At 43.6% G+C, this 144,179-nt stretch overlaps 3 protein-coding genes across 14 annotated transcripts in view; 2 read left to right on the top strand and 1 right to left on the bottom strand.

Annotated features, from left to right (window-relative positions):
* med23 (mediator complex subunit 23) overlaps positions 1-16,841 on the top strand; it is a 26,756-nt gene extending 9,915 nt beyond the window's left edge. The window contains exons 14-29 of the mRNA XM_063001801.1: positions 56-301; positions 1,435-1,577; positions 1,754-1,928; positions 2,104-2,267; positions 2,850-2,974; positions 4,976-5,181; positions 6,662-6,842; positions 7,722-7,892; positions 9,524-9,740; positions 10,342-10,578; positions 10,711-10,876; positions 11,119-11,191; positions 11,410-11,624; positions 13,086-13,206; positions 13,375-13,506; positions 14,041-16,841. Of these exons, the coding sequence (XP_062857871.1) occupies positions 56-301; positions 1,435-1,577; positions 1,754-1,928; positions 2,104-2,267; positions 2,850-2,974; positions 4,976-5,181; positions 6,662-6,842; positions 7,722-7,892; positions 9,524-9,740; positions 10,342-10,578; positions 10,711-10,876; positions 11,119-11,191; positions 11,410-11,624; positions 13,086-13,206; positions 13,375-13,506; positions 14,041-14,235 (2,767 nt within the window). The 3' untranslated portion in view covers positions 14,236-16,841. The remainder of the gene's footprint in view (positions 1-55; positions 302-1,434; positions 1,578-1,753; positions 1,929-2,103; positions 2,268-2,849; positions 2,975-4,975; positions 5,182-6,661; positions 6,843-7,721; positions 7,893-9,523; positions 9,741-10,341; positions 10,579-10,710; positions 10,877-11,118; positions 11,192-11,409; positions 11,625-13,085; positions 13,207-13,374; positions 13,507-14,040) is intronic.
* Positions 16,842-32,606: 15,765 nt separating this feature from the next.
* LOC134320418 (A-kinase anchor protein 7-like) lies at positions 32,607-71,641 on the bottom strand. 5 transcript variants are annotated; one of them, XM_063001800.1, is made up of 10 exons: positions 70,649-71,641; positions 70,111-70,179; positions 69,069-69,215; positions 68,482-68,630; positions 68,197-68,333; positions 67,161-67,321; positions 65,516-65,628; positions 61,180-61,327; positions 36,747-36,782; positions 33,737-35,410 (listed from the first exon to the last, which is right to left on the bottom strand). In XM_063001800.1, exons 2-10 carry the CDS (start codon positions 70,160-70,162, stop codon positions 35,244-35,246), a joined length of 1,110 nt encoding a protein of 369 aa, XP_062857870.1. In that variant the 5' UTR covers positions 70,163-70,179; positions 70,649-71,641; the 3' UTR covers positions 33,737-35,243. The 5 variants fall into 5 exon arrangements, with proteins under 5 accessions (XP_062857867.1, XP_062857870.1, XP_062857865.1 ...); XM_063001795.1 differs by having other exon boundaries at positions 70,950-71,641; XM_063001797.1 differs by lacking the exon at positions 36,747-36,782 and having other exon boundaries at positions 32,607-33,830; positions 70,950-71,638.
* A 1,152-nt stretch (positions 71,642-72,793) lies between these two features.
* epb41l2 (erythrocyte membrane protein band 4.1 like 2) lies at positions 72,794-134,206 on the top strand. 8 transcript variants are annotated; one of them, XM_063001788.1, is made up of 23 exons: positions 72,794-73,187; positions 89,645-89,790; positions 90,574-90,843; positions 93,883-94,053; positions 98,981-99,085; positions 100,222-100,264; positions 105,241-105,316; positions 107,052-107,270; positions 107,645-107,732; positions 107,950-108,102; positions 108,492-108,589; positions 111,449-111,621; positions 113,245-113,330; positions 118,434-118,508; positions 120,049-120,108; positions 122,510-122,668; positions 125,051-125,104; positions 125,363-125,947; positions 127,663-127,791; positions 128,703-128,801; positions 129,459-129,539; positions 130,325-130,441; positions 132,888-134,206. In XM_063001788.1, exons 2-22 carry the CDS (start codon positions 89,659-89,661, stop codon positions 130,427-130,429), a joined length of 2,961 nt encoding a protein of 986 aa, XP_062857858.1. In that variant the 5' UTR covers positions 72,794-73,187; positions 89,645-89,658; the 3' UTR covers positions 130,430-130,441; positions 132,888-134,206. The 8 variants fall into 8 exon arrangements, with proteins under 8 accessions (XP_062857858.1, XP_062857857.1, XP_062857859.1 ...); XM_063001787.1 differs by lacking the exon at positions 72,794-73,187 and adding an exon at positions 75,209-75,349; XM_063001789.1 differs by lacking the exons at positions 72,794-73,187; positions 120,049-120,108 and adding exons at positions 75,209-75,349; positions 118,631-118,666.
* Positions 134,207-144,179: the final 9,973 nt, after the last annotated feature.

Genomic DNA, 144,179 nt, shown 5'->3' with positions numbered 1-144,179 from the left:
TTTCAGACGACCGACCCCACAGTTGAGATGGTCATGACCAGTTTGTTTCTTTCAGGTTTCTGCAGCAGAGCTTGCGCAACAAGAGCCTGCAGATGACGGACTACAAGATCGCTCTGCTATGTAACGCCTACTCCACCAACTCCGAGTGTTTCACGCTGCCCATGGGCGTACTGGTGGAGACGATATACGGCAACGGCACTCAGCGCATCACGCTGCCCGGCACCAACTGCATGGCATCGTGCTCCACCACGCCGCTCCCCATGAACCTGCTCGACTCGCTCACCGTCCACGCCAAGATGAGGTGAGTGATACAAATGACAGTCTAATATGGCACACGCCCAAGCTGTGGAGATTCAAGTCAGGGCACTGCTGGCAGCCTGGTGGTTCGTGCCAGGCATGAACTCAAGGAGCAAGGCGTGTCGGAGAAGTCGTGTGCTAGGCCTGGGCTGGCGGGGTTGTTATGCATGTGGCGAATGGATAGAGGTGAAAATTCTGATGAAAATCTGATTAAATACACAATAGTCTGGAATTTTGGGTCCATATTCAATATTCCTTTTGTACACTTATGCTGACGACTATATCAATTGACCATATGGACAAAAGTATGTGGTCACTCAGTTTAATTATTGAGATTAGTTGTGTTAGTCACACCTATGTCTAAAATCAGTGAAATTAAAACAAACGATGTGCTTCTGATTTTGATTCAGCTGCCTAGAGCCTTAGCCTCAACACCATTGAACAGCCTGGGATGAATTGGGACCGCAGTCCAAACATGCCAGTGACTGATCTCAGAAATGCTCCTTGAACAGATTGCTCTGTTTTATGTAACACATCGGTGTGTGTTTATTTTCTTTGCTTGTTCGACTGACTCAGTGTGTGTGTGTGTGTGTAGCAGGTGTGTATCATGGTCTCAGCTGGGTCGTAAACAGTGACTAAGTGAAGAGAGAAATGACTAATGCATGATGCATTTCAATCAGTCGGCTTCGTGTCGCACTGGCTGCTTCATCCATAGAGACCGAAAATCCATTCGCATTTCAAACACTCCTGTGCCAGAAAAGGCCAAGCAGTCTTTTTTTTAATGGCCCTGAAAAGCAATTTCTTCAAGAATAAATTAAATAGATAAAGGAAATGATGAGTATGGAAGGCACAGGGAACGCAGAAGCACATGAGTGCCCTACTTTAACCTAATGCATCAAAATTCATCAAAACAAAACACATTTACGAAATGTACTTAATTAATAAACACGGTGGTAATCTGCTCCCACTGTGGCTTACAAGGTGTCACGTAAAGCTCATTTTTTAAAGTGTCTGTTAAAATTCGTTATTTTAATTACTATTATTTTTGGCTCGCGACCCTGACCTAATAAATACTTTAAAGCATGTGATGTTTGTTTGAAGCTTGTCTCTGTTCATCTGCTTCTCTTTCTGTTCTAGTCTCATCCACAGTATAGCCACACGGGTCATCAAGCTGGCACATACCAAGTCTAGTATCGCTCTGGCACCGGCACTGGTGGAGACCTACAGCCGCCTGCTGGTCTACATGGAGATCGAGTCGCTCGGCATCAAAGGCTTCATCAGTAAGTGAAGGTCTCGCTACGAAACCTAAAAAACCTACAAAAACAGACTGATTGTGTGTAAAAAATCAGACATTTTTATTTTATTTGCTTAATTTGTGTAGTTGTTCCAAACTCCGTCTGCATATCACACTGGAACTGAATGTAACGTACGTGTGTGTTCCCTTTGTCTCCTTCAGGTCAGCTCCTGCCTAACGTCTTTAAATCTCATGCATGGGGCATTCTGCACACGCTGCTGGAGATGTTTAGTTACCGGATGCATCACATCCAGCCCCATTATCGTCTTCAGCTCCTCTCACACCTTCACTCTCTCGCCGCGGTGTCCCAGACCAACCAGAACCAACTGCACCTCTGGTAAGAAAGCAAAAATCTTCATGTCGCTGTCTGTTCTGTAGCACTGGTGTGTTAAATCATACAGTAAACTGAACTCGGTGGAAGTTCTGAGTATTGCTAGTTTTATTTTTTTATCTTTGTGTATTATTGATTGAAATCCAGTGCAGGTGAGATGGTTCCTGTTTCTTTTTTTCAGTGTGGAGAGTACCGCTCTGAGGTTAATCACAGCGCTGGGAAGCTCTGAGGTGCAGCCACAGTTCACGAGGTTCCTTAGCGACCCGAAGACCGTCCTGTCCGCTGAGTCAGAGGAGCTCAACCGAGCGCTGATCCTCACCCTCGCTCGTGCCACACACATCACCGGTACCGTCACAGTCTCTAACATACACGTACATGGGTTCATATGTGAGGCAGGAGAGGCTGAATTGGGGTCAACAGCTTGCACAAACTTTAGATAAATACAGAGTCTCTGTCTGTGAGCCTGTGTGGCCATCCTAGTTTCATGCATGTGTCAGAGGTTGTGAGTGCAGTTGGGAATTGCCTTTATCTAAATGGGGCCGAAAGGGGAGAAAGTAATGCACACATGCAATTAAATGTACAGAGTGGCATTTAACTTTGTTAAGGAAAAAGAAGTAACTACCATGAGCGGTGGAGGCATACTTGCAGTGTAGAATTGTGTAGGAATCTACTGCTGGCTGGTGAAAATAAGAGCTAAATGGTTCCTCACATGGCATGTGCTAGTCTGTAGTCTTCTATGTAGAAACTATAAACATATGTTGTTGTAGCAAAGGTTTATAATCAACCAGGAGCCTAAATTGGATTGTTTGGTAGCAGTTAGCTTAGCTTGCCAACTCTGACTCAGGCTAGTCTAAACTTCAAATTATTAAAATAAATATTAAACTTTATGCACGTGTAGAACCTGTCTCGTATCGTATTTGGTTCCAGATTTCTTCACCGGTTCAGACTCTATACAGGGAACCTGGTGTAAGGACATTCTGCAGACCATCATGAACTTCACACCTCACAACTGGGCATCGCACACGCTGAGCTGCTTCCCTGCCCCTCTACAGGTAATCCGCCAGCCACAACTGGTCCGCCTTACGTAAAACTGTTTGATCTGCAGATGTGTAGAACCAAGCCTGGGTGAAGAATTGTAGAACCTGGAGTTGTTTAGAACCTGGAGAATTTGTAGAACTTCATCTGTGCAGGTCTGTAGCTCACCATCAGTGTGAGGAGCATCACCTGTGGGAGAAATGTGATCAGCAGTGAATTTCAGATATTGGATATCAGTGTAGAGCCTGTAGGGTCAAGTCAAATTAATTTGTATAGCGCTTTTTGCAATAGACATGGTCTCAAAGCAACTGTACAATCCAGGACGGGGAGTTTTAAAAGTCTATTTTATTCCTACGTAGATTCTGTGGATGAATTCTAGACTTCCACCTGAATAGGAATCTATAAGAGCAATATACAGGGGTTGGACAATGAAACTGAAACACCTGGTTTTAGACCACAATAATTTATTAGTATGGTGTAGGGCCTCCTTTTGCGGCCAATACAGCGTCAATTTGTCTTGGAAATGACATATACAAGTCCTGCACAGTGGTCAGAGGGATTTTAAGCCATTCTTCTTGCAGGATAGTGGCCAGGTCACTACGTGATGCTGGTGGAGGAAAACGTTTCCTGACTCGCTTCTCCAAAACACCCCAAAGTGGCTCAATAATATTTAGATCTGGTGACTGTGCAGGCCATGGGAGATGTTCAACTTCACTTTCATGTTCATCAAACCAATCTTTCACCAGTCTTGCTGTGTGTATTGGTGTATTGTCATCCTGATACACGGCACCGCCTTCAGGATACAATGTTTGAACCATTGGATGCACATGGTCCTCCAGAATGGTTCGGTAGTCCTTGGCAGTGACGCGCCCATCTAGCACAAGTATTGGGCCAAGGGAATGCCATGATATGGCAGCCCAAACCATCACTGATCCACCCCCATGCTTCACTCTGGGCATGCAACAGTCTGGGTGGTACGCTTCTTTGGGGCTACTCCACACCATAACTCTCCCGGATGTGGGGAAAACAGTAAAGGTGGACTCATCAGAGAACAATACATGTTTCACATTGTCCACAGCCCAAGATTTGCGCTCCTTGCACCATTGAAACCGACGTTTGGCATTGGCACGAGTGACCAAAGGTTTGGCTATAGCAGCCCGGCCGTGTATATTGACCCTGTGGAGCTCCCGACGGACAGTTCTGGTGGAAACAGGAGAGTTGAGGTGCACATTTAATTCTGCCGTGATTTGGGCAGCCGTGGTTTTATGTTTTTTGGATACAATCCGGGTTAGCACCCGAACATCCCTTTCGGACAGCTTCCTCTTGCGTCCACAGTTAATCCTGTTGGATGTGGTTTGTCCTTCTTGGTGGTATGCTGACATTACCCTGGATACCGTGGCTCTTGATACATCACAAAGACTTGCTGTCTTGGTCACAGATGCGCCAGCAATACGTGCACCAACAATTTGTCCTCTTTTGAACTCTGGTATGTCACCCATAATGTTGTGTGCATTGCAATATTTTGAGCAAAACTGTGCTCTTACCCTGCTAATTGAACCTTCACACTCTGCTCTTACTGGTGCAATGTGCAATTAATGAATATTGGCCACCAGACTGGTCCAATTTAGCCATGAAACCTCCCACACTAAAATGACAGGTGTTTCAGTTTCATTGTCCAACCCCTGTAGATTGCCATGAGTATAGAATCTGAGAGAAAAACTCGGCCTCAGTGTAGAACATGAACCAGAATTCTGGATCACAATCAGTTTAAAACCTGGAGAAGTCTATGTAGAACATAAGGGAGAGGAACCCAAGCTTGCAGATCATCGTAGAACTACTGCTCTTTAAAATTGGGTTCATAGGGTTTCTGTGAGACTTTCTTGAGATGATGGTATGAGTAAAAGTGTGGACGACCCGGCAGAAGATTTGCTGTTTCTCTAGTTCTTTATGTTTTGATTTCTGCTAGCAGTCGCCAATGTAATTTAATTTAATGTTTACTTTTCCCATCCATGTTACAGGCGTTCTTCAAGCAGAACAATGTTCCTCAGGAGAGCAGGTTCAACCTGAAGAAGAACGTGGAGGAGGAGTACAGGAAGTGGAAGTCCATGACAAATGAGAATGACATCATCACACACTTTTCCATGCAGGGTTCTCCACCTCTGTTTCTCTGCCTGCTCTGGAAGATGCTGCTGGAGACCGACCACATCAACCAGATCGGGTTTAGGTACCTGGTGATGTTCATTTATTTATTGGTCATGTTTTACACACTTTGGTTACATTCATGACAGGACCGGCAGTTACAGGTTACACGAGATTCATCAGTTTTTAATATCAAACACAGTCATGGACAATTTTGTATCTCCAATTTACCTCACTTGCATGTCTTTGGACTGTGGGAGGAAACCCACACAGACATGGGGAGAACATGCAAACTCCACACAGAAAGTACCCAGACATTTTATATTTACATTTTTGGCATTTAGCAGACGCTTTTATCCAAAGCGACTTACAGTTGTGACAATATACAGTCTAAGCAATTGAGGGTTAAGGGCCTTGCTCAAGGGCCCAACAGTGGCAGCCTGGCAGAGGTGGGGCTTGAACCAGCAACCTTCTGATTACTGGTCCAGTACCTTAACCACTTGGCTACACCTGCCCGGACCATACCATTTGGGAATCAAACCCAGGACCTTCTTGCTTTTAGACGACAGTGCAACCCAGCAAGCCACCATCATTGGCGACATTATGGTCAGTGAAGGACGATTGGTTGGGTGAGTTGGTGGCCAAACAGCAACGCTGGTCCTGCATTTTTGGTACATGGCGAAAGTAGATCGGAGGGAAGGAGAATGTGGCAGGAAACACCATGAAATTTAAAATACGGTGGTGGTAGCATCATATTACAAGGATTATTTTTAGCAGCAGACACTAATCTGGTCAGGATTCATAGAAATAATAAATGGTTCACATTACTGAGACACGTTGGATAAAACCCCCGCTCTCCTTCACCAGAAGCTCTGATTAGTTTTGGCTTTAGCGCTGCTCATGCAGGACTGGGCGTTCTCGCTCCCTCCCTCCAGGTGGTTTGGTATGAACACCAGCTTTTTTGTCACTGAGAACTCGTGATCTGGATCCCAAACATCACTCTGTCCTACACAACACCTCTCTGTATCTCCAACACCAGCTGTAGGAACCGGCAGTCTCGCACAGAAGCCTGTGTGTTCGATATCAAGGATCGATCCTCAGGGGGATTTATCCTGATCATGGTTGCCCTGGGTCCAGTACCAGCTGGAAACACTGCACACAAAAGCAGTTTTCTTCCTTAAATTATTTTAAATTCTCTAAATAGGTTATTCATGTACTCCAAAAAAAATGGTGGGCTAATAATAGACCACTGCACCCCCCCCCCCATGGGTAAATGTGTCAAGGTTGCCCGATGTAATCCAAGAACCACCACACAAACCAGGTCTGCCATGAATTAGAATAGGCTGGAACATGAGTAACACTGTTCACAGCCCAGCAAGCTTTACATTGGCATGGAACTCGGTTGCTGTCTTGTTATTTTTTTCTTTAAGATAAACAAGAAGGTTTAACTACTAGGTTGGACTAAGATATTTCCTGATTCAGTCACAGAAGTAGAACAGATGCTGAAATCATTGAGATTCCAAGACTCCCTTCACATACACGTCTGTCTGTGTTTGTTCCTGCAGGGTTCTGGAGCGAATCGGGGCGCGTGCACTTGTAGCACACGTACGGACGTTCGCTGATTTCCTGGTGTACGAGTTCTCCACATCTGCAGGAGGTCAGCAGCTCAACAAGTGCATCGAGATCCTGAACGACATGGTGTGGAAGTACAACATCGTTACTCTGGATCGCCTAATCCTCTGTCTGGTAAATAATCAACACACACACACACACACACTCACACTCGACCTGGTCAAAATGTTTTCCTGTTCAACTTTGCTGTGCAGAGAAAAGTATTTGCCCCTTTTAGTTCTGTTGATCTAAATGTAAAACAAAGACACATACAATCTTTAAGGACAATATCATCCAACACCATTTAGCCCTGTGTGGAAAATAAATTCCTCCTTAGCAAATTAATTAACCACAGTTAATAATAGACACAGTATGTGATTACTGCATTCTTGTTGATTCTAAACATCACTTAAATTGAACCTTTCCAGCTATTCTGAGGTAGCTAAAAGGCTCTGGGACTCCAGTGAACCTCACTAAGAGCCGTTATATCCAAGTGTTAAAAAAAATTGGAGGAGAAAATTCTAAATACTCATTGATGACGTGTTTAAGTCACTAAAGAACCCAGTTGTACATTTGAGGAATTGCAGGAATGCAGTAAGGCCAATGTTTATTAAGAAGACTAAACATGGCACTCATTACAAAACCACAACTGCTTGTCTTACAAGGCTTTTGGGATAAGAACACTTAGAAAAGAATTCGTTTTTTCCCCCACGAGTGCAGCCTGAGGGCTAGTGACTATTTTTGCAATATATTAATGTCTGTGTGTGGCCCTTAAGACCAGATTTTGGCAACTATTGTGATTCAGCAGATGAGGCAGTTAAGAACCATTGATTTATTGTAACAAAAAGTAGATGAAATCAAAAGGGGGCAAGTACTTTTTCATGGCTCTGTACATACTGGTACTGATAGATTGGACGATGTAACCTGTACTGTGATCTGTGTTCTGTGTTGTTAAATTGTTTGCATTCTGCTCTCTGACGTCACATCTCATCCTCCTGGTTTCGTATGGATCAGGCTATGAGAAGTCATGAGGGCAACGAGGCCCAGGTCTGCTACTTCATCATCCAGCTGCTTCTCCTTAAACCCAACGACTTCCGCAACCGCGTCAGCGACTTCGTCAAGGACAACGCTCCGGAGCACTGGCTGCAGAGCGACTGGCACACCAAACACATGTCCTACCACAAGGTAACCTTGTCTAAATGAGTATCTACTTATACTTATGTCCTATTACTAGGGCCCTACTAAATTCACTGGAAAATGTGCTTCATTTCAACGACCTTGTTTTTCCAAAAATCACAGGTTTCACGGATTTATAAAGAAAAGAGCCACATTTCACCACAGTCATTAATTTACTCTAATAAATTGAATGATGGAGTAACTGGAAGCTACAGTCACATCACAGCTACCTTATAGTTTAATGTAAACCTAGAACATCCAGCGACGGCTCTGTCTCAACTACAAACATTCTCGTCCGTGTTTTGAAACCCCCCCTTTGTTTACAGAATTGGTTGGTAGTTTTCCAAACTCAGTTACCCGAATCGTGTTTTTATCTGCTTTAGACTTTGACATCTTGGACATTTTGACTAAGCGTTTGTTTGCTAACTGAATTGCCGTAAGATTGCTAGGACGCCTCATAGTGCAAATTAACTAGTAAACGTAAGACACTTGAATGATCTGCAGATGAAAAATGTTAAATTGCTTCACACACACCTTAAAGTTTGAATTTAACAGCAAACAGCATATTATGTTTGTTTATTATTGTTATATTTTAACGTCAAGTTTCACACTTTAGTAACATTCATGACAGGAAAAGGTAGCAACTCATTACACAAGGTTCATCAGTCCACACAAGATTATATCGAACACGGTCGTCTCCAATTCACCTCACTTGCACGTCTTTGTACTGTGGGAGGAAACCGGAGCACCTGGAGTAAACCCACGCAGACACGGGGAGATCATATAAACTCCACACAGAACGAACCCAGGACCTTCTTGCTGTGAGGCGACAGTGCTACCCACTTAGCCACCGTGCCGCCCCAGATAGCATATTACAAACGGCTAATTTAACGGTCCGTGACACGATTTTCACTGCCGTGAATTAAGTAGGGCACAGGATGTTCTGAACATCTTGCGCAACACACTAGATGCAGGTCCATAACTAACTCACCTATCTGTGGACCTGTGGATGTTCGTCAGCTTACCAAACAAGTGTTTAATGCTTTTTGGCAAGCTTTAGTTTTTTGATCCAGGTTCCTTCCTTTCCCTCTTTGTTTAAGGAAATATTTCTCTGCTGTGTGCCAGCCATTGATGTGAATGATTTTTTTGTATGGAAAACAAGGTTGTATTTTTCTTCCAGATTGCATGACAAATATTGTGGTATGAGTGCTTACTGTAAGCATTATTTCTCGGAATTGGAGCAGTATGGAAACCACTGACATTCTCTCCTTCCCCGACTTTGCCATTTTGTGTCCGTGATCTAAGGCAGACGATGCTTTGTTTTTGTGCTGACATTTTAAGAATGGCAGCGTCTGCTCTCTGCAGCCTCTGTGTACCAGCTGGGAATGTTAAAGAGTAAACATCCACCGCCTGAACCCTCACCCTGTCCCCTGATGGTGACACATGGTCCATTATGGAAACTGGGCTTGTTTTTATGTGTAAACATACAGTATTTCTTCACATTGACATTTACTTCATAACACAGTAAAAGCTTTTCTCTCAGATGTCAAGAAATTGTAATAAGATTATCACGAGTATTTGCTCTTTTCCCGGCTGAATCTTTTTTTTTTAAATTATTTATTCCACTTTCCTGTGGGCAGAAATACCCAGAGAAACTATATTTCGAGGGCCTGGCAGAGCAGGTGAACCCCCCTATGCAACTCCAGCAGCAGTATCTGCCCATCTACTTCGGCAACGTGTGTCTACGCTTTCTGCCCGTCTTCGACATCGTCATTCATCGCTTCCTGGAACTGCTACCCGTCTCTAAGTCTTTAGAAACCCTGCTGGACCACCTAGGAGGACTCTACAAGTTCCACGGTAAGGAACAGCAAAGTGTCCATGTTGAACATATTTGTTTAAAATAGTCTGCAGTTGGCTAATGTACTAGCCTGTCGTTTTAATCTCAGATGTGCTACTGGCACTGACAGTGGAGAAATGCCACCTCTGCTGTCTGGATGAAGTGCCTGTAGAAGTGGTAGATGATTCACTGACTCTCTGTACGTGATACGGCTCTCTGTGTGAATCCACCACTGGCGGGTAAAAAGAAGCAGTGGAGCTTTGTATTCTCCAGCTCTTCTCAGCAGCACTGGGGTGGGCAGGCAGCAAGAGAATTGCAATTGGGGAATTGAAAACGACTAGATTGGGGTAAAAGTGCCACTTTGGCACTCAAATCAAGGCCTGTGGTGGTTCCAGTTATCATAATTCAGTGACTATTTGCTTGGATTTTCATAGCGAGGTGTCGATCAGATACTAAAATGCTGAATTTGTATCAGATCTGATTTGACGGATGCTTTCCATTCTGTTTTATTGCTGTTCTTATTTTTTGTGTCTTTGTTCATCTTGCTCTGTTACATTTGCTCAATGATCAGATTTGAACCATGACATGTGGTGGCACCGCTGATTCTGTGCTCTTCTGCAGATCGGCCCGTGACGTACCTCTACAACACCCTGCACTACTACGAGAGGCACCTACGCGACCGCACCAATCTGAAGCGCAAGCTCGTACACGCCATCATGAGCTCTTTGAAGGACAACCGCACGCCCGGCTGGTGCTTGAGTGAGACCTACCTCAAGTTTGGCATGAACCCGCGTGAGGACAATGTCTGGATCCCTGATGACACCTACTACTGCAAACTCATCGGCCGCCTAGTCGATAATATCCTTTATTTTGCTTCTGGTTCTGGGAGTGAGGGAAATACAGAAATAGACGGAGAGACAGACCTGCAGATAGACACTAGTCACTAAAATAGTAAAAATTTAAACTCCATGTTTCCTTAACATGTGTCACCGATGGCGGGGAAATCTCCGGGTCCGTTCCCAAACTGCGACTGGCGCTTTAACGAGTTCCCAAATCCAGCAGCTCACGCCCTTCATGTCACCTGTGTGGAACTGATGGCCCTGGCTGTGCCGGGGAAGGATGTAGGAAACGCGTTGCTCAACGTAGTCCTCAAGAGGTGAGGAAGGTTATAAAATGGGGACACTGGCTGAAAAAGGTTCGGACGCCCTCGTTTAAAGTCGTGCTCTTGAGCTGTGGCTGCTGCTGCTCGAAGCTTGTGTGGATAAAAGCTAAGAGTAAAGCTGAACTGGCGTCAGCTTCTCTCATTGTGCTGACTCTGTGTGAGTGTGTGTGCGTGCGTGAGGGAACGCGTTTGTGTTTGAGGTTTTTGATGGAGTGTGTCCTCTCTGTCCCCTGCAGTCAGCCGCTGGTCCCTCGGGAGAACGTGACAGCCTGGATGAACGCCATCGGCCTGGTTATCACTGCTCTGCCCGTACGTATCGCTCTCTTTCTTTCCTTCTGTAAATGTTTGAGTTGGGCGGCATGGTGGCTTGGTGGGTAGCACTGTTGCCTGGGTTCGATTCCCAGGAGGAGCGATCCAGGTCCTTTCCGTTTGGAGCATGTCGTGGGTTTCCTCCGTGAGCTCCGGTTTCCTCCCACAGTCCAAAGACGTGCAATTTCCATTTCATTTCTTTTTATTTTGGGGTGTAGGAACCTTACTGGATCGTCCTGCACGACCGTATCGTGAACGTGATCAGCAGTCCTGCGCTAACGTCCGAGACCGAGTGGGTGGGGTATCCCTTCCAGCTTCTGGACTTCACGGCGTGCCACCAGTCCTATTCAGAGATGTACTGCAGCTATGTGCTGGCACTGGCACACGCCGTGTGGCATCACTCCAGCATCGGGCAGCTTTCCCTCATACCCAAGTAAGTATAGTTTGTATGATTATATAGTAATAATAAGAATGTAATGAATACAAAAACTAAGGAGTAAATTTGAGCATAAATACTATATTTATGTTTTAATTTAAAAAAGAGAATTAAAGAATTTTAAAGGTATCTAGTCATGTATATATATACATATTAGGGCTGTCAAACGATTAAAATTTTTAATCGCGATTAATCTCAGAATGTCATATAGTTAATCGCGATTAATCGCATAAAAAAAAATCTGTGTAAATGTTATAGAAAACAAGGATTTTTAAGTGAAATGTTACAATTAAAATGGTGAACACATTTTATGCTAAATGTACTGATGTTAAAAACTGCTGGGACAAGAGAAAACTGTAAGGGAGTTTTATTCACTCACATACTAGGCAGTAATACTATCCAATGGTTTAATGGACGTTTCTACACGAAGTGAGTGTGTTTTGACCCTTTGGGGTTTCCATAGTTCATGGACAACGTGCTTGACTCAGCTGTCCGGTATTCTTTACCGTAACAGAATAAGTTAATAAAGTGTTCTGCTCCCGACAACTTGTGAATATAGCGTGTATTTATTTCTTTATTATGCAAGTGCAGATGCTACGACGCTCTTTTACATTTTGTTAACAAACCGCAAATGAAAAACGGTGACATGTCCGACATTAAAACGTTTGTTCTACCAGTCAAGTCTCAACATGAACTAGAATTTGCGTTAATGGCACTATTTATCTTAATCGCGTTAAATTGAGATTGCGTTAATGCGTTATTATCGCGTTAACTTCGACAGCCCTAATACATATATATATATATACTGTATATATTAGGGCTGTCGTTAATCGCGTTAATTAACCAATTTATTGGTAAACACGTTCTTGCAATAACAATGTGCATAACTGTTCAAATTTTGCTTAATTATTAGTTTGCGATTAATTGAGATGAATACATATATATTAGGGCTGTCACACGATTAAAAAAATTTCTGTTTCTGATGCTCCCAGTCTGTTCTGGGGCTTCTGGAACCACCGCAACCCAGACTTGAGTGAAGCGGTTATTAAGAAGAGATGTATGACTTGCACATTGAGGCTTGAATGAACATTAGTGTAGTGCTGGCTAGATGCTAAATAAGAATAGAATAAAACAGAATAGAATAGACATGATGTTATTGTACATAGTACAATGAAATACTGTGTGGTACATCTCAACATGAATGAGTCATATAAAAGAAGACAATACACAGACAGACACAAACCATGCACTCAATATAGCAGCAAAAGATATGAGGTACAAAGATGTGTGAGCTATTAAGGGCTGGGATGGGGGTGTGCAGAGAAGGTGATAGAGGTCACAGCTCTGGGGAAGAAGCTGTTCATCAGCCTGCTGGTTCGTGTTAATTGTTCTGTCTCCGTCCTATTAATAAGGGTTTATTGTAAATAATTGTACATCTTGATGTTTGTGATGATGCAGGTTCCTGTCTGAGGTCCTCAAGCCCCTGGTGAAAACCGAATTCCAGCTGCTGTACATCTACCACCTGGTTGGGCCTTTTCTACAGCGCTTCCAGCAGGAGAGAACACGCTGCATGCTCGAGGTGAACTCATGGTCCGGACATGCTCTGTAGACCTGGTCAACCTACACACATCAAACATCAGCCGTGAAACATCATCAGACACACACACACACACACACACACACACACACAAACCAAGACCAGTGTGTTTGAACTGGCTGCTCACTGTACATCTCCTCTCGCTCTCAGATCGGCGTGGCTTTCTACGAGATGCTGCAGGCCGTGGACCACCACAGTCAGCACATGGCGTATATGGACCCCATCTGTGACTTTCTCTACCACATTAAGTACATGTTCACCGGAGACAGCGTCAAAGACCAGGTAAACCCACAGCTCTGGTGTTCTCAGTAACAGGGGTGTTAGAGGAACTGCAGGGTGAGGAGAATTCTGGGTGGCTTCTGCTTTACACTACACGGCCATACAGATTATTGAGACGCAGCGATTGCATCATCGGCTGTAACCCCGCCCACCGCCACAGTTTTGGCTTACTAAGGTTTACTAAAACCAGGGCGGCACGGTGGCTCGGTGGGTAGCAATGTCACCTCACAGCAAGAAGTTCCTGGGTTGGATTCTCAGGTGGAGTGGTCCGGGTCCTTTCTGTGTGGAGTTTGCATGTTCTCCCCATGTCTGTGTGGGTTTCCTCCCACAGTTCATAGACATGCAGGTTAAGTGAACTGGAGATACAAAATAGCCCATGACTGTGTTTGACATTACAGACTAAAATTGATGAATCTTGTGTAACCGGTGACTATCTGTCCTGTCATGAATGTAACCAATAATGTAACCAACTAATAAATAATTAAATAAACACCCAAAGTTCTCATCATTCTTAATATCCCTGTGTTTCCTTCTCAGGTGGAGAAGATCATCTGCACGCTGAGGACGCCCATGAAGCTCCGACTCCGTTTCATCACTCACATCAGCAAGATGGAGCCCGCCGCAGCTGCCGCCGCCACCGCGACGTCTGCCTCCCAGCCCACCACAGTCTCATCTCCTGCTCCACAAACTGTAGCTGGACCTTCCAGCATCCCACTTTCAGTTCCTCAGTGACCCTCTACCATCACTGTACTTGTACTACCTTCTCAACCCAATAATCTGTCTCTAGTTCCCATTGACATCAAACCTTCCATCTCTGTTCCTCAGTGACCACTACATTTCGCCCTGGGTTCCATCCTCTGTGTTCTCCAGAGCCCAGCTACCAATGATTTTATCAATCCATACATGTTCCTCAGAGGTCTTCTTCCACCATACATTTCTCCCCATGCTTCCCAATGAACTGCAACCATCCCCTCCCAGATGAAACCATTATTTTTCTAACCAAATATGTCAATGATCCCAGCATCCCAATGTTCCAAAATTACATTTACATTCTCAGCATTTAGCAGATGCTTTTATCCAAAGTGACTTACAGTATGGTTGACAGTATATTGTCCAAGCAATTGAGGGTTAAGGGCCTTGCTCAAAGGCCCAACAGTGGCAACCTAGCAGTGGTTGGGCTTGAACCAGCAACCTTTTGATTACTAGTCCAGTACCTTAACTACTAGGCGACAACTGCCCAAAATTACCTCCCACAATTCCTCTATCCAGCCCCAAGTTCCCCAATGATCATTTCATACCTGATCTGTAATGATCACCTTCTACCAAACCTTATTCAGTTTTCCAGTGATCTCTCTGTCCTATTCTGCCCTCCCTTTATCTGCTCCATGATGACCCACCAACCTTCTGTTTCCATTCTCCTCCAAACATTATTATTCATTCTCCACCCACTTTCCTGCCAAGTCTCCCTTCTTGCACTGAAGATGTTGATTCTGTCCTAATCACCAAGTGACAGTATTATGCTTGCACTCTACTCGGGAACTAAATAAGAAGAAAATGAACAGAATGATGAAGATTTGCTGAAAATAGTTGAAGGACAAAATGACAAAGCGACCGAATCTGTGACTCATTTCTCAGCTTCAGTTTTAGAAACTGAAGAAACCAGGGCTTTGGAACTGCTGCCACGAATGCCAGATTGAGCCCAAGATGCCAGGCTGAATATCATTTTTAACTTCTGTAAACACATGGTGGAAGAATGTGTGAGGGTGGTCGGATTTTCTTTAAACCATTTCCTCATGGCTGTTAGCTTGGTTGTGAGATATGAGAGATGTTTCTTCACACCATGATGAGGTATAAATAAATCAAGTCTTCACCTCGTGTCTGATACTCAAATCATGTGGTGTTTCCACCTGGAAATGTTCTTCATGAACAATGCTGATCTTTTTTATTGATTTTTTTTGTGTGTTTTACTGAAAGCATTTGAAGGTGTTGAGCAGAATGATGAAGTGTGTGTTTTTCTGGCTTGGTAAAATCCAGCTGGTTCCATCATGACCTTACTGATGGAAAATGTGAAGCGTTTGTAAAAGAGTCGACTGCAGGTCTTCTCCAAAAGTATGTGGACGCTCATCCTAATTATTCAGGGCTTCAAATACTTGTATAAAACAGTTGTATAAAAGAAGTTTCATGTCTTTGTCACTTTGTGACAACAGTTTGGGGAAGGCTGTTTCTGGTTTCAGCATGATTGTGCTCCGTGAACAAAGCGAGGTCCAAGGATTTGACGTAAAGAACCATCAGTGCTGTGTAACCCCATTCAGCATAAATGGAAAGCCAGACCTTCTTGTCCAAAATCAGCGCTTGACCTTAAAAATACACTTTGGACTTAACAGACCTGAATTCCCATAGATGCTTTCCAAAATTTTGGATGTATTTATATACTGAAGAAGCCAAAACGCTTGTTAAAGGTCTGTAATTAGGGTCCATAATAATGAATTCCAACAGTCTGAGTTGCCTGTGGCATTTTTCCACTTTGCATTTTGCTGATGAGCATCCAACCAGGACTCAAACTTGTGTCCACGTGGTCGTGGGCTGGCATATTAGTCTGCTGCCACCCCAATGCCCCACATAGGTTCTGGCATCATGGGCTGATATAATGACTGACCTCAGTTCTAAGCAGCTATCATTTCTCTGGTGGATGTAAACAAACAGCCACCCGAGAGACGAGGCTCATTTAGTTTATGATGCCAGACCCCGTCTGTGTACATAACGTCAGTTTTCAGGGTGCATTACCGAGTGTGTTTAGTAAATTGACTGACTCCGCACGCTCATACACACCGAGCAAATCAACAACACAAGCAGGCACAGCTCCGTAAACGCAGCATGCCGCTAATAGCCAGACCGGCTACATTTCTATTACATAATGTTTCCTGCTACTGACGTTCATATTGGTCATATCCTCCTCACTGCAGGTTTTAAATGAGCTGTGATTTACCTCATGTGGCTTTAACAGGTCCTCCAGAGTCTGAACGTTACTCGCTCACACACTCACTCTTCAGCAGGTGAGAGAATTCCAGCGGGACGCTTCTGAAAGAGGCGCCGGCTCAACAGACTCGGACATTATTACGATTACTAAGTTATAAAAAGAACCAAGCCTATAGCTACAATGTGTGGTCAAACATATGTGGAAACATGAGCTGGTTCTCTTTTGGGAAGCCCTTCCACAAGATTTAGGAGTGTGTCTGTGGGAATTTATACTCATTTGGTTAAAAAAATTTTTTATATTGTGGTTAATAAAAATGCAAGGTGTTTTTGTCTTTCATACAGTAAATGTATATTTTACTAGGCTGAGAGGGTGTTGTGTTCCTTATCAGAAAAACTAATTTTCTAACTCCAAACCCATTGGTTACCCCTTGCTATGCCCAAATACGGTTACCATGGTAACTCCTCTGACCACCAGGCCAATGGATAAAGGATGGGATTTATTCAGTCTACACTCAATAAATCCCTGTGTGTGTGTGTGTGTGTGTGTTGGGTAAGACAATAAATGAGTAAGAGTGTGAGTGTGTCAGTGCCAGTCTGTCAGTTATGATGTCCTGCAGTAGGTGTGTTGGATGAGTCTGTGCAGTAATTGCACAGTTTGCTGCGTCTTCAGCTTTTTATCAGAAGCAGGAAAGATTACGGAGCTTTTTATTTTGGATCAGATCACATGGTGCAGATTTAGCCATCGTCAGTTCACCGCTGTTACTGTCAAATCATCGCAAAAGGGCGACCAACACAATCATATGACATGGTCATAATGTTATGCCTGATCGGTGTACATCAGAGAGTCTGCTCGTCTCAGCATTGAAACCATGCTTTTACTCACATTATTGTGAGTGATGCAGGTCTCGGCGATGGTGGGTTAGCGCAATAGACTGCTGTACCACTCGAGTGCCACGTACTAATCTAGTGTGTACTAATTTCATCTAGTTTAATACTGACTGACACGTTTTGAACACAATGATGATTCCCGTTAATCTTCACATTGATTCCTTTAATTATTTGTAAAACCCGTCTTGAATTCCGACATTCTCTTCTCGTTCTCTTCAGCTCTCGGCTCAGTTTTTTTTATCTTTTCTCCCCTTCAGTTTTTCCCCCTCTATTTCTATATAATTGTCCATCCTGTTCTTTTTCCAGGTTGTGACACGACGTCATTTCTCTTGTTGCTCTTGTTATCTGAGCGATGTCCAGATGAAATGAAGCGATCCCTCAGTGCCAGACTCTCTGACCTCCGTGGGCAGCGCTTCATCACACTCACTCTGCTGCTTTATTACTGATTATATCACTGATATCTGAGGAGGAACCGCTGTCCTTACAGCCAGTCTCACTCAGATTCTGTCTGTCTGAAGGTTCTGGCTGCTGTTCGTGTTATAAAAGCCTGACTGATCAAAGTGAAGGAATAGCTCACATTGGTGCAGAAAAGTGGAAATAAAGATATATTAATCATTTATTAAAACATGATTGGCACCCAGCGCTAGCCTGATAGACTGCTTACACTAGGCCAGCACTCAAACGGTTGGTACAGAACTGGCAAAATTACAACTGGCACAAGATGGCAAATGAGTCTATTGCTGCCTGATGGGCCTGTAATTAAATGGCTTGATTTGGACCAAGAGAATTGCTTACCTCAAACCAGCAGAGCAAAGGGAATTTAGGGTGGCACTCTAAATAGAGTGACGAACATGGACAAAATAACAATGGCACACGTTGGCAAACTGGATTTACAGGTGGCTGGAAGTCTGATGACCCTGTAATAAAATGCTAAGCACCAAACGTTGATTCAAAAATCAACACTGGCACTCAATATGGACTTACTGGTATTGCTGACATTGGCCAAGTTTGCCAAATTAGATTTACAGCTGACTGGAAACATGATAGCCATATAATCAGATGTTAACACAAAGAAATGCTAATGTTGGCCTAATTTGTCACAACATTGTCAAAGTGGAATTAAAGTTGACTGGAAGATCCTGAGCACCTAAGTTGGCTTTTACCTTCATGACTACCTGTAAGGACTTCTTCATGTTCTGTCTGTGTTTGTCATGGTTTTTGGGTGGCTCTACTGCGACCCTGATTAAAATGGAGAGGAGTTAGTGAATAGAAGTGAATGAATTAATGTAGGTCTGATCATCTGGTAATCTGCTGGTTCTTTAGACATATGTAAAGAACTAAATGAGATGAGGTCAACCTTGACAAACCTTAACCTTGGAAAAGAGCATTTAAAGGGACTGGAAGACTGGTGGCCCTGCAATTAAATAGTTTTTACTACCAGACAAAATAATGTTGGGTCATCTTTGGTCCAAAAGAGCTGCTAATATTCGTCCAGTGTTTGTCTCACAGCACCCATGCTAACCAAGAGAAGAAAGCACTGGTTCTTTTATACCAAAGAATATATGGTGAATTGTCAAAATGGGGTCAATGCTGCAGAACCACTGAAGTAATCACCTCACTATAATGTGATGCTGAGCAGGTCTGAGGTTTGTGTTAACACCCAACCCTCCTGCTCTGATAGATGAGCCTCGTTGGTCTGTGTCCACTCCTGCTGTTAAACCAATTCATCATTGTCTGATCAGTCTCTGAGGTGTTATGGTGCTCCACAGTCAGCTCAGCATGAGACACAAAGCTGATCTCTCCATAACCTTCCACGTCCTACTGTCCTACTGTAGCTACTCTCCATTCTGGATGAGCTGGATCAAGTCGTTTTTAAAACCTGTATGGAATTGACCTGTTTTCTGCCAAACCAGACACCACTATTCTAGAGGGTTTTCACTGGATTTGAACACGACTGACAGATCATTAGTATGATCAGGCTCTGATGTTGTGCGATAAGCCCTACAGTGGCGTACAGCTGGTGTTCCAACATGTCAGATAAAGTTCAGGTCTTGGCTCTGTGATGGCCATTACATTTCTTTAAACCAGACTAATTCTGTGGTGCCCATTGGGCAATCCCCAAACTCTTAGCACATATCTAGAAGCACACATCTCTTTTCTTGAGAACTAGGGTGATTAGATCTCCCCCAACATACTTTACAGTTGGCACCATTAAGTCAGGCAAGTTTACTTCTCCTGACGAGTACCAAACCCAGATTTGTCTGGTAGACCACCAGATTGTAAAGCATCACTCTAGAGAACTCACTTTACTGCTCCAGAGTCCAGAGGTAGTGTGCTTTATGGTATTCAATTGTATTGAATTGGATGTTAGCATTGCAAATGGTTATCTTAGGCTTCTGAGCAGCTGTTCAGTCATAACCAATCTCTGAAGGTCAAGATGAACAGTTCTTGTGCTGGTGTTGCTTCCTGAGGCAATTTGGGGAGCAACTTTTTAGCCTTTTTAGTGTTACAGCCAGACACTTACTGCAGTCTCATCCTGTGATCGTGGCTTCTTGGCTGAGCTGCTGTTGCAAGTACAGTAGATGTGTCTGCAATAATTGCAAGGCTAATCTGATTTAATGCCTGAAATGCCAATGAAAGGTGGCATCCTATGACGGTGCAAAATTGAAGGACAATGAGCTCTTCAGTACAACCTCTTCTATGCCAGTGTCCCTCTATGGACCTAGACCTACTGATTTTTGCACCTATTTAACCAATCAATACTCTGGTTAATGTTGGGTCCAAAGCCAATCTCAGAAGACTGGACTCATGGTTGACTACACCTTGGACAGGGTGTCAGTCCTTTACAGGGCACCACTAATGCGCTCGTTCATTCACACTTGCTCAGACCTGAAGGCAACACAAATCAGTCTTTCCATCTATATGTTTTTGGAAGGTGGGAGGCACACATGTGGACATGGAAAGATCAAACCTAGGCTGGTGGTGCTCTGGAATGCACCAATGCTGCCCAAAAATGCTGCCTGCTTACTGGACTGCCTTCTGATTGACATGAAATGATTGTCTCTTTCAATTTAATTCTTTGTTAGCACCTCACTGCTCCATATCACCTTTTTCCATTCAGCTAAAAAGGTCTGGGGACTTTCTCACCACCTGATCGTGCCAGTCTGAATGGAAAAGTGCAACTCCCCTCCTTTATAGTACCATTTTTCCTCCTGTCAGTGTATCCATGGCAACAGTGAGCATCAAGGCGACTGTGTGTCTGTGTCTGTGCGCCGGATCGCAAGGTCTGTGTTAATATCATTCACTTTTTCATTGCCTACACACACACACACACACACACACACACACACACTTTACCTGTCTGTCTCTTCCACTTTACCCTTTTACTTTTTACAAAGCCATACCCACTACTCCATCATGCCCGTTATGCTGTTAATGCAAAGGGGGGCAGTTGTAGCCAAACGGTTAAGGTACTGGACTAGGAAACAGAAGGTCATGCCGTATACCAGGAGACTGCACATCTGTACTTTCTTTTGTTTGTTTATTTTTATTAAATGATTCATTCTTCCAGGGTCCTGGTGCTTCTGGTGTCACCCGAAAGCGCTGAGCTCAAGGCCCCCTGAACAGGGCACCAATTTATATTTGCAGCTCAGGGAACATTAAGAGCAGCCAATTCACCTGTGGCATTATAGTGGGATATTCCGCTAGCACACCAGCGCCGAGATCCGGAACTCCACCGGTCGGCTGGGCGCCATCTAGCGGCCACAATTGGCAGTGCCTGCAGCAGACAATAATTGGCCACCGAGTCTGCAGGCGGGATGACCAGACTAAGTGTGTGGGGTCTTCAAATGCTGTGTGAGGACCCTGGTTAGCAGATAGAGGCGCCTGTGCAGAAAGCCTGGGTGAAAAGAAGGAGTCCGCTAGGACTGAGCATGGGTCGGAGGAGGCGTGGGCAGCAATATACCCTCCTCAAAGGAAGACAGATTGACTGTGCTAAATTGGGGAGAAAATGCATGAATAAATAGAAAAAAGCAAGCTCATTAGGACATGAAGAAAATCTAGGTTTAAAGAAATGCCAGTATCCTGCAGAGAGCTCTGACCTCAGCCCCACTGATACACTTTGAAATAAACTGAAACATTAATTGAGGCTTCCTTGATCAACGTCAGTACCCAGTTAAGGTCAGGTGTCCAAATACTTTTGGCCATGTAGTGTATTTTATCCTCAACTGAATCTCCTGTAGCAGGTAAATTATGTCAGATATGCAGTGTGACTGGTAAAACACGACACTCATCACTGTGATAAAGCCTCAGAGCATCGTGTGAATAACAACGTTAGTATTAAATGTGTATCTGATTTGAGGCCGCTCAGGTGGCGCAGCGGTAAAAAGAAACGCGCTGCAACCAGGGCTGGATTCTGAGAAGCGTCGTATCGAATCCAGCCTTGCTTTACCGGTTCGAAGCTGAGTGGCTATATGAGCAACGATTGGCCGGTTGCTCATGTGGGGGGTGGGACAAAGAACCGGATGTGGGTCTCTCTCTGTCAGAATGCGATTGCGTTCTCTGCCGGCTGATTGGAGGCGCTTACACAGAGATGGGAGGGGGTGCCCTTAGGGTGTGTCTCTCCGCATGCAACGCTGGGTGGCGCCAAAACTCGTCAATGTGTGGGTGGCAAAGATGCATCTGGCTGCTGCTCGTGTTTCGGAGGGGATACGGGTTAGCTTCAATCACCTCCGTCAGGGCAGGGTTCGGCATAGACAGAGAGGAAGCACGATGCTAATTGAACAATTGGATGCGCTAAAAGGGGAGAAAAAGGGGTAAAAAAAAAAAAAAAAAAAATGTGTATCTGATTTGAGATGCCTGTCAGAGAGTGAGGAGGAAAATCCCCTGAGATGTGAGGATTAGTAGAAAAGTCGTGGCAGCAGCAGCATGTCAGCTTTCTTCTCGCTTAAGCTCGGTCTGTCAATCCGCCGGCCTTTGAACAGAAAATTATCCTTTCATCAGTCAGAGCACTCAATATCACCCGGTTCATCTGGGTCCTGCAGATAAGCTGCACTGTTCAGGGTCACTGCACCGAGGTTTTTATGAGCCATTTAGGTTTTTAAGAGGTTCTTAGACACGCTCTCTTTGGGGGTTGCTTCTTTGATCAATTCGTTTAACATACAGTATATAAATGGCCAAAAGTATTTGAACACTTGACCATAAGCTTATTGGTAAAACAAATGGTATTAAAATGGAGTGATCTCTCTGTGATCTTTAAAGCTTTTTCTCTTTCTGTGTAGGGCACCAGTGTTTCTTTATATTGAGCTTGAGCTTTTCTTCACATCTTTATAGACCTTGCTTAGTGCACAAGGGCACAGTCATGCTGGAACAGGACAGGGCCTTCCCTAAACGGTTGCTGCAACATTAGAAGCATATAATTTTCTTCATATAATGAATTTAATACACCTGTTAGCAACTGTTGTGGCTAAAACACATAAATTCAATCATTATAAGGCGTGTCCCAATACTTATGTCCATTTAGTGTACATTAGTGTTTACATGATTAAAGATTTACTGTCAGTTTTATTGAGAAAAACTGCCTTAATGTTTCCATACTGTAAATAATACCAGTTCTTAGTTTTATCTTCCTACACCAGCCAAAAGTATGTGGACAAGTACAGTGGTACTTGTAACTCAATGTCCTCTAAACTCGAAATCTTCGAAACTCAGCGTACTTCATGGAGAAAATTGTACCCTTAAACTAGACGTTTCCCTTAAACTCAACAAATTTTGCTGTTTTTTAATAATCAGGCAGAGGTGTGTGTAAAGCGGGATTTCAGCTTCACAGTTTAGCTGTGTGTGTGTGTGTGTGTGTGTGTGTGTGTGTGTGTGTTCCTCATGACCATGACCTTGAGCTTCCTCCTCCTCACTGAGAATGTTCTAAAATCAGTCGGTGGATTTTACAGTGTTGTTTCCGCTCGTTTTTGAACAGGTTTGTAGATCAGATGTGTTCATTATGTCTCTGTGAGAACTGAACCTCTCAACATTAGCAGTGAAGCCTTCACGCTCGCTCTGCTGATTAGCATTGCTAATCAGATGTTTTCGAAAGCACTTTTGGTGAGAGCTTTAATCAGTGAGTGGAGAACTCACCTCCAGTTCACAGAAAGCACTGGTGAATACACACACACCCTTAGGAGTGAAGGGTATTAATGTTAGCATTACTCATTACTGCTACGCTACAATGCTTTATATGATTTATTGAAAATTGTGTAATAATAAAAATGAAATTATTGTACTTAGGGCGCTACTAAATTTATGGTGAAATGTGCTTAATTTCACTGACCTCGATTTTCAAAAATCACAGATTTTTGAAAGAGCCACATTTCATGGCAGTCATTAAATTACACTCATAAACTGAATGAAAGAATAAATGGAAGTTACAATACACAACACAGCTACATTAACAGTTGAGTGTAAACATAAAACATCCAGTGACGGTGTAAAGCGCCATCTCAAATACGAAAATACTCGTCCATGTTTTGACCCCCACCTCAATGTCCATATTATTGGTTGTCAGTTTTCCAAACTCAGTTACCCGAGTCGTGTTTTAGCTGCTTTACACTTCGACATCTTGGACGGTTTGACTAACCGATTGCTAACTGAATTGCCGTAGGATTGCTAGGATGCCTCACAGTGCAAATTAACCAGTAAACATAAGGCACTTCAATGCTACGTGAATGAAAAACATTAAATCGCTAAACACAAACCTTCAATTTTAAATTTCACAGCAAACTGCACATTACACGGGAAACGTCTCATTTCACAGTTCGTGACGGGATATTCATGGATGTGAATTAAGTAGTGCCTTTACATATAAGGTAAAGTTTTGGGTATTTATATTTTATTATTACCACATGGATCGTGTTTCTTCAGAACATCCTGAGGAAACAGTCACCTAACCACTTCTTTTCATTTGACAGACGGGGACTCACAGAGCACAGTATCACATACAATTTGTGCAAAATTACAATTTCAAATTAATTTATGAATCTTTATAAATTAAATGTTCTGTTTATTTTAAGGGGTTATTTTTAAATTTTTTATGGAACTGGAATTGATTCACATAATCCACCTCATTAGGGGCATCTAGTTTATGTGTAGCAAGCTTAGCATGCGTAAGTAATCACACGTTGACCTCAAAAGGCATAAAAACATCCACAGTGAAACAAAAAACAATTACAGTGTAAATTAAAAAAGGAGCTTCTAAAGCGCAGATCAGCCTGAAGGTTCAGAACTCTGGAGTCAGCTGGTGTTTCCTCAAAGAAAGAAGACCAGTGATGAATATTAAACAGTCTGTTCGGGAGTTTCAGCTTGAGGCGGCTTCTCTGACCCATTTTCTCTGCTTGTTCTCTTGTTTCTGTTTTATTGGTTCGTTTAACAGAGAACAAGCAACTCGAATCAGTCGAGTCATTCTGCTGGTAAATCAGTTCTCTTTCAAGATTGGCCGAGACTTAATTTTGCATGCCAGCAGGTGCAGGATGGTATCGAGCCGTTTGTTTTGTGCTGATTGCTGTAAATGAACAGTAACATATTGGTGAGAGCAGCTGGAGCAGAAATTTTTGGGAGAGGAATCGACTGACTGATTAGATGTTGTCATTTACAGCATTTAGCATTTACAGAAACTATGACTGAATACCAACTGAATCCAAGCAAGTGAGAGTTAAGAGCCTTGAACAAGGGCCCACCAGTGACAACCGGGCAGGCTAGAGCCAAAACAAGCAACCAACCTTCCAGTTACCACTCCAGTACCTCAACTGCTGAGATACCATTTTAACCCAAGTACCTGGACATGAGCTTGTTGGACATCCTATCCTGTTGTAAACCAGGACTGTAGCAGCAACTGTAGCAGCATTATCTCTTGTTAAAAGGCTTTGGAGTGTTTTAGTGGAATTTGTGCCCATTCAGTCAAAAGAGCATGTGTGATCTCCTCTAGCAGGACTGTGACATGGTTGGACGAGCGTGGTGAGGCCTGAACAGTGATTGTGAGCCAGTCCTTCTCATCCAACATCTGTACCTGGCCTACAAATGCTCCTTTAACTCATTGGGAACAAATTCCCACAGATAAATCATAAAGATTAATGCCCAGTGGTTTTGGAATGGGATATACAGCAAGATCAACAAGAGTTAGGCGTCAACATACTTTTGGAAATCTAGTGTATATTGAAGTTGGAATGGTTTTGGTACCAAACTAAGGAAGTAACTTCAGATATGAAACATCTTGTGGCTGATTGAATATTTTAGGATCTAACAGTGAGAAGATTTCAGCTCGGAGTGTTACAGGAAGTGTGAGATGGCAGTTATTTATAGTAACGATGGCGAGGGGCAGCGTGTCTCTTTCAAATTGTGAAATTGCAGCGCTAAGTGTTGCAAGAGAGACGGGCACTGATGCAAGAGCACAAGTTCGGTTTTAAAGCAGTTCGAAAACCAGAGGGGCCGAATTCACACTCCTACAGTGTGCAGTGATATAAGAAAATAATCAACGATGGGGTGATGTGATGCAACCCTGATACCCTGAGTGACCTCTATGTGAACAGCCACTCTTCTGAGAAGTGTTATTACAAGACTTTGAAGTTTGACTGTGGGAATTTGTGCTCATTCAGTTAAAAGATAATTTGTATACCTGGGCACTGATGTCGGTCCCAGTTCATTCCAAAGCTCTTCAGAAGGACTGAGGTCAGGACTCTGTGCAGGACACTGGAGTTTCTTTAAACCTAGCTTTTCTTGTATTGCTCGAACAGGAACTGGACAGGACCTTCCCTAAATTGTTGCTGCAAAGTTAGAAGCATATAATTTCCTTTATTACACCTGTTAGCAACTGTCGTGGCTGAAACACATGAATGAAAAAATATAAAGGTGTGTCCCAATACATTTGTCCATATAGTGTATTTTTGTTGCATTACCAGCCAAACTGGCACATATTAAACGTGTCACTATGTGGCCAAAAGTATTTGACCCCATACATTGCATACAGGTGCATAAAACCAATTCTATCACATAATTGATGCTTCTAATTTTGTGGCTACGAGGTCTTAAAGACACTTTCAAATTCCTTTGGGATGAGTTGGAATATCTCCTGTGAGCCAGGCTTTCTTCTCCAACATCAGTGACTGACTTTATGAATGCTATTTTGACTTAATGGTCACAAATTTATGGGTAAAACTCTTCCAAAAAGAGCGAAGGCTGTCATCGCCTGGATGTCCAAAAGATGACCATATAGTGCACAGTGTAGTGTTTGTTACGGGTGTATTTTTATTTTAAAGGTTAAGATGTGGTTTATTCTGCTTGGCATGGGTAAATTGATTTTTTTCTGTGTGTTTATGGGATGTCGTTGCTCTGGGCATGTACCGTCTCTAATCAGCATCAGATAAACTGATCCTTCCTTCACTATTACATTAGGACATTCAGGAAACTCCTCCTAGCCTCCTTGCATCCGGAGCCCTTCACATCCTGCCGTCCGGTCATGAGCACGAGCGTGGTGATGCCTGTGTGGTGTTTGTTAGCAAAACTTAATCAAATGTCTATCTGTGGTGGGATAAGTGCTCCCTTCTCACTGATTTAGCCTCTTCACTGGGCACTGGTACAACACTCCTGGTTTCTTCCTGCTCGCCCAGAGACCTTAGCGGAACTTTCAGAGTTCCTCTCCTCCATCCACTAGTACCTCATCAAACAAACTTCAATTATGAAAAACTCTGCTGCAATCGCCTTGGTGGGGGTCGTCATGACAACGGAGCGGGGTAGCGCCAGACGAATTCGGCAAGGACCTGGCAAGGGTTCACCTCACACCGCAGGAACTTATTACATGTTCAGATCAAAGGTTGAGAAGATGATGATAATAGAACTTTATTGATCCTGACAGAAATGGTTTAGAATTAAAGATCACTGTCAGGAGTGGGGGTGGCATGGTGGCTCGGTGGGTAGCACTGTTGCCTCACAGCAAGAAGGTCCTGGGTTCTTTCTGTGTGGAGTTTCCTCCAGGAGCTCCGATTTCCTCCCACAGTCCAAAAACATGTAGTTAGGTTAATTGGAGACACTGAAATGCCCTATAGGTGAATGTGTGTGTGTGTGTGTGTCTGCCCCGCCCCCCCCCCTTGCCCCCCCCCCCCCCCCCCAACCCTAATTGGATAAGCGGTTAAGAAAGTGAGTGAGTGAGTGAGTGTCAGGAGTGGGATAGACTTGTAGGGGTACATGAGGACCCCCACACAACAGGAACCTTTAATCCTTAATAAATAATAAATCTTAATGTTCAACTTGCAGCATTTCAGCTTTTATTAAATGCTTCAGATGTTTGATGTGACGCACGCAGCAATCTTTTCCTCCACCAAACCCTCATGGTACACTCATGCCTGTGGGTAACAGGGCACCAGGTGACCCTGTTATTTATTATGCAGGTCCAAAACAGAGCTGTGGTTCAGCGCGAGGGCAACAAGCGACAATCAAAGTAGGATTTTATGCAAATGATGTTTATTCCACTGTCACTCCACAGTCACCCGGACCTTTGTCTGGAAATCAGTGGTTCTTTTATGTTCTTCGCCTGGCACCCAGCTTCCCTCTGAGCACCATCAATTGGCTGAACGGTGCTACATTTATTAATATTATTAATATATTTTTATGCATTTTCAGTCCCACCCTATTGAACTGTCACAGATGGCATCCATGCTGGCAGAGGTGAACCAGACTAGAATGGTTAAGGTACTGGAGTAGTGATTACAAGGTTGCAGGTTCAAGCCCCACATCTGCCACTATTGGGCTTTTGAGCAAGTCCCTTAACCCTCTACTTCTTAGATTGTATACTGTCACAATTGTAAGTTGCTTTGTATAAAAGCGTCTGCTAAATGCAGAAAATGTAAATGTTTAAAGCCACAGAGCTTTCTCTATACCTACATAGAGCTGGAATGCAGAGATGGACATGCTTTACTCTAAGTATTCCTCTGGCGCTTGTCTCAGTGCCTCTACCAGACACTAGGAGTAATAAAACTCTATCTGACGTTTTTGGCCAGGCCAGTGGCAATATAATAGACTCCTGCAGCACCCCTAGAAGAATCATTTAATGACTTGAAAACAGTAAATGCAGAGGAGGAATGTAGGTTAGTGATACTCAATTGGGGTGCAAATCAGTTCTCAAAATAGGTATTTCCTACATACTGATGGGAATCATGATGGTGCCCAGACCAAACTGGTAGGACCAAAAACACCAGAGCTGACATTGGCTGTCGTTCATACAGGGTGGGAAGCCGGATAGGGACCTCATAACTGATGCAGCTATGATCTCTGCTGGCTGATTGATGGCGCCTGCACAAAGTAGAGGAATAATTCTGATCAGGGTGTTGCTTTCTGTACAAAAAGCTGATCCGCATATGAACTCGCCCCGTGCAGGTAGAAAAGATGCAGTCGATACTGCACACGTCTCTTCAATCAAAAGTGGAGATCAGCATCAGTAGAAAGGAAGTGTAACGCAATCGGGTAATTGGATACGACTAGATTGGGAGGAAAATTGGGGAAAATGCAAAATATATATATATAAATCTCTCTAGTCTCTAGTTTTTTTTATCTAAAAGTTTATGAATTATGGCTTTAAATTCGCCTCCATCAACAGTTTCTCAGTCCCAGAGGAAGCATACGTCTGGCACACGGCTCCTCTGTTGCTCATTAAGGAACCTCTACAGAAGCTCACTTCACTTCACCTGCGTTCATCTGTCTGTGAATACATTTCATTCACAAAAGACCCGTTTGGGGTTGTCATAGTGACAGAGAAATCTAGTCTATGACCAAATTGGCAGGTTTTAATGTGGGTAAACCTTCACTGCGGGTTTACGACACCCATGGGGCAAACGGATGGTACTGGATAAAGCGGTGGTAAACGTGAAAATGAAATGATGGTTATAGTCGGTGGTTCAAGTCTACATTTTGGATTTCTTCATTCTGGGAGAGAAGAAGAACCGGGACTATAATGCCCCCATCCCCAAAATGGACCTACTGTATATACACAGACTAGACATAACATTATGACCACTGAAGGGTGAAGTGAATAACACTGATTATCTCTTCATCACAGCACCTGTTAGTAGGTGGGATATATTAGGCAGCAAGTGAACATTTTATCCTCAGAGTTGATGTTAGAAGCAGCAAAAATGGACGAGCGTGAGGATTTGAGCGAGTTTGATGAGGGCCAAGTTGTGATGGCTAGACGACTGGGTCAGAGCATCTCCAAAACTGCAGCTCTTGTGGGGTGTGTCCCGGTCTGCAGTGGTCAGTATCTATCAAAAGTGGTCCAAGGAAGGAACAGTGGTAAACCGGTGACAGGGTCATGGGTGACCGAGGCTCACTGATGCTCGTGGGGAGCGAAGGCTGGCCCGTGTGGTCCGATCCAACAGACGAGCTACTGTAGCTGAACTTGCTGAAGACGTTATTGCTGGTTTTGAAATTCGGTTATTCGATATACCCTGATGGCTGTGGCCTCTTTCAGCAGGATGATGCTCCCTGCCACAAAGCAAAAATGCTTCAGAAATGGTTTGAGGAGCACAACAACGAGTTTGAGTTGTTGACTTGGCCTCCGAATTTCCCAGATCTCAATCCAATCCAGCATCTGTGGGATGTGCTGGACAAACAAGTCCGATCTATGGTGGCCCCACCTCACAACTTATAGGAGTTAAAGGATCTGCTGCTAACATCTTGGCACCAGATACCACAGCATACCTTCAGGGGTCTAGTGGAGTCCATGCCTCGACGGGTCAGGCCTGTTTTGGCAGCAAAAGGGGCACCAGGTGGTCATAATGTTATGCCTGATCAGTGTAAGTGTGTGTACATTTCTGTGTGTGTGTTCTTGTTTTGGACTGATCAGAGGTCATAAGTCCAGGTTTGAGAACCTCTGGTTCAGTTTATTGGTCTGTTTTTAATCTCTTGATCCAGACTTCTATCTCTGTCCTCAATCATCTACCCTAACAACAGGAAGCTCAGAGATCTGAGGAATGTAGATAAGCTGAACAAAAGCACTTTTTTCTTGACATGAATCACTGCTACAAGAACTAAAACTAATTCCTCACGGTTTCTGGCGCAGTCGAGTCTCTGAGGCGCATTTCGTTAGCAAGTTGTTTAAATTGGTGCATTTACAATACAATCCACCATTCATCCACCTCTCTGCTCATACAAATCACCATTCATCTAATGATTCTGAATAAAATTAGACTCTGCATTTGTACTTTGCCTCGGGATTCAGACCAAACCAAGCGGTCGAGTCATGCAAGGGTGTGATCACATCGATACCACGTACACCAACCACTTCTTGTACATTGTGCTTCCTTGTGATTGAATAATTTATTTTACTTTGATGTTTCACCACCGATTTATCCTAATCAGGGTTGCAGTGGAGCCTGGATTATACAGCTGATTTTTCTTTCTTTATCTACAGTATAATCATAAGTTCATAAGTTCTACACTCTATGCTAGTTAAACACAATAAACCAGCCATGTCCATATCAGTCTGGCAGATTTGACCTCTGCATGGTGACTTTCCAAGAATACAAATGTAGTTTTGCTCGAGCCCCACCCTAATCCACGACTCGAACCTCGACCTCTGAGGCCATGTGATTTATGTGTGTTGTGATATCCAGCTGTAGTTCTACACGTTTATCTGACTGATATGTTAATCCTGCGTTCCTCCACACAGAACTGATGTGATAAAAGCCGTTTTATTGGTTTAGTGGCTCTGAGCAGTGTGGGAACGTGATCCAGGTTTTATTGTCTGTGATACACAGTGTACAGACCTTGAGAACGTAAATCCAGCTCACGCGACATAAAAAAAATAGATCACGCTCAGATATTCTCGTGCTGTTGGAAAATCTACATTTGCTGCGTGTCTCCAACCTAGACTTGTTTGAAATGGAAAGTTTTGTTCACATTGTAGGTCAAAGTGCCCAAAAGTGTCCTTTTATGAGTGTGACAGTATGAGTTTGACTTACTTTGGCTGAATTCCCACAGCAAAATAAAGTAAATTCTAATTAGTTGGATTGTTTGTACTAAATACTGCTGTATGGAATAGCATTATTAATAGTACTACCAATGGTATAGTTACACACTATGTAGCACATATGTTTGATAGCTCCTCTAATAAGATGTAAGTGAAACATATATCAAACATATTTCAGTCGGGTAGTGAAGCAGTCAATTAGCGAGTTCAAATCTCAGCTGTGCTTTTGACTGGAGGGGGGGGGGGGGGAGATTTAGTATTTGAATTACTGTATCCATTTAAAATCAAATGTACCATCCGACACATCAAGGTGTGCAAACTGCAAACATTCAAGGGTTTTAACACTTTCTGAATCCACTGTATGATGTGACATACACTGATCAACCATAACATTAAAACCACCTCCTTGTTTCTACACGCACTGTACATTTTATCAGCTCCACTTACCATATAGAAGCACTTTGTAGGTTTACAATTACTGACTGTAGTTCATCTGTTTCTCTGCATGCTTTTTTAGCCGGTATCACCCTGTTCTTCAATGGTCAGGACCCCCACAGGACCACCACAGAGCAGTTATTATTTAGGTGGTGGATCATTCTCAGCACTGCAGAGACACTGACATGGGGTGGTGTGTTAGTGTGTGTTGTGCTGGTATGAGTGGATCAGACACAGCAGCGCTGCTGGAGTTTTTTGAACACCCCACTGTCACTGCTGGACTGAGAATAGACCACCAACCTAAAATATATCCAGCCAACAGCGCCCCGTTGATAGATGAGCGATCGCCTCTGACTTTACATCTACAAGGTGGACCAACTAGGTATGAGTGTCTATTGGACAGTGAGTGGACACTGTATTTAAAAACTCCAGCAGCACTGCTGTGACTGATCCACTCATACCAGCACAACACACACTAACACACCACCACCATGTCAGTGTCACTGCAGTGCTGAGAATGATCCACCACCTAAATAATACCTGCTCTGTGGGGGTCCTGACCATTAAAGAACAGGGTGATACCGGCTAAAAAAGCATGCAGAGAAACAGATGGACTACAGTCAGTAATTGTAGAACTACAAAGTGCTTCTATATGGTAAGTGGAGCTGATAAAAGATAAAGGGTTAGCGTAATTTACTGCTGAGCCACCCGAGCGCTTCACATCTGATAAATAAAATGCAGAATTTATTAGTTAGTCGTTAAATTATCATTACATTTAAAGGAACCACCACCACACACCCCATAAAGAAAAGATCAAAAATACTTTATTCATCCACATCCTTCAGGAGAGCAGCTGAGGAGTCAAAATCATACATTACACATTGTAAAGACTGAGTAACTCATTAGTGAACACATGAAATAAAAGAAGTGACAGTGACGTGATCTCAGTCGCGTCTGGTTTCAGTTAACAGCCTGATGAACAGAAATACAGCGGACAGTTATTAAACATCATTCGTTTGAAGCCGGCTCTGCACACAGTGATAACGAGGCTTCGTTTAAGGATCTGGTGAACACATACGCAGCATTCACACACAAAAAAAAACACAGCATGATGAGGAGAATAAAGAGCGGTGCTTGGTTCGTGTGCTTAAGGCCACTTTTTTAGTGGAACAGTGATTTATAATCCTGTGTTGAAGCAAGCCTAAAAAATCTATTAGGGTTTTATAATTCATGACACCCTTAATGAAGCAGTTTGTTATTAAAAATCAAAACAACTGAACCCATTATTAGATTAGACATGTTTGGTGCATGTTTGCTTCTTCAGGTTTGTCCTGGAGCTACGAGGCAGATCTGGAATAATCAGGTACTGGAGTGCTGAACTATAGTAATATCACTCCATTAAGGGACACCACAGATGGACCCTAAATTTTGAGATTGCTGGGGCATTAAATAATAGTCAGATTTAATTCCCTCATTGTAACTTCCGCAGACTATTGTGCAATCCTTCCAATCGAGTGCAGTCACCAGTGGCTTTTTTTGACTGGCCAGTGGTGGTCTAACGTACACAGACTCACACACACCAATCTGTGACTCATGCAGATGCCTTGACCAGCCAGCAGCAATGACTAACCCCATCAACCACCCTCTTTCAAGCACAGCTAATGGTGCCTGTTGGATAGACAGTCAGGTTGAAGGCACAGCTGGGATTCAAGCTCCAGGTCTAGGTGGGATTGGGGGCATTTGAGCTCCAGTGCAGACGTAGAAAAGCAAACTTCAGATACAAGACGTTTCTTGGCTGATTAACTACATTTCATTGCTAGTTTAAATAAACTGAATTTAAAATAAATGTGTGTGTGTGTGTGTTACAGGTGTGTGTTACTGGTACTGGTCAGGTTGAGCTCATTAGCAACACGTGCTTGAACGTCTGGTTCTTTTAACAGTGTTTTAAAGTCCATCAGTCGGCCATAAAGACTCGATCTGTTCGAATCCAGCATCTTCCTGAAGGACTGTGTATCACACACATGACCTACACACACACACACACACACACACACACACAAATAAACCAGACAGATTACACACACTAAGAAATTCAACAGCATTTATCTGTATCTGTATTGTGGGTGTGATTACTGTGGACAATAATTTCATCATATTTCTCATTTAAAGTTTAATTAACTTAATAAAGATCTCATAAAGGTGCCTGATGTGATGGGACGGTCAAAAGAGTGGAAGGGGAAGAAGCTGGAGAACCAGAAGCACCTGTGATGTGTGTTTGGCTCTGAGTGGAGATCAGTATGTGCATGAGCGCAGATACAGCATCCCAAACTGCACACTACTGTACTAAATAAATACACAATAGTGTAAGTACTATCTGTACAAATACTGACACTAGTTTAGAACACAATCTTCCCGTATTAGGGTGGGTCATGTTCCTTTTCAAATCGATACTTGTAAAGTAAAACCATTTATTTACTGTGCAGAGTAGCAGTGCAGCTTTGGCACTCATTACGTCAGTTTATTTACCTAATTCAGACAGAAGCGTGGTTCAGTTTCTTTGCTGTGCTTTTCTCATTAACAGAAACGGCCTAAAGTGGCGTAATATGGAAAAGCGGCCAATGAGAACCAAGGATTTCTTTCACATTTCATTATAACTAGTGTTTACTTAGAACAAAATGCAACTTAATAAACTTTATACACTAACAAAAAAAGCAAAAAAAAATCTTATTGTCATGTTTTACGACAGCTTTATCCTGTTCTGGGTCGTGGTGGGTCTGGTTTCCCATGAAATCCAATAACACACCCTAGACAGTTCACCAAAGGTGCCCAGTCTGGTGTGAATGCTGCTCTAAACTTCTATTATAATTAAGTAAACACACTTTATGATCTTTCCTCCATTAGGAAACACTTTTTGAAATGATTGTCCGTGGTAATCACAATCACAACGGGTTAAAAGCATCGGCAGGAAGAAATCACCAAAAAGCAACACACAGAATTACAGACGTATAAGAAACAAAAAGGTTCTTTCAAAGCACATCTGAGGTGGTTGTGGTCCGGAAGTGCAGTTCAGTTTCATTGTGACGTGATCGTAAGCTCGAAAAAAAAAAAAAACCTCACGTGACTGTCCACCACCAATCTCAAACCCCCAACACAGTCCGAATCCCAGTGCAGTTAAGCTTAACGTGTGACCAGTGGACTCTTGTGGCAGTTCCCTCTCCAAACCTTCTTGGCGTCGCAGCAATAAAAAAACACTCAACAAATCCTCAGCATCGAACACCGGAGAGCAAAAACCTGCATAGTGAACATCCACCACCTGATCCAGTTCATCTCAGCCCTCCACAGTTCCTCTCGCCCAGTGGCGCAGGAGGCGTGTGTCTCGCCACTCCGCCCAGGTAGCTGAGGGGCAGATCAGAGGCCAGATCGGTAGGAAGAGGTCCGGTCATTTGGTTAAGCCGTCGACGGGCGGAGCCTCGTCTTTGGGCGCGGCACCGTTCTGCTGGGTTTCCTCCATGTACTGCTGTACGGCCCGAGACACGGCGTCTTCCACCAGCCTCTTACTCAAACTCATCAGCTCGTCATCATCGAGCTCCGGCCCTCGCTTACCACCTACACACACACACATACAGAGATGTCACTAACAAGCACTGCCCTTCACTTGTCAGATCACTACAGGTGCTAATACCATAGGTACAGCAAATGGTACTCAGGGGTCCAGCAGCAGGTACTGAGGTGTGTTACAAGGGCAACAGGTTTGCCTGGATTGCTGCATTTTGTGTGGATCTCTGGTCTGAGAAGAATCCACCTGAGAATTTGGCACAGGAGGGCAGATTTTGGGACTTTAGAGCCAGTGGGACTAGACAAAGGTGTGGAATTGCGCAGCACCTGTAACCATGAGTATTTACAATGGAAGTGCGCAGTTTCCATACACTTGTAAGGAAGATGTAGGTCATGGACACCATGAACGTTCTTTTTTCTGTGTCTTTCATAGGTTTATTGTGGGTTTAAAAATTTGACAGCATCCAGCAGGTCACAAATATACATACAGCAGTTCAGATGATTCGTTTGGTGGTCTAGAAAGTTCTGTAGTGTCGTTTAGCTTTACAGCATGGCTTCTTTATTTCTTATCAGAGATTGACTCCACTTATAACAAAGTACATGGAACAGTGGTCTCCTGTCAAGGTTGGGAACCGCTTTCCTCCCCAAACTCACCCCTTACGCTGAAAAGAATTGTGTCTGAATGGATGGATATAATCCAAGAGCCACCAAAAACAGGCCTGCCATTAATATAAAGCTGCTGGAACAAAGCTCACTCTGTTCACAGTCAAGCAAGCTTTAGGTTATCATGTGCTTAGAGGCTGTCCTGCAAAAAATGTGACAAACTAACAATCCTAGTTGCTGTATGTATATTTTAGACCCAGGTGCAGGAATGGCATGACATGCACTATATGGTCAAAATAATGTGGACATCACATAATTTCTAATTGATTTCTAATTGATTCAGCCACACTTCAAACTGGTGAATAAAACCGATTATATAAATGAATTACATGCTTGTAACTTAATGGCAACAGTTCGGGGAAGGCTTTTTCCTGTTCCAGTATGGCTACACCCCTGTGAACAAATCAAGGTTGGGAGTCGGGACCAGTTTGGACATTGCGAGCCAGACCTTTCTGTCCAACATCAGTGCCTGACAATGCAAATGTTCTTGGTTTTGAAAAGAAAGCTCATAGTCAGGGGTTCACATACTTTTGACCACACAGAATACATGTGATTTGGGCCTCAATATGTGTCAAAAATCACTGCAGATTATCCGGATCAGGTACTCTGGGACTCGGAAACTCAGGTACGCGCACTAGCTTAAACAGTATGAATCATCTGCGCTGGGTCGGGACCGTCTCATTATTTATGGAATGAAATAAGGATTTGGTAAAGAGTCACATACTTGTTCGTGAAGTGCGGCGTGCAGTCTGCACAAGGTCTGCAACACAAACACAACCTGTTGAACATCCAGAACTGCACCAGAACAATCCTGAATCAGATCTCACCCGAATCAGAACCCCACCCAAATCACATCAATCTGATCAATCTGATTAACCAGCAGCTCCACCCAGGGTGCCAGGAATTCTGTAGTGGTCTGTACTTATGATTAGAAAGCATGCATGGTTGGATCAGATCTGATCATATGATGGTGCTAAGTACAGTTTTAAAGGACAAGTCACAAACAGCTGATTCACTGTAAAGGCTTAAAGTATATGGACACCCTTCCTAACCCTTGAGTTCAGATGTTCCAGCCACACAGACTGCTAACACTGTGTATGTGTGCACAAAGGCCGGTCCATACAGACATGATTTGAACATCAGTTGTGAGCCAGGCCTTCTTGTACATCATCAATGCCTGAATACACATGCACAAATTCCCACAGACTTTAAGATCTTAGCCCTCCCTGATGACTGGAAGCTTTAATAGAGGTAAATTGGGGGCGACTTTATTTCTTCAGTTTTACCACCACTTATATGGGTCAGGGTCGTGGTGGGTCTGGCTTCACTGGGCAAAATGCAGCAACAAACCCTGGACAGGACACCAATGCATCACAGGGTCGACAACTTTATATGAATGTATTATAATAGTTTTGGAATGGTTTATCCAACAAGCTACTTGTCGAGTGTCCACATACTTTTGGCCTGTCAGTGTAACAAATCTGAACTCAATCCAAATGCAAACATCCATTAAAATGTGCAAAAAGACCATGCTGCTCAGATTTAAGCATAATTTAGGTTGTAGTCATGATCTCATCAATGACAACACACACACACTCTTACACACTCACTCACACTCTTACTCACTCACACACACACCATCTGTAAAACACCTCCACAACATCAACATCCACACACACACTAGTGATGCACCAATCATGTTTATTCCAGTCACATTTAGAGTCCATCACCACAAAATTCTTGCCCCCCCCGTGCAAAATAACAACAAACAAACAAACAAACAAGTGCAGAATGTTAAGATGTTAAGTATGTATTTACAACAAGTCATCATGAACTGGAATAAATCCTGGAATAAACTAAATAAACAAATAAAAAAGTCACAGGAAGTCTAACAGGGTAGTCTCTGTGGTCATACCGACCCTGCTTAGTGCTCAATCCACACAGCTGACTGTTTCTGAGGGAGAGACGGAAAGCCGCCATGTGTGGACGTCGTGTTGGACGATAGCACCACTGAGATGGGCATAATAGACCGCTGTGCCACCCAAGCGCCAAATAGAACACACTAGTGATGGGACAGCAGTAGCTTAGCGGTTAAGGTACTGGACTAGTAATCAGAAGTTTGCTGGTTCAAGCCCCATCACTGCCAAGTTGCTACTGTCGGGCCCCTGAGCAAGGCCCTTAACCCCTGATTGCTTAAACTGTATTTGGTCATGATTGTAAGTCGCTTTGGATAAAAGCGTTTGCCAAAAATGTAAATGTAAATAGGAAGTTTGGAAAGGCATCGGGCTCTTGCGCTGGACTGCTGCCCCTCCTGTACGCCCCAAATCTTGCGATTTTTGGGGGACGGATATAGGTGATAAAAGTGTCTCTCCTTAAATGCTGATTTTCAGCCATGCGGAGTGCTGGAACCCACATTTACACATTAATGCACTTTAACACCTCCACACCACCAACACACACAAAAACACCCACACAGCTCACGTCCTTCAGCTGCACCAACAACTGCTTCTACTGCTCCTGCTTTACTGTGAGCAATAACTGGTGCATTTCTTTATAAAAGTGAAAAACACTGAAGCGTCACTCCGTTCTCTTCTCTTCTCTGACTGATTACAGAAATGAGGTTACGTAAATGAGTCAGAAGCCATTCACTCGTCTAACAGCGCCTACATGGGTGTGTTCTTCAGTCCTACCTTCAAACCTTTGGACTTAAACTGCGTCCAACAGTCTGAGGCTTTCCTCCAAACTCAACTGAACACATCACATGACATAACCTTCATCTTACGGCTAAATATCTAAACAATTCTGGCTGTTTTGGTGGCTCAGATATTTCAGCCACACCCATTACCGACAGGTGATGACATCATTGACATCAAATAAACTATAGGCTTCCGAATTTGTAGTAACAGTTTGGGGAAGGGCCTTTTTATGGCTGCACCTGTGCACAATTCCAAATCCATAAAGATGTAGAGGAAAGGGGCAGCTCCATATTCATGCCCATGATTTTAGAATGGGATGTCCAGCATGCTTATGGTCAGGTGTCCACATACTTTTGGCTGGATAGTGTATATAACTCTTCTAAAAATTTAAGTAAAATATTTACTCAACAGTCAAAAGCAGTCAGTGCTGTTACTGAAATATTCAGTCAGTGCAGTTACTCAAATATCCAGTCAGAGCTGTTACTCAAATATCCAGTCAGAGCTGTTACTCAAATATCCAGTCAGAGCTGTTACTCAAATATTCAGTCAGTGCTGTTACTCAAATATTCAGTCAGTGCTGTTACTCAAATATTCAGTCAGAGCTGTTACTCAAATATTCAGTCAGAGCTGTTACTGAAATATTCAGTCAGTGCAGTTACTCAAATATTCAGTCAGTGCTGTTACTCAAATATCCAGTCGGAGCTGTTACTCAAATATTCAGTCAGTGCTGTTACTGAAATATTCAGTCAGTGCAGTTACTCAAATATTCAGTCAGTGCTGTTACTCAAATATTCAGTCAGTGCAGTTACTCAAATATCCAGTCAGAGCTGTTACTCAAATATCCAGTCAGAGCTGTTACTCAAATATCCAGTCAGTGCTGTTACTCAAATATTCAGTCAGTGTTGGTACTCAAACATCCAGTCAGAGCTGTTACTCAAATATTCAGTCAGTGCTGTTACTGAAATATTCAGTCAGTGCAGTTACTCAAATATTCAGTCAGTGCTGTTACTCAAATATTCAGTCAGAGCTGTTACTCAAATATCCAGTCAGAGCTGTTACTCAAATATTCAGTCAGTGCAGTTACTCAAATATGCAGTCAGTGCTGTTACTCAAATATTCAGTCAGTGCTGTTACTGAAATATCCAGTCAGTGCTGTTACTCAAATATTCAGTCAGTGCTGTTACTCAAATATTCAGTCAGTGCAGTTACTCAAATATCCAGTCAGAGCTGTTACTCAAATATCCAGTCAGAGCTGTTACTCAAATATCCAGTCAGAGCTGTTACTCAAATATTCAGTCAGTGCTGTTACTCAAATATTCAGTCAGTGTTGGTGCTCAAATATTCAGTCAGTGCAGTTACTCAAATATTCAGTCAGAGCTGTTACTCAAATATTCAGTCAGTGCTGTTACTCAAATATTCAGTCAGTGCTGTTACTCAAATATCCAGTCGGAGCTGTTACTCAAATATTCAGTCAGTGCTGTTACTCAAATATTCAGTCAGTGCAGTTACTCAAATATGCAGTCAGTGCTGTTACTCGAATATCCAGTCAGTGCTGTTACTCAAATATTCAGTCAGTGCTGTTACTGAAATATCCAGTCAGTGCTGTTACTCAAATATTCAGTCAGTGCTGTTACTCAAATATTCAGTCAGTGCTGTTACTCAAATATTCAGTCAGTGTTGGTACTCAAACATCCAGTCAGAGCTGTTACTCAAATATCCAGTCAGTGCTGTTACTCAAATATTCAGTCAGTGCTGTTACTCAAATATTCAGTCAGTGCTGTTACTCAAATATTCAGTCAGTGCTGTTACTCAAATATTCAGTCAGTGCTGTTACTCAAATATCCAGTCAGAGCTGTTACTCAAATATTCAGTCAGTGCTGTTACTGAAATACTCAGTCAGTGCAGTTACTCAAATATGCAGTCAGTGCTGTTACTGAAATATTCAGTCAGTGCTGTTACTCAAATATCCAGTCAGTGCTGTTACTGAAATATCCAGTCAGTGCTGTTACTCAAATATCCAGTCAGTGCTGTTACTCAAATATTCAGTCAGTGCTGTTACTCAAATATTCAGTCAGTGCTGTTACTGAAATATTCAGTCAGTGCAGTTACTGAAATATGCAGTCAGTGCTGTTACTGAAATATCCAGTCAGTGCTGTTACTCAAATATTCGGTCAGTGCTGTTACTCAAATATTCAGTCAGTGCTGTTACTCAAATATCCAGTCAGTGCTGTTACTCGAATATCCAGTCCGTGCTGTTACTCAAATATTTAAATTCAGTGCAGTTACTCAAATATTCAGTCAGTGCTGTTACTCAAATATTCAGTCAGTGCAGTTACTCAAATATTCAGTCAGTGCTGTTACTCAAATATTCAGTCAGTGCAGTTACTCAAATATTCAGTCAGTGCAGTTACTCGAATATCCAGTCAGTGCTGTTACTCAAATATTCAGTCAGTGCTGTTACTCAAATATTCAGTCAGTGCTGTTACTCAAATATTCAGTCAGTGCTGTTACTCAAATATTTAAACAGTCAGCGCTGTAACTCAGTCAGTGCTGTTACTCAAATATTCAGTCAGAGCTGTTATTTATATACGTAAGCAGTCAGTGGTGTAACTCAAAGAATCGAACAGTCAGGACTGTTACTCATGTATTTAAAGAGTTTTGTCTGTAAGTAAAATGTCCCAGCCATCAGTGCTGTAACTCAAATAATGAAGCAGTCCAGGCTGTATAAATGTTCCGTATTCCAGCAGTGGAAGTGAGCACCTGTAGATGACACAAAACAGATCGTGTGTAACACAGATATGTTCTCGTCTTCTGCACAATGCAGTAATTAGGAGCACACAGAGCCACACAGACTCCCACGTTTATCTCTTCTTAATCAGACGCGCTTCTTAATTAGACTTTTATTTCAGGATTTCAGAATCATGTGTGTGAGTAAAATCTCCTCAAGCTCTCTGAGCTCATTTAGGAGCCTCATGTTGACAACACGTACGAGTGCGGGTAGCTGGGCTAAAATAAATAAACAGATGTTAAATTAGATCTGATTCTTCAGGCGGTTTGAATCCAGGAAGGCGCAGCAGTAAGTAAGGTTAATACTGCAGTTTGAGATCTTGGCTTGGACTGAAATGCGAGCTGCCAGTAGGGTTGTGGCTTGATGCCCGACTCCTCAGAGCAGCTCCGGAGGAACAGGCACTGCAGTTTATCATTCAAACCTTAGTACAGTCTAGATCCATCAAGTTCTGTTAAAAACACCCTGAGAAAGGCTTTCCTTAGGACTTGCGAGTGTTCCTGCAGGAATTTGTGCCCTCTCTGATATAAAAGCACCTGTGATGATTCATTAAACTGTAGCCTCCAAGTTGCATAAAGTTATTTGAAAATATGAATTTTGCACATCTGTTAGCAATAAGTGCGACTGAACGATCAGAACTCAACAGTCAGGGGCGTCCACATACTTTTGAAAGGAGAAAGGAAGGTCGTTGAGGTCTCAGCATTGATTTCAGACGCTCCTGAGGAAACCTAATCACAGCTGGAGATAAATGTGTGTGTGTGTGTGTGTGTGTGTGTGTGTGTGTGTGTGCGTGTTAGCAAGTTGGCAGTGTGTATGCCGATTTTGCATCCAGCTGAGCTTATTAACACACAAACATGCTGCACACACACACACACACACACACACACACACACACACACACACACACACACACACACACACACACACACACAACTGGTCACATGACTTTGCCATTGGCACCGTAGTGTTAATAGGCAGCACGTATCTGTGCTTCTGTTACGTGCGTCCCAAATATTTCTGATCTTCTCAAGGGTTACGCTTCATCACCCCTGAAATTCCAGCACACACGCACACACACGCACACACAGTCACCAAGCACTTTATTAGGTACACCATACATTGAATTAAATAGAATGTCTTTATTTATCATATATACACATACAGGTGTACAGTACAGTCTGGAAGCTTGGGTCAGAGCGCAGGGTCAGCCATTGTACGGCCCCCCTGGAGGGTTAAGGGCCTTGCTCAAGGGCCCAACAGTGACTGTGTGGCAGAGCTGCGATTCAAACTCTCAACCTTTCAACTGATAGCCCAAAGCTCTAACCACTAGGCTACCGCTGTCCCAGATACAGATGAATGGTGTAGGTATACAATTACTAACTGTAATTACACACATCGTCACCCCCGTACCGCAATTATCGATTACAAAGGACCCTTGGAGGACCCCCACTGACCAGATGATGTTCGGATGGTTGGTCCTCTCAGCACTGCACGGATACTAACACTGTAAAGATGTGGCAGCGTAAGTGTATCAGGTGAAGCCGTGTTGTTGGGTTACAGTCAGTGGTTGTATACCCACAAAGTGGGTGAAAGACGGAGGTTAACATACACTTTTAAGGGATGTGGTATTTCAAGACAGGCTAGTCATTACCAGTTCCACCGCCTTGACTGTTTTCTATGCTAAGAAGTCAGAGGTTAAAAAAACTGGTCTGTCATTAATTAAACGCTGCTGGAACATAAACGACTGTCCACAGTCAAACAAGCTTTACAGTGCCGTGGACTCCTAAACGGTTAGTGAAATATGTTGCTGATTAAATCTGTTTTGTTGTTTCCTTTCTCTTTCCTTCATTACTCACTTTCACATCATGTTTACTAAAAGTAGGGCATGCAGTAGCTACACCACACACACACACACACACACACACACACACACACACACACACACACACAAATGTCGTGTCCACAGCAGCGTGTTCTCAGAGATGAACCACAAAGAGACAGCTGAGGCTTTTTATTAATGATGAATAAAAAGGACACACACACACACACACTCATATACACAATCTACCTGCTACACACATACATATACACACACACACACACACACACACTCATACACACACTCATATACACACTCTACCTGCTACACACACATACACATACACACACACTCATACACACTCATATACACTCATATACACAATCTACCTGCTACACACATACATACACACACACACACACACACTCATATACACAATCTACCTGCTACACACACACACAATCATATACACAATCTACCTGCTACACACACACACAATCATATACACAATCTACCTGCTACACACACACACACTCATATACACAATCTACCTGCTACACACACACACTCATATACACAATCTACCTGCTACACACACACACTCATATACACAATCTACCTGCTACACACACACACTCATATACACAATCTACCTGCTACACACACACACTCATATACACAATCTACCTGCTAGACACACACACACACACAATCTACTTGCTACACACACACACACTCATATACACAATCTACCTGCTACACACACACACACTCATATACACAATCTACCTGCTACACACACACACTCATATACACAATCTACCTGCTACACACACACACTCATATACACAATCTACCTGCTACACACACACACTCATATACACAATCTACCTGCTACACACACACACTCATATACACAATCTACCTGCTACACACACACACTCATATACACAATCTACCTGCTACACACACACACTCATATACACAATCTACCTGCTACACACACACACTCATATACACAATCTACCTGCTAGACACACACACACACACAATCTACCTGCTACACACACACACACTCATATACACAATCTACCTGCTACACACACACACACTCATATACACAATCTACCTGCTACACACACACACTCATATACACAATCTACCTGCTACACACACACACTCATATACACAATCTACCTGCTACACACACACACTCATATACACAATCTACCTGCTACACACACACACTCATATACACAATCTACCTGCTACACACACACACTCATATACACAATCTACCTGCTACACACACACACACTCATATACACAATCTACCTGCTACACACACACACTCATATACACAATCTACCTGCTACACACACACACTCATATACACAATCTACCTGCTACACACACACACTCATATACACAATCTACCTGCTACACACACACACTCATATACACAATCTACCTGCTACACACACACACTCATATACACAATCTACCTGCTAGACACACACACACTCATATACACAATCTACCTGCTACACACACACACTCATATACACAATCTACCTGCTACACACACACACTCATATACACAATCTACCTGCTACACACACACACTCATATACACAATCTACCTGCTACACACACACACTCATATACACAATCTACCTGCTACACACACACACTCATATACACAATCTACCTGCTACACACACACACTCATATACACAATCTACCTGCTACACACACACACTCATATACACAATCTACCTGCTACACACACACACTCATATACACAATCTACCTGCTACACACACACACTCATATACACAATCTACCTGCTACACACACACACTCATATACACAATCTACCTGCTACACACACACACACACAATCTACCTGCTACACACACACACACTCATATACACAATCTACCTGCTACACACACACACACACTCATATACACAATCTACCTGCTACACACACACACTCTCATACACACTCACACTCACACACACACACACACACACACACACACACACACATACACAGTCCCTTAACCTCTGAGCTACCACTGCACCTGTAAAAACTTATACTAACTATACTAGGGGCCAGTGATAGCTCAGTGGTTAAGGTATTAGATTAGTAAACAGAAGGTTGCCGGTTCAAGCCCCGCCACCACCAAGTTGCCACTGTTGGGTCCCTGAGCAAGGCCCTTAACCCTCAATTGCTCATTGTGTAAGTCGCTTTGGATAAAAGCGTCTGCTAAATGCTGAAAATGAAAATGAAATACTAATTTATAAAACACATGCTTCCAACTCTGTGGCAACAGTTTGGGGAAGGCTCTACTCTGTCCTGGCATGATTGTGCCCCTGTGTATAAAACCAGCTCCATAAGAAACAGGCTTGATGTATCTGTTAGGTAGCCTGAACAGGGTCCTGACCTCAATCCTATTAAACACCTTTGTGATGAGCATCACTGCCTGACCCCTCAGTGCCTGACCTGTTCTTTTAATTAAGTAAGGTCACATTTCCACACACACACTCCAAACTCAAGTGGACATAAAATGGACTAGCAGCTGCACAAGCCTAAGATCAATGTGGACAACCGCCTGGCGTAAGTTCATATTGAGTAAATCACACTATATTTGGACTCCGGAGCAGTAAAAATGCAGGCTGCCTCTTTAGCCAGTGCAAAAACACCTTTCTGTTCCACACAGATTTCTTTTTATTGTTATTATTATTTTATTTATGTGTTTTCTCCCGATTTTAGTCTTCCACTGCTGGGGATCACGATCGCATCTGAAGAGGGTATATTGGCCTGCCCCACATCCCCTAGACCCCTTCTTATTTGCCCATACTAAGGTGGATTTGCAGAACGAGAACATATGAGGCCGGATATCGTGCACTCAGAGCCATGAACCGATCTCCATGCTCCTCCACTTCTGTACAGACACATCGGGCTGCTAACCAGGGTCCTTGCACATTGTTTGAAGACCCCGTTGACTTATTAGTCCGGTCTTTCCCACACAGCAGACTTGATGGCCAATTGTGTCTGCTGCAGGCACTGCCAGTTGTGCAGGCTTGAAGGTGCCCAGCCGACCGGTAGCAGAGCTGAGATTCAAACCCAGGAGTTCAGAATCCCAGCACTGGTGCGGGATACCTGGGCGCCCGTTATTATTATTATTGACCGATCACCACTGCTCTTGCCTCCTCTATAACATGCATCATGTGACGTGTCATGTGACTGGCTGCATCTTTTCACCGACCAGCGATAGATTCTCACAGACAGATTAAACATGCAGAGAGGAACACGCTGTGCTCTCTATGCTCCTCCACCACCCATGTCGATGCTTCGACCGGACAGCAGGAGTCGCTCTTGCAGCAGCAAGGCTTAAACCGGACCCAAAAGTACTTACACAAGTTAAAAAAAGTGCACCTGGACCTCTGACCTTTGTTGAGTACGATTTACGTAAACACATTTCCGTTCTTTTCTCAGCACATGGAGATGCAGATGTTCTCCAGATGAGGAACCAGATAAGTACGTCCCAAATTAAACATTACATGGCTACCAGAATCAGAACAGGCATCTCCGACAGATCACACGCAACACCAAAAAAACCTCTACATTGTACACTGCAGCCTTACGATATCGATACTGATAAAGAACAACCTGCAATATTGATATCGGTGAACCTGCGATATACCGTTCAACCCCACACACAAGAGTGTAACGGCAGAAAAGACAATCACTACCATCCACAGACTTGTACGGCTGGAGAACACTGTTCCATTTACACACTAGGACAAACTGTACCTCATTCAGATCGTACTGCTCAACCAACAATTCAACACACACACACACACACACACACACGGCAACGAATCCCCACAGCTCAGTCATGAACAGCGGTGGCAGCACTTACTCAGTTTCTCCTCAGTTCGGGAAAATGGGAAACAGCACAGCTGCCCCATACTCGCTCCTGTCTGCCCCCTTTTTCTACCTCTTTGTCTTTCTTTATAGGTCTCTCTCTATTCGTCACATCCCCTCTCCCCCCGTTCGGCACATGAATCCTGCTGAAGATGGAGAACCGGTAAGATCCAACTGTGACTCTAGCTAAGACCCCAGCAGAGACTCCAGCAGCGCCGGCGAACTGCGCAAGTGTGTGTGTGTGTGTGTCAGAGTGTAGCAGAAAACCTTGAACGGTCGGCTGTATTGCTCAACTGTGTGTGTGTGTGTGTGTGTGTTGTGGGGGAGGAGACAGTATTCCCACCCCCTCCTTTCGCTTGCTTGAGTAATTGGTTCAGAATGAACAGTATCAGACTGCTCTCGTTGTGTGTGTGTGTGTGTGAGCGACTTCAGTGCCCATCAGCTCATGCAATACTGGCATTATTCACGCCGCCACTTGGCAGCACTGAAATGTCTACAGGGACTCATTTGATATGTTCACAAATGTTTGGAGATGGCACAGTGATACAGAAGGACCGGGAGTGTGGGCACAGCACTGTCCAGGGAATATGGGTTCGTACCGTCTCGATTCGAGTTTGGCATGTTCTTCGACTGTCCCTGTAAATGTGTAAAATGCTACTCCAGTTTTGTTTCTCAACTCCTAAACAATGCAGAAGGTAGATTTACCGCTCTAGACTTCTCTGAGACAGACTGGCATCCTTTACATTTGCCGACTTCTATGCACCTGTATAAATAGGGTTAGTGTGACTGCACGCATCAGATTTTTTCAAGCGACCCACATTTTGTCCATGATTTTTACTGCAATCCAGGCAACACAAACCAAGCATCAATACAAAACACAAAACGAAATATACTTAATTAATAAAAATGGTGGTGGGCGCTCAGGTGGCACAGCGGTAAAACACGAACTCGATGATTCAAAACTCAGCTCTGCTACTGGCAGGCTGGGCGCCTACACAAACACCGATTTGCAGGGAGGGTGCCGGACAGGAATTCCTTATAACTGGTGCAATTACGACCTCTGCTGGCTGATTGATGGTGCCTGCACAGAGTCGAGGGATAATGCGTTGATCAGGGTGTGTCTGTCCATACACAAAGCTTATCTACATATGAACTCGCCTTGTGCAGGTGAAAAGATGCAGTCGGCTACTGCACACGTGTCAGAGTCGGATATGACGTATCGGTAATTGGATACGACTAGATTGGGAAGCAAACTGGGAAAAATGCAAAAATAAATAAATAAATGAAATCAAAATAGTGGCAATCTGGTCCCACAGTGGTTTACAAGATGTTATGTTTATTATATTTTAATGCACCTTTTAAAATTAAAATCTCTTTTTTGCAACCCATTTTTTTTTTGGCCCCGGTTTGAAACTCGGTGTTGCCTCCGGTCGGCTGGGCGCCATCTGGCGAGCATAATTGGCAGTGCCTGCAGCAGATACTAATTGGCCACCGTATCTGCAGGATGGGGGCCGGACTATGTGTGGGTGGGTGGTTCTTCATACGCTGTGTAAGGACCCCGATTGGCGGAAGAGACGCCTGTGCAGAATGCAGGGGTGAGAACAGGAGGGCTGTGCACGTGTCGGAAGAGGCGTGTACAGTGACGTGCTCTCCTCGAATGCAGTGTCGCTAAATCAGGAGGAAAATGGGAAGAAAATGCATTAAAAAAAAAATCACAGAAAGCAAATCGTTAGAAGATCAGAAGTGCCACGTCCAAGCAGCTTCAGGTACTCAGGGGTCCTCTGGTGAGTTTTTGGCTGCTAGCACAGGTATCCTACGACTTGTTAATCCAGCTGGGGTGGATTTGCAGTGAGAGCTTCAGCACGTACAAAAAATCACGCTTTGCTCACTTTAGTCTTTCGCCACATGTCCCAGAGCCCCTACCTGGCATTATCTCCATCAAATACGGTCAACTGTGTCCGTTCAGTGCTTGTAAAGAGCGCCCTTTGTTAGTTGCATTTTTTTCAATGATGTGTAATGATTTACCGCTCCCACTCATACCAGCTGTTGACCCACCAAATCAATCCCACTCCAAAAGCTGTGCAGCAGTACTGCGGGGCTCCAGCAGGCCGTACATTCTCTATATAACAGGGTTAACGCGGCTGGGTCTGACAGGTTTATGACCTGAAGTAACGGCAGACGTTTAACGTGCTAATGAAGCTCACAGCGGTTTCCCTCGAATCAATTAACTATCATCGATTAAGTGACTACAGGTCCGTGTTGGACGTTATCTGTTACTCACCTCATTAAAGCTCTACTAAAACATCATCACCACTAATTAACCTTCCTAATTAAAGTCCTGAACCTGCCAGCAGAGCTGCATTCAACTTAAACTCCACGTCTGCTGGTGCTGCACTTCATGTAGTAAGTTCCATAACCTTATTTGACTTTGTGCCACGGCCTCATAATTCCTCAATATCTTATGACTACCTAAAGCTGGCAGCTTCTCTGTGCCCACATTAATAGAGCTAGTTTAATTACACTTTTAGATTTGTGCAGGTCAGGAACTCCACCCGTAATCGAATGCAGCTTTAGGTCCCAAAAATATTAGTGCAAATGTCCAAAACACATGGAACAGTGGTCTTGTTGCCCAGGCCAGGGTGAAAACTCAAACTATTTAGAAACAGCAGCACAAGAAAAAAAGGTTCCGGGTCCAGATTTTTATCGTCTGTATGATCAGCATCATGTGAAACTTCAGTCGAGTTTTACGGTGCCACAATTTCTGAGTGCAACAGCGACTCCTGCTGTCTGGTCGAAGCATCAGCACTGAAACTGGAGAAAAATATAGAGCATAGCGTGACTCTCCATACTGTCACGTGTTGGCGGGAGTAAGTGATAGTCTGAAATCTCTTCGGCCAGCGCAGGTGTGTGTTTAGTGCAAACAACAGAGGAATTGTACTTGTGTGTGTAGGGGGGGGGGTGAAAATGTGTGTGTGTATGTATGTGGTTGATGGAAAGATCGTTATTCACTGTAATTTGTTAAGCGCCCGTTACCCCCCCTAGTAAAAATCGAAGGCCCTAATTAAATTTGTACTGAGTAACAGTAATGGAACTAAAACTACACCAGGCTCCAATGACTGCTTCTCTGAAGTGCCTTTTGGGTAGGGTACAAACTTTATGTGTCATAAAAACGTCTGGTATAGTAAAGTTTTTACACTGATGAGCCAAAACAAAAGAAAAATGTGCTGGTGGGTCAGGGATCTATTAAATGATGGTTCCTTTGTGACCTCTGAGCAGAGAAGACAAATCTACAGAGATGTACAGCCTACATGGCTGAAGAATTCTTTAATTTTCTTCGGGATAAATAAAGTATCCATCCATCCATCCATCCATCCATCCATCCATGTCGAATTCCCTCCTTAATACTGAGTGTGGGTGTTTCAGCAGCAACTATTACTAACAGGTTCGAGGAATTTGATGTGAAGAATTTATTGGCCTGCACAGTCAGAACCACCAGAGAAAACAAAGCCGGACTGGCCACCAGACCAGCCCATCCAATCACTGCTCACAAACGCAAACATGACAGGTGTTTGGAAAGCGACAGTGTGCACAGCAGATGAAGGCTGGGTGTACGAGCATTAAAAGACGAGTTCCGTGCCAGCCGAAGCTTTGGCGTTTAAAAATCACGAGCGTGAAGCGTCAGTGTGTGCGCCGTCCCTCGGGATAATGACTAGGGTCTATTTTTACAAAGCAGGATGACGTGGCCTTCTCTCTCTGTCTCCTTCTCTCTCTCCTGATGTCTGGAAAGTGTCGGACTGGTGGAAGATCAATAACGAGATCCGTGTGGAGTAGAGCAGATGAAACTAACGGTACGGCTTTACTGTAGATGCCGATCCGTTCCTGCAGTTTAGATCTGTGACCTGGATGGCAGCAGCTTCGACAGCAGGAATGATTGAAAATGTGTCCAAGGGAGGAGCACGTCGGATTAGTATTGATCACTGGACGATTTGCATTTCTGTACGATACTCAAGGGCACATTCGGTGGGACTGTAAATGTTGTAGTTCAGAGAACTATAGGGTCAGGTGTAGAAGGTTTTGACCAGAACCCAAAGGTTATGTGTAAGACCCTACCTAAGTCAATGAAGAAACGAGCCGTTTGCTGTGAAATACAAAATGTAAGGTTTGTGCTTAGCAGTTTAATGTTTTTCATTTGCATAACATTCAAGTGTCTCATGTTTACTGGTTAATTTGCACTATGAGGCATCCTAGCAATTCTACGGCAATTCAGTTAGCAAACGCTTAGTCAAAATGTCCAAGATGTCAAAGTCTAAAGCAGCTAAAACACGACTCTGAGTAACTGAGTTTGGAAAACTCCCAACCAGTTCTGTGGACACGGGGGAGGTCAAAACATGGACGAGTGTTTTCGTATTTGAGACGGAGCCCTGCACCGTCGCTGGATGTTCTAGGTTTGCATTCAACCTTTAAGGTAGGCTGTGATCATGTTTAAGGTCCATGAAATTAGGCACAAGTAGCAGTGAATTTAGTAGGGCCCTAGTTATGTGTAGAAGATCTGAAGAGCAGGACATCATACACACATTTATACATTTAATAAAATGTTATACATGTACATTAGTGTAATAATTTATTCTTATTGATTTTTTTCCACTTTGACATACAGTCGGCCTTCTGTAGTAAAGGCATCAATCAAATGAGGATCAAATCAATGAGGATCGATGCAATCAGTACCTGTATCGTCCAGCATTGACGATCAAGTCAATCTGATCTCTCACTGCCTCATCACATCATCACTGTAATCACCACACAGCAATCATCATCACACGATGATTCCTTCATTCCTTCTGTCGTTATACATTTGATTTTCATAAACTGCTTTATCCTGGTCAGGGTCCCTGCACTGGGCATATGGCATGAATACCTCGGATTGATCGCAGGAATTTGACCATAACCCTCCATCAGACACCACCTGACCCCACCCCACCATAAACGATGTCTGCAGCAGCATTTTCTTTAATCATCTCATGGTTTTAAGATCTGCTGGAGTTCTAGAACCAATCCGTCTGAAGAACAGATCGTACCCAGTTTCCTTGTCACTCTCGGGGCCTCTGCTGGCTGCACAGCACCCGTACTCGCCTCTTCAACACTGTTTACACCCATTGTTTATTTTCAGCACCTGGTCCAGCCGGTGGAACTGCTGAAAATCAAACCCGAGACTCAGAGACAGTGGGCTAAGGGATTAGACTGCTGTGTCACCCAAGCTGAGATATGCACTTCTGATACAAAAGAGAAACATCAGGACAAGGACAAGGTCAGGAACAAGGACAAGGTCAGGATCAATGGTTCTTCAGCAGCTGTCATAGTTGTTTTCTGTGTGGAAGCATTTTTAGATTGTTGATTAACAAGAAGATCCAACCATGAGCCAGTTCCAGCTTCTCAGCAGATGCTGCTAAATTTTTCTTTGAAGTTTCCTGGTACTTTATGAAGTCCACAATCTCATGCATCCTAAGCTCACAAGGGCACGGTGGCACCCGACCCACTGCAATCCTAAAACTGAGCGATTGAATGTTCTGATTCATCTCAGTTTATGTATTATGCAGGGATATGGCATGGATAGGATGCCAGTCTATTGCTGGCCATCACACACACACTCATCCTCACCCAGCAGGCAATTTCAAAAAGCAGATCCGCCTTCTGGCATGTTTTGAGAGGTGAGAGGAAAGTACATATAGGAAGCCCACACAGACACAGGGAGAGTCTGCCAGATTTTACACACACAGTTACCAGAGATAAACTGAACCTGGGATCCTGAAACTATGCATCACCAACATTACCTGCTGTGGACACACAAACACACACATATACACCCAAATGTACACACACACACACACACACACACACACACACACACACACACAAGACATCTGGAATTCTTGGCCTATTTCCTATTCGTAGCAGCTGAGAAGCAAATTAGAGCAAATAATTGGGCTCACAAACACATGGTAGCCTTCATAACACACACACACACACACACACACACACACACACACACACACGAGAGAGAGAGAGAGAGAGAGAGAGAGAGAGAGGGAGAGAGAGAGAGAATTGTCCTCTTATTTCTGAATAAGATTTCCCATCATGTCTGGATGTAGACCCCTGACTGACCAATCGGACCACTGGGGATTCGAACCCGTATCTCAGCAATAGTGGGCTATATACGACCTTCAAATATTTGTTGAAAATAGTTGAAGGTCGTATATTTTAATCTGAACATGCATCCTGAAAAACACCTTATATTGTTAAATGATTATTTTTGGACATACTTAATTCCCCTGTGCCTTTTCCAGACAATAGCCGTCACTGTTGTAGCAACAAGGAGGCGATTAACCATCCTGCTTTTCCTCCTACAAGACACGATCAATTAAAAGTGTCTGTTAAAAGCGCTTGGCCAGGCTGGTGGCACCACCAAGACTCGAACCTGAGACTCATCAGTGATTGGCTAGCATATCTACATATACATATACATATATACTGTATGTATATATATATATATATATATATATACAGTGTATCACAAAAGTGAGTACACCCCTCACATTTCTGCAAATATTTTATTATATCTTTTCATGGGACAACACTATAGAGATAAAACTTGGATATAACTTAGAGTAGTCAGTGTACAGCTTGTATAGCAGTGTAGATTTACTGTCTTCTGAAAATAACTCAACACACAGCCATTAATGTCTAAATAGCTGGCAACATAAGTGAGTACACCCCACAGTGAACATGTCCAAATTGTGCCCAAAGTGTCAATATTTTGTGTGACCACCATTATTATCCAGCACTGCCTTAACCCTCCTGGGCATGGAATTCACCAGAGCTGCACAGGTTGCTACTGGAATCCTCTTCCACTCCTCCATGATGACATCACGGAGCTGGTGGATGTTAGACACCTTGAACTCCTCCACCTTCCACTTGAGGATGCGCCACAGGTGCTCAATTGGGTTTAGTCCATCACCTTTACCTTCAGCTTCCTCAGCAAGGCAGTTGTCATCTTGGAGGTTGTGTTTGGGGTCGTTATCCTGTTGGAAAACTGCCATGAGGCCCAGTTTTTCGAAGGGAGGGGATCATGCTCTGTTTCAGAATGTCACAGTACATGTTGGAATTCATGTTTCCCTCAATGAACTGCAGCTCCCCAGTGCCAGCAAAACTCATGCAGCCCAAGACCATGATGCTACCACCACCATGCTTGACTGTAAGCAAGATACAGTTGTCTCGGTACTTCTCACCAGGGCGCCGCCACACATGCTGGACACCATCTGAGCCAAACAAGTTTATCTTGGTCTCGTCAGACCACAGGGCATTCCAGTAATCCATGTTCTTGGACTGCTTGTCTTCAGCAAACTGTTTGCTGGCTTTCTTGTGCGTCAGCTTCCTTCTGGGATGACGACCATGCAGACCGAGTTGATGCAGTGTGCGGCGTATGGTCTGAGCACTGACAGGCTGACCTCCCACGTCTTCAACCTCTGCAGCAATGCTGGCAGCACTCATGTGTCTATTTTTTTAAAGCCAACCTCTGGATATGACGCCGAACACGTGGACTCAACTTCTTTGGTCGACCCTGGCGAAGCCTATTCCGAGTGGAACCTGTCCTGGAAAACCGCTGTATGACCTTGGCCACCATGCTGTAGCTCAGTTTCAGGGTGTTAGCAATCTTCTTATAGCCCAGGCCATCTTTGTGGAGAGCAACAATTCTATTTCTCACATCCTCAGAGAGTTCTTTGCCATGAGGTGCCATGTTGAATATCCAGTGGCCAGTATGAGAGAATTGTACCCAAAACACCAAATTTAACAGCCCTGCTCCCCATTTACACCTGGGACCTTGACAAATGACACCAGGGAGGGACAATGACACATTTGGGCACAATTTGGACACAATTTGGACACAATTTGGACATGTTCACTGTGGGGTGTACTCACTTATGTTGCCAGCTATTTAGACATTAATGGCTGTGTGTTGAGTTATTTTCAGAAGACAGTAAATCTACACTGCTATACAAGCTGTACACTGACTACTCTAAGTTATATCCAAGTTTTATTTCTATAGTGTTGTCCCATGAAAAGATATAATGAAATATTTGCAGAAATGTGAGGGGTGTACTCACTTTTGTGATACACTGTATATATATATATATAAATTTTTTTTTTTTTTTGCTTTTTCTCCCTTTTAGCACGTTCAGTTGCCCGATTGCGTCAGGCTTCCTCTCCACCAATGCCGATCCCCGCTCTGATGGAGGAGAACGAAGCTAACTCACGCCCCCTCCGACACGTGGGCAGCAGCCGTATGCATTTTGTCACCTACACTTTGACGAGTGCAGTGCGGATCACACACCCTGACAGCACTCTTTTCCCGTCTCTGTGCAGGCGCCATCAATCAGCCAGCAGAGGTCGTAACTGCTTTAGTTATGAGAGAGAGACCCTATCCGGCTTTTTAATATGCCACCCCTATCTGAACAACTATTCAAGTGGCTTCCCAGCCCAGCCGGCAGGCAGAGCTGGTGGGCTGGCATATTAAACTGCCCCACCGCCTAAACGCCCTGTTTGGTTTTGATTATTTTGTTGTGTGATTACACAAGCTTTTCAAGTGCAGCATTGATCGTGCAAAATATTAAATAGCAAGAATCGCTTCTTCCAGCTCCTCAGTCGAAAACATCACAGATCTTCAACCATGCTTCACACTGAAGCTCAGCTTCTTTTTATGTTTCATCTGACCACAGATGAAGCGTCCAACAGACCCCAGCGCTCATGTTTAGGGTTCGATGAACAAAAAGCCTTTCTACTTTATCTCCTTCCACACGGTTTGTTGGCCTGGAGTTCCAATCAATCAAACCTCTGAAGCAGGAGCTCAGAAACTCAAACACAATCCTGATTTGTATGTATTTGACTCGAGAAAGAAAATCCTTATTCCAGTACTTATTAAAGCTGTCAATATCCACTCCGATAAACACTTCAGTTCACACAGTCATTTGACAGCAGCTCAACAAATCCAATTCTCAAATCCAATTCTACTTCGCTCCGTTTCGCAGCAGGGTCGGTTTAATCCAAACTCCAGATATTCACACACTCACACACCTGAACCCCCACTGGGACCACAGGCGGACTGATTACATCTCTGTGTGTAAAAGGTTTTCTTATAAAACCAGCAGAACCATGAACACAGCATGTCTGCCATCACCTGATAACCTTTCAATCAGCTTCTGCTGGCTTTTTCCATCATTTGACACACGCGAGACAGATTCCCCGAAAATAAGACTAGTAGAGGTTTTGCTGAATTGCTAAATATAAGGCCTCCCCCGAAAGTAAGACCTAGCAAAGTTTTTGTTTGGACCGTACGCTGTCCCTGCTGTGCTGTACGAGTGTGCTGTGGTGAGCTCCCCCTGGTGGCCGGAAGCCGCCATACAGTGATGATGTTCCAGAAGATGATGACATGACTGTCATTGAATAAATCTTGCTTTGTGTTCATAAATATCGGGATCGGTAAATGTACCATAGATTGTTGTACATGGAAATAATGGTAGAAACAAGAAATTCTTGATAGGATTCACAGTTTGTCTGGTTATGCTGGTTTGTGATGACAACTACTGTACAGTATATAATAAATGTTCTTTTTTTTTTGTTCAACAATAAATGTGAATTCTTCTTCATGGAAAAATAAGACATCCCCTGAGAATAAGACCTAGCGCATCTTTGGGAGCAAAAATTAATATAAGACACTGTCTTATTTTCAGGGAAACAGGGTAGTAAATTCCAAACCCCCGCCCCCACACACACACACTTCTTACTGTTACTGCTAGTACCGCTCCCCTGTGCTAGCCGAGGAAGAATGAGACTATCATAGCAATGCAGTAGAGTCTCACAGAGAGCTGCATCGTGTTCAGAGAGACATGCTGAGTCGTCCAGATCATTTACTACTAGAGCAGGCGCTTCGACCAGACAGCAGAGGGCGCAAATGTACAGCAGTTATTATTTCAACCTAATCCCTCCCTCCCCCAGACTAAGCCCTCATGCCTGTGTGGTGACTGGCTAGGTCACTAGCATTGCCTGACAATAAAACTGGCATAAAGGTGCACAGGTGGCGCAGCGGGATATTTCGCTAGCACACCAGCACCGGGATTCTGTGCACCCCAGTTCGAATCTTAGCTCTGCTACCGGTCGGCTGGGCGCCATCTAGCTTAACGTCTGCTAAATGGGAAAATGACCGGACCAAGTGGGTGGGGTCTTTAAACGCTGTGCAAGGACACCTGAATAGCAGACAGGTGTAAAAAAGTTGGAGGGCACGTGAGCAGCCTCCTCAAATGGAATCAGGGATCCACAGCAGGGGTGTGGTGGCCACTTGAGTTCCTCCACAACAAAATCTTCAATCATGCCTTAATAAAAGACCTAACAAATAAATGAAATCTATTTTCAGAAAAAAAAACTCTGCTAAAAATACACTTTCTTCACCCACGCCTCCCCCAGTGGGTCCATTCTAAAGTGGAACCAGCACTGCACCTTCAGTTGAACCTCCTCCACAGGAATCTGCCAGCGAGGATCAGAACGAATGCAGATATTTCTCGATTTAGAATTAAATGCTTCTGGAGCAGATCGTGTAGGAGGAAAACACAAGGCATGATGAGTAAACCTAACAGCTCCTCTGGTTGTGGGAAGCAGCAGAATTAAATGCACCTCAGCTGATCTGGAATATTTCAGCTTTTTTAATCAAAAGGAGTTACAGTCATCAGTACACGATGAACCAGGACTGTGTGGCTTTATAATGAAATGCATTGCAGGAAAGCAGTCCGAGTCTCTACCAGACACCACAGCCTTCATGTCTTCTAGCACTAATGAGTCTTGACAGCCCAACAAACTGTCTCTCACATGCACTGGAACCACATGGGGTCTGGAGCCACTGTTGAGAAAGAACAACTACGACTCTTCGCTTTTAAACGAGGCCCAGATAATTGTATAGACCAGTGGTTCTCAAACTGTGGTACAGTGGAAGCAGCACGAGGTGGTACGCCAGATAATCTCGGAAAAGTAAGCACCGAAAAAATAAATAATTTAATAATTATAAAAAAAAAAAAAAAAATGAAACAAAATGTGTTTCAAAGTTTTTATAATTCTGTTTTAATAAAATTAGTTTAATTAAAACAAATTGTATTGAAACTAATGTGTTTTTTAAAAATATTCGGGGCTACACAGACACCGTACTTCATTACGTCTATACTTCACGTTCGCGGTTTCCATCTCGAAATTTCAGAAACGTTATCAGTAGGTCTCTCGCTTTTGTCAGAATCGATGGTTAAAAATGAGTGCTTCCAATAAGACTAAACAGGCGCACCCCTCTCACTGAAAGGATCAAAAGTAACTGCATATATATATATACACACACACACATAATTAATGTGTGCCATATGTGGTTCTGTGATGAGAAACATAGGTGGTACTTGGAAGTTTTGGTTTGATAATGGGTGGTACTTGGTCTAAAAAGTTTGAGAACCACTGGTATACTGTTCCCTTTAGTCCAAGCTCAACTGGCAGCCAAAAATACAATAACAAAACAGAGGTGACAAATTTTTTTTGTTTTATGACCAATTAAATAAGAATAAATTATTATTCTTAAGTAAATAAGAACCTGCTGTTACTGTCTCGCCTGGTTAAATAAAAGTAAATAAATACAATACATTATTATGATGAACCAGTAGGTCAGATTAGTAATTCAATCTCACAGGCACAGTTCATCGCAGCACCAAGAATAAGATACTGAACTGGTGGTCGCTGGTTCAAGTCCTACTACCGCCAAGTTGCCACCATTGCGCCCCTAAACAACTCTTAAGTGTTTGCATTGTGTTCTGCCACAAGCGTCTTAACTGTTGTGAATGTAAACATCTTCATTACAGGCATTACATCTTTTACTTTGTGCTGTAATGAAATGCAGTAAGCACAAAAGGAGATGACTAGGCTGAGCCACCAATCACATCTGCAGCACTTTGCTTCATGAGTGTGAAACATCTGTTTCTACACCAGACAGAGAACTGAGTGTGAAAACATCTTCAGTCCAAAAGCATTAACCCACATACAGTTCAATCACTCCCAGCAAAACACCCTCAACTTCATGTTTCAGGGTAAAGCATGGCATCTAGTGGCCCTCATCTCACACTACACACACATTCCCCTCATATTCAATATCAACCAATAATATATAATAATAATAATAATTCCTTCAGTAATGTTACAGTATGATATTCACTGTTATAAGATGCTTAGTTGCAACTGAGTAAACAAGGCTGATGAAGGTGTAGATTCTTGAATAGAAACACAGACATGCCAGTAAAACACAAAACCATAAACAATAATGCTCTGCATTCTGGTTAGCATGAACTGTGCATGAACCATGCCAACATTTTAAATAATGAACGGCAAAACCAGACCACAGAACTGAAGCACAGTCTCTCTATAGATACTGTCTGTTTGTTTGTTTATTAGGATTTTAACGTCATGTTTTACACTTTAGTTACATTCATGACAGGACCAGCAGTTACGGAACACCAGCAGACAGGACCAGCAGAACACGAGGTTCATCAGTTCTCAAGGTTATATCGAAAACAGTCATGGACAATTTAGTGTCTCCAATTCACCTCACTTGCCTGTCTTTGGACTGTGGGAGGAAACCAGAACACCCGGAGGAAACCCACGCAGACACGGGGAGAACATGCAAACTCCACACAGAAAGGACCCGGACCGCCCCACCTGGGGATCGAACCCAGGACCTTCTTGCTGTGAGGCGACAGTGCTACCCACTGTGCCGCCCCTATAGATACTGTCAGGTTTAAAGAGTCCACTAACAAGAACTGCTGGACATCACATCAAACAACATCAAACAATAATTCTTTCTTTATAACAGAGACCTGCCATGGATTGTTCCTGAGTGACAACCCAGTTTAAAGAGAATAAACTACCAGTAAAACAGCAGAAGGACCAACATGCCACCCCGGACCACTCAGTTCATTACAGCTTATTCGAAATAGTACATTTCTAATAGTATTATATAAACAAATTATATAAAATACTAACGTAAAATTTTCTAACGTTGTAACAACAATCTGGGGAAGGCCCTTTATTGTTCCGACAAGATAGGTGTGAAGGATCCTTAGTAGCCTGCACAGAGCCCTGAGCTCAACCTCAATAAACAACTTTGGGATGAATTGGAATATTGATTGTGAGTCAGGCCTTTTCACTTAACATCAGTGCCTGATTTCACAAATGTTATTTTGAATCAATGAGTATAAAAAGGCAATGTTGATGCCCATGGTCATGGAAAAGAATGCCCAAAGAGCTTATGGTCAGATGTCTACATACTTTTGCCACATAGTGTAAATGTCCATATAAACAGGACTAGTTTGACTGCACCTGTTAAGAAGTACATAGATGCTGACATGCTGTCCGAATGGCAGATATAATCCAAGAACCACCAAAAACTGGTCTGTCAATAATTTAAATGCTGTCCACAGTCAAGCCAGTTTTAAATTAGCACAAGCTCAAATGCTGCCATGCAAGAAAGAAGCCTCTGTTTAGCAACCGACTTCATTCCAGCTTAACGATGCACATTTTGTAGGAGCTTCTTTCCTGCATGGTAGGCTTTAGGTCCATGGTGAAGTAAAGCTTGCTTGGCTGTGTGCAGTGCCAAACGGGAAAAGTCAGCAGCTGATTCATTTAAGCTCATTTAAGTATGAACAAAGCATGTAGTCCAGTCACTCAGAGAAAAAGAAGAGCTGCAGAAATCCTTGAAATTTCTTTATGTGAACAGGAACGTCTCAGGAATCTGAACTTTAATAAATAAAGTGTAGTTGATCCTGAGCCGGATCCCCAGCATGCTCTACTCACCGAATGTGACGGTCTTTTCACGATGGTAGTAACCATCAGCATCCTTCTTCTTCAACATGGAGCACAGATCCAGTCGACACACGTTCTCCTGTCCAAATATCTTCTGCTCAAACTCGCCGTACAGCCCGGGATCCAGCTTCTTGATTCCCTGAAAACAAACCCAGCTGTATGATGAGTTCTTACATTCACACACCCACACACACCCACATCCCATTCAGGACAGGAATATGTTGTACAGTTGGGATAGGAACTGTCTGTCAGGGCTGATAATCTGGACAGGAAGTCTGAGCGGCGAATGAAAGGTTAAGATTAAGGAAGAGGCTCCTATCTGTGACGACCTGAAGAAACACACTGTGGTGGTAACAGAGGTCAAAACGTGGAGTATGTGCAATATTGAAAACAGTTTCAGCTAAAAAAAAGAGCTTTGTGCATCATGAACTAGCCCCCCTACCTCTACTAACCTAAAAAAAGACAAAGAAACCCCACAGGGCTGCGACCTCCAGAGAGCGGATTTGGCAACACATGACAAAAAAGATAGGATGATATGTGACAGAAGAATTGTTCTCTGTGAACAAAACTGCACTTTATAATCAAGAGACTAATTCCCAAGAGTGAGCAAGATATTTTTAAAATTAATTTGGCAATTTTTGAAATACTGAATCAATATTATTGTTGTTATTAACACTGCACTATGTGAAGTGTAAGAATGTAAAAAAAAAAAAACTTTTCTACATTTTTATTCTTACGTCTTGCAGATCTTTATGCATACGAGAGCCGCCTGGGTGACAGCAGCTGTCTAATGGGCGCTAACCCACCACACTACAACCACGCAGACCCAAGTTCAAGAGGCAGTGACACCGTGTCTGAGGAAGAGAAGGTCAGACGGAAAGTCACGCTCTGCTGCAACAACAGCGACTCCTACTGCTAAATGGGCCTGCATCAGCGTATAGAGCGTAGCAGGTGAAAAAGAAGCAGTCAGCGGCTTCTCAGGTGTAGGAGGAGGCGGAGCAAGGGTGTTGTGAAATAGGGAACTAAATATGACTAAACTGGGTGAAAAGGGGAAGGAAAAAATAAATTAAATGGATTTTATAACTGTTTCTCAAATCCACATGTAATAGTCCTATCTTCATCTAATCCCCATCTAATAGTCCTGTGTTAAATCTAAACCTCATCTAGCAATCCTGTCTTAAACAAACCCAATGTAACAGTGCTGTCCTAAATCAATTCCCTATCTAACAGTCCTGTCTCAAACAAACCCGATCTAATAGTCCTGTCTTAAACCAAATCCCCATCTAATAGTTCTGTCTGAAAAAAAAACCCTTCTAATAGTCCTGTGTTAAATCAGATATCCGTCTAATAGTCCTGTGTTAAATCAGATATCCGTCTAATAGTCCTGTGTTTAACAAACCTGATCTGATAGTCCTGTCTTAATTCAAACCCCATCTAATAGTCCTGTCCTAAACCAAATCCCCATCTAATAGTCCTGTTTCAAACAAACCCGATCTAATAGTCCTGTCTTAAATCAAATCAACATCTAATAGTCCTGTCTTAAATCAAATCCCCATCTGATAGTCCCGTCTTAAACTAAATCCCTATTTAACAGTCCTGTCTTAAATTAAAACCCTATCTAACAGTCCTGTCTTAAATCAAATCTCAATGTAATAGTCCTGTCTTAAACCAAATCCCCATCTAATAGTCCCATCTTAAACTAAATCCCTATTTAACAGTCCTGTCTTAAACTAAATCCCTATTTAACAGTCCTGTCTTAAATTAAAACCCTATCTAATAGTCTTGTCTTTAATCAAATCCCCATCTAACAGTCCTGTCTTAAATCAAATTTCCATCTAACAGTCCTGTCTTAAATCAAATTTCCATCTAACAGTCCTGTCTTAAACTAAGTCCCTATTTAACAGTCCTGTCTTAAATTAAAACCCTATCTAATAGTCTTGTCTTAAATCAAATTTCCATCTAACAGTCCTGTCTTAAATCAAATTTCCATCTAACAGTCCTGTCTTAAACTAAGTCCCTATTTAACAGTCCTGTCTTAAATTAAAACCCTATCTAATAGTCTTGTCTTAAATCAAATTTCCATCTAACAGTCCTGTCTTAAATCAAATTTCCATCTAACAGTCCTGTCTTAAATTAAAACCCTATCTAATAGTCTTGTCTTAAATCAAATTTCCATCTAACAGTCCTGTCTTAAACTAAGTCCCTATTTAACAGTCCTGTCCTAAATGAAAACCCTAACTAACAGTCCTGTCTTAAATCAAACCCGACCTAACAATCCTGTCTTTAACAAACCCAATTTCGTAGTCCTGTCCTAAATTAAATCCCTATCTAATAATACTGTCCTAAATTAAATCCCCATCTAATCCTCAAGTCCTGTCTCGAATAAACCCGATGTAATAGTCCTATCTTAAACCAAATCCCCATCTAATAGACCTGTCTCTAATCAAATCCCCATCTAATAGTCCCATCTTAAACAAACCCGACCTAACAGTCCTGTCTCAAACAAACCCGATCTAACAGTCCTGTCTCAAACAAACCCGACCTAACAGTCCTGTCTCAAACAAACCCGATCTAACAGTCCTGTCTCAAACAAACCCGATCTAACAGTCCTGTCTCAAACAAACCCGATCTAACAGTCCTGTCTCAAACAAACCCGATCTAACAGTCCTGTCCTAAATTAAATCCCGATCTAACAGTCCTGTCCTAAATTAAATCCCGACCTAACAGTCCTGTCCTAAATTAAATCCCGACCTAACAGTCCTGTCTCAAACAAACCCGATCTAACAGTCCTGTCCTAAATTAAATCCCGACCTAACAGTCCTGTCCTAAATTAAATCCCGACCTAACAGTCCTGTCCTAAATTAAATCCCGACCTAACAGTCCTGTCTCAAACAAACCCGATCTAACAGTCCTGTCCTAAATTAAATCCCGACCTAACAGTTCTGTCTCAAACAAACCCAATCTAACAGTCCTGTCTTAAACAAACCCGATCTAACAGTCCTGTCCTAAATTAAATCCCGACCTAACAGTCCTGTCCTAAATTAAATCCCGACCTAACAGTTCTGTCTCAAACAAACCCAATCTAACAGTCCTGTCTCAAACAAACCCGATCTAACAGTCCTGTCCTAAATTAAATCCCGATCTAACAGTCCTGTCCTAAATTAAATCCCGACCTAACAGTCCTGTCCTAAATTAAATCCCGACCTAACAGTCCTGTCTCAAACAAACCCGATCTAACAGTCCTGTCCTAAATTAAATCCCGACCTAACAGTTCTGTCTCAAACAAACCCAATCTAACAGTCCTGTCTTAAACAAACCCGATCTAACAGTCCTGTCCTAAATTAAATCCCGACCTAACAGTCCTGTCCTAAATTAAATCCCGACCTAACAGTCCTGTCCTAAATTAAATCCCGACCTAACAGTCGTCTTAAACAAACCCGATCTAACAGTCCTGTCCTAAATTAAATCCCGACCTAACAGTTCTGTCTCAAACAAACCCGATCTAACAGTCCTGTCTCAAACAAACCCGATCTAACAGTCCTGTCCTAAATTAAATCCCGACCTAACAGTCCTGTCCTAAATTAAATCCCGACCTAACAGTCCTGTCCTAAATTAAATCCCGACCTAACAGTCGTCTTAAACAAACCCGATCTAACAGTCCTGTCCTAAATTAAATCCCGACCTAACAGTCCTGTCTCAAACAAACCCGATCTAACAGTCCTGTCTCAAACAAACCCGATCTAACAGTCCTGTCCTAAATTAAATCCCGACCTAACAGTCCTGTCTCAAACAAACCCGATCTAACAGTCCTGTCTTAAACAAACCCGATCTAACAGTCCTGTCCTAAATTAAAACCCGACCTAACAGTCCTGTCTCAAACAAACCCGATCTAACAGTCCTGTCTCAAACAAACCCGATCTAACAGTCCTGTCCTAAATTAAATCCCGACCTAACAGTCCTGTCTCAAACAAACCCGATCTAACAGTCCTGTCTCAAACAAACCCGATCTAACAGTCCTGTCTTAAACCAGATCCTATCTAATACTGTTCTCTCAAAGTAAACCTTCAACTAATAGTTCTGTCACAATCCAATACTCATCTAACACGTTCCGTTTCAAACCAAATCCTTCAGTCATAAACTAAATCCTCACCTAACAGTCCTGGGTTAAACTAAGACCCAACAGTCTCGTCCTGTAAACAAACAGCGGTTTAACCTATAGTGAAGTACACATGACTCAGCTCTAAATTCAGCTCCCTCACTTCATCTTCATCTTCCTCTGATATCTTCTGAACCACACAGGAACGTACGAGTCTGAAGAAGGTCTCACCTTGCGCCGGAGCGTGGGTGCCCGTGAGAGCTTGATGAACGTCAGGTGAGGCGTGAACGCTTTCTGATCTGCGATTGGAATCCCCTTCTCATCAAACGCCCTTCTCACCGAGTCTGAACAACCGGACAGAGATGGAAAGAGAAAGTTCAAACTGGGCGAGGCTATTTACAGAGCCGATCTGTGCACAGGTCTAAAACGGCAACCCCCCACCACCATCACCACCTCCACCTTAAATGTAATACAAGGAGATAATCAATACCGAGAGAAAGAGCGAGAGAGAGAGAGAGACTGAACTTGGATAAAAACAGTCTGAGGATGTGAGATGATGGATGCACTTGGATGAAATTATGTTCTCATCACACTTTAACCAGAAGCTGAAGCACTTTACTACTCAGAAGCTTTGCTTTATATGAGAAGACTCGGGTTTAAGGATTTACTCTGTAGGTCTGGAAGACCCAGAATCCCGGACTCAGTCCTGAAGATTGCCGTGGCAGCGAGTAACGACCCCATCCAACCCTCCCTCACTCAAACACGGCAAGTTGTGTTTGTGTGGACGCCCGGCCAGGACAGAGTCTCTGGTGGGTAGCACTGTCACCTCACAGTAAGAAGGTCCTGGGTTCGATTCCCAGGTGAAGCGGTCCTGGTCCTTTCTGTGTGGAGTTTGCATGTTCTCCCCGTGTTTGTGTGGGTTTCCTTTCACAGTCCAAAGACGTGCAAGTGAGGTGAATTGGAGATACTAAACTGATCATTACTGTGTTTGACATTAAAATTGTGAACTGATGAATCTTGTGTAACCAGTAACTACCTGTCCAGTCATGAATGTAACCAAAGTGTGTAAAACACAACATAATAATAATAACATAATAATTTACTGTTTCATTATAACGTAGTTGGAAATTACATTTTACATTTTACAAAGCGATTTACAGTACTGACAGTATATTGTCTAAGCAATTGAGGGTTAAGGGCCTTGCTGAAAGGCCCAACAGTGACAACCTGACAGTGGTGGGGCTTGAACCAGCGATCTTTTGATTACTAGTCCAGTACCTTAACCGCTAGGCTACAACATCCCTAATTTCTGGCTTATTAAAAAGCACAAAGATAGGCGCCCAGGTGGCGCAGCGGGATATTCCACTAGCACACCAGCGCCGAGATTCTGAACTCCTCGGTTCGAAACTCTGCGTTGCCACCGGTCGGCTGGGCACCATCTAGCGGACATAATTGGCAGTGCCTGCAGGGAGGGATGACCGGAATATGTGGGCAGAGTCTTTAAACACTATGTAAGGACCCCGATTGGCGGATAGAGGCACCCGTGCAGAGTGCATAGGTGGAAAAGGGTTCCAAAGGGCTGTGCACGGGTCGGAGGAGGCGTAAGCAGCAATGTACCCACATCAACTGCAAAAAATCGGGGGATCCCCAGTAGTGGAAGACAAACTGACTAGACTAAATTGGGAGAAAATGGGAGAAAAACGCATAAAAAAAAAATATATATTTTAAAAAACATTTTAGGTAAAAACTGTAAAATCGTTAAGGTTTCAAATCGTCTGTTTTAATCCACAAATTAAAAGACGAAGTTAACAATGAAGGACAAAAAGTGTCATGAAATAAACACACACAAAGAGAAGAGACGAGAGGGAACACGTACCTGCGATGTGTGTGAGGGTGTCGAGATGCTCACCATCTTCGATCTGAATGAACGCTACCTCCTGACGAAAGTGACCAATGCCACGGAACGGTAGCACAAGACTCCGCCCACCCACCAGCGACGTCAAAGTTGATTGCATCTCCTCTAATGCTAATGCAGCTCTGACACACACACACACACACCTTGCTTTTAATCCCCTGGGAAGTGCACTGACGCATGTGTGAAATCACATAAAAATGTACTGAACACAACAGACCACTAAAACGCCAAATATGTACACACACACACACTCACACACATATAAACACACAAACACTTAGCTGTTAATCCTGGGGAAGCGGCGGTGACGCACACACTAAATAACACAGTAAAGTCCTCTATAATAACACATTAACACACTCACTTTTCCCTCAAACACACACCAAATCCTCTGATGGTTTTTGTGGGAGATTATCGTCTTACATAACTCCCACATTCATCCGGGTGAGAGAGGGGAATACATGCAGCTGCATACAGGCCGGCTGAAGTGGTATAAAGCACATCACTGTTGGACTCAGTGTCTACTGTAGTGTTGACTCAAGCTTCCCCGTCTGGAAGTCTGACAAACAAATGTGCTTGTGACAGTCGCCAGTGGATCACTTGCTATCCTATCACAAGGCACAAAGCATACAGCTGTGAAGTATGGTGGAGTAAGGATACTCATTCAGGCCTGGTTTTCACTTCGGTTTTTAATAAACAAATATTGGTGGATTCTTAGACGAATAAGACAAATGTTCTTTTGATTAAACAGGCACAGATTCCCACAGTGGCACTCCAAATTTTGGGATAGTCTTGCCAGCACAAATGGCCACAGAGGTACTCCAAAATTTTGCTGTTTTTTAAAAGGGATGTCAGACAAGCTCATGGTCAGGTGTCCACATATTTATATCCATACAGGGTCTGACTTCAAGATGATTTTCATGTCCCCTTGTGTGGAATGGAAACGAATCCTGGTAGTCGTATTCAAAATGTAGTATGTGGAGTGGTGAGTACTTACGCATTTATCTCCTCCTGAGTGGCGAGGTGGGTGACGAGCACCGTGATGTGGAGGGTGCCGATAGGAATAAGAGCTCTGGAGAGTCGAGGCTCCTTTTGTAAAACCTCGGCCTGGACCTCTTCAACTCCCTGCTTTATCTAACACAAACACACACACACCATTAAAATACCTAGAAACATAGTACTGTAAAAAATTAGTCAGTCACAGAAAAGAAAGGTTGCAGAAATCACTAAAATCCAGATACTGCCATGAAAGACACTTTACTACAGTGTAGTCCCACTAAACCTTTTGGTTGGTGATGGGGATTGAGACAAAGTAGTTGGGTCGAGGACTGCCTTTCTTCTTTTTTTCTTTGCCTCTGTCCTCCTCTTCCTCGTCTTGTCCTTTCTCCTTCCTCTTTCTTTTTGTCTTCCCACTCGCATCGGGGTCGTAGACTAAACCACAAACACATGCAAAAAAATTAACCGTGCAAGCTACACAAATATAAATCTAAACATAAATCATTCTGCTGAATCAAAACATGTTTTCCTAACCACTGTATGGACCACAAAAGAGCCATAAACTCTAGTGGTCCATGAACCAATCAGGAGAGGCCAGTTGGCTGTACTGAACAGGTCAACACACCTTAGGTTACAATCATTTAATCATCATTTAAACATCTGAAGAAGTTCTGTAGTATCTGGTACCAGGGCATTACCAGCAGGTTCTTTAACTTCTTTACACTATAAGGTAAATCGTCCTACAGGGCATCCTAATTCCACATCTTCCCGTCTACAGTAACAAATACTTTTCTGCAGCACTGTAGTTTAATTTTTAACCCTTAGGTATCACACAGCACTAGTGGGAATTTACACACACAGTATGTTACTTACAGCCAAGCTCCTTCCAGGTCTCAGTGTTTGTGAAGGGAAGTTCAGCCAGGAGCTTCATCGTGCTGTCAGTTTCCTTCGCTTTCGGCTTCCGTCCTCGAGGCTTCCTCTGGTTCCTCTTCAATCTCCTTGCCTTCACGTTCTTATGGACTGTAAAAACAGAACACTAGCTAAATCTTTCCTGCTTAGTGTGCAAATCTCTATAAACTACCAGCCAACATTATTAGTACATCCAATCCAGTCAGTAAAAAAAGATAAAAAAATAAAATGCAGATTAACATTATGTTATTTTATTTTAGTACCAGATCAATGTTGTAAAGAGAAAACATGATAATGTCGAGATGCCTGACGTCAACAATTAAGGCGCAATGATTTACACATTGTACACATGCAGAAATTTGGGGTGTGGAATTTTCCTTAGGAATTTCTTTTTTCCATCTTTCTTTCCAAACAAGTCCATTAAAATGTTGTCTTACTATCCTTCTGCCGCTTGTATCACCCCCAGACAGGCTAAGAAAAGCCGCAGACTAGCACCAGTCCCCTCTGAAACATGCAAGTGCCGGATGGTGGTTTCTACAAAGAGGCACGCTATGCCCTCTATGGTCCGACACTACTCAGGGTGGAGCCTTAACCAGACAGCAGGAGCAGCAGTGATGAGAAACCTCATCCAAACGTCTCGTGCTAAGATCTTGTGTTCGATCCCCAGGTGGGGCGGTCCGGGTCCTTTCTGCGTGGGTTTCCTCCGGGAGCTCCGGTTTCCTCCCACAGTCCAAAGGCATGCAAGTGAGGTGAACTGAAGACATAAATTGTCCATGACTGTGTCCGATATAGCCTTGAGAAGTGATGAACCTTGTGTAATGAGTAACTACCGTTCCTGTCATGAATGTAACCAAAAGTGTAAAACGTTAAAATCCTAATAAACAAACAAAGATCTTGTGTTCCAGTTTCTTTACTGTTGTTATTTATTCTATAATTTACTGTAAATGGTGGGAACTCCAGTCCAACCACTGTTGTATTTTGCATCAATTCATAAGAGAGAACGTACCTGCTCCTTGTTCCATCTGTGCTGATGATGTGAGCTCACCACCCCCCTCCATGAGCGATTTGTACTTTTCTAAAACAGATTGTTCACCAATCAAGAACAAATTTGTGAACAGAAACTACAACGATCCTAACATGAATTAAACAATTACCATTTAAGTAATTAATCATAAATAAATCTCATTATTTAAGGCAATTTTTTTTTACTTTATGAGCTATTAATAATAATAGTAATAATAATAATAATAATAATAAGGGTAATAAAGATCAGAGTCGTGTGTTCAGAGCCTGTACACCCTGGAAAGAATGTCACAAATTACAGGAAAGAGTCCAAATTACAGAAGAAAATTCATCTACAGGCATGTTTTTAAAAGGCAGGAAGGAAAAAAGTCCAAAGTATTAATAAAGTAGAGTATTTATATTAAATAACATATATAAAATAGTTTATCACATATGATTAAAATATAACAAATGGATTTGTAGTTCCAAACAGAAACTACAAATCAAGTAAGGTAAAAAGCGAGGATGTGAATGGAAAGCACCTTTAGCAATTCCCCAAACTGTTGCCAAAAAGTTAAAAGTTCACAGTTCTCAAAAAAGTGATTGTACACTTCCATGCTGCGACATCTAATGAGGGTGTGCTTTACACCAGTCTTTAAAACCTATGGATCCTACTAAACATACAAATGTTTTTACACTTCACCACTCTTCATGACTTTATTTTAAGAGCTTGTGTGGTCTCTTGGCTGAGCTGTTGTTGCTCCCAGACAGGCAGCATTTAAACGTCTGAGTCTGACCTGTTTTTCTCCTGAGATTGTGGTTGGTTTGATGTTCTAAACTCACCTGAGATACAGCAGGCGGATGTAATTACTACAGACTTTCTCTCAGGATGATGTGGTTTTATAATCAGCGGTAAGATGGGTGGTTTTACCTGGGTACAGACCCCAAACCACCTTGGTAAAGTCTTGTTTGCTGCTTTAATGAAACACACATGCAGTCTGAACATTACAAAACAGACTTGCACCAAAAATATCTGACCTGTCCAGATTATTTATATAATTTATATTTAAACCTGATTACTTTTGTATGAAAATTAAAGTGTAAAAATGAAAGCACACTGTAAAGTAATTAACAGGGTCTCTGTGCATCCAAATTAACCAAAAGTTTGTATAATAAATGCAAAACTCAATGATAAAAACTGGCTGTACGGAACACTGTTATTGCACTGTCCGTTAGTGGATCAATACGGCTGTACGGAACACTGTGACTACTAAGGACTTAGATATAGTAGTACGTCGTATTTTCAGCTTTTTGTGTATATAAACTATTTTATAGCGAGTCACGGGTCTTTTAGTAAATATTACAATTTATATCGCTGTATATTTTAAATCTAATTATATATTTCGGACCTTTGTTGACGCTGTGTTATTATTAGCATTAGCTGCACTATGCCGCTGCTGCCCTATAAACAAGTACGGACCGCCAGAAGGGTCATGAAGTTTTCGCGAAACTAAAAAATAGTAAATCCCTCAACAACAGTGAGTTAAAGATTCAAACTTAGCTCATTTAGACCCTGGTGCTGTGCGGCACCTACTCGCCTGCTGCCTCCATAACCTGTACGGACCTAAACTACATTAAACTACATTTAACACTTGATGAACTGGGGAGCCAGTACCACTGCCCAGCCTCGCTAATGCTGTTTTGGCTAAATGGAAGTAAATTCCTGCAGACATGTTCCAAAAAATAGTAGGAAGCCTATCAGAAGAGCAAAAGTTCACCAACTCCATAATAATGTTGATGGTTTTGGAATGAAATAAAGAAGCAAAAGACCTTTACGTTCTGGGAATTGACTTGGGCAGTTGTAGCCTAGCAGTGAAGATACTGGATCAAACCCCACCACTGTCAGGTTGCCACTGTTGGACCCTTGAGCAAGGCCCTTTACCCTTAATTGCTTAGACTGTAAGTCGCTTTGGATAAAATGCCAAAAATGTAAATGTACTTGGGTTTTAATAATGAATCAGCAAGTTCTCAAATGGTCTGAGAATGACCAGAGAGTTTCATACCCAGACTAATGTTTGGATAAGGTGGGTATTGTTTACCATTATGGCTGGTTCTGGTAATGTGTCACGTTACACCTAATGATTGGGTTGCAGGAGTAGGGGAGGAGGAGCAGAGCCCTGGTGAACAGTTAAACTGTAGAACAAGTGTATAGAAGAAACTTCAGTGTGAACATACAGGTAATAGGAATGTCCTCTGGGAACTCCAGGGGTGCTGGTTGCATTACGGTGGGTGGATGTGGTACTTAGAAAAGTTTGTGATTGTGCTTGGAGTTCTATTACAGATTAGACTTCAGATGAAAGATCTGGTACAGAACATAAAATTAGACGAGGAAGCAGAACAGGTTCTGATGAGTGTACAGTAATTAGATGTTTCTGGCTGCTGGTTAAAGGTTGTGTGTACTTCGTTCTTTGTGTGTTGAGCAAATATACTGAAGCACGGTGGTATGGCAAACACGAGTTCCTGAAAAGATCTGGCTGGTGTTTGCCTTCATTGTATTGGCATTTTGTCACCACATTTGAAAATGTGACCAGGACTGTGTCAAGACATTGCTAAATTTAATAGAACGGGACCGTTGGTTTCAACACTGGGTTTCTAGAAATAAGTAGCAGTCAGCTACTAATAACCTATCAGCTGCTTTTCCACTTTAGGATTCTTTCTTTCTTTCTTTCTTTCTTTCTTTCTTTCTTTCTTTCTTTCTTTCTTTCTTTCTTTCTTTCTCTCTCTCTCTCTCTCTCTCTCTCTCTCTCTCTCTCTCTCTCTCTCTCTCTCTCTCTCTCTCTCTCTCTCTCTCTTTCTTTCTTCTCTCTTTCTGTCTGTCTGTCTGTCTTTCTGGTTTGCGGCAGTACAGACATTTACAGAACGTTAATAGAATTGTTACATGTGTAATGCTTGTTGATGCTTGTTCTCACCTGTTTGTATTTTTCTTTCTGCTACCCAAACTGATTGACCTGAATGGTGTGACGATGACCGGCATGGACTGGACTTTACCGCTTCACCCTCCTCTAATATGTCCATGTTGTGGTGAGTCGAGAAGAAACAGTACAACAATAACCTGATTCTACATGAACATACACAGTTAATCTAATTTGCATGAAACCTTTTACAATGCTGCTTTTTCTGTGTGCATTCATCTTTACATGGAGTGGTATAAAAAGATACATAAAGATTATGTTTATGAAATGGCAGACCATAATAGGGTTGTTTTGGTGAATAACTTCATGGAGTCAATTTTATTTGGCAAAAATTTCAAAAAGATCCTGCTGATTGAAAACACATCATGATCTCTAATAGTCATTGTGTATTATTATTAGCCGCTCGTGTGATGAAGCAGTCTGTTATGCCGCCTAACATCAACAAAATGTTATTGCGCTGCAGAAATCAGAAAACGGCTTAAAAATAAGTAAACATTTGAAAATTTCAGTTTCTTTTATCAGAAAGCAACTGGGGATGTTGAGAATGTGCCTGGGGGAGGACTCAGGTCTGTATTTACTGCAGACAGTGAGGGTGATGGTTTAAGGTGCAAAATGCTTCAACAGCTACAATCAGACGCCACCTACATAACCGGAATTTGTTTGGGAGGGTTGTGCGAAGAAAGCCTTTACTGTCCAGGACCAACATCCTCAAGCATCTACAGTTTGCCAGATGTGACTAGTGGGGTGGTATTTGATAGTCAGATAGGACAGCGTGGGTTCGGTGCAAATTCAAAGATAAGGGTTAGGCAATGCAATCGGCATTTAGTAGACGCTTTTATCCAAAGCGACAGTACTGTGACTATACATTCTAAGCCATTGAGGGTTAAGGGCCTTGCTCAAGGGCCCAAAAGTGGCAACCTGGCAGTGGTGGGGCTCGAACCAGCAGCCTTCTGTTTACTAGTCCAATACCTTAACCACTAGGCTACAACTGCCTTATTTTATCCCCAATGTAAAGCATGGTGGTGGATCTGTGATGTTGTGGGGCTGCTTTTCTTCCAAAGACCCTGGATAACGTGTTCAAATATCAAATACATGGCATCATTCACAATATTCCACACAAAAGAGCATCTTGTTAGGTTACTTAATTAATGCTCAGCTTTCTTTGTCACCAAGAAAGTGCCGCCATAAATGCTAAATGGGGTTTAGGTCAGGCGACTGTGGAGGAAAGTCCATGACACTCAGCACTAATTGATGATCTTCAGGCTTTGAGGTTTGCGCTTCGTAACGAGAAACATTGTTTAAAACTCGAGAAAATTTATTTATTAGGATGTTAACGTCATGTTTCACACACTTTGGTTACATTCATGACAGGAACGGTAGTTACTTATTACACAAAATTCATCAGTTTAAGTTTAATGTCAAACCCAGTCATGGACAATTTTGCATCTCCAGTTCACCTCACTTACATGTCTTTGGACTGTGGGGACGGCACGGTGGCTAAGTGGGGTAGCACTGTCGCCTCACAGCAAGAAGGTCCTGCGTTTGATCCCCAGGTGGGGCGGTCTGGGTCCTTTCTGTGTGGAGTTTGCATGTTCTCCCTGTGTCCGCATGGGTTTCCTCCGGGTGCTCCGGTTTCCTCCCACAGTTCAAAGACATGCAAGTGAGGTGAATTGGAGACACTAAATTGTCCATGACTGTGTTCGATATAACCTTGTGAACTGATGAATCTTGTGTAATGAGTAACTACCGTTCCTGTCATGAATGTAACCAGAGTGTAAAACATGACGTTAAAATCCTAATAAACAAACAAACAAACAAACTTTGGACTGTGGGAGGAAACCGGAGCACCAAGAGGAAACCCACGCAGACACGGGGAGAACATGCAAACTCCACACAGAAAGAAACGAAGTGCTCTCAGACTTTGGCTCATATTGTATGTACTACATGATTCCAGCAGTGGGCGCTGTCCACTCGTATTTGATTGACTCGTTTTTGGAGGCAACCAATAGAAACGCACACGTTGGAGTGACAGACAAGGAATTTATCCAATCATCTTGCGCGTTTTCAACGCTTTACCCAATCATAACGCAGAGGCGGGGATTATCGTTCTGCCCTACAGCAGGAGGGAGGCTGAGTTCAGTTGGATTTTCTCTCTTCAGTCGCTTTTTCTTTCGCCCAGATTCATTCAGAATTTCGCTCCAGTTTCCGCCTGAGTGGATTTTTTCCAGCGCGTCCACGTTTGTAGAGTTCTGACCTGATTCTGTCTACCAGGTATGTCTAATTAATGATTTATTGCTTACTGAACGCATCCTGATTTACACACTTGCAGCGTTTTGACAAGCAGATTAAACTGACTCACTCTGCTTTGTAACGTTTTAACTTCTCGTTATGCTCATTTTCAGATCATTTATCGCCTTTTATGCGAAATGAGATGCTTTTTGTGAAAGTAGAGTCGACGTGTGCGTCGTCTGGGATTTAAAATACATCCATACTGTCTTTCTGGTGATGCCTTAGCGTTCAAACGACTTGCTTCGGGCTGTAATTCGAATAGCACCAGGTAGACTACTTAGGCGCCCTACAACGTGTGTAAAGTCACGGCGTTGTGCATACTATCTAGTGTTTCAGGACTGCAATTGGGACGCAACCGCAAAAGCTTGAGCTGCCCATGTGTTTTCATTTATTTGGCTTCAAAATGATAATGTGTTAAATATTCTTTATTTTATTTGCATTACTTTAAAAAAATACTGTATATGTATATGATTTATGCTAGTTTGCACATTACAAATCAATTTACCTACATATGGTAGGTTTTTTGTAGAATTATTTAAAATATCACTCCTGTTATCAAGTGTATAAAATATTAATATTTAATAAAACAGGACAAACACAGTCACAGTTCAAATATTTCACACACTGGTGAGCTACATGTCTTCTTTGACATCTTGGCAGCCTTTAAGCTCATGTTGATGTAAAGCTCACTTGGCAGTGTACAGTACAATGTTCCAGGTGGTTTCTTTTTGTGCTTCTTGAAATACTGACCATTTGGACCAGTTTTACTTTCAGCATAATGAGGTAGTTTGGGTCTTCTTCTCAACTTTAGCGGGAGATCGTTGTTCCATGTACTTTTTAACAAGTGCAATCGAACAAGTCGTATTTAAATGGACACGGGGAGGTTGAGGACCTGGGAGACCATGATACAAAGCTAAACGACCATCTAGAACCTTCTGCACCACCAAATGAACAATCACAGTTGCTGTATGTGTTGGTTTGACCCCAAATAAATTGTCATTACGCGTCTTCCTTTGAATGAGTGAGCACCCTCCTTTTCCAAATTTTATGGAAAGCTTTCCCAGCAGAGTGGAGTCTGTTACAGTTGCAAACATTGGCAGACTACATATTTATAGGATGCTTGACAAGCTCATGGCCAGGTGTCTGCATACTTTTCCTCATATAATGTTCATGGAATTCTGCATAAACTTTATAGCCATGAACATGCACTGGTGAGCGTCTGACTGTTTCAGGTGGTTCTTTTTATGTAGAACCTCATTCAGGAAGAAAACCAGACAGAAGGTTGATCTGCTTGTGTTTGAACACGAGAGACGCACAAACAGCCGCTCGCTCGCTCTTTTCATGTTCACATCAGCTTTTCAGAAGATCTTTAGAAGAATGATCTTTTGGTCTTTTATCCGGTTTCGTCCTCTCAGCTCCTCTATTCTGTCCACTGAGCTCCTCTATTCTGTCCACTGAGCTTTTCAGCAAAACAAATACAAGCATGACACAGGGATTAAACTCCTGTGAGGGTCTCAGCGGGGTGGGGAGGGCGGAGATGTGTGTGTGTGTGTGTGTGTGTGTGTGTTTTTGGGTGAGGGAAGCAGGGCTGAGGTACTATAGATGTTCCATTCTGTCTGAAGTTTGTAGCTTTTAATTGTAGCTTGGTGCTCTCTGGTGTGTCTGTGTCGTCTGGAAATACATTAAGTGAACTTTCACTTCCAGTCCGACTGATGGAACAAACATCATTAGATTCAGGAATGAATGAATGAAAATAAACAACACACGTCTTCAGTCACATGTTCTCCATCTTTTCTTTCACCCGTCAGTCCTTTGTTTTCTGTCACTTAAAAAAAAAAAAATTTTCTCCCCTTTTAGCGCGTCCAATTGCTTCCTCTCCGCCTATGCCAATCCCTGCTCGGACCGAGGAGATCGAAGCTAACCCACGCCCCCTCCGACATGGGGCAGCAAGCCGTATGCATCTTATCACCCACACATTGACGAGTGTTGTGCCACCTAGCGTTGTGTACGGAGAGACACACCCTGAGAGCACTCATCTCATCTCCGTGTAGGCACCTCTAATCAGCCGCTCAGCCTCAGCCGGCAAGGCAGAGCTGAGATTCGATGCGATGTATTCGAGATGAATTCGAGGTACAGAGGCCACGCCTCCTTCATTAGTACTTACAGGTACAGAGGCCACACCTCCTTCATTAGTACTTACAGGTACAGAGGCCACACCTCCTCATTAGTGCTTACAGGTACAGAGGCCACACCTCCTCATTAGTGCTTACAGGTACAGAGGCCACACCTCCTCATTAGTGCTTACAGGTACAGAGGCCACACCTCCTCATTAGTGCTTACAGGTACAGAGGCCACACCTCCTTCATTAGTACTTACAGGTACAGAGGCCACACCTCCTCATTAGTACTTACAGGTACAGAGGCCACACCTCCTCATTAGTACTTACAGGTACAGAGGCCACACCTCCTCATTAGTACTTACAGGTACAGAGGCCACACCTCCTTCATTAGTGCTTACAGGTACAGAGGCCACACCTCCTCATTAGTGCTTACAGGTACAGAGGCCACACCTCCTCATTAGTGCTTACAGGTACAGAGGCCACACCTCCTCATTAGTGCTTACAGGTGCAGAGGCCACACCTCCTTCATTAGTACTTACAGGTACAGAGGCCACACCTCCTCATTAGTACTTACAGGTACAGAGGCCACACCTCCTCATTAGTACTTACAGGTACAGAGGCCACACCTCCTCATTAGTACTTACAGGTACAGAGGCCACACCTCCTTCATTAGTGCTTACAGGTACAGAGGCCACACCTCCTCATTAGTGCTTACAGGTACAGAGGCCACACCTCCTCATTAGTGCTTACAGGTACAGAGGCCACACCTCCTCATTAGTGCTTACAGGTACAGAGGCCACACCTCCTCATTAGTGCTTACAGGTACAGAGGCCACACCTCCTCATTAGTGCTTACAGGTACAGAGGCCACACCTCCTCATTAGTGCTTACAGGTACAGAGGCCACACCTCCTTCATTAGTACTTACAGGTACAGAGGCCACACCTCCTCATTAGTACTTACAGGTACAGAGGCCACACCTCCTCATTAGTGCTTACAGGTACAGAGGCCACACCTCCTTCATTAGTACTTACAGGTACAGAGGCCACACCTCCTTCATTAGTACTTACAGGTACAGAGGCCACACCTCCTCATTAGTGCTTACAGGTACAGAGGCCACACCTCCTCATTAGTGCTTACAGGTACAGAGGCCACACCTCCTTCATTAGTGCTTACAGGTACAGAGGCCACACCTCCTCATTAGTACTTACAGGTACAGAGGCCACACCTCCTTCATTAGTGCTTACAGGTACAGAGGCCACACCTCCTCATTAGCGCTTACAGGTACAGAGGCCACACCTCCTCATTAGTGCTTACTGGTAAAGTGTAAGTGCTGCAGCTGCGCCCCTGTGCTCAAATCGAGGTCCATAAAGACAGGTTGACTAGGTTGGTGTGTAGAACCTGAAGCCTGGTGACACCTTTGATATAAATTGCGTCAGTCTGATGCTAGTCAGGAAGTGTAAATATCATTTGTTTTTCTTGTTTATGATTGGTAGATTTGGACCCCTAACTTAATTTCTTGATGTTAAATTGCACTTTTAGAGCTTCAAAACCAAAACGATTCTGCATAAAGTCTTGGCCATTTCTGTTGCATTTGTACATGTGACCTGTGGAATTTGCTCCTCAATAATAAAAACCTGAGCCGGAGAACATGAAGCTCTCACTGGGACGGAGAATATGCTCTTGTTTGTGATCCGTCATTGCTCACGTGTCAGAAAATTGTGTGTGGATGAGGGAGTTTTCCACCCCGGCCTGAACCCACGCCAGTAAACTCCACGGGCGTTTCGTGAGGACCCTGAGGGGCTCTTTCTCTCTGACCGGCTGAAAGTGGTTGTCGTGCCTGACCGTACAAATTACTCACGTTCTCACTGATGTCTGTGTCTGAGAGTTCTGCAGTGGTTGCATCCACAAACAGTTTCTGTTCTGATCCAGTGCAGGAGATTTAATCCATTCTACAGTTTGGTATGCAGTCATAACACACCAGGACTTTCTCTGTGTCAGGCACTTTTTTCATTCTTGGAACTTTTCAGATGGAATTTTGGTGCCGTCCAGCACACACACATTTTATTTAGTCACATTTTGTTCCCTTTATCAAATTCAGCTTTTACATTTTAAGGCAAAAGTTTAGTCTTTATGGTTTATTGTTTCTAAGCTTTGTCTCTGTCACTCATTTCAATTCTGAAACAATAATACACAAGATTAGCACAGTAATTATTAAAGTAATGACAGCAAATGTATAACAATGATCAATATTTATTACAATAATAACCACGACATTTGTTACAATAATGACCACAATATCTATAATAATTATTCATATTTATTACAATAATTACCACAATATCTATAATAATTATTCATATTTATTACAATAATGACCACAATATCTATAATAATTATTCATATTTATTACAATAATTACCACAATATCTATAATAATTATTCATATTTATTACAATAATTACCACAATATCTATAATAATTATTCATATTTATTACAATAATTACCACAATATCTATAATAATTATTCATATTTATTACAATAATTACCACAATATCTATAATAATTATTCATATTTATTACGATAATTACAGCAATATTTATTAATATAATTACCACAATATTTATAATAGTTATTAATATTTATTACTATAATTACCACAGTATTTATTACAATAATTACCACAATATTTATAATAATTATTAATATGTATTACTATAATTACCACAGTATTTATTACAATAATTACCACAATATTTATAATAATTATTAATATGTATTACTATAATTACCACAATATTTATTAATATAATTACCACAATATTTATAATAATTATTAATATGTATTACTATAATTACCACAATATTTGTTAATATAATTACCACAATATTTATAATAATTATTAATATTTATTACTATAATTACCACAATATTTATTAAATAATTACCTCAATTTTTATAATAATTATTAATATTTATTACTATAATTACCACAATATTTATTAATATAATTACCACAATATTTATAATAATTATTAATATTTATTACTATAATTACCACAATATTTGTTAATATAATTACCACAATATTTATAATAATTATTAATATTTATTACTATAATTACCACAATATTTATTAATATAATTACCACAATATTTATAATAATAATTATTAATATTTATTACTATAATTACCACAGTATTTATTACAATAATTACCACAATATTTATTACTATAATTACCACAGTATTTATTACAATAATTACCACAATATTTATTACTATAATTATCACAGTACGTATTACAATAATTAGTTTTATTATAGTAATGATCACAATATTTATAATTATTTATTACAATAATTATGGTATTTATTGCAATAAGGACCACAGTCATCATCACAAGATTTATGCTTGCGTTTTTATTCAGATCTTTATTTGAAGCCGCTTTTTCCACCAATGAGCTGATGTGGTTTGGGTGTGGCTGTGATGTTTGGATGCAGAGGGGCAGACGAGTACCCAAAGCTTTTTAAAATACTACAACCAAAGTCCTGGTGTGCAGCTCAAATGTCCTTTAAGTCCATAAAGATCTCCCTCCTCTGGAATGACCGCATGAACGTTGGTCCGTTGATGGATACTGATGTAGGAGGAGAAAGGAAACCTCACGGCCTGATGGGAATCTCAGTTCTGTCGCTACGCCAGACTTCCTGTACTTCTTCCTGTGACGGAGGACAAAGGTCATCGACCATTTAGTCACATTACAGGAGTTTGTATTTGGATTTGCTGAAAAGTCTGTGGGAACATAAACAGTAATAACAAAACCCGCTGTGACCCTGACCAGGGTAGAACGTTTACTGAAGATAAACGAATGGAAAGAATGTTCAGAAGTATGTGGACGCATCTTTGCTGACAGGTTATATAAAATGAATGATATGCCTCTGGGTACAGATACAAGGGCAACAGTTTGGGGAAGGCCATTTCCTGTTCTGTTTTGGCTGTGCTCTATGTAGAAAGCAAGGTCAGAAAGGACACAGTTTGACCAGTTTAGTGTGGAGGAACTTCAGTGTCTGGCGACTGGAGCGGTCAGTCTGCTGGGCAGTGTGCTTGTAACAGATCGGGGTAAACACTGACCGCTCTCCGAAATGGGATTGAACAGAGGCCGATGATTCAGAAGACAGTGTTGTGTGTGTGGTAGGCAAAATAAAGCTTGTTTTGTTAAATCTGATGCTTTTTTTATTGGCTCTTGGAAGAAAACCGAGTGTGTGGAGTAAACGAGTGTGTAACCTGTGCTGTAAGGTACCCCCCCCCCCCCCCCCCAACCCTTTCCTCCCAGAGGACGTGTTGCTACCCCATGTGTGCACCTGTGTACCAATAACAGCGGTACGACATGCCGTTCCGTCTGGCTGCACTAACGTGGGTTGAATAGGGGGTTTAACAGGGCACAACAGGTGCTTACCAGCGATTGTGTTCATGACATTTTCAGATGCTCGTCCGCTGAGATGGAACAAAAGAGGAGCAGGGCGACCTCCTGTAAAACACTCGCTTACTGCTGAGGGACAGCAGATCTGGGTTTGCTGATGTTTTGCTAATCAAATCAACTTAAAAATGGGCTTTGGGTTTTGCCAAACTCCTGTTTTAAGGGTTTCAGGCCAAACACTATAAAAGATGTAATACTTGAGCTATTTTCTCCTTAAATATGTGGCCGTGCGAAGTTCATCCTGCCACTTTAATCCTTAGTGGTCGAGTTCTCTCGCACAGTGATGTCATTGGTTCATTTATCTTGGGCTCTTTCTAGAAAAACAAAACCACTGATTTGTCATTTAATTTTGGTCAGCCGTTTAGGATTGTGCCAGGTCGGCGCCCAGGTGGCGCTGCAGGATATTCCGCTAGCACACCAGCAACTCCTCGCTTCAAAACTCCGTGTTGCCACCGGTCGGCTGGGCGCCATCTGGCGGCCATAATTGGCAGAGCCTGCAGCAGATACTAATTGGCCACCGTATCTGCAGGGTGGGGGCCGGACGTGTGTGGGTGGGTGGGTCTTCATACGCTGTGTAAGGACCCTGATTGGCGGTAGAGACGCCTGTGCAGAATGCAGGGGCGAGAAGAGCAGGACTGTACACGTGTCGGAAGAGGCGTGTACAGCGACGTGCTCTCCTCGGATTCAATCTGGTATCTCTCAGCAGCGGAAGACAAAATTGAGCTAAATCAGGAGGAAAATGGGGAGAAAATGCATTAAAAAAATAAATAAATAAATAAAGGATTGTGCCAAGTCTGGGATGTAAGGCAGGAATATCCTGAACAGGGCTTTGACCATTCACCAGCCAATAGGACTGCAGAGATTCTAACTTGAATATGGGTGTCTCTTAAAACTCAATTTCCATGGACTCGTGGAACAGGCTAGCTCACCGCTGCTGAGATCTTCAGCTCTCTGTCGGACAGGAAATGATCTGCCCTAAACTGTTGCCTCAAAATTGGACACATTAAATGTATTGTTGTTGTTGATTTATCATCTTGGAAATGTGTGTGCCTGAAGCACCTGGGCTAATAGGAAGGGTGTCCACATACTTTTGACCACGTGGTGTATGCACTTCTGAGAGGCTGGTAAAGAGATTGGCATGTGCCGTGTTTGCTGCTGTAGTCAGTGTGGCTTTAATCCGACTCTAATCTCATTTGGAGTCAGTGGTAGTCTAGCGGTTAAAGTACAGGACTAGTGACTGGAAGGTCGCTGGTTCGAGTCCCACATCTGCCAGGTTGCCACTGTTGGGCCCTTGAGCAAGGCCCTTGACCCTCAATTGCTTGGACAATATACTGTCACAGTGCTGTAAGTTGCTTTGGATAAAACCGTCCGCTAAATATTTGTGATCAAGTTATTTGGGCAGCTGTAGCCTAGTGGTTAAGGTACTGGTCCAGTAATCAGAAGATCGCTGGTTCAAGCCCCACATCTGCCAGGTTGCCACTGTTGGGCCCTTGAGCAAGGCCCTTAACCCTCAATTGCTTAGACAGTATATTGTCACAGTACTGTTGATCGCTTTGGATAAAAGTGTCTGCTAAATATTTGTGGTCAGGTTATTTGGGCAGCTGTAGCCTAGTTAAGGTTAAAGTACTGGTCCAGTTATCAGAAGGTTGCTGGTTCAAGCCTCACCATTGCCAGGTTGACAGTGTTGGGCCCTTAATCCTCACAACTGTAAGTCACTTTGGATACCAGCGTCTGCTAAATGCCGAAAATGTAAATGAGTCTTGGACCTGATGGTGATTTGGCGCTTTTCAGGATGATGTGGCACAGCTCTCAGGATGAGGGTGAAACTTGGTGAAAGTGGTAGTATGGGGTATCTACAGTTGTGCCAGCACGTTCTGTGTTCATTCTGCTAATGAAAGTCATCAGTTCTGCTCTACTAAACATCAGCACCAGCTTTAACAATCTAGATCACCCTCCTCCCTTCCCACGGGGGGCTCTGTGTCCCACTGACCCTCCTTTATGTTACCACTGGGACGCCGAAAAGTAGGTGGTGATGTTCAAACTGCAGGCGTATCTGTAGGAACAGGATCACCTGGCAACCGCATGGAAACATCAAACACACGGATTGTGACGGTGGTGTCCAACCGCTTTGTACCGCTGCATGTCCAGTGAGGACCCAGTTTTCTGTTTTTCATAAACAAGTAACATTCTTCATGATCAGGGTTGCGGTCGATTTGGCTCCAGCCAGAAACCCTGGAGGTCCTGGTGGTTCCAGAGTCAGTCGGTTGGTGTTACACTGAGGTGGAACAGTTTGGATGAAGAGCAGTGAGGCCTGATTCACAGTCGGTATTCCAGTTGATCCTAAAGCTGTTTTATTAGGATAATTTCTTTCAGACCAAACACACCAAATCATTTCCTTAATTCCTTTTGAGGGGCGGCACAGTGGCTCGGTGGGTAGCACTGTCGCCTCACAACAAGAAGGTCCTGGGTTCGATCCCCAGATGGAGCGGTCCGGGTCCTATCTGTGTGGAGTTTGCATGTTCTCCCCGTGTCTGCGTGGGTTTCCTCCGGGTGTTCCGGTTTCCTCCCACAGTCCAAAGACGTGCAAGTCTGGTGAGGTGGATTAGAGATAGAAAATTGTCCATGACTGTGTTGGATATAACCTTCTGAACTGATGAATCTTGTGTAATGAGTAACTACCGTTCCTGTCACGAATGTAACCAAAGTGTAAAACATGTCGTTAAAATTAGAGATGGGACGATCGATCGGCTACGAATCGGTATCGGCCGATTTTTAATCAAAATATGCTATCGGCGATCGGCGATATTTCCTAAAAGTAGCCGATCCGATCGTGTGATATATAAAGATCACGTTAAGTTAACAGCTCAGTGCATTGATCCAGACGCCAACCATCACATCACCATTCATCAACAATCGTACAGAAACCATCGTGAAAGCTCTTACGATGTAATTTTGCTGATTGTAATATTTACTTTAAAAAGATAATTCAACCCGGTCACATCTGAGTCGATTCTATCAGCACGTTATATAAACTCCTGGTTCACTTTGGTAAATCGTAAGCGGTTCTTACTTGTGATGTAGATGAGAACAGAAGACGTTACAGAGCCAATCAGAGGCAAAAGTTTATTCATTACCAAATTCGTTAGTTCAGGATCATCTGCTGAACTTTTAGAAAACTTTGTGCTCCTTAGACGGAACGAGTCTGACTCGGTTACAGATCTGTGGTAATAACAGTGTAATGAAGCTTTTTAATGTAAGAGAGTCACACAGAATGTTCTGTAGTAGCTGGTGTTTATTTAAAACCACGACATTTAATTAATAACAGTAAACACGGAGAGATAACTGAGAAGAGAAACTTACGCTTCACATAAAAACGAATCAACTCATGAATCAATGAATCACTTATAGCGATACTGTGAACAAAGTGTGTCTTCTAAAGGCACAAACGCACACACACACACACACACACACACACACACACACGCTGCTCTGGTTTATCTTCACTGTGAGGCTCTTTTTAAGTTTATTTACTGCTAATCCCCCCCGATCGGAATCGGCTATCGGCCGATGTCCCTGAAAGGAGATCGGAGATCGGAATCGGTGCCAAAAACCCCGATCGGTCCATCTCTAGTTAAAATCCTAATAAACAAACATAGTTCCTTGTGAGACTAGGTTTGGGGAAGGCCCTTTCCTGTTTCGGCATTCCTGTGCACCGAGTGACCTGGTCTGGCGAGCTGGTGTAGAGCTCTGACCTCGGTGAATAAGTCTGGGATGAATTGGAACACCCAACATTAAAATGTTGATTCCTGATCTCACAAATTAATAAGTGCAGGGGGGCAGGTCCATGTGAATGCCTTTATCTTTGCAGTGCATGTAGGGTAAGAGGGGGTGTTTGTCTGATTCCTTTGATTGGGGGTCTGCAGCACAGCAGTGACGGTTCTACATTCATTCAGGCTAAAACGAGATGAAAGATAATTGATTCCTAATGTGGACAGTGGACGGATCTGATCTGGATTTCGTCTCTCGTGAGGCCACACATGCGCCCGTGCTAATTGCGAGCAGATACGAGCTCTTAATGCCCATCATTACCACACAAACAGATGCCAATCTGAGCTCAGAGCTCACGCGGTACCACCCGCTTGTTCTGTTTGAATTTGTGCATTAGAAACCAGGGATGTTAACGGTAAAATAATAACACATCATGGTCAAATCTATGTGGACACATCGCTTGTTGGAGAGCCCCTTCCAAAACCAAGGGTTCTAGGAAAGCATGGGATTGTGGAGTGTGTCTGTGGGAATGTGTCTCATTCAGTCCATTTGTGAAGTCAGGTACTAATGTTGGCTGGGACTGTGTGGCTTTCAACCGACGTTCCAGTTCGGTTTAAAGGTGTTCAGTGGGGTTGAGGTCAGTCTCATCAGTCTCTCTCTCTCTCTCTGCAGTCTCTGCAGGACGGGCTGTGATTGGCTGCCACTGTGTGGATGATGTCATTGTTTCTCCCGTACATGGTGAATCGGCGCTCCGGTGCTGATCTGTAGGGAAATTTGCACAGCATTTGGATAGAAGTGGGTTCAGACCGGTGCCTGGTGAAGTCATGTGACCTTTAGACGTAGGTGCAAATGTGCAGGGCAGAACCGTCGTGGAATCTGCCACACGTGTAGATCTGGTTTCTTCTTCTTCTTCTGCCTGCTGGATGAACTGAACTCATCATTCATGTGTTCAGATTTACTGATGATTTACAGACGTACTGATGATGCCGAGAAACTGGAAATAAGAGCTCATTTGCTAATGTAACTGATGCTAATGCTTGTGGTTAGATGTTGGAGCTTCTTCAGAATGAAAATGTTCTAGTTCTCTGAAATAAGTATTGCTGACTGACTGACTTGAGGGTCAGATGGACTAAAAGATGGACATTAGGGCTTACTGACTGATTGACCGAGGGTTGAATGGACTTAAAGATGGACATCAGGGCTTACTGACTGATTGACCGAGGGTTGAATGGACTTAAAGATGGACATCAGGCTTACTGATGAGTTGACTGAGGGTCAGATCGACTAAAATATGGACATCAGGGCTTAATGACTGATTGACCGAGGGTTGGATGGACTGAAAGATAGACATCAGGGCTTAATAACTGACTGACTGATAGTCTGATGGACTAAAAGATGGACATCAGGGCTTAATGACTGATTGACTGAGGGTCAGATGGACTGAAAGATGGACATCAGGGCTTACTGATGAATTGACTGAGGGCTGGGTTGACTAAAAGATGGACTTCAAGGCTAAATGACTGACTGACCAAGGACTGGATGGACTGAAAGATGGACATATGGGCTTACTGACTGACTGATTGAGGGTCAGATGGACTGAGGGATGGACATCAGGGCTTACTAACTGATTGACCGAGGGTTGGATGGACTGAAAGATAAACATCAGGGCTTACTAACTGACTGATTGAGGGTCAGATGGACTGAAAGATGGACATCAGGGCTTACTAACTGACTGACTGAGGGTCAGATGGACTGAAAGATGGACATCAGGGCTTGCTAACTGACTGACTGAGGGTCTTATGGACTTGAAAGATGGACATCAGGGCTTACTAACTGACTGACTGAGGGTCTTATGGACTTGAAAGATGGACATTAGGGCTTACTGATGGACTGACTGAGGGTCAGATTGACTAAAAGATAGACATCAGGGCTTAATAACTGACTGAGGGTCTGATGGACTGAAAGATGGACATCAGGCTTACTAACTGATTGACCGAGGGTTGGCTGGACTGAAAGATAAACATCAGGGCTTACTGACTGACTAAGGGTCTGAAGAACTGGAAGATGGACATCAGGACTTACTGACTGATCGACTGAGGGTCAGATGCACTGAGGGATGGACATCAGGGCTTAATGATGAATTGACTGAGGGTTGGATGGACTAAAAGATGGCTTACTGATTGATTGATTGATTGAGGGTCAGCGGAGTGAGAAGCAGACCGATAAATAAAAAGACATAAAGAATCGATGGAAAGTCTGACCGATAGACTTACCGATGGACGGACAGAAAGTATGTGGACGCCTCTTTCTCAATAAGTTTCGACTACGTTCATTTGGGATGAACTGGATTGCGTAACGTCATGTTGGAGTGGATGTGGGTGGTGTGCGCGCTTTGTTTGGTGTGCATGAATGGATTGTGAACACCCCTGCATGCCCTTGTGCTGAGATCAGATAAGAACTGAAATGTGGTGAACCGAGGTGTGTCTGCTCACTGAATAGAAAGTAAAGAATGGATCTCTGATCTGATGTGGTTTCTGTTTTATCTTTCGTCTCTTTCACAATGATCTCATCTTCAGAAGAACAGTCAACAAACTGTAAACCACAGACAAACTGAAGTCACAAAAACGACAGACAATGAGTATATGGCCAAAAGTATGTGGACACCGGACCATGAACTTATTGGATATCGCATTCCAAAACCGTGGGCATTGCTTTCTCCTCCACTCTTTTGCAAAGGCTTTCAGGCTAAAGTTCATGTTTGAGGTCAGGGCTCTGATGTTGGCACTTGGCACCCAATCAACATTCCAATTCATTCCAAAAGTCTTCAGTGGGCTTGAGGTCAGGTCTCTGTGCAAGTCACTGCAATTCCTCCACAGTAAACTCATGAATTCATAGTCTTACATACTTTTGGCTATATAAAGTACACACATGTAGAGTCACGAGTTCCCCACCCCTCATTCAGGTGCCTGGACCAGCCAGTAGAATTTGCATTTGCAGTTACAGTGAGGAACCCAGTTGACCCCCCTCTCACAGACACGGCCAGGTCGATAGCACAGCTGAGATTTTTTAAGATCAAGAGTGTATTGGATCACTGCGCCTTCTCACTTCCCTTCGCAGCGCCTTCGTAATTTATTCTTCAATGTGCCCTAGCCTGCAGCGACAAAGACAGCAACACTCCCGTGCAGACAACATCAAAGATCTCTTCGAAAAGACCTCACCAGGGAAAATACATAATTACTTAACTCACGTCAAACTCGTACACCTTATGTAATAAATGAAATGATGGGAGTACCAAGCCACCCCGCCCTCTGAAAACTTTATCAACTTCATATGAAACAGAAGCTTGACATGCCACGTATGTAGCCGTAATCGTGCTGACGTGGCAATAAATCCCAGCTATCATCATCATCTTAATTTATTCTTCAATGCTCAGCCAATTATAATGTATTTAACAACTTACTTATACAGTTTAACATACAGATTCTTGCATGCTTGGCTGCATAGCGGTCTAATGTGCTAGCCAATTCCCACTGGGAGGCTCAGGGTGGGAGTTTGAGTCTCTTTGCTGCTGCAGGAGAGACTCCTACTGTCTGGTCAAGGCACTGGCGTGAGTGGTGGAGGAATACAGGGAGTGTAGTGTGTTCCTCTGTATGTGTTTAAGCTCTCTGTAAGGCTCCACCATGACTGGCAACAGGGGGCTTGTGCTAGTCTGTGGCTGTGTGCTGATATAGGGAGTGTCATGCATATGCCAGGGGACACGATGGCAGTGTGGAATTAGGAGTAAAAAGGGGAGTTAATGGACAAACTGCAAACCACTTTCATGCTTTAAATTGGTTATTAAATGAGGTTTAGACACTTAAGCATCAGCAGGCTTTATGTAGTAACCCGATCTGTGTGTGTGTGATTGTCAGTGTGATCGGACGTAATGACGACGGAGGTAGGAACAGAAGCCGAGGTGAAGAAGGAGCCGGAAAAGTCCGAGGTTCAGGAACACCAGGACGAACACGACGAGAACGCAGATCCACAACCGGCTCCTGCCGACACGGAGAACCCCGAGGTAACATTTTCTTTAAACTTCGAATCCACAACCTTCGTCTTGTTTAAACACTGTCCATAACTGCATGGTGCGTAGAGTGTAGCGCTTTGTAAATCTTGAGTAGAAGAGTAGCTGTTATTAAGCACCGGGTACTTTTATTATCCCGGTTCATTTGAATAATTCAGTGCACTAAATTGTTCTTTTTTTTAATCACCAGCACTAGCCTTCCTGAACTAGGTGTGGTATACAATATAAACGCCCTATCTAAGGCGCCCCGGATTCCCGGGTTCAAATCTCGGCTCCGCTACCAGTCAGTTGGGTGCCCTCTACTAGGCACAAATGGCCTCCAAGTCTCCAAGTGGGAAAGACCGGACCAAGGGGTGGGGTCATCATCGCTGTGTAGGGACCTTGGTTGCCCGGGGCACCTGTACAGAAAGTGGAGGAGCGTAGAGATAGGGCCGTGGCTCTCCGTACGTGCAAATCCACCAAAGTATGAGAGAATAAGAAGAGATTGGTGGACCGTTGGATGCCATTAGGGTTCCCAGCATTGGATTGGCTACTCTAAATTAAGAGAAAAAGGGGGGGAAATTATAAATGACTCTCATTGGTGTAGCAAGATATTTAAAGTATCATGGTCCTCTATAGTATTGAGCTGTCTTGTAATAATCTACCGCTGGCTGGTGTAAAGATGCGGCCACGTGTCGGGGAAGGCGTGTCGTATCCTGCGGCTGCAGGAAACGACACGCCTTCTCCAGCAGAGGTCACCAGCGCGCCAGGAATTCAGTGTCCTCTTGTGTGTCCTAGAACGCAGAAGTGAAGTCTAAGGAACCCGGCGAGCCCACCAGCCCGACCTCACCCAGCGGCCAGAAAAAGGAGAAGGGCATCTCTCGCCTCCTGCCCCCATGGCTCAAACGGCAGAAGTCGCTCAGCCAGGGGCCTAAAGAGAGCGTCAGCAGCACCGAGGAGGAGCCGGAGGTAAAGGGAGACGAGGAGTCTCCGAAGAAAAAGGAGGAGCTGAAGAGGAGCGAGGAGGAGCAAGTGGAGCAGAACTCCGTCTGCAGTGCTGAGACGCAGGTGAGGAGTGACCCGGCGTTCACCCAGTTATTTCTATGGTTATTTGAAGGGTAAACTGTGACCTCTAACTGACCAGATGAGTGACCAATCAAGTTCTGGACTTTACAGACTGTTTAAACAGCACAGAATATGACCAAAAGTATATGGACGCCTGACCAGCTGCCCCTTTGTGCATCTCCGAGAGCCGCCACTCTTCTGGGAAGGCTTTCCACGAGATTTCCAAGTGTCTGTGGGAATTTGTGCCCATTTGGTAACCCCCCACCCCCCTCTTTAAAAAAAACAATTATGAGCTCCTGCACTGTTGTTGTTCCAGTGCATTCCAAAGGTCATTTGATAGAGTTGACGTCAAGTCTTATGGGGCCACTGGAGTTCCTCTATACCAATAGACCACTGAAGTCGTGCGTCATTTTGTAGTCCTCCTTATGCCCATATTTGGAGACCCGGGTCTAACTCAGATTTCCTATGGGAAATTTGAATGGGGTTTTCAAAAAATCGGTTCTAACGCATCCTGTGCTAAATAAACATGTTCAGAACCCTGTAGGTTTTGTCCTGTGTACATTTTTCTCCTGTACATCGCTGGATCCTCTGAATTACGAGGTTTTTAAAGGATCGTAATACTAATAATGCTACATGTAAGCTAATGCTACTGCGCATTAATTAGACGTCACTGAACTACACCAATCGAATCGACGGAACGAGCGGCCCGCGTTTGTTGAGTACAACCAAAAGCGTAACACCCGACCATCCTCGCTTTCTACTTTAATGTAGCTAGCTACTAAAAATATCAACTAAAGCTTGTGAATATCACTCCACTGTTACTCTGGTGAATCGCGCTGCTTCGTGCGGTTATTTAAGAGGCTTATAAAAGAAAAAAAAAAGAAAACATTAAGAGGCTTCCAGTCTAGTGACGTCAATTCAGTGCGCAGTAGCATTAGCTTACATGTAGCAATATTCCTATTTTGACTCGTTAACGACTTCGTCAGAGGATCCAGTGATGATAGACAGAAGAATCTCCATAAAACAAAACCTAACAGCTCTGGAACATTTTTTATGGCTACAGGATGCGAGAGAGGCAATTTTCTAAATCTCCATTCATATTTCCCATTCAAAATTTCTCTTAGACCCGGGTTACCAAATATGGGCATAACAACATGGCGTGGCCTACAATATGACGACACGACTTCAGTCATGCTTCAGATATTTCCAACAGTTTGTGGAAGGCCCTTTCCTGTTCCAGCATGACTGCCACTGTGCAGAAAGTGAGGTCCATGAAGACCTGGTTGGATGAGTTTGATCATGCATACCAAACCCGACGTCTGACAAAAAGCCTGGTCGGCACGGTGGCTCGGTGGGTAGCACTGTCGCCTCACAGCAAGAAGGTCCTGGGTTCGATCCTCAGGTTGGGCGGTCCGGGTCCTTTCTGTGTGGAGTTTGCATGTTCTCCCCGTGCCCGCATGGGTTTCCTCCAGGTGCTCCGGTTTCCTCCCACAGTCCAAAGACGTTCAAGTGAGGTGAATTGGAGATACAAAATTGTCCATGACTGTGTTTGACATTAAACTTGTGAACTGATGAATCTTGTGTACTGAGTACTACCTGTTCTGTCATGAATGTAACCACAGTGTAAAACATGATGTTAAAATCCTAATAAACAAACAAACTGAGCCTGAGTGTGTACAGAGGGTCGCGCTCCTCTCCGAATTCCTCCATCGCTTGTGCCTGTCTGAGTCTTTGTTACATTGACAAGGTCGTGTTTTCCCATCTGGTTTTCTTTCTCTGACACACCCCACATTTGGATTGGCTGCGTTTATGAGAGAGAGACTCTGTGATAAATCTTTACATCACGTCTCCTCTAAAATTACAAGGTGAGCGTGTTTCTGTGGGAGATCTTTGCTACAAACCCAGATGTTTCACTATGAATGGACCATGGCTGAGCTACCTGTAGCTGTTAATTAAATCCACGTTGGGGCGGCACGTTGGCTCTGTGGGTAGCAAGAAGGTCCTGGGCTCGATTCCCAGGTGGAGCGGTCTGAGTCTTTTCTGTGTGGAGTTTACATGTTCTCCCCGTGTCTGCGTTGGTTTCCTCCGGGAGCTCCGGTTTACTCCCACAGTCCAAAAGCACTGAATTGCTCTATAGGTGAATGGGTGTATGTGTGTTTGCCCTGCAATGGACTGGTGCCCCATCCAGGGTGTTACTGTGTGCCTTGCGCCCATTGAAAAGCTGGGATAGGCTCCAGCACACCCCCCGCGACCATGATTTTGTGTGAGTGAGTGAGCGAGTGAGTGATAAATCATGTGTAACCAGTAACTACCAAAGTGTGTAAAACATGATGTTAAAATCCTAATAAAGTAAAATAAATAAATTAAACCCACATGTAGTTCATGTGGAGACGATGTGGATGAAATTCTACCAGCCAGACTTGAGAACGTGGTGGAAGACTCCTCCTCCTCCTCCACCACGCTGTCCATCGTTTTGTAGCAAGCTGTAGCCTAGTGGTTAGGGTACTGGAGTAGTAATCAGAAGGTCACTGGTTCAAGCCTTACCACTGCCCGGTTGCTGCTGTTGGAACCTTGAGCAAGGCCCTTAACCCTCAATTGCTCAGATTGTATACTGTAGCTGTACTGTAAGTCGCTTTGGATAAAGGCGTCTGCTAAATGCTGAAAATGTAAATGTAAATGTAAAGTTTTTCCTGAACTGTTTACTTTAAATCTGTGTGATTTGTTATTCCTTTGCCCCGATTGCTTAAAAATGAGTGAGGAAATATCCTGGATGAAGCTGTCTGTTTTCTCCATCCTTTAATTCAGAATCCACCCAGTGATCTCATCTCACTACGATCCGCTCAGTGGAAACCATGTGCTTAGGCTGTAAGCATGTATGTGGGCGTGTTAGTGTTAGTGTTAGCGTTAGCGCGGATTGCAGACCACGCCGTACTGCGCAGACTTCGGTTCCGTCTGTTTATGTTCTGTCTGCTGCATGAAAAATAGATTGATTGTTATTTTATTTGTTATTTTTGTTCCCGTTCTGTGCCGCTTCAACTTCAGCCCGAGAGGGACGGTGGAGCCGAGCAGAAGGTCGGGGAGGAGCAGGACAGAGCTGAAGACGGGGTGCAGGAGAGCGGCGTCGCTTCTCCTCTGAAGTCGGGGAAGAAGACAAAGATGGTGATGTGTCACGTGACCATGCTGGATGGGAACCAGTTTGAGTGTGAAGTGGAGGTAAGATCATAAGGTGGTGAGGGTCACTCTGCCAGCCAGTTTCTGAGTCATTGTTTAGCTATTATGAAGTTTGTATTTGACGTTTGCACCCCGCCCAAACGTGACAGCGGGAATTTATCTGGTTTTAACCATCAAGAGAAGATTTCCGCTCGGTCAGATTTAATCGGAGCAGCAGATTTTTGTCTCTCTGTGTTTCTGAGGCGTGTGAAAGATCTGCAGCTCTGCTTCTAATGTAAAATGAACCATCATCTGCTGGACATGCACATAAAACCAGCATAAAACACAGATTCCTGCTGTAAATGTAGACGATATGGCAACATGCTGTTATAAAAACATACCAACAAACAAACATCAGCTGGACATGAGTTTAAACCACTTTTATAATTAGCAGCATCGATCAATCTTTATTGGTTAGCAAGGTAATTGACTCACTGTCAGCATCCCTAATTTAAAATAATCATTTGGTCCCAATATTAATGTTCATACTTCTGTTCCACACCCCCTAAATAAAAGCCCAACTTTCATCCAGTGGTGTTTGATTGTGTGTGTGTGTGTGTGTGTGTGTGTGTGTGTGTGTGTGTGTGTGTGTGTGTGTGTGTGTGTGTGTGTGTGTGTGTGTGTGTGTTAGGCAGTAGTAATGCTTTAATAGGATCAGTCAAGGTGCTGAGTGAGGGCTTTACTAACAACCAGGTGGGTCTGATCCTCACACTGATTGGTCAGTGTCTGCTGTGGTGTCTGCTGGAGTTGGTCAGGGTGGGGGGCGGGGGTAACCCCGAGGGTGGATCAGAGAGGTGAACTACTAATTAAAGCTGCTGCTACACTTCAGTCTTGAAGAATCCCCTGTAATTGTAGCTGATCGTGTGGATGTGTGTGGAGGTGATGGTTGTTGGGTAGGTTGTGTGTGTGTGTGTGTGTATAGTTGTGTGTATGTGTTGGTCTTTTAATGTGTGTGTGTTTATGGTTGTGTGCATATGCATGTGTGTGTGTATGTATGAATATGTTTGTATGTGTGTAAGATGTGTTTGGGTGTGTGTTGTGTTTGGTTGAGTGTGTATGGTGTGTGTGTGTATATACTTGTGTGTGAGGTGTGTTTGTGAGTGGTGTTTGTGTATGCATGTGTGAGGTGTGTGTTTATGTATGGTTGTGTGTGTGTTTGGATGTGTGCTAGTGTGTGGGGTGTGTTTGTGTGTATGGTGTGTTTGTGTGTATGTGTATGGTTGTGTGGGGTGTGTTTGTGTGTATGGTGTGTATGTGTATGGTTGTGTGTGTGTGTGTGTGTATGGTGTGTATGTGTATGGTGTGTGTGTGTGTGTGTGTGTGTGTGTGTGTGTGTGTGTGTGTGTGTGTGTGTGTGTGTATGGTTGTGAGTGTGTATGTGTATGGTTGTGTGTGTATGAATGTGTACTAGTGTGTGGGGTATGTATGGTTGTGTGTGGGGAGGTGTGTGTGTGCGTGCGTGCATATGCATGTGTGAGAGGTGTGTGTGTGTTTGTGTGAATGGGTGTGTGTGTATGGTTGTGCACATTGTTAGGTGTGTGTATGAATGTGTGTGAGATGTGTTAGGGAGTGTGTGTGTGTGTGTGTGTGTTAATTTGTATAGTTGTGTGTGCGACCAGATTTTGGAGCTGGTTCAGTCTCTGTCCCAAAATCAGTAGTCAGTTCTTACCTGCTTAACTCGGGGCCCCTCTATTACTGATGGCTAACACATGCTTCCTCCAAAACATGTAAAGCCACCATCACTCTTTGAACCGCTCTCCTCTAAGCATGTTCAGCTGCATTAATTACTCTATTCTGCATATCTGAGCTCCCGATTGGTAGACGTGACAGTCTCTGCTACTCATCCCACCCCATCTCAAAGAACAGGACCAAACATGCTCTCTTGGACTTCCGGCCACACTTCGCATTTTCATTGTCAGAATATGGGATTGTTTTTTTCTGTGTTCTTTCGATGTAGCCAATGCTCTCGCTCTCTCTCTCTCTCTTCTCTGCGTTAGAAAGTAGGACATTTGGACTGGCACTGGTTATGCTCATCAGCCAATCACAGGTCTCACTGCTCACCATGTGATGCTACTGTTCCATTAATCCTGCCAGTGCTGCTGAGTTTGATCTGGAAAAATCAGCGTTCAGCATGTGTTTATATCAGTGACTGACCTTCTGGCTCACTTCATCACCCCTCCCTTGTTTTGTAGTGCTGAGCTTTTCCTTGGAGACTCATTGGGCTGTAACTTCTTGGACAGTCCATCCCTGTCGACAGATGTGAGGTTGTGAGGCCGTTTTGAAGGTGTCCGAGAACTTATCCAATCTGGCTTTACCGTCTTATCTCGATAGGGTCTGTCTGAAAAACTAGTGAGCTGCCTTGCTGCCTACCTGATGAGCTGCCTCAGTAGAGAGGATTCTAATGAGACATCAAACTTGTTAGGCAGATTATTTAGACGCACTGCTTAGACAGGGATTACGGCGAATATGTCACCACAGTTTCGCTTACTAAGCTAACACAGTGAACCTCAGCCCACTAGCCCACTAGCATGCCAGCAAACGTCTCCCTCTGTGTACCGAAAACGGTTCAACTGTCGCTGATGAGCCTGAATTTATTTAAATAAACGACACTTTTATACGAATCAAAAATCAGTAAGAATTTATTTACATTCAAAAGGAACTCTGTTAGTTGCTTCACATTCGTCCACCCTGTTCGTCATTTTTTGCGAGAAAAGTTGTGCCACACTGAATGCTGGGATTGCCTTCAGCACTTATTCATTCAGATTATAGCTTTGAATTAAGGCGCCTTAGTAGGCAGCATTTTAAGGCATCTACGAATTTAGACATGCCTTCTTCTCGGGGGAGCGTAGCATGACGTAAAATGCGTCTGTGTAGAGAGATCACTAGGTTTTCGGACAGACCCGTAGTGTACACATGAAGATCTGGGCGTCCCCCTGTGTGTTACGTGTGTATAAATGAGGCTGTATTACTCTAGTGCACTACTGAGGTTGGGCAAAGCTGAAACCCTGTGATGGATTGGCGGTTTTCCGGCTGAACTGGACCTGCCGTGACCCTGTTGTTGACGAAAACCAAACGGAAAAAGACTCAGCAGAGCCGGTCTGTGTCCGTCTGCTGTTTGTTTTTGTGTGAATCATCTGCTTTCCTAATGCACCTACATTTTACTGGCTCGTTTGAGCAAAATCAATACTGCACTGCGCTTCCCAGAATCCATTAGTGCATGTTAGTGTGCACATGGGTGTGTGGGTGTGTTTACCCTCTTTAATGGTCCTTGACTGGTTATGACCCTCCAGTCTGGAGCAGTCGGGGAGCAGCAGTTAGATTTTTATCCTCCATTATGCTCCATCCCTTCGTCCCATACTTTGATCTGCTGTTTGGAGAGGGGTTGATTTTGGGCTCTTGGGTTTTGCTTGTGTTAAAATGTGTCACTCACACGGTTTAGGGTCTTCACTTCAGATCTGAACGATTTGGATGGTTTTCTGGTCTTTAGAGCAAGATGAGCTGGTTTCAATATTTCAGAAACCTGATTTCTGATCCTGTGAGCTGTAGATCTGCCAGAAAAGCCTTGTTGATGGAGGTCTGAGTAGATGGAAAAAATCTCAGAAAGCAGAACATGCCAAACTTCAAAACGGATCATTGTTTTCAATGATATCCTCCCAGGAGTCGAATCATTGATTCCTCATTAGTAGCATGGTCCAGGTCCTGATGCAGCAAAGCATCCCCGGGTCATCGCACCACCTTGTTTAACAGTTGCTGAAATGTTCCAGACAGACAGACAGACAGACAGACAGACAGACAGACAGACAGACAGACAGACAGACAGACAGACAGACAGCTCTCTGTAGAGTCAGACACAGCAAGATCATCTAAAAAGTTCCAAATTTGATTTGTCTGAATAATTTTAATTGATAGTTTGAATAATTTTCCCATAAAGCCCAGTTTTGCTGAGTCTCTTGTGTTGTGGAGTCAGGAACCCTAATTATTATTATTATTTTGCTGAGACGGGAAATCTACATTTGAAGATAATAGCACTCGCTGCGGTTTGGTGAAGTCGTAGTATAAGACAGGACTTTGTAACCCCCTCTCTATATTAAGATATTTCAACATTAATTATCCCTCAACTTTCATAGAATTTCCATCAGTCGTAGTGTTAGGCATTGTGTTCCTGTATAACTTTTAAGAAGTGGGCACAGGGGTGGTGTTGAATAAATTGTTCCTTACCTGTGTAACATGTGTAACATCGCTGTGTAACATCACGCTTCATTGAAGGACCTGAATTATTGGGCTTGAATGATCAGATCAGAAGGGGGCACTTACTTTTTCACACCGCTGTAGATTGTCTAAAATGTAACATCAAGGTCACAGAGGGGTGTTTGTTCCGGGAACATCGTGACACCACCAACACTGCTCTATTGTCTGAAAGAGGAACAGGTCCAGTATTTCGGGATTTATGGACCCGTCGTTCCACCAGATGCCAACATCTGCCGGTCGTCTGCTCTCCTTCATCATGTCGATCACCCCTGACTCAGAATAACGTCCCCTGTTGTCCCTGCTTTTGTCCTCAGGCAGCAGAAATGCAGTGGTGGTGGTGGTGGTGTAGGCAAGTCTGGTCTGGTTCAGTCCTAAATTCTTTCACTCACACACATCAAACATCAAAGAGACGTCTGTGTCTGGTATTTTTGGCGACATTTGGCCCCGTCATTCCTCAAGAGTCTTGCTCACACACGCATACACACACACACACACACACACGCAATTGTGCGCACACACACAAGGCTGGTCATCATTTTTGTCATTTTTTTCTCACACTGAATTCTAGTAAATATGTCTAGTGGGAAATCTGTGCTAGGAACAGCTAGTTTGATTCATCTTCAGACAAAATCACTGACTTACTGGAACGTTTTCCTCTTTTTCTGTCTCGGTCACTCTGCAGAAACGAGCTAAGGGTCAGTACCTGTTCTTCAAGGTGTGTGAACATCTGAACCTGTTGGAGAAGGATTACTTTGATCTGAGCTTTAAGAACAATGCTGACCAGAAGGTGAGTAGATCTCATCATAGTGTTCAGAATCAACACACCAACACACTCAGTCAGGCACCCACACCTACAGGCGGGTACACACTCTGGACAGAGCACCAATCCACTGCAGGAATCTGGAGCAACCAACCCACCTTCTGCATGCTTTGGGCCTACAAAACTAAAAATGCTTGGTTTCTTAAACACTAGGAAATACACTCACTCACTTTCTAAACCGGGTGCTGGAGCCTATCCCAGCTTTTCAATGGGCACAAGGCACACAGTAACACCCTGGATGGGGCGCCAGTCCATCGCAGGGCAAACATACACACACACACACACACACATTCACTTATAGGGCAATTTAGTGTCTCCAATTAATCTGACTGCATGTTTTGACTGTGGGAGGAAACCGGAGCTCCTGGAGGAAACCCACGCAGACACGGGGAGAACATGCAAACTCCACACAGGAAGGACCCAGACCGCCCCGCCTAGGGATCAAACCCAGGACCTTCTTGCTGTGAGGCGACAGTGCTACCCACCGAGCCACCGTGCCGCCCACTAGGAAATACGGTGGAGATGAATGGGTAGTCGTAGCTCAGTGGTTAAGGTACTGGACTAATAATCATAAGGTTGCCGGTTCAAGCCCTACCATCACCAAGTTGCCACTGTAGGGCCCCTGAGCAAGGCCCTTAACCCTCAGTTGCTCAAAATTGTCATCAGTGATAATTGTAAGTTTAAGCGTCTGCTAAATGTCAAATTTTAATGGAGCAAAATACACCAGTATGAACAAAAGTATGTGGACACCTGACCATGAGCTTGTTGGCCTTTAAGTCATTAATTACATTTATGCTATGCTGATTTGCTTCAGTCACCTGCTGGTATTGTAAACAGGAAAAAAAATCCAAGAGCAACAACAGCCCAGCCTAAGAGAACTGACCACACAACACTGAAGCATGTACCACATATACGTGTTTGTTGTTTATTCACAGACGAGTCTGGGTTCTGTGGATGCCTGCCAACAATTCTAACCCAAATATTTTGGAATGCAGCCCGAGACGAGTGTGTTTCAACCCCCAACCGCTACGGTTGTGATTTTATTAAGCTAATATCTCAAACGATCGGATTCTGTTAACTCTTAATCTCTGTTGTTTTGCTAGTGTTGGCTGGATCCCACCAAGGAGATCAAACGTCAGATCAGAAGTAAGTACCACCCACCAGCCTCAGTTACAGCAGTGCTGCATTAACACCATGTTGGTTTTGGCACTCGATTTTCAGCAAACAAAACGTTTATGACGCTTCACTTCCCAGTATAACTTTTTATGTTAAACAATCCTGTTAGAGAAAGAACTCAGTCGTGCCGAATTTATTTCATTTTTGAGCAAATGATTTGTGTTGATATTCACGTTTATAAGAGGTCAGTACCAACAGTCTATCAGCTTGTCGCTCTCGCTGCTTTAATAAGTTCAAATTCAGTCTAAATGTGTTGTTGGTAGCTGTGGTGTGTCTGATTAGTAGAGTTTATCACATGAAACACAACGTCCAGAGATCCTGTAAAAGTCCTTATGAGCAACAACCCTCCCAAAAAACCTTTAAATATTAAAAAACAAACCATTTTATTATTATTATTATCATATTATTAGAAGTAAGAGTATTATATTATTTTATTAATAAGCATTATTTTATGACTTATTTTATTCTGTGTGGAGTTTGCATGTTCTCCCCGTGTCTGTGTGGGTTTCCTCCGGTAACTCCGGTTTCCTCCCACAGTCTAAAGACGTGCAGGTGAGGTGAATTGGAGATACCAAACTGTCCATGACTGTGTTTGACATTAAACTTGTGAACTGATGAATCTTGTGTAACGAGTGACTATCGTTTCATGTTATGAATGTAACCAAAATGTAAAACATGACGTTTAAATCCTAATTAGTAAATAAATTGTATTATAAGGCTAATGTAATAGGTTAAGAAATAAAAAAGAAGAGAAAGATAAAAAAGGGGGGGAAATGAGGATGCTTGTTCCCCATCCACACTGATCCATCACTGCTTTGTTCTGTTACATAGCAACAAACATCTCGCGAAACTCCACTACGTGCCCTGTAAGAGTACGTGCACACCCCTCACGTTTACTGAGTTCAGGTGTTTCATCCAGACCTGCTACTCACAGCATGACCGTAAAGCAAGACACAGTTTGAAACTAAAAACTTTGGATGAATTAAAATCATCTTTTGTCTGTGCTTGACCCTACAGATGCCCATGGCTGGTGTGCGCATACTTATGGCCCAGTAATGTACATTTTTAACAAATAAAGTAATTTGTTTATATTTCATGTTTTTCTTTGCAATTCCTTTTGTATAAACGCAGTAAAATATGCATGGGATCTTTTAGATTTAGTTCTCAAGCGCAATTAAGTCATTCATCATCAGTAACAGTGACAGACCAGAGGGAACTGTGTATTTTTAGAAAGGTCATGAGTATAAAATAGTTCCAGTGTAGTGTTTGCTGGTCCCATCAGTCTAACTGACCTAGATTGGACCCTGAGCAGAACCATATCACCCATCTTCATCTTGCGCTCTGTATTTACACCCCTGCCTCTTTCTGTCTCTCTTTCTGTTCATTTGTTCTCCCCTCGCCCCTACTGTCTCCGTCCTGGGTACAATATGGCTAGTGTTAGGGAGTTCTGAGAGCGTGGGATGCCAGGCTGGTTTATTAGCGTACATTCCTCTCAGAAGAATTTAATTCCACACAATTGCAGCACATGGAGGTCGTGTATCTGAGAGATGTTCACCACACATCATGTTGTATGAAAGAACACGTTCAGTGGACGTGGCCTGGTTTCTTCAGCTCTTCAGCGAGAACCCAAAACCCAACCCTGAGAGCGAGAGCTGATGTTCAGTCTACCAGAGGAACACTGAGACAGGTGAACTCAATTTGCTGTCAGTTCTTCACCTCGGTGGTTTACAGAGGATCCCACCTCATAGGCACTGATGCAGTGGCCACTCTGGACCTCTCAGAAACCAAACTGCTGAAACCCAAAAGTGGTTGCTAATGGGGACACTAGAGACTTTTACAGAGCGGTTTTAGGTGATTGTAACCAACTGGAAGTCTAACCAACTAATGAATCTTGCCATGTAAATCCACTGTATGAGTTTGTAAAGGTTTTAAGATGATACAGAGACTTCAAATCGATCCATCAAAGAGCAAAAAATCACACTTTTTCTAGTCGTATCCAATTACCCAATTACATAACAAACAGAATGGCGCAATCTGTATGGACTAGATGCCGCGTCGTACACACCAAATTGACTCATTCATACCTATTGAGATGTGAAATATGTCATACCATCCTAACAATAAAACACAACATTATTGAATGTCACAAATACAGTACAATAAGGAAACAACTTGGAATCCCAAATAATATAATAGAAGTTTTCAACTCTAAACATTATAAAGAAGTTATAAAATGTCTCGCAAATACTGGACTAATCACAAACATCTGAAAACAGACATCAAAAATCTAATGAATTACCTCTCAGCCACGATTATTAATTTCATGTAGACATGGTGTTAAACCCCTCAGTCAACCAATCATTCACGAATATAAAACTGAGGACTCGCATACGAAGATAAATGAAACAAAAATGAAACAAGACCGACCATGACTTGGAAAAATAAATAAATAAATAAAAAAACTTCAATGTTCCTGCCATGAATGTAACCAATGTGTTAACATGGCGTATAGCAATAAAACAAACAAACAAACAAACCCAATTACATTACGCGTCCCCTATACTGATATTGATCTCCACTCTGATTGAGGAGAGCGAGACTGACACATGCCCCGTCCGACACGTGCAGTAGCCGACCGCATCTTTTTACCTGCGCGTGGCGAGTTCATATGCGGATCAGCTTTGTGTACGGAGAGCCACACCCTGATCAGCATTATTTCTCGACTCTGTGCATTTGCCATCAGTCAGCCAGCAGAGGTCGTAATTGCATCAGTTATGAAGTCCCGGCTCCGGCTCTTTAACCCTGTATGAACAACAGCCAATCGTTGTTCATGTAGCCGCCCAGCCTGCGCTGTCTGTTTCTTTACTCCAGCCAGCAGATGTGGATTCTTACAAAGAGCCTCGGCATGACTGGAGGCCATGACCACACTGTAATCTCTGTATTCTTCTGCCACTCAGGTCGGCGCCACAACCTGACAGTAGGAGTCGCTGTAGCAGCCTTCACTTAGTCAGATACAGTCAGTTGTGTTTGTTGAGCTCCTTAGACTCGAACCCACAGCTCTGGTCGTGACAGAGTTTGGCTAGCATACGTTTTACCGGCCAGTGCAGTTTGGTTACCGATGTGTTGCATCATGATAGCTGTCGATCTCTGGAGGTTTGAACCTTCTGGTTCCAGATGAACTCTTACTCCCTGTTTCACTGGTGGTTGCTAGGTTACTTACCATGCCTTAGGGAATTATGGGATAGAGCGTGGTGTCATCTAATACCTAATCCAGGATAAATCTAATCTGCTGTGTGTGATGGAGAAACAGATGGAGGGGAAAAGAGAGAGAGAGGATGTTTGGCACTGTGTTATCTGTACATTTTGCGTTTGTTTTTGCTTGTACTGATGTCTGAGGGGCGATCAGGAGAAGTTCCAGAGGGACTTGTGACATTTTGGGCAGATTAGTTTAATCTTGTTGACATTTTATACTTTATATTTTGGGCAGTAAATCAGGATGCTGTCCTCAGTGTTCCACAATTGTACTTGATTTATGATTTCAGCCAGTAGGACTGGTCAACTGTAATCAAATTCCTCAGTCGAATCCACTTTGCTCTCAACAGTCTTTGGGACATTGATTTTACAAGGTGTTGTTGCTCCATTATTGCATCAAGGTTCTGACTGATTGCTTCTCATTTGTCAGCAGCACATTTAAGCTCAAAATCTCCCTTTCTACCACATCTGGAAAAATCAATTTTTTATGCATTTTTCTCCCATTTTAGTTTAGCGTAGCCAATCCGCAGCTGAAGACCCCAATGGCGTCCAAGGAGGGAATATATTTGCCTGACACACATTCCCTCCGATGTGTGCGCAGTTTTTTTTTTTTATGCATTTTCCTCCCGATTTAAAACACTCAATTTTATCTTCCGCTGCTACCAGAGATACCAGATTGCATCCGAGGAGAGCACGTCACTGTACACGCCTCTTCCGACTTGTGTACAGCCCTCCTCTTCTCGCCCCTGAAGACCCACCCACAGATACGGTGGCCAATTAGTATCTGCTGCAGGCACTGCCAATTACAGGCGCCCCGGTCAACCAAGGTCCTTACACAGCTTTTATAACCCCACCCCTTAGTCCGGTCTTTCCCACCCAGCAGACTGGAGGCCCAGCTGACCGGTAGCAGAGCCCAGATTCAAACCCAGGAGCTCAGAATCTTGGCGGATTATCCTGCTGTGCCACCCGGGCGCCCAAAAGTGCATTTTAAATACAGATGTGGTGACTAGAGAGGCCATGGCATTTCCACCCACAGAACTGCCGCTCAGTGGATTTTTTTTTTGGTTTTTTCACACTTTTCGTGTAAACTTGCATATAAAATGGGCAGATCAGCGATTTCTGATACTCGAACTAGCCTGATCTGGTCCTACAACCATGCCAGAGCAGGTCAAAGTCAAAATGGGACTTTGATGTTGTTATGAATAATTATAAGCAAATAGGTGTGGTTTGTCTTTTGGTCTGAGAACTGTATACAGTCAGGTTAGTGTCTCTGGGCCAGCTTTGATTTCTGAGTAAAGTCTTTGCTAAATTGGCTATGATCATTGCTGAAAACGAGCTCCTATTAAAAGAGTTTAATCCATAACAGGAAAATGACCAAAAACAACCCTAATATTCAAAATGAATGTTTGCAAAATAGGCTTACTGTTTGATTCAGTTCTTAAAGGACAGGTGTCTGTTCTCACGAGTACCAGTGAGCCACTGAGCTCCGATACGAATCCTATTATATTAGTGTGCAGGTAGACCTGGTCTTCAGTGTAAAGAACAATCAACAAGCCTAGACAAAGGAACACAAAGTGCAGTGTACGGAGAACAGTAAGGTGTGTGTGTGTGTGTGTGTGTGTGTGTGTGTGTGTGTGTGTGTGTGTGTGTGTGTTGCATACATGGTTTTCACTCCACAATGCTTTTTTTTTCAGATTCTCAGTGGCAGTTTGCATTCAACGTGAAGTTCTACCCACCAGATCCCTCCCAGCTCAGTGAAGATATAACCAGGTACCCACATACAAACACCAACACAAGAACCTGGGTGCAGTTCTGTGGGTGTGTTGAGTCCGTGAGATCCACCGAGTTTGAAACATCAAACTGGTTTCATCGGTCCCATAGAAAGCACAAAGCCTTTATTGAAGGGAGTCCTGCAGAACTGAACCTTTTTATCAGGCGGGTGGGTGGGTGCAGTTCATTGTGGTGTAATCAAAAGCTCGCTTGTGGTCACCTGCTGTGTCGGTGTCATTTATTTCCGAATGTGCTGGCACACCGACTGGAGTTTCTGTTTGCTAATAAGCCACACTGCCGGACCTGTCATCATCTATAAAGAGATGGAGAAAGTCTAGCAACCGTTCAGCTTTGAGAAGTTACAAAAACATGGTGTACAAAGACAGTGAGCAACCTGAATCCTCCCAAAAATTGTTAGAAATAGGCTTACTGTTTGAGTTCTCGCTAAGCTTTTTTTTTTATTTTTTATAACCCCTTTTTCTCCCACTTTAGCGCATCCAATTTCTACCCGTCAGTCATTCTCTCACCAGTGCTGGTCCCCGCTCCTGATTGGGGCTGACGAAGCCGTTCCACGTCTCCTCCGACACATACACAGCAATCGACCGTCTTATCACCTACACTTGACGAGTGTAGCGTGGCGAAGCACTGCGTACGGAGGATCACACCCTTCCACCGCACTCCTTCCCATCTCCATGCAGGCGCCACCAACCAGCTAGCAGAGGGCATAATCGCACTAGACTGAGAGAGAGTCCGCATCCGGCTAAGTCCCGCCCCCATCTGAACAACCGGCCAATCGTTCATGCAGCCGCCCAGCCTTCAGCCGGCAAGGCAGAGCTGAGTTTCGATACCATGTATCCGGGATCTCAGCTCTGGTGAAGAGCGTATGTTTTACCGCTGCGCCACCTGAGCGGCCTCTCTAAGCTTTTTCAATGCTGTACGATGTTTTTAGTAGCCACAGTAGTCAGACACGACCGATTACTACTCCTCCCACCCTCACCGCTTCCAATCAAAATATAAAAGTGAGGAAGCTTTTTGAAGATCTCTCCTATAAAGAGATTGAGAAAGTCTAGCAACCGTCCAGCTTTGAGAAGTTCCAAAGTGAGCAACCTGAATCTTCCCGAAAATTGTAGAAATAGGCTTACTGTTTGAGTTGTCGCTTATTCAGTTATTGCATCCTTTCTCAAGGGTAACAAATTCATCCAAATAAGCATGTTTACACTGATTAGGGGTCCAATAGTGGTGCGCTTTACATCAGTACAGTGTGCGGCTGCTCACCCATGAAAGCCATGAAGCTCCATAAAGACCTGGATGCAGGGGAGGAGCTTCAGACCTCACTGGTCCTGTCTCAGAAGTGTGTGTGTGGCATCAGGGCAGTTGTAGTCTAGCGGTTAAGGTACTGGACTAGTAATCAGAAGGTTGCCGGTTTAAGCCCCACCACTGCCAGGTTGCCACTGTTGGACCCTTGAGCAAGGCCCTTATCCCTCAGTTGCTTAGATTGTATACTATTACAGTACTGTTAGTTGCTTTGGATAAAAGCGTCTGCTAAATGTTGAAAATGTAAATGTAGATCACGTTGAAAACTATATTGGATCATCTACCCTAGCAGGGTCGACATTTTAAGCTCTCACACACACACATCTACATACAGAGCTCTCACATATCACGTTTGGTCACGTTCTTCATCTCTCTCTCTCTCTCTCTCTCGCTCTCTCTCTCTCTCTCTCTCTTCCTGCAGGTATCTGTTGTGTCTGCAGTTGAGACAGGACATCCTTTCGGGACGGTTGCCGTGTTCGTTTGTTACGTTAACACTGCTCGGTTCGTACACTCTGCAGGCTGAACTGGGAGATCAGGAATCCAGTGAGCAGCTGCTTCACTCCATCAGTGATTTCCAGTTCGCTCCCAACCAGACCAAAGAGCTGGAGGAGAAAGTGGTGGAACTGCATAAAGCTCACCGGTGTGTGCCATCTCATCTACCTTACCTCCCTGGTACAGCCAGAAATATTAAAACACAGGCAGAATGTTTTCATTTTAGTCTTTTGATGATTCAGAGCTGTTATCTAAATATTATAATTATAATCACTGACACAACATAAAGTTTATGGATTTGTTTTTAGTTTGTGTGGAATTACAGAGCTGATAAGATCATTCTTTTCTCTCTCTCTCTCTTTCTCTCTCTCTCTCTCTCTCTCTCTCTCTCTCTCTCTGTCTGTCTGTCTGTCTGTCTGTCTGTCTGTGTGTCTGTGTCTGTGTCTGTGTGTGTGTGTGTGTGTGTGTGTGTGTGTGTGTGTGTGTGTGTGTGTGTGTGTGTGTGTGTGTGTGTGTGTGTAGGGGGATGACTCCTGCTCAAGCTGATATTCAGTTTTTGGAAAATGCCAAGAAACTCTCCATGTATGGTGTCGACCTGCATCATGCGAAGGTAAATTCGTCCACATCACTGAGTTTGATCCTCTGTTTCAGCCACATTGCTCTGTGCATCAGATCAGGCATAAAGCCATGCGGTCTCTATACAGTCACAATGGTAGTGCAATGGATCGTACTGTACGTCTAAAGCTACTATAGTCAGACATCTAGGAACGATAACCCCTCAGCCATCAAGCGGTCTCACTGTGTGCGTATGTGTGTGTGTGTGACAGGATTCAGATGGAGTGGACATCATGTTGGGAGTGTGTGCTAATGGGCTGCTGATCTACAAGGATCGTCTGAGGATCAACCGCTTTGCCTGGCCCAAAATCCTCAAGATCTCCTACAAACGAAGCAACTTCTACATCAAGATCAGACCAGGAGAGGTGCATACACACACGCACACACACACACACACAGCTAGGATGTTTAATGGAGACCTCTAGGTTAACTTAGTGTTCAGTGTACTAAATCTGTAACATAGTACGGTGGTAGTGGAGAAACACGGAGGGCACAGCGTCACCCTGATCCAGCTCTTTCTTTGAGAATCCATCAATGGCCAGTGTATAGGGGGTAATGGGGGTGGGTGCTAGTCTACGGTTTTCCTTGACCAGAGTGTCTGTAAGGAAAGGGGTGGGGGGGGGGGGGTAAGCGGCAGAGGGAATTGGAAATGACCAAATTGGAAGTAAATGGAGAAAAAAAATTGCCATTCCTGTTGCAGCTGTAACGTGTGTGTGTGTGTGTGTGTGTGTGCGTGTGTGTGTGTGTGCGACAGACGGAGCAGTTTGAGAGCACAGTTGGATTTAAACTGCCTAATCATCGTGCGGCTAAGAGGGTCTGGAAGGTCTGTGTGGAGCATCACACCTTCTTCAGGTAAACACAAATACACACAAGCCACACCCCCTCCATTATTACTGACAGGTACAGTTACATAAGCCACACCCCCTTCATTAATACTGACAGGTACAGTTACATAAGCCACACCCCCTTCATTAATACTGACAGAAACAGTTACATAAGCCACGCCTCCTTCATTAGCACTGACAGGTACAGTTACAGAAGCCACGCCTCCTTCATTAATACTGACAGAAACAGTTACATAAGCCACGCCTCCTTCATTAATACTGACAGGTACAGTTACATAAGCCACACCCCCTCCATTATTACTGACAGGTACAGTTACATAAGCCACACCCCCTTCATTAATACTGACAGGTACAGTTACATAAGCCACACCCCCTTCATTAATACTGACAGAAACAGTTACATAAGCCACGCCTCCTTCATTAGCACTGACAGGTACAGTTACAGAAGCCACGCCTCCTTCATTAATACTGACAGAAACAGTTACATAAGCCACGCCTCCTTCATTAGCACTAACAGAAACAGTTACATAAGCCACGCCTCCTTCATTAGCACTAACAGATAGTTACAGAAGCCACGCCTCCTTCATTAGCACTAACAGAAACAGTTACATAAGCCACGCCTCCTTCATTAGCACTAACAGATACAGTTACAGAAGCCACGCCTCCTTCATTAGCACTAACAGGTACAGATACAAAAGCCACGCCTCCTTCATTAGCACTAACAGGTACAGATACAAAAGCCACGCCTCCTTCATTAGCACTAACAGGTACAGATACAAAAGCCACGCCTCCTTCATTAGCACTAACAGGTACAGATACAGAAGCCACGCCCCTCCATTAGCACTGACAGGTACAGATACATAAGCCACGCCTCCTTCGTCAGTGCTGACAGGTTTAGATACAGAAACAAACCACACCCCCTTTATTAGTACTTACAGATACAGATGCCACACCCCTTTATTAGTATTGACAGAAACAGAAGCCACACCCCCTTTATTAGTACTTACAGATACAGAAGCCACACCCCTTTCATTAGTACTGACAGGTTTAGATATAGGGTGTGTTCGAAAAGCTAGTGAGCTCTCTACATAGGCAGCATTTTACGTCATCCTGTGCACGCTCCCGAGAAGGAGGCTGTTCGAAATCCTAGATGCCTTAAAATCCTCACTTCTGAGGCATCTTATTATTTCAATGTTATTTTGGCTCAAGAACGAGTGAGCATCCGATGCTGCCTTAGTGATCAAGACAATCCCAGCATTCATGGCTGACGGGGCGGAGAAACGAATGGAGTTATTTTCAAACGTAAATAAAATATTACTGATTTTTAACTTGTATAAACTTGTACCGAGTGTTTTTATTTGCAAGTTCGGGCTTGTCAGGAAATTTAACCGTTATCGGTACATGAAGGGAGATGTTATTGACGTTAGCGTGCTGTGCTACCTCAGTTTATTGGTTTTAATGGCGAGATGCTAAATGCTAAACGCGAAATGCTAAACCCGATGGAATCGTAATCTAAGTAGTGCGTTCGAATAACCTGACTTATAAGTCAATGACTTATTAGAATCCTCTCTACTAAGTCAGCTGCCTATGTAGACAGTAAGACAGCAAGGCAGCTCCCTAGGTTTTCGAACACACACATAGAAGCCACGCCTCCTTCATTAGCACTGACTAGTACAGTTACAGAAGCCACGCCTCCTTAATTAACCCCAGAGAGGGCAAGTGCAACAGCCCCCTCTTTCAATTGATTGTCCTGATGTTTGTAGGTTTATTGTAGTTGCTCTATGTTGGAAAGACTGTGTGTGTGTGTGTGTGTGTGTGTGTGTGTGTGTGTGTGTGTGTGTGTGTGTGTGTGTGTCTGGTGTATTTATGTTCATTGATGTGTGTAATGGTCCTGTCGCCAGGGAGATTAAACCCTTTCTACTTCCTGTTTGCACTGCAGGCCAGCACTAAGCACACACACTTTTCCACTTCACCGGAGTGACCACAGCTGGGTAAAGTTTGTCCACTCCTCACTCAGACTGACGCTTTGGCCCCATGGTGAAGCCGTGGCCCTCGGACATGGACGCTTCCTGTATCGATCACTATTATTGGCATGAGTGAAAAAGAAACGTGTTACTTCTGTAGAACTAACTCACGCAGCTTCAGTTTCAAGTGTACATACGGTCGTTACAGACGGGTGCACTATGGTACTATGGTAGAAAACCCAACTAATAATTATATAAAACCAATTCTATGCTTCCAAATTTGTAGCAAAACTTTGGGTAAGGTTTTTTTCCTGCCCTGTGTGAAAAGCAAACTCAGCTGCATGTAACATTTTTAAGATCTATTGTATTGTTGATTGCCTGGGAGAGCAACTCCATATTAATGATCGTAGCTTTGGAGTAGGATGTTTAACATGGTCATGGTCACAAACACATACTTGTAGTTTGGTTGGTTACTTGTAAATGTGCCACTTAAATTCGCTGAACATGACCGGGGGTGGTTTAACTTTTGGATGATCCTCAGCATCCTGTTTGATAAGGCCGTGTAGGGGCGGCGTTTTTGGTGCTCACTGTTTGTCTGCTGCTAAATTTTCTGCTAGATCTGATGTTTTTATGTTCAAACCCTCGCCGTCTGCAGCCACGCATTCCTGCACTGAATTAACAGAGGAGACTGATAATGCGCGTACATTCACACCACACACACACACACACACACACACACACACAAACATAAAGATGTTTTGCTAAAGCTGATCTGCTTAGATCTTGTGTAAATGTGTGTAAATGTCTGTGTGTATAATGTGTGTGTGTGTGTGTGTGTGTTTCTATTCAATTGTCATTTGATGCCTAATTTCATTTGAATGACACTTTTGTGTCTCTTTCAGGTTGACGAACCCCGAACAGCCCACTAAGTCCAAGTTCCTGACGTTGGGTTCGAGGTTCCGTTACAGCGGTAGAACACAGGCTCAAACCCGCCAGGCGAGTTCTCTGATCGACCGTCCGGCACCTCAGTTCACCCGAACTGCCAGCAAACGCATCTCACGCAGCTTCGATGCAGGTAACGATGACATCAGTATTATAATCATCATTATTATGATTATTACTGATGACTCTCAGATGGTGCAGCGGTAAATTACACTAGCCCAATATCACTGGGATTTGTGATGCACATATGCAGAGAATTTTGGGATTTCTCCACTAATGCCAAACTTGATGATTAGAAAACTGTTGAGTGGGTGTAGGTGCTGCACACTGCAAGAGCGTCTTGCCTCATCTTGTAAGCGTGTCCCACATCTGTGGGGCTTTACATCAGGTACTTTGCTTTTCTCCCACCTCCTAAAAACATGCATATCCCAGATTGTTTGGAAGCTGGCGTCAGAGTGCTGGACACCCCTGGAGCTGAGAGGATTAAGGGCCTTCCTCAAGGGCCCAACAGTGCCATGCTGAACCGACAATCTTCCGATTGATAGCCCAAAGCTTTACCCACTAGGCTACTACTGTATTGTGAAAATGGTGGCTCGGTGGGTAGCACTCGCAGCAAGAAGGTCCTGGGTTCGATTCCTAGTTGGAGAGATACAGGTTCTTTCTGTGTGGAGTTTGCATGTTCTCCCCGTGTCTGTGTGGGTTTCCTCCGGTAGCTCCGGTTTCCTCCCACAGTACAAAAACAGGCAAGTGAGGTGAACTGGAGATACAAAATTGTTCATGACTGTGTTTGACATTAAAGATCTGAACTGATGAATCTTGTGTAGCCAGCGACTACCTCTTCTGTCATTAATGTAAAACATGACGTTAACATCCTAATAAATAAATAAATAAATAAATATTACACAACTGGTGACAATGAATGTGGCTGAAACATCGGAGCAATATTAAGAAAAGGTGTCCACTTACTTTTGCTCATGATGTGAACAGTGCAACATTAAATCTTAGATAGTAAGAAGACGTACCATTTTTCAGAGATGTTCGGACTCCCCTGTGCAACTGGATCAAGCTGATCAAGGACTTAATTTTAAAAAGGGAACTGAGTGGTACAAGAACAGTCAGATTCAACATCAGGACCATGTTGTTGCCATGACACCGTAACCGTGACGGTCACCTCGTCATCCTTCTGCTGAACTGGAAGCAGGACCAGGTGGTTCAGAAGTGATGAAAGGTGCTGAGCTGAGATCCCAAATCTGCCATCCATCCAGCTGACCTCATTTCTGAGCATCTGGAACTTCACTGCACTTTTACATGAGCAGCGCCCCCTGCTGGAGCCTCGGATCACGTACAACCTGAACACATCATGCACACTGTGTGGCAGAAAGTATGTGAACACTTCTGTCTGTTTGTGGCAAGAGTCTGGGGAAGGCCCTTTCCTGCTCCAGCATGACTGTATCCTGCATTGAGCCCTGGCTTCATTCCACTGGAACATCTTTAGGATGAACTGGACCATGGATTTGTGGATTAATACATCCTTTTTTTAACGTTCTTCAGTAAATACACAGATAAAAGTATGTGGACACCTGACCTCAAACTTGCTGGACCGTCACATTTCCAAACCATGACCAATAATATGGAGTTAAAATTTGAAATTAAAATGATAAATGAGACCCAGGACCTGTAGATGATTTGAACATTTAAGATCTCACGTTCGCAGCTCTGTGATGATTAACGCTGCTGTGTTTCGTCCACCCCACAGGTCCGGTGGTGAGCGTGAGTGACCGTAGCTATGCCCCGGGAGAGAACGGACACGACCCCGCACTGGAACTCTCCTCCGATTCTAAGGTGAGGAAGAACCGTTCTCTTCATCTTCTCATTTTTCTCACAGGTCTGAAGATCTGGAAGGCGACTGTATTTGTGTAAATATTGTTATTGCTTTGATGATGTATAAAAATCTTCTGATTAAAATGAATCCCGTCACTCCATCACATCCTTCACGACTGCTCGACTGTCTGGAGGCAGGCTGACCCCTAGATGCCCTTCCTCTTGAGAGCGATGCTACTGACCAACGTACAAAGAGCTTTTATTAGAGCCTCAGATCGGACTGGTTACTTTGGAAAGGTGCAAACAGGTTCTGCTGGTTCGTCCTAACTGGATTGTGAGCAGAACTTCCTCAGAGCTCAGAAATTCCCCAAGCTCGTGTTAAGGAGAGAAGTTAGGTAGCTCCATGCCCTGTACCCTTCTGTCATCCTCGCTCCTTTTCTACACTGGACATCCTTTCCTTTTCACCCTCACACATAAACGGTGGCAATTTTTCCACTGCACAGAGGTTCCAGCTGATTAGTTCTAGGTACGTTTTGTCTCCGAGTTCCTAATCTAGATCGATGTGAATAAACAACCGAGAAGATATTAAGCGCTATTGCTGGTCTTGTGGAGCCTGGCACCACTGCTGAGAATCTCGAGCTCTTGAGTTTGTATCCGGACTGGACCCAGACAGTGTTGCTGACCTGGCCGGGTGTCCAACAGGCACAATTGTCTCTGTATGAAAAAAGGAGGTTGAAAAGAGTTTCAGAGTAGCACAGTCGCCACACAGCAAGAAGGTCCTGGGTTCGATTCCCAGGTGGAGCGGACCGGGTCCTTACTGTGTGGAGTTTGCATGTTCCCACCGTGTCTGCGTGGGTTTCCTCCGGGAGCTCCGGTTTCCTCTCACAGTCCAAAGACGTGCAAGTGAGGTGAATTACACCAGCCAGATGCTACAGATGCTTGTGTTCCTGCACTACTCTTAGCCAGACAGCAGGAGTCACTGTTGCAGCTGCAGTAAGAAGAAACCCAATCCTACCTTACCTCACTCAGACACCTTCAATTGTGGCCTCAAATTCGTGTCCTCAGCGGTGGGCTGGTGTGTAATCCGCTGCACCACCAAAGTACTACGCAAAACGAGTGGACTTCCTGGTCAGTGCCGCTCCAAATTAAAAGCAGCGGTGTCTGTCTGTCTCAGTGAAGAATTTTGATGACTTCTTGCCCACTTTGTGCAGTGGAAAAACACCCTAGTTAATAAAGAGCCCATAGAAACCAGTGCCCCCTTTTCTCCTTCTTTAAGTGTACCTGTACTACCCCTTACCCCTCAATCCTAACCAACCAGTCCCTCCCGAACCCCTGCAATGCCCTCAGCTGTCTGAATACTAATGCTGTTTCTCTTTCCTCCTCTTCTCTCCTGCACTGTCGTTTTCCACGTCTCTTCCTCATGCCCACCTCTGCCCTCATTCTTCCCCTCTTTCTTTTCACCCCTGCATGCCACCCATCACTCGCCCCTCAGTCGCTCTTTATGTTCCCGTTCTCTCCCTCCTCATCCTCTCTGTCGTCGCTCCCTCCCACGCTGGACACCATCTCCGAATTCGAGGGCCTGTCCGATATCTCCGAGGACGACCTCGAACCGGAACTCGAACATGAACACGCCCCTGAACCCACCTCACCGGAGCCTGACGCGGGGCACGGCCTCTTCGACTCGAACCCTTCGGACTGTGCCGCGTTGCCCGCGCTGGAAGTCCCCGATCTTGCCCAGCCTGTTTCTGACGCCCCCGCCGAGCCCCGCTCGCCCCCAGGTTCCACGCTGCTGGCTTTGATAAAGAGCGCCCGCTTGCTGGATGAGGACGGCCTGCCATGCTCCTGCTTTGTCCTTATTTTGGCTGTATTTCTCTCAGCCTGCCACTCGGTGGCGCTCTCCCTGGCGTTAGCGCTCCCGCTAGCCTTGTCGCTGTGCTACCTGGAGCCAAAAGTTCATATCCGATTCTGGCCAGTGGAGGTCGCGGGGGATTCCGCCTCTCAGGAAGAGATGTGCGACCCAGCGGCCTGACGACCATGCCAGCCCATGCCAGTCCATGATCCGCTGCTTTAATTTGTGCTTCGCCAGCTGTTATGCTACTAGATGCCGCTTATTTAGTTCCTCCTTTGTTTGCTATGGTAAAATTTCCGTGATGAAGCCACAGTCTCACTAGAATCTTCAAAATAAGCCGGTCCGAGTTGAGACTCAGACGTGTTACAGCTGTGGCTAACATAAAGTTCGTCAGGTGTTTTACAGGATTCATAAATACAGCTGTAAATGAAATGCTACCTGCGCCACGTTTCGTATGTGTGGCAGAACCTGTCCCATAGTGTTCTGGTGAGCTGGGTTTGATCCTTGCTTCCATTTACGGTCTATGAACCTAGGTACATGTGTCCTGTGTCCTTCTGGGTTTCCAGCAGGTACTTTGGTTTCCTCCCACCTTTTAAAACAGACCAGTAGGTGGATTGGCTAAAGTGTCCACCAGAGTGAATAAATGGGTGAGTGTGTGATGCATTTCTGCTCTGCTCTGTCGTTTGATTGGTCATGGCCTGGATGATCACCTAGATGTCCGAGGGTTCTTCAAAAAGTTTCCTCACTTTTTAAACTCTATTTATTAAGAATTTTAAAAACAAATCACATCACTTTACTACATCGAATAAAGTGAATCTTGAATCGTCACCTTGTGATGTATTTTTCCAGCATTGTACCAGCAACTTTTTAATATCGTCAGCAAAAAATTTTTTTGGTTGAGCACGTAGCCACTGATGCGCCGCTGCTTTCACATCATCACATGAAAATCTTTTTTCCTTTAAAGCTTCTTTGAGCGTCCAAAAAGGTGGAAACCAGATGGCGCTAAATCCAGACTATAAGCTCTCTCAGTCTCTTAAACACGACCAGTTACTACTCCTCCTACTACACCCTCACTGCTTCCTACCAAAATAGAAAAGTGCGGAAACTTTTTGAAAATCCTTTATGTTTAAGCCGCTCAGGTGGCGCAGCGGTAAAACACGCGCTGAACATCAGAGCTGGGATCTCAAATACGTGAACAACGATTGGCCTGTTGTTCAAATAGGGGTGGGATATAAAAAAAAAGCCAGATAGTGTCTCTCTCTCATAACTGATGCAATTACGACCTCTGCTGGCTGATTGATGGCGCCTGCAGAGAGACGGGAAAAGAGTGCTCTCAGGGTGTGTCTCTTCGTACACAGTTCTGAGCTGAACTGCACTCATCAAAAGTGTAGGTGACAAAATGCATATGGCTGCTGCCCACGTGTTGGAGGGGGCGTGGGTTAGCTTCGTTCTTCTCAGTCAGAGCGGGGATCGGCATTGGTGGAGAGGAAGCGTGACGCAATCGGGCAATTGGACGCGCTAAAAAGGGAGAAAAAGGGGAGAAAATGCATAAAAACTAAATATATTAAAAAAGAAAATCCCTCATATTTGTGCCACTGACTCCTAGAAAACCGTTCACCAGATCTGAACTTCATCCCTCATTCTATTGAATTAACTGTAATGAAGATCTAGTGTGACTGCAGCTTTAGTCCGAGCTCTTCTTTCCTCTCCCTCTCGCTGCTCAGCCTCCTCGTTATTCAATTTTCCCAGCATTCCTGAGTCTATTTATATCTTCCACCCTGCCAGCGAGACCCTTGGCCTGATTCACCCCGTTTAGTTTTGCGCGCACAGCTCTCGGTGTTGACGTCAGCGTCGTGAATAAGAACTGTTTATAGTAGGCTGTTCTTTCATCCTGGTGTTTGCACGTTCTTCTGGTTGTGGTTCGATGAACCCGCGCTCGAGCCGAACCGAAGCGTAAACTGTTTTTCTCCAAACGTAGTCGATCGGCCGAGACGTTTGGCGTTTAAACACAGTGTTTCGTGACCTATGTGAACTAGAACAACTAGTCGTTGGGTCCAGCAGTTCGCTCATCACTCATCGTTCGACTGGACCAATATACAGATTAACTTTGTGGATATACAATTACTGACTGTAGCCCATCTGTTGCTGTGTACGCTGTCTCTACTCTGTTTAATCAGTCCAAAAGAACCCCCAAGTGGAATAGAATAGATTTCCCTTATCATATATACATATACACATACAGTGCAATGAAACGATACTTATGTGTATCCCAGAGTGCATGGTCAGCCACTGTACGGCACCCCTGCAGTTGTGAGAATTAAGGGCCTTGCTCAGGGGCCCACCAGTGGCTGCTTGGCAGAGCCGGGATTCGAACCCACAATCTTTCGATTGATGGCCTAGAGCTCTACTAGCTGAGCTACCTCTGTCCCAATGAGAAATGATAGCACAAATGTGATCTGGGTTCTATTTCTAGTCATATTTTAGCAACATTAAACAGTAATTTTGTTTTTTACATTTCCACTGTGGGCATCACACGGTGACTGCCAACCTGGGGAGGGTGAGGGCTACCAAGTCCTTTCTCTGAGACCCTTGTAACATCACAGGGCAGCTGAACATACCTAAAGGAGGCAACACATACTCCCTGTGTACACGTGAGCTCACAAAGATTGTCTGCTGTCGCTTTAAACAACACGCCCATCCAGATAGAATAGTCTGTTATGCTCTTTGGGATTCCTGGCCATGCATGGCTGTAGTACTAGCAAGGACCCAAGTGGAGATTTGTTAGAGGCGTAGCTACATTTCCCAGTAGTGCTCTGTGGTAGCATTAATGCGTAACATAAGGTGAGCAACATATTTAGGCCTACAGTTTGCATAGCTATACGTTTTCGTTACATCAGCTTTATTAGCATCCTAATCACAAACAAAGTGAATCTTGGCTGATCGAATATTTTTGAACACTTGCGTACCTTAAACTTTTGGCAAGAACTGTTCCTCTGAGTTACTTGGAGTATTCATGAACCCACCTGTCAGGTATTTATATCCGCTCAGTCTCGAAAACCTCAAAACAAGTGCATAACTACATCTAGAAACTAATTAGCATGTGCATCAGTCGCTTTGCCCCACCCATGACCGGCGAGTAGCCAATCCCAGAGCTTGAGCTTGAACTCTTAACTCTCACCTGACCGGCTGGTATCAGAAAGCCGAGCTTCCCACAATCCATTTCATCATCCTTTTCTTTCCCCTTTAATGACTCGTCCATCATTTGCACCAATCAGAATCCACAGGTGGAAGAAGGGGCGGAGCCAGCGGAGGGCACGGCCACTGAGGTTACAGCTGAGCCCGTGTTCGAGGTCTGCTCATTTTCCCAGCATGCTCCCCTGTACAGTAATGAATAACGATCAGTGGTGTAATGAACTGTTTGTGTAATCGCTCTGTGTCTGTTTGCCTGTTTTTCCTCCCACCGTGCCGACAGTGTGGAAATGATGGCGCTGATTCCTCTTTAATCAAGGTTCAGGAATTAATCTGATGATTAAGATGCTCTTTAGGTTTTGATTTGTTGTGTGTGATCAGGTGCAAATCAGTGGGTTCTTTCATCCTTTCTGTTTCACACCAATCATCACGTGATTGTGGTTTCGTCAGTGATTGATTACTCGGCATGCCATTCGTGCTCTGATTGAAAATTCAGTGGTGCATTCACGTTGTGTCGTGTCAGAATTACAGTCAGGAACTACACTGCCACTTGCATAACCTTCATTCTGGCCAAAAAAAGCTGTAGAGCAGTGGTCCCCAACCACCGGTACCAGTTCATGGGTCATTTATTACAAAATAATGTTTTTTTTTTGTTTTATTGACAATCAAACTCTAAAAGATGTTTTATTAAAAAAATCTTTTATCTTTTGACATCCATCTTCCTCTTGATCTGTTTAACACGTGATATCAAAAAATTAAGCCCACAAGCTTGCTAAGACGAGCAAATACTTAAGTCTATATCTTATATGAAACTTGTTTGTGGTGCCAAAAAGGTTGGTGACTGCTGCTGTAGATCATCACACCCCCAGTCACAAGCTGCTTCTTTTCACCTGACAGTGTTGGGTGCCCACACAGAGCTGTACTGTGTATGGAGAGCCACACTATGCTCCATATAATCCGCCCCCCTCCCAACCCCACTTCTAAACGTCGCTAAATGTAGCTAAACGTCTAAGCTACAGTATTGGAGTATTGGTCAGTGCTATCCTGACACACCTGGCCATGTCTGAGAACATAAGGCTGGTGTTTAATATAGTTATCCGCCGCTGTCTGGTGAAAAGAAGTGGTTGACAGCCTTAACATGTCAAAGAAGGAAAAAACTCTGTGTGATTAAATTGCAATAAACTGTAATTCCGACGTGACGTGAACACACCATGATTTATTTGGTGTTGGTGTGCTGCTTCTCATGTACATGACTGTTTTACTGTTGCAGGAATGACAAACAACCTGTCCAAACCTTCACGAATAAAATCTTACATTTATTTTTTAAATAATAACCTCAGGCGCTCGGTGGTGCAGCGGTAAATGACGCTAGCCCACTACCGCTGGGATCCAGGGCTTGATTCTCAGTAGTGATGTCTGCCTGTCGGGCGTCTATATACAGACATGGTTGGCTATGTCTGATCCTTTCCGGGTTTGTTGACCCTGATCAGGTTAAAGTGGTGGCTAAACATAAAAATGAATAGAATAAACAGACTGTTGTTCCTGCAGTAAGACGTGGAGAGTCTGGACATGTTTCATATCATCGCTGGTGTTTTGCATTTGGCTGTTTTATTTATTATTATTATTATAATTTCTTTATATTCATACCAGCATGTTTTTTCTTTCCATTTTGCTTTTGGTTTGTTGTATTTGATTCTGCAGAACAAGCTGAGAGTGCAGGGAGAGAATATTTATGTCAGACATAGCAATCTAATGCTGGAGGTTGGTATCACATGAGCGGAGCTGAAATTGGCTCTTATTTACCTTCATATGAGAGAAGAACGTGTAAATGATCTTGAGTGTAAATGATCTTGAGCTCGGTGTTGTTTTCTCTTCTACGCTGCTCTTCGCTCTTGTTCTCTCAGACTTTGCTCGTGTGTTCAGTATATTTGCATGGGTTTTTTTCTGCATGTATTTTTCGGTCCGGTCACCATTATGACATTTTACCAGGCGGTTAAAATTGCGCTGGGGCGCCCAGGTGGCGCAGGGGGATTTTCCGATAGCGCACCAGCACCAAGATTCTGAAGTGTGTAACTGCATAGTGAAACACTGAAACCTAGAGAAGGAACACCTTGTTAAAACATATACAGGAACACTAAACATTAAGAGTCAGAAATAAGTCATTCAAAACTTTTTTTCTTGTACATTAATATTTATATTATATTTGTATTATTTATATTATATTAATTATATAGCTTTTACCATTTGCGTTTATCCGAAATTGAGTAAATCTACTGCAAGCCGAGTTAAGAGCCTTGCTCGAGGGTCCAACAGAAGTAACCTGGCTGCATTAGGGCTTGATCCAGAAACTTCCAGATGATTGGCTGATTTCATGAGGTGTAATGAGGTGATGTCATAATGGTGACAGGTTTGTTGTTATGACGACTGCATGTTCGTGTCGGTGAGCTGTAAGAACGTAACGACGTGATATTTGAAACACTGTGTTTGTTTTTGTTGTGTTTTTGTTTTTAAGTTGCTAACAGTACTAATCTCGTGGGTTTGTGGGGTGTTTTGGGGGGGCAAGGTGAGGTGGTGTTGGCTCTGGGTTTATTGTCTGTGTTTTGTGTGATGACTAAACATTACTGACTAACTGGGTCCTGTCGAGAGTGAAATACACACCGCTGCTAGTAGAAGCTACACGCTGGATTTCTCCCAATTTAGTCATATCCAATGACTCAATTGCATTTTATTTTCTGTAATGCTGCTGACTTTCACTCCTGATGAAAGGAGGGCCGTAACTAACACACGCCTCCTTCGACACGTGCAGTAGCCAATCGCTTCTTTTTCACCTGCATGAGGCGGGGTCGTATGGAGATCTGTATCGCACACAGAGAGTCACGCACTGATCTTGATTACCCCTCGTCTCTTTGCACCCGCCATCTTTCGGTAATAAAAGCAGCTGTCTTGAGGAATCGCAGACGAGCCGATCATTGTCCATATTGGCGCCCAGCCTGCCGGTAGCAAAGCTGAGATTCGAACCTGTGAGTTTGAGATGTAAGTTGTGGTATGCTAGCATGCTTTACCACCTCAAAAACATGATTTCTATTTATTTGCAGCGCTCTCCTACCGATGTACGCAAGATTATCTGGTGATATTCACTCATGCGTACATCGTTTACGTGTGATCGTGTGCGCCACATGGTGTGTAACTGTACCACTCATGGTGAACGAATTAGACATACTGCGATTTAGGCAAGCCATAGCCTCGGGGTTAAGGTATGGGACTTGTAATCAGAAGGTCGCTGGTTCAAGCCCCACCACTGCCAGTTTGCTGCTGTTGGGCCCTTGAGCAAGGCCCTTAACCCTCAGTTGCTCAGACTGTGTACTGTAACTGTACTGTAAGTCGCTTTGGATAAAGGCGTCTGCTAAATGGCAAAAATGTAAATGTAGGACGCAGCTGCTTTAAATGCTGTTGAAACGTTAAGCTCCGCCCCGAAGAGGCGTAGCTCCACCCCCAGGAGGCGTAGATTGTCTTACACAGTTCAAACTGAGTTGGTTCCGCCCTAATGCGCCTGTATTCCCGCCCACTTTCAAACCAAAACTGGGGCGGCAAGGTGGCTTGGTGGGTAGCACCGTCGCCTCACAGCAAGAAGGTCCTGGCGTAGAGCCCCAGGTGGGGCGGTCTGGGTCCTTTCTGTGTGGTTTGCATGTTCTCCCCGTGTCTGCGTGGGTTTCCTCCGGGAGTCCAAAAACGTGCAAGTGAAGTGAGGTGAACTGGAGATACAAAATTGTCCATGCCTGGTGGTTTCTCGTAGCTGCGGTGTGTGTTACACTAACTGGTGCGACTGGCCCTACACTGATCGAACCCTGTAAAACCTCGACTCACTGCAGCACGGTGGCTCAATCCTTCTGGCCTACTGTAAATACACTAGCCCACTACTCCGGAGACCTGGGTTTGAGTCTGGAGCTCCAGTAACATCCAGGATCAGAGACTTTTTCATCCAAACTTACATACTCAGATCTTCCAGACCTGCACAGCTAACAAACTCATTATAGGCCTATAGCCGCTGGCACAGCAGTGAGGCTTGGCGTGCACTTTATTCTGTAATGGTGTTTCTAAGACTAACGATGCTAATGTTACCCCCCTAACCTGTTGCCCTCTCCGCTGGTTGCCTTGGTGATAGGATCTGGATAAGACTCAGGAGGATGTGTTGAAGCATCAGGCTAGCATTAGCGAGCTAAAGCGCAGTTTTATGGAGGCGGCTCCCGAGCCCCAACCCAGTCAATGGGAAAAACGGCTAACGGGCAGTGGCACCGCCGGTCTGCGCCCGCAGGTCCAAGGGGTACGTCTGATTGTGCTTTGGGTTACACGCCGCCCCCCTGCAGCTTCATACATCTGCATGCCGAACACTCCCTGTGTCTGATTGGACCTTTTGATTTCTGGGTTTTGGGTTCATTGTATGATGCATGATGGGATTTCACACCGTGTTAACAAAAGTATCTGGACGCCCCTTTTAATTACTGGATTCTCATTACTAACAAAGTCGTACATGGATTTTGTTCTAAGACTATGGGTACTAACATGGTTTTGTCTTCCACTCTTCTGAGAAGGCATTCTCATGAGCATTTGTGAGGGCAGACGCTACTGTAAGACGAGAACGCCTGGCTCGCAACCAGTGTTCCAATTCATCCCGAAGGTCTTTAATAGAAATAAGTTCAGGGCTCTTGTAGACCCCTGGACTTCCTCCTCACAGGTCATGTTTTAACAGGAGAAAGCTTTTTCCAAAACGTTGTCACACTTTTTAGCAATGGGCCTAGCTAAACCAGCTGAGCTTGTATTATTGGGAGGGGTGTCCGTATACTTTTGACTGTATACTGTATGCTGGTGTGTGCTTGTTTCATTTATTCCTGCATTGTTCATGTTTTGAATAAGGAACTTTCTACAATGATTTGAGAAACCTTTAATCCAATCATCTTGGACCTTGGCTCTATTTTTTTTCTCTGTCCATCTGTGACCCTCCCCACTTTCCAAATTCCACTTTTCCTTTCCATGCTCTGTTTTAGACTGAATGAATCCTGCACTGTCACTGCTGCTCCAGAAGAGGGCGCTCTCACATCACACTCCTCCCAAGTGCTTTCTATCGTCTCAGTATGCTTTTACAATATGCATCTACACCAATGAGGCATAACATTATGACCACTGACAGGTGAAGTGAATAACACTGATTATCTCTTCATCACAGCACCTGTTGGGGGGGGGGGTATATTAGGCAGCAAGTGAACATTTTATCCTCAGAGTTGATGTTAGAAGCAGGAAAAATGGACGAGCGTGAGGATCTGAGCGAGTTTGACGAGGGCCAAATTGTGATGGCTAGACGACCGGGTCAGAGCATCTCCAAAACTGCAGCTCTTGTGGGGTGTTCCCGGTCTGCAGTGGTCAGTATCTATCAAAAGTGGTCCAAGGAAGGAACAGCGGTGAACCGACGACAGGGTCATGGGCGGCCGAGGCTCACCGATGCACGTGGGGAGCGAAGGCTGGCCTGTGTGGTCGGATCCAACAGATGAGCTACTGTAGCTCAAACTGCTGAAGAAGTTAATGCTGGTTCTGATAGAAAGGTGTCAGAATACACAGAGCATCACAGTTTTTTTGCATATGGGGCGGCATAGCAGCAGACCAGTTAGTTAGGAAGGTGGTCATAATGTTATGCCTTATCGGTGTATAGTCTCAGTATGCGTTTACAGTATGCATCTATAGTCCTCATTTGTGCATTTACAGTTTGTATCTATAGTTTCACTATGCATTTACAGTATACATCTATAGTCTCAGTATGAACCTATAGTTTTCATCTATATTAACTACTGCTCGCTCGCCCTCAACCTCTCTCTCACATCACTCTTCCTATGGTGCTTTCTATAGTTTCAACATCTATATTAACTACTGCCTGCTCGCCCCAACCACTCTCCCTACACACACTCCCTCAGGTGCTGATATCCATATTAACTACTGCTCGCTCGCCCCCAATCACTCCCTCTCTCCCTTTTACTTTTTTAAACACATTTCTTAATGGCGTTTCCATAGAACTCATTATCAATGTTAACTACTTAACTACTTCGCTCGCCCTTATTCACTCTCTCTATCTTTCTCTAATGACTAACTACTCATTGATGTTGGTGTTTTTCAGAAGTTCATGTCCAGTTCTGACCTTGTAGAAGTCTTATGGATTACAGAAATGTATAACTTATGGATAACAAAAGTATAAACAATAATTTGAGTGATCGGTGCACAGATCATTTAGTAGTCCTGCATTTAATACAATTCTCTACAGACTTTGACGTTGATATTAAACATATGTTTTCTGGTTCTTAATTACACTTCTAGTCCTCAGTTCTGGAACTAGAGTTGCAAGGTTTGAGTATTATAGTTTAAAATAATTAAGTAAAAGTTTGAAACCGTTTTGACAGTCGCTTTGAAGTCGAGACTAAACGAGCTGCAGTTTCAGTACTAATTAAGCTGGGCAAAAAAAAAAAAGCCTGGTGTGGAACGCACTCCACTAATTAGCCTTTCGACTACACACGCGAGACAGATTGAACAGAAATCAGACTGGACATCCAACTTCAAATATAACGTTTAATCATTTTAATAAACCACTTTTGTGTGAGTATTGTGGGTGTAAAACTCTTCCTGCTGTTTGTAAATGCATATGATTACCTGTTATGTTCCACAGATAAGCCCCGCCCAACCTGAGAGCGCCCTGTCTGAGAGCAGTGATGTCAGCAAGGTGGAGCCCAACGCAACCAATGCCAAAAATATTTACTCCCACTGACTTTACCTCACACTAACACCTCCATCCATCCATCCATCCCTCCATCCATACACCCATATACATGTTCATTCATCCCTCATTTTGTGTTACGTTTTGTATCATTAATTACCTGAATTTAATTTATTATTTCCCGTTATGTTGATTTGTGAGGTCATTCTTTGTTTTTCTCTCCATCCTTCGTTTTTGTGTTTGTCATCCTGTCGTCTGTCGTAGAGCGAACACACATCGGCGCTGAACGGTCAGCCTGATGTCACCAATGTCATTGAGGTGGTTAATGAGACCGTCGTTATCGAGGAGGTCATCCAGGTCAGTGGTAAGAACGCTGACGTGACCCCAGCGACTGAACCCGTTTTGGAAAAAGCTCCTCAAGCGACGGAGGAGGAGGAGGAGGTGGAGAAGAGCGCCTCGTCCGAGAGTGAGAGCGAGGAGGAGGCGGAGTATCACGCCCAGATTTCCACCTCTGACTCTGCCCACCACATTAAAGAAGAACCTGAAGAAGTAGAAGAGCAGGAGGTGGAGATAACTGAACAAGCCCCGCCCACCGAGGCAGAGGCTAAGTCAGAGTCGGTTGTAGAAGACCAGGAAACGGATCCTGAACCCACGTCAGAGGAACATGAGCTGCCGGTGCAAGATGAAGCATCCGTGGTGGCTGACGAAGCACCCAATGGCCACGCCCCTGAGGAAGCCCCGCCCACTCTCAGCGCAGTAGCTGAGGAGCAACAGGATCCTCACGTCATCAACGGCGACTCGCCTCATGTGGATGCAGATCGCGTCCCACAGGTGATCTGTTGCTCGGAGGTAAATGGACGAACGTCTTAAAAAACGCCCAACTGGTCGACTGAGCCGCCCCGCTGTACACGCCAACCTCCTCCTCCTCCTCCTCCTGCTCCTTTTCTTCAGTATCCCTCCATTCCTGCTGCCTGTCCTCTTGCCCAGTGTAGAACGTCCGGCTTTTATCTTTCAACACGCATGAATGAAAATAATCACTCACCATGATGCACCGTCCACATTTCATTATTTATTTACTGCATTTCATTTAAGCCTTTTGATCATTTTGTGTTTTTTTGTGATCATTTTGTGTTTATTATACTTTTCCACACACACACACACACACACACACAAAACTACATGGTAACGTGCTGTGTGTAGTCGTAGTGCTGTAAAGGTGTTTGCAGTTAGCCTGAGTTAGAGTTTACAAGGACTTTTTGGTGTCTACAAAAAAACATGTGCAGCAAATTATAATGATGTTTAAAAATGATAAATGCTCATGTACATGTAAGCGTATAAACAGTGACATTATAAAGCACATGGCAGAGCCGGCAGAGGGTGGATTAATGCAAAGCCTAGCTGATACTACAGCTTAGGGCTATCACAGTCACCCAGACCCCTAATTGGCTTAATATTGGTCCCCCACTACAGAGATCTGGGTTGGAGTCTCAGCCTCCATGCATATATTTATCATGTATCCACATATATGTTTATTCAACTTAAATTTGGCTGCAACAGCGACTCCTGTTGTCTGATTGAGATTGTTGCACAAGTGGTGGAGGAATACAGCGAGCAAAGAGTGTTCTCCCAAGCCGTGTGTGTTCAAACTCTCTGTTAGAATCTGCTGATGTTTGGTGAACAGAAGTAAACGGTCGCTTTATACATATCACATATCACAAAGGGCATGTGCCAGACTTATTGCCCTGGGCATTGGACATGATTGGACATGATCTTCTAACCAAACCTAGCTGCTATTGCTAAGCCACAATTGGTCGATCAGTGTTTAAAGGAGGGGTTTCATTAGAGGCTCTAGCCCTAGCCTGGGAAATCCAAACGTGTCTTTACAGGATCCTCGAGGATGCCCAGGTTTACTCTCTGCCATGTGCCAACACCACCTGTGAAACGTCCAGTCAGAGCAGGGTTATGGTGAGGCTCTTTACCCACAAATCTGCCCATAACAAACCATCAGTTGAGCACATTTTCTGATTGGTAGCACCAGGTCCTTGTGAACTTTGCTTCAGTGTGGGCAGATTGCAGTGTTGTGTTTATGGGTCGTGTGTTTGTGCTACGTCTTGTATTTACAGAATATAGTTGTTAGTATGGGTGAGCTTTTGGGGGATGAGAACACTGCCCATTACGGGCAATCTCAGGTTGGCACGATCCATCCAGCATCCTTCTCATCCTCCAAACACACACAGCTTTTCCCTCATAGAAACTCCAGTGTGTGTGTGTGTGTGTGTCGTATTTTTGCTGTTTATTTTTCCACAGAATCAGCTTTTATTCCTCAATTCTACCAAAGATCAGCATGTGATCCACCATATCTTCCTCCTCTCTTTTCCTTTTTGTGTTGGTGTTCTGGCTTGCCGGGGTTGTTTGCATGCACCGATTTGAGATGCACGATCTCACCAAACACCTCGGGGTGTAAAGCATGAGAAAACACCGCTTGCTGATGTGCCGTGATGGTGGCGTCTTGGTGTTTGTTTGGATTTCTTGGAGAGAACCTGACTCTCTTGTGTCACTTACAGCCTCCGGTAGTGAAGACGGAAATGGTCACCATTTCGGACACATTCGCCGCTCAGAAGACTGAGATCACCACCATGGAGGTGCCCATCGTCCACACGGAAACCAAAACCATCACTTACGAAGCTGCGCAGGTAACGAGATGCTCAATATCAGTCTGGAATTACGAGTTAGACTGTTTATAAATAAGGTCCTACCTAATTCACAGCCGTGCAAATCACGTTACCGACTGTAAAATGAGTTGTGTCACGTGTAATTTGTTGTGAAATTCAAAATGTAAGGTTTGTGTTTAGTGATTTAACATTTTTCATTTGTGTAGCGTTCAAGTGCATCATGTTTACTGGTTAATCTGCCCTATGAGGTGTCCTAGCAATCCTACGGCAATTCAGTTAGCATTCGCTCAGTCAAATTGTCCAAGATGTTGAAGTGTAAAGCAGCTAAAAACATGACTCAGATCAATAAGTTTGGAAAACTAACAACCAATTGTGTGGACGCAGAACTGCCGTTAATGTTGTTAATATAGTGTTATACACTGATCAGCCATAACATTAAAACCACCACCTTGTTTCTACACTCATTGTTTATCAGCTCCACTTACTGTACCATATAGAAGCACTTTGTAGTTCTACAATTACTGACTGTAGTCCATCTGTTTCTCTGCATGCTTTGTTAGCCCACTTCATGATGTTCTTCAATGGTCAGGACCAGAGCAGGTATTATTTGGGTGGTGGATCATTCTCAGCACTGCAGTGACACTGACATGGTGGTGGTGTGTTAGTGTGTGTTGTGCTGGTATGAGTGGATCAGACACAGCAGCGCTGCTGGAGTGTTTAAATACCGTGGCCACTCACTGTCTCCGTAGAAACAAGGAGGTGGTTTTAATGTTATGGTTGATCTGTGTATTAATAACATTAATATACAATCAGAGGCATATCGGAGGGGTGAACATATATTCACTGCTGATCTAGCAACGTACAGACGTATCTTTAATTAGATTTGAAAGGTGCGCTGCATCATGTGTTCGTATTCATGTTGCCATTGGCAGTTGGAAGACAATGGAGACGGAGAGCCCGGTGTTTTGATGACCGCTCAGACCATCACCTCTGAATCTCTGTGTACAACCACAACTACACACATCACCAAGGTAACACACGACAGAACATCATTTAAGTTTGTGCCATGCCTCTAGCGAACGATCACCCAGAGCTGTTAACATCCTGTGCCTGTATAAATAGGGCTAGTTTGTCTGCACCTGTTAAAATATAGATGGAACAGTGGTCTCCTGCTTAAATCTCACACTGAGAAAAGATTTGTCAGATGGTCTGACACAAATTAGAACCTGTGGAACGTGTAACACTGTTCACAGTCTAGAAAGCTTTATATGGCAACTGGCTTAGATTCTGCTTAGAATACAGTTCACACTGGTGATGGTGGTGTAATGTGTGTCTAATAAATGGTTATCACACCAAGGTTTAAATGCCTCAGCCACTGAGGATCATCTGAGTATTGTTGCTGAACATGTGCTTCCTTCTGTGGTCACAATCTTGTGTAATAACATCACAAAGCACAATTGAGCCTGACAAACTTCATTAGCCTCTAGTCACCAGATTGGACTTTTGGGATGTGATAGAACAGAAGATTCATAACATAAATGCTCAGCTGATGAATTTGCAGCAACTTCATGATCTATTCATGTCATTATAGAGCAGAGGCTCACAGCAAAGACTTGTAGTAGTATGATGTTGCTAATAAAGTGGCCAGTCAGCGTATATCATCACATTTTAATTGTTTTGATTGGCAGACACTAAAAGGCGGGCTGTCGGAAACACGCATTGAGAAGCGCATCGTCATTACGGGAGATTCGGACATCGACCACGATCAGGTGAGTGTACCTAGGTACGTAAGGTGCAGTATAAGAGAAATACAGCTTACATAAATTGGAGCTTATCTAGAAAGCATGTGTTGTGCACTAAAAAGTTGTACCGCATATATAGTTCACAACACATGCTTCCTACATAGAGTACAATGTATCAGGGTTATACAGCCTTTAGAACACACTAGGGGGCGCTCAGCTGACCCAGCAGTCTAATACATCAGCCCACCACTGCAGACAGCCAGGCTCAAGTCACATGTTCCAGGGAAAATCTCTGGCATACAGGATGGTGTGATTACGCTGAGCAGTCGTGTTCTCCTGGTTCCTCTCTCTCATTAGGGTTCTGTGGTCAGAGACGGAGTGGAACAATGAGCAGAATTTGGTGTCACTGTCGAGCGGTGGTTCTGACTTTTTAGACCAAGTACCACTTCTCCTCAAACCAAAAGTTCAGGGTACCAGAACTACCTGCTATGCATTGACTCTGTTAAGCTCTGTGCTCTTGGTTCTTCCGCCATCGCAAATTAAGCAGTTCACATGACCTTTCCCGGTTCCTGTCAAAAGCGGTATGTGTTGGTGGACCATATGCACCGACTCGTGCTTTAAAATATCAATATGCTGGTTTATGGCTGAAACGATCCAGTGTGTTGCTTGAAGATGGCAGATGTTCTTTCCTCTGATTTTCTGTGTTTTAGTTTCTATTAGTTTTATTTGATCCACCGTTTATCCATTTCGTTATTTTTCCGTTAATGTTCTTCTTTATTTTCTGTTTATTTTTCTGTCTGGGGGCGTGTCAGGCATTGGCCCAGGCCATAAAGGAAGCCAAAGAGCAGCACCCGGACATGTCGGTCACTCGTGTGGTGGTGCACAAGGAGACCGAGCTTGCTGAGGAGGATGAGTAAAGGCGGGAAGAGGTACGTGTGAGAGGTTTCTGCACTTGGACTAGGTACAGATACCAGTGTGGATACAGAGGTCAGTGTAGATACAGAGGTCAGTGTAGATACAGAGGCCACACTTTCTTTACTAGGACTGACGGATATAGATACAGAGGCCACGTCTTCCACACTGTGATTGGCTGGTATAGATACACAGAGGCCACGTCTTCCACACTGTGATTGGCTGGTATAGATACACAGAGGCCACGTCTTCCACACTGTGATTGGCTGGTATAGATACACAGAGGCCACGTCTTCCACACTGTGATTAGCTGGTATAGATACACAGAGGCCACGTCTTCCACACTGTGATTGGCTGGTATAGATACACAGAGGCCACGTCTTCCACACTGTGATTAGCTGGTATAGATACACAGAGGCCACGTCTTCCACACTGTGATTGGCTGGTATAGATACACAGAGGCCACGTCTTTCACACTGTGATTGGCTGGTATAGATACACAGAGGCCACGTCTTTCACACTGTGATTGGCTGGTATAGATACACAGAGGCCACGTCTTCCACACTGTGATTGGCTGGTATAGATACACAGAGGCCACGTCTTTCACACTGTGATTGGCTGGTATAGATACACAGAGGCCACGTCTTCCACACTGTGATTGGCTGGTATATATACAGAGGCCACATCTTCCACACTGTGATTGGCTGGTATAGATACACAGAGGCCACGTCTTCCACACTGTGATTGGCTGGTATAGATACACAGAGGCCACGTCTTTCACACTGTGATTGGCTGGTATAGATACACAGAGGCCACGTCTTCCACACTGTGATTGGCTGGTATAGATACACAGAGGCCACGTCTTTCACACTGTGATTGGCTGGTATAGATACACAGAGGCCACGTCTTCCACACTGTGATTGGCTGGTATATATACAGAGGCCACATCTTCCACACTGTGATTGGCTGGTATAGATACACAGAGGCCACGTCTTCCACACTGTGATTGGCTGGTATAGATACACAGAGGCCACGTCTTTCACACTGTGATTGGCTGGTATAGATACACAGAGGCCACGTCTTCCACACTGTGATTGGCTGGTATAGATACACAGAGGCCACGTCTTCCACACTGTGATTGGCTGGTATAGATACACAGAGGCCACGTCTTTCACACTGTGATTGGCTGGTATAGATACACAGAGGCCACGTCTTTCACACTGTGATTGGCTGGTATAGATACACAGAGGCCACATCTTCCACACTGTGATTGGCTGGTATAGATACACAGAGGCCACGTCTTCCACACTGTGATTGGCTGGTATAGATACACAGAGGCCACGTCTTTCACACTGTGATTGGCTGGTATAGATACACAGAGGCCACGTCTTCCACACTGTGATTGGCTGGTATATATACAGAGGCCACATCTTCCACACTGATTGGCTGGTATAGATACAGAGGCCACATCTTCCACACTGTGATTGGCTGGTATAGATACAGAGGCCACATTGTATCTACACACTGTATCTGTATAGATACAGAGGCCGCACCTCTTAGACTGAGACTGATGGGTACACACAGCTTAATACCAAAATCCCTTACAAGTTTCCCCAGACTTAATCTCATCAGACAGTCGAGTAGAAAAGTGACTCTGCAACTAGGAGCAGCAATTTGCTCACATTTGCTTCACTGGTGCTGAAACCTTTAATCATTTGGTTTTATTTTATTTGTCTCCCCCTTTAGTTTTTTTTTGTTTTTGCTTGTGTGTCAATCTGTCTGCTTGGCGTTTAACATCACAACATTCTAACCTTGTTATTGTAGTTCTGTAATTTTGGACACTTGACCATTAACATGTTGGACATTCCATTTCAAAACCATGGAATCTATAATTGTTGGAGGTCCTTCCACAAGATTTTGGAGTGTTTATAGGAATTTGTGCCCATTTAGTAATAAGAGCATTTGTGTGACACGAAGGCATTACAGTCTACCTTCCAGTTATAGCAAAGGTGTGAAATGGGGTTGTCACACTTCGCTCAGTGCACATGAGCACAGTCATATTGGAGCAGGACGGCACGGTGGCTAAGTGGGTAGCACTGTCGCCTCACAGCAAGAAGGTCCTAGGTTCCATCCCCAGGTGAGGCGGTCCGGGTCCTTCTGTGTGGAGTTTGCATGTTCTCCCCGTGTCCACGTGGGTTTCCTCCTGGTGCTCTGGTTTCCTCCCAAGTGAGGTAAATTGGAGATACTAAATTGTCCAAGACTGTGTCCGATACCTTGTGAACTGATGAACCTTGTGTAATGAGTAACTACCGTTCATGTCATGAATGTAACCAAAGAGTGTAAAACATGACGTTAAAATCCTAATAAACAAACAAACAAACATATTGGAGCAGGATAGGACCTTCATCAGCTGATCCATGATTTATGTTTTGTTTGTCTCCCAATCCCCTGCCCCGAATGCAGAGCTGAAGTTGCAGTTCATCTTTTGGTCTGTTGGGCTGAAGATCTCTCCTCTGTTCTTCGTGTGACTGAATGAGTGATGGTGTCTGAGATGAGGACCTTCAGGACGTCAGCTCCGCTCTGGACGTTTGTTATTGCTCAAAACCAGAACCACTCAGCTAACATTTTTGTAGTGTTTTGTTATTGTTGTTTTTATCTCCCCTGATGTTCGTCCTCTCTTTATGAAGACCAGATAGGATTTCCTCTTTTTAATGATGTAGTAGGGGTGCATTTGGGTGCGCACTTGTATACAGGGGTTCCAATCTCACCTAATGTTAAATTTCTACGTTTACACCCTCCCCATCCTACAGTTGTAATGAGGTGGGCAGTCGACATGGGTATACATTTTCTATTATTATATAGTTTGTATGATTTGAGAGCAGATATCTGATCCTGGACCTTTTTTGGGAGGAAAATGGGCGGGTTTGACATAATTTAGGTCAAAACGTGGGTGGGACTTGGGGTCAACCGCGTAATCTCATTGGTTAATCACGGTTTTGAAGGGACCAGCATGGGCAAGAGTGCCAATCTTTCCACTATGCAGGAAACATTCCACTGTGGCGAGGTGCCACCTCGTCTACCTCCTTTAAAGCTGCAGTACGTAAGTTTTACCGTTAAAGATAAGTCAGAAGAGAGAAAATTCCTTTAAAACACGACCGACTTGTGCTGCTCTGCATCTTATTTAGTAATATTGAACACTTTAAACTGTTTGGTCGATTTTTTTTTGACACAAAAATTTTTTTGACCCTTTTGGAGGAAAATAGAAAAACAAGAAAAGAAAAAAAACTTAAATCAATTAACGGCACAATTTTAAATCTGTAGTTTTGCATACGGTAAGGGAAAATGATGGTACATAATGATCTGGGTCTGGGTGCATTGCAAAATGACATACAAGGTCTCGGCAATTCTCAACTCGGCAGCTCAAGATTTTCACGTTTTTACATTTTCCGGCTCCAGTATATGAAATTTTTTAGCTTTTAATGAATGAAATGTGTCTTTCTTTTAAATATTTTTAATCTTTAATTCTTACTGGTTTTACACTAAATATTTTTACATCAAGACACTTTACTACAGCAGAATCTACCAAACACAAATGCAGATGAATAAATAAATCAAATCTTTCTTTTATTTTTCAGTTTCTCTTTATTTCTCTTCCTTTCTTCCACTTGTTCATCTTTCTCCCGTCTTTTTATCTGCTTGATGAAGTTTGTTTGCAGCCCCTCTCACTGCCATTTCCTGTCCTCATTGTGTAACACTGTTCAATAAAAGTTTGTTTATTCAGATATTTCCGTGTCTTTGCTGCTTCCAATTTCAAAATCTCTTCAAACAAAGGAAAAGGAAAATTCTGCACAGAAATGTAATAATGTGGAAAGTGAACCTACAGATTTGGCTGGGTGGGACGGCTGCTATATAGATAGATAGATAAATCACTTTATTAATCCCATAGGGAAAGTCAGTTAACATATAAATCACATGCTTCCAGCTTCATAAAAACAGTTTGAGAAAGTCCACATCTTATTCATGCATGATGGTTCCTTGAGGAGCTTGATGTGGAGGAAACTTGAGGAGCTTGGCGTGGAGGAACTCCAGTGCCCTTTATGGCTGGCCGGTCGTTTACACAGATATGATTGGCTTTGTTTGGGGGATGGCCGAAGCACGGCATTGGATTGGCACCCTGTGTTTCACCCTGGACCTATCCAGTTCCCCAATTGTAACTAACTATGGCTTTCCATCCTGAGATGGGCATGGCTCACAGAGAGCACTAGAAACTCAAAGAAAGACCAGCTTACTACCTCTGGGATCCAGGGTTTAAACCTCAGTGGTGCTATCAGCCACCTCGGCATCTATATACATACATGACATAATTGGCTGTGTCTTGGGGGGCAGGGGGGTGGCTGATGCCTCAAGAATGATTGGCATCCTGTCTGGGGTGTTTTTATCTTGGAATACCAGACCCACCATGACCCTGACCAGGATAATACAGGAATACTGGAAGCCAGTCCACATCAAATGTCGTTGTTTACATGAAGCTTCACTTTCATGGTGCAGAGATGAAGGGCTTGTAAATTTAAAGCCTGATTTTATTCTCACATGAGTTCTTCTAGACGTCACAAAAGATTTCTGGCCCGAGAGGAGTAAGAACTACAGTTTAAATACATTTCCTTCTTTTAGGATTGAGATATTTCAAACAGCTCAATCCTGATCAGGGTTGCTGTGGAACCAGAGCCTCTTCCAGAACCTGTTCATGTGCTTTCTGTGTTAGTTTCTTCATGTTCCTCTGTGATGAGAACAGAGCGTGTTAGATGTAAACAAATTGTACCGTTTAAGCCTCTGCAGGAACCCCCTGGACCTCCTCTGGACTCTGCTCCGTCCAGCATCATGATGACAGATGGAGCTCCACTGATGTCCAGCAGACCTCGTTCATGTGAATCCCACCACGTTCTCAGTTCTGTATATCAGGTGTGTGTTCGGTCGTGCTCTCTGTGTATCTTCTGGTAAGAAGTGGTGCAGCAGAACCGGCGTGCAGTCTCTCGGGGGTCCTGCACCACCGACAACTCTGCCTCGACTGAAACACAGAATCAGAAGTGGATCAATTAATTTACCAGCCGACACCAACATCACAATATTGCATGTAAATTACACTAGCCCACCACTGCAGGGATCCAGGGTTCAAATCCCTAGCAGTAGTATCAGCCGGTCGGGTGTCTACATACAGACATGATTAGCTGTGCCTGAGGGAGGGGAAGAATGAGACCGTGCGATAGATCGACGTTCTAGCTGGAGTGTGTAACTGCACTGCGCAGAGGACGTACCTTTCAGATTTACTCAGTGACCATTTTACAAGGTTCATCTATGTTGTATATGCATTCTTGGCCTTCCATTATAGGTTTTTATGAATATACAACCACTGGTATTTACAAATCCCAACAACACTTCTGCACCTGCTGCCTGTATTACATACACTTACGTCGTTAAGAATGCTGAGAATGGTCCAGCACTAAAATATCTGGTCACATGAAGTCTCTTTTTACTAATGCTTGGGTCACGAGCCAAAAAAATGGGTCGCAGAGAAAAATAATAATAATTAAATATTATTTATTAAATAAACATTATGTCTTATAAACCACAGTGGGACCAGATTGCCAACATTCTCATTAACTAATTATATTTTGTTTGTGTTGCCTGGGTCACAGTAACAATCAAGGACAAAACGTGGATTACTTGAAAAAAAAAAAAAAACCTTGTACTAATGAATGGGGTTAAATGCACAGAACATCAGATACAGTCAGTTATTGTATACCCACAAGGTTCAAGCTCACACAACAGCCAATGAACACTTGGTGTATTTAATAAAGCAAGTGAAGGTGCAAAAAGGACACGAACCACCACCACCATGTTCTTGATCCACAGGAGTGGCCTTCGAACTCTAGAGAAGTGGGTTGTAAGGCATTAACGCCAGCACATGGGTGTGGGTGTGGTGGAGTGTGTTGGTACCTTGCTGTAGGTTCAGGTTCAGGTGGATGATCAGCAGCATCAGTAGAAGACTTACTGGTAGAAACATTCCAGCACACAGAAACCAGCCAGGCAGGTGACTGACGAACACGGCCAGCGACATGACTAATACACACTCACGTTCACGCACTGAGTTACTCTCTGTCTGTGTGTGTGTGTTTGTGTGTGTGTGTGTTTGTGTGTGTGTGTGTGTGTTTGTGTGTGTGTGTGTGTGTTGGACTTTGGGCTCAGTTTGAGCAACCACTGATTACCAGAGTGAATTTATTGGATTCGGTTAATCACTCACTCACTGCAGCTCTGTGTGATGGTAAAATGAGAGTAGGTTATCTGGCTGGGCTCTGAATGGGGTGGACTTGGACCCACGCACTACTTTTTTGTTGAGGGAATATTTAGGAAGAACAGAATTACTAACGTGTCCATTTAAACAACTTTTTCCTGATGTAAAATAAAGGAAAACATTAACTTTATGAAGAAAGGAAAACATGCTGTGCTACCTCAGACTATGAAGACGTGTTGCCATGGCTTTTCAAAGCCAAAAAAAATGGGTTGCAGAGAAAAATAATAATAATGAAATAAACTTGTATGTGATCTGGCACGGTGGCCCGGTGGGTAGCACTGTCGCCTCACAGCAAGAAGGTCCTGGGTTCGATTCCCAGGCGGGGCGGTCTGGGTCCTTTCTGTGCGGAGTTTGCATGTTCTCCCCGTGCCTGTGTGGGTTTCCTCCGGGAGCTCCGGTTTCCTCCCACAGTCCAAAAACATGCAGTTAGGTTAATTGGAGACACTGAATTGCCCTATAGGTGAATGTGTGTGTGTGTGTGTGTGTGTGTGTGTCTGCCCTGCGATGGACTGATGCCCCGTCCCGGGTGTTACTGTGTGCCTTGCGCCCATTGAAAAGCTGGGATAGGCTCCAGCACCCTGCGACCCTAATTGGATAAGAGGTTAAGAAAGTGAGTGAGTGTATGTGATTGCCCCCTTGTGGAGGCTTTATGTTACCTTGTATGTTATCTTGTAAACCACAGTGAGACCAGATTGTACAGTAAGGTGCATTGTTTTTGTTGCCTTGGTCCTGAACCCTGCTTTAGACGACTCAGCAAAAGAAGGGCGCTCATATTGAGAATGTACAACGACATGCTAGTTCGGTCGGATCGAGGTTGGACCATGTTTATTCATACCACAAGCACATGGCTCCAGAGTCCACCTCTTCTCAAGGGTCTCGGTACGGTTGTTTTGGTCTGCACCAAAACTAGATGTGATTATTGTGTTCACATCTACCCAGACGAATGGCACCAAAGAAGAAAACCGAACAATTGGACTGAAATGAGGATGAGGAGGTGAGTTAGAGTAGCATTTGACATTTTTTATCTGGATAAATATTTGCTATAATAATTGAATCTCTGTTTGCTTGCTGCTTTCATTTGCATCCTGTGACATTTGAAAAATCTGTTCCATGCTTCATCTCACACCTAAGCACAGATGCTGATTAAATAGTCCCTCAGTGACAGCCGTTCTGATCTGGTCTGGTGCCTAACAGACACAGTTGCTGTATCTGTTGGTGGGAAGGTTGGGCAGGGATAGTTATATGTGATCTCCTCGACTGTCTGATGCGCTGTCTCAAGTGGTTTGGAGAGTCACGTGAAGATTAACCTGATTGACACTTTTGTACCCTCACTGCTCACTTTATTAGGTACAGCAAGTGTGTGAGCATTCGTTGGCTATTGTGGGTATACAATTTCTGACCGTATCTAATGTTCTGTGCATTTTCTCACCTCATTTTACCCCATTCGTTAGTTAAAATACACCCATCTGACCAGATATTATTTCAGTGCTGGACATGCAACATCTGTGAGAGGGAAAATTGAATGAGATTTTTTTAAATTGCATCTTTAAACATTGACACCTACTGTTGGGTCAAAGCACCAGCGCATTAAGCAAGACGTAAATCTCCATAAGCCTTACAGCTGTGTGAATCCACCACTGGCTGGAGTAAAGAAGCACCTGGTTGACTTCACTCGTATCGTACGGGGCGGATGCTAGTCTGGGGTGTGGTGGAAAAGACAGGAAACTGTTCTATCAGTTTAGTCATTTCCAGTTCTCTATTACCAGTCCGTAAAGCTCCTGATGAACAGCTGTTTTGTTCACGTTGCTTTCACAGGAAGTTTGAAGTTGAGGACAGATGAGTATTTATTTATTTATTTATTTATTTATTGCGCTACAGGCTTCATCACTCTGCATTCTGTTCTGTAGGCTTGTGTGGCTTCACGGCTGAGTTGTTACTACTCCTAGATTCATTTCTACTTCACACTAACAGCAGGTGGCCAAGCAGCTCTAGAAAAGCAGAACTCTCAGAACAAACTGGCATACTGGAAATACGCTGTTCTATGATAGAGCTTTGATGAAGGTCACTGAGCTCTTCAGTATGACCTTCAGTCTCCCTCCAGTGTTTGTCTATGGACATTTCACAGCTCATTGCTGGACATCATGAAGTACATCGAATATTCATTCGTGCGACCATCATGAGACTGGAATTCACATGGTTTCTACATCATGCTCCTCACGTTTCATGGCTCAGCGATGCTGTTAACAGCTGCAGAAACAGCAATAGCTCCACATCTGGCCTTTTCACACACAGAGCATCTACAGATTATCGCAGCCGACCCGCAGAGTGGTTCATGTGCAGTGAGGGCTTCCGCTGTTCCTTACATTTCACTGCTACAGTGATGGATCATCTGCAAACAACATCAGCGTGTTGTTGGAAAATGTGGCCACGAGCGAGATTTCAGGACTGAGGTTTGTTTACAGTCAAGAACAACAAGGATCACTTCCAAATCCTTAAGACGGAAGGATCAGATCAGATCAGATCAGAACAAAACATCAGATGTGAGCATGTGTGAGGAGTTACAATGTCAGTTTGGTATTGTACTAAAGTAATTTAGCCTTTTCTCTTATCTGGCTCACTATTGATGTTCCTGTTCATCCCAGTAGCGTTTACTAGGGTTGAAGTTGGGGCTGTAGGCAAGCAACTTAAGTTCCTTTATGTCAAACGTGTTGAAATCATATAACTGTCCACATACTTTTGGCCTCAAAGTGTACATCTTTGTCCAAGACAGACTTTTACAAATTTAATTTCTTAAACCAGTTTGTTGTGGGTTTTTTGACCTACTTTGGCTCTTATAAATAGGGTTAGTTTAATTTCATCAGTTAAGCACATGGAACACTGGCCTCTTTGTCAAGGTCTAGAAGAAAACCCAAATGGTCACCTTATGCTGAGAGAAACTGTATCTGAATCAAATGTCAAATGGGATCCAACAACCATTAAAACAGCTGACATGAACCGTAAGCTGCTAGGGCTTTATTGACACTGTTTAAAGTCAAGCAAGCTCTTCACTGCCATGAATTTATAAGCTGCAAGAAAGAACCCTCTGCTTTTCTGTCTACGTGATCACCAACAAGGTTCAGGTTCACCGTTCATTGACGTGATCAGAAAAGTTTGAGTTGTTGTGCAGAACCCTCAGGAGGAGATGGTCTGGTTTAAAAGAACTGTCCTTACTTATGCTACTCATTAACAATCTGCTAGTGTAATCACAGCGTATATGGTGAGAAAGAGACTGTCAAGACTTCCTTTGCATTGGTGAAATGGCAGCTCGGTGGGTAGCACTGGTTCTCCCCGTGTCTGTGTGGGTTTCCTCCGGGAGCTCCGGTTTCCTCCTACAGTACAAAGACGTGCAAGTGAGGTGAAGTAGAGATACAAAATTGTCCATGACTGTGTTTGACATTAAAACCCTGTACTGATGAATCTTGTGTAACCAGTAAATACCTGTCCGGTCATGAATGTAACCAAAATGTGATGTTAAAATCCTAATAAATAAATAAAGTACATTGGTGAAACATCTTCATGGTCTTTTGTTCCACCAGCTTGTGTCGAGTACAGGATGAGTGTAGGAGCTGGACCAATCTTTACATGACTGCTGTTATCAGACGTGTTTTTTCCTATAGAGCCCATTCCAGAATGGTTCACTGCAATCTCCACTTCTTACTCCCTCATATTTTGCTGTTTCTCAGCATCAGTTTGTTCCTCTGTGCAGAACTTGTGGAGAATTTATGGAAATCCTTCTTCAAAATACCCCATGAACCACCAAACCTAGAGGGCAAACAAACCCAAGCAATCCACTTAAGTGTTTGCTACCCTCAGGCTAGAAATTCACCTTATCTCACACCAGTATTCACGCTTTTGCACTTTCCCCATGTTATAAATTGGAAAGAGGGCAGAACGGCAGCACAGCAGGTAGTCTGACAGCTCCAGGATCTGAGGTTCGGATGTGAGCCCTGGTTACCAAAACATACACCTTACCATGAGCTAGATGGACGTTGCATTTCAAAATCATAAATATTAATATGAAGTTGCTCTTATCCCACGCTCTTTTCAGGAATTTTTTTCAAAAGTGTCTGTGGGAATTTGTGCCCATTCTGGACATTGTTTTCTGATGTGGTGAGTAGAACAATGTAAAATATACTAATAAATAATGTCTGGAGTAATTATAAAACGAGAAAACTGGTGATCATGAGAAAACTAACGATTTTTGTTCTCCTTCCTCCTCAGTCTGGATGTGTGAGGTGCATGTGGAACAACAGCCATGTTCAAGTGTCTCTTTTTTTCTTGTAGTTCATGTCTTTATGCACTCAGAGAGTGGGAGGGTCGGGGAAAATACAGGGTGTGAGAGTATTATAATAGAGGTAGGATGCTGCAAGAGGGTTTTTATGTATTAATACATGCTTTTGTGTGTGTGTGTGTGTGTGTGTGTGTGTGTACCGAGGGGCTTCCATTTAAGCCATAATTCTTAAGCTTTTATCACCCAATATAGATTTTTTTTCTTTTTTCTGTATCTCCACAAAGAGCTACAGACAGAGATACGTCTCAACAAAAACATACACACAGAGACAGGGTGATACAGACAAAAATATAGAGACAGAGACACAAAGAAAGATTTGGTCCACAAGATTTATACACAAGGAGCTCGACATGTGCAGAGCAGTGATTTGAACTGAATTGGAACACTGACTGTGAGCCAGGCCTTATTTCCAAACACCACTGGTTAGTTTCACTAATGCACTCATTGCTCAGGTAGAAGTGAATCCCTGCAGTCATGTTTCAAAACCGACAGCTTTCCACAAAAGTGGAGGCTGGTGTAAAAAAGGGGCATTTTTTCTTTAAGGAATATTTATTTACTACACAAACAACATAGCCAAAGTTATGTGGACACTCCTGTAAAGTTTCAAGATCAGATCATATGGACAGATTAATAAAATCAAAGCGAGGTCCATAAAGATAAAGCCTCAAAGCCTGCTTTTTCCAGCTACAGTACATGATTATGATGTCCAACAAGCTCATGATCAGGTGTCATCATACTTTTGACAGTACTGTACATGTATTAGAGTCACATCTGATACTGAATCTGATGGCTATTTATGGTTTGGGATGACCAAAGCCTTGTGATGAGTCGATGCCCTGTCCAGGCCATTCCTTTTTTCTATTTTATTTATGCATTTTCTCCCAATTTAGGGTAGTCAATTTGTCTTATGCTGCTGGAGGATCTCTGATTGCACTCGAGGTGGGTATATTGCTGCTCACGCCTCCTCTGACCCGCACACAACCCTTAATGGAATCCTTTTTCACCCATGCACTCTGCACAGGCACCTCTCCATCTGCCAATCACGGTCCTTACACAGCGTTTGAAGACCCCACCCACATAGTTTGGTCATCCCGCCCTGCAGGCACTGCCAATTATGCCCGCTAGATGGTGCCCAGCCGACTGGTGGCAAAGCTGAGTTTTGATCCGATGAGTTCAGAATCTTAGCGCTGGTGTGCCATTCCTGCCTGAAATGAAAACAAAATTTAAAAAATAGCTGAACCTTGTGAACAGACTAGAAGATTTACTGAAAAAAAGACTAGAGCTGCTTAACTTTTTTGTTCACTTTTATTTTAACTTTAACTTCTAGTCCCTTCCTCTTTTAGTTCATTATCTGGTCAATCTGGTGGAACATGAATCTTGTGTGACCACTAACTCTTCCTGTCATGAATGTAACCAAAGTGTAAAACATGACGTTAAAATTCTAATAAATGAATAAATAAATAAATCTGGTCATTCTACAAGTACATACTTGAATAAAGATAATTAAAATCAAAGCGAGGTCCATAAAGATATGATGCCTCAAATTTTCAAACAGTTTTAAATGTCTTTCCAACTACAGTACATGGCTATGATGTCTCACTAGCACATGATCAGGTGTCCATATACTTTTGACTATACTGTACATTTATTAGAGTCACATTCGAATGTAATCATATGTTTCCTGGCTGAACTGAAGGTGGGTGACGGCGAACATGCTGAAGGTCGATCTCTTTCACTTAGACTTTCTCTCGCCCTTCTCGCTCGTCATGGAAACTTGTTTTTTTTCCCGGTGTTGTCATAGCAACAGCTGCTGTGCATATAAATGTAGTGTATAGAAACGTGCGTGCTGCACTCGTCTCTCTGAAAACTAGGTTAATAGCTCATATAATTAAAAGCTGTCGGAATTGATGAGCGATCCATTCAGTTAACGCCTGTTACACACCGACAGCCGTCACTAATTTAATTACTGCTTATAAATAAATCAAGTCCTCCAGAGAAATGAGCTCATTTACACACCTCTCTCTTCTCGTTTAGCTCATATGTGCTCACGGGTCCTCACAAGTGTCAAGGTTTCAGTCTTTCCTCTTGGAGTTGTGATTCCAATAGCATTCCCTGTTTTTTTTTTATTGATTTTCCCACCCCTTTTAGTTCAATGGCTGATTATTTAACATGTTCGCCCTGATGTTTGAGTTCCCTTTGATTAGCGTCTGTATCCATACCCTCAGTATGTCAGTGTTCTTGCTAAAGAGTCAAACTCTTTGCGTTTTTCCCTTTTTCTCCCAATTTAGTCAAACTCAATTCCCCAGTTGTATCTCCTCCACTGCTGGAGGAGGGCTGTACCTAACACTTGCTCCCTCCGACACGTGTAGTAGCCGACCGCTTCTTTTCACCTGCATGAAACAGGTTCACACAGGGATCAGTTTCGCATACAGGGAAGTCAAGCACTGGTCTCCATGTTTCAAAATCTCTGTGCAGCACCTCTACCAGCCAGCAGAGGTCGCAATTCCAGCAGCAATGAGGAATTCTTTCATATGAGCCTCCCTCAGACACAGCCAATCATGTCTGAGAAGTCGCCTGGCTGGCCTAACTGAGATTCGTATCCATGGTGGGCTGGGGTGTTAAGCTGCTGTGCCACCCTGAGCGCCCGTGTGGTTGTTTTTTCTACATCACCAAGCCCGTAGTTTCTGTATTTCTCATCCTGGTTATCCGGGTTTCTTCTCTGATGTTTTTTCTGTGTTTACAGTGCCTGGTTCTTCGACTGTTAATGATGGACTCTCCTTCATTTCATGACCTATCTGTGTGTTTTGACCTGTGGGATGTTTTCTTCACTGCAGGAAGGCTGTCTACCCTCAGCGGATCATTACCATCTGATGGCTGGATGAGTTGCCAGATATACAATCACCTCCTTCCCACATGAAGAGTGTGACATTTTCAGTGGGGTGCTATTACCCAAGTGGCACTTTGGTATTTGCCGTGACCCAGATTGTAAAGATAAAATGTGGCTGAGATGATTATCAGCTGAATGATTCATGTGCTCTTTTTCTGTTTTTACCAAGTCGTTTTTAAAAGTGCAGCG

Source organism: Trichomycterus rosablanca, chromosome 9 (assembly GCF_030014385.1).
Source record: "Trichomycterus rosablanca isolate fTriRos1 chromosome 9, fTriRos1.hap1, whole genome shotgun sequence".
Taxonomy (NCBI): Eukaryota; Metazoa; Chordata; class Actinopteri; order Siluriformes; family Trichomycteridae; genus Trichomycterus; species Trichomycterus rosablanca.
Note: the sequence above shows the minus strand (reverse complement) of the source record. Positions and strands in the feature narration are given on the sequence as shown.

Coding starts and splice junctions, on each gene's coding strand:
- LOC134320418 (XM_063001795.1), bottom strand. CDS start 71,112: ATGTTCAGACTGCATGTGTGTTTCATTAAAGCAGCAAACAAGACTTTA. Junction 67,322..68,196: donor ACTCAGGAGGAGATAAATGC/GTAAGTACTCAC, acceptor TGTGTGTGTCAG/AGCTGCATTAGCATTAGAGG. Junction 61,328..65,515: donor CACCCACGCTCCGGCGCAAG/GTGAGACCTTCT, acceptor GTTTGTTTTCAG/GGAATCAAGAAGCTGGATCC.
- epb41l2 (XM_063001788.1), top strand. CDS start 89,659: ATGACGACGGAGGTAGGAACAGAAGCCGAGGTGAAGAAGGAGCCGGAA. Junction 99,086..100,221: donor AGAACAATGCTGACCAGAAG/GTGAGTAGATCT, acceptor TTGTTTTGCTAG/TGTTGGCTGGATCCCACCAA. Junction 128,802..129,458: donor CAACTACACACATCACCAAG/GTAACACACGAC, acceptor TTTGATTGGCAG/ACACTAAAAGGCGGGCTGTC.